This window comes from Peromyscus californicus, unplaced genomic scaffold, assembly GCF_007827085.1.
Source record: "Peromyscus californicus insignis strain IS unplaced genomic scaffold, ASM782708v3 Scaffold_7__1_contigs__length_154581171, whole genome shotgun sequence".
Taxonomy (NCBI): Eukaryota; Metazoa; Chordata; class Mammalia; order Rodentia; family Cricetidae; genus Peromyscus; species Peromyscus californicus.
The window spans coordinates 153,103,711-153,212,020 of NW_026294595.1; the positions used below are offsets into that span (position 1 = coordinate 153,103,711).

The 108,310-nt window shown below is 47.8% G+C and overlaps 4 protein-coding genes and 1 pseudogene across 9 annotated transcripts; 4 read left to right on the forward strand and 1 right to left on the reverse strand.

Moving 5' to 3' along the window:
• Positions 1 to 21,205: 21,205 nt before the first annotated feature.
• Mrgbp (MRG domain binding protein) lies at positions 21,206 to 24,729 on the forward strand. 2 transcript variants are annotated; one of them, XM_052723142.1, is made up of 5 exons: positions 21,207 to 21,438; positions 21,867 to 21,988; positions 22,897 to 22,978; positions 23,288 to 23,362; positions 23,731 to 24,729. In XM_052723142.1, the coding sequence occupies exons 1-5, from the start codon at positions 21,291 to 21,293 to the stop codon at positions 23,916 to 23,918; spliced, it is 615 nt and encodes a 204-aa protein (XP_052579102.1). In that variant the 5' UTR covers positions 21,207 to 21,290; the 3' UTR covers positions 23,919 to 24,729. The 2 variants fall into 2 exon arrangements, 1 of the variants encoding a protein (XP_052579102.1); XR_008214885.1 differs by having other exon boundaries at positions 21,206 to 21,438; positions 22,897 to 23,362; positions 23,731 to 23,779.
• Positions 24,730 to 28,135: 3,406 nt separating this feature from the next.
• Positions 28,136 to 35,413, forward strand: Ogfr (opioid growth factor receptor). 3 transcript variants are annotated; one of them, XM_052722660.1, is made up of 8 exons: positions 28,136 to 29,429; positions 30,750 to 30,818; positions 31,358 to 31,436; positions 32,204 to 32,282; positions 32,986 to 33,052; positions 33,522 to 33,670; positions 34,100 to 34,793; positions 34,869 to 35,413. In XM_052722660.1, exons 1-8 carry the CDS (start codon positions 29,289 to 29,291, stop codon positions 35,097 to 35,099), a joined length of 1,509 nt encoding a protein of 502 aa, XP_052578620.1. In that variant the 5' UTR covers positions 28,136 to 29,288; the 3' UTR covers positions 35,100 to 35,413. The 3 variants fall into 3 exon arrangements, with proteins under 3 accessions (XP_052578620.1, XP_052578621.1, XP_052578619.1); XM_052722661.1 differs by having other exon boundaries at positions 34,897 to 35,100; XM_052722659.1 differs by having other exon boundaries at positions 28,141 to 29,429; positions 34,100 to 35,413.
• A 2,764-nt stretch (positions 35,414 to 38,177) lies between these two features.
• Positions 38,178 to 64,580, forward strand: Col9a3 (collagen type IX alpha 3 chain). The gene is made up of 32 exons (XM_052722665.1): positions 38,178 to 38,311; positions 39,011 to 39,079; positions 40,185 to 40,220; positions 40,761 to 40,832; positions 41,696 to 41,749; positions 42,789 to 42,824; positions 43,084 to 43,107; positions 43,310 to 43,363; positions 43,732 to 43,785; positions 44,092 to 44,133; positions 45,158 to 45,214; positions 45,649 to 45,702; positions 46,408 to 46,461; positions 46,741 to 46,794; positions 47,021 to 47,074; positions 47,548 to 47,601; positions 48,318 to 48,371; positions 49,180 to 49,233; positions 49,338 to 49,391; positions 49,897 to 49,941; positions 50,042 to 50,095; positions 50,492 to 50,545; positions 51,106 to 51,159; positions 51,281 to 51,370; positions 52,947 to 52,982; positions 53,648 to 53,692; positions 54,865 to 54,897; positions 55,073 to 55,219; positions 55,367 to 55,421; positions 56,025 to 56,207; positions 58,684 to 58,761; positions 63,856 to 64,580. Exons 1-32 carry the CDS (start codon positions 38,246 to 38,248, stop codon positions 64,044 to 64,046), a joined length of 2,061 nt encoding a protein of 686 aa, XP_052578625.1. The 5' UTR covers positions 38,178 to 38,245; the 3' UTR covers positions 64,047 to 64,580.
• Tcfl5 (transcription factor like 5) lies at positions 64,295 to 86,260 on the reverse strand. 3 transcript variants are annotated; one of them, XM_052722663.1, is made up of 6 exons: positions 85,647 to 86,260; positions 84,617 to 84,800; positions 84,013 to 84,175; positions 81,815 to 82,058; positions 78,792 to 78,933; positions 64,295 to 65,344 (listed from the first exon to the last, which is right to left on the reverse strand). In XM_052722663.1, the coding sequence occupies exons 1-6, from the start codon at positions 86,258 to 86,260 to the stop codon at positions 65,222 to 65,224; spliced, it is 1,470 nt and encodes a 489-aa protein (XP_052578623.1). In that variant the 3' UTR covers positions 64,295 to 65,221. The 3 variants fall into 3 exon arrangements, with proteins under 3 accessions (XP_052578623.1, XP_052578622.1, XP_052578624.1); XM_052722662.1 differs by having other exon boundaries at positions 81,815 to 82,061; XM_052722664.1 differs by having other exon boundaries at positions 65,232 to 72,091.
• A 3,580-nt stretch (positions 86,261 to 89,840) lies between these two features.
• LOC128100860 (ATP synthase membrane subunit K, mitochondrial-like) lies at positions 89,841 to 90,011 on the forward strand (annotated as a pseudogene).
• The last annotated feature ends 18,299 nt before the right edge of the window (positions 90,012 to 108,310 follow it).

The window sequence follows — 108,310 nt, forward strand, 5'->3', positions numbered from 1 at the left end:
ATTACCCGGGCCCAGACCTGAGCTCTGAGTCGGTCCAGCCCAACATCTACTCCATCTACAAGCTGTTGGAGTGAGTGGAGAAGCTGGTGCTGCAGAACCAGATCCAGGAAGAAGTTTGTCGCCATGTGAACGAAGCCAGCGCCGCCACCGTAGAGCAGCTCGGAAGAGCCTGAGAGACCCACAGAGGCTCCGAAGGGAGACGCGGCGGTGGCAGAGGAGTCTGTAGAGCCCCCACTGTCCCCAGAAAAACTAGGGAAAGGCAGATCCATGGGAAGTCGCTTTTAAAAAGTGGACTCACGAAATTGGAAGGAAAGATGGCTGAAAAGAGCCGGATGCTCAGGGTCTGAGAATGGTCAAACTACAGACAGTGATGCTAGTGATCTGTGGCTGTGGCCAGAAACCACGTGGTCGTCCGTGATCCATGCTGCCGCTGACTACTAAGCAAGCAAGCTTCTTTAGCAGTGGTGTGGTTGGCTGCAGACTCACACTTGAGACTGAGAGGCGTGGAAGGCTTCTGTGACAACCCTTCCCCCTTCCCTCTTCTAGACAGGAATCCATTGAAGAGAACTCTTAAAAATCGTGATAAGGACGCTGAAGTGTAGCTCTTCACAGTTGGCTTCTGGCGGGGGTGGGTGGGGAAGGTCTCAGTTATCTTTGAGGGGCTGGCCACTGGGGGGTTGACCATGCTCCAGTGAGTATGTGGGTAACACAGATTGGACTTGATTTTTTTTAAATTCTTTTCTTGGGGGGGAGGTCGTAAGGGTGGCGAGTGGACCTAGGAGGATTGGGAAGTGAATGGGATCAAGTGCATTATGTGAAATTTCTAAATAATCAATAAGAACATTAAGTTAAATTTTTTTTAAACTTTTTTTTATTTTTTAAGATTTATTTATCTATTATGTATATAGAAGAGGGTGCCAGATCTCATTACAGATGTTTATGAGCCACCATGTGGGTGCTGGGAATTGAACTCAGGACCTCTGGAAGAGCAGTCGGTGCTCTTAACCTCTGAGCCATCTCTCCAGCCCCAATTTAAATTTTTAAAAAATTTAAAGAATAAAGTAAAAAGTTAAAGCCCAGTTCCTCAGTTGCACAGGCCCCATTTCAAATAATCTTCATGAGGCTGGTGGATTGGCAATACATGTGGTTTAGGATCTGGCCTGATGACAAGGCCTGTTCATCCTAGCTTCTTGGGAAGCTGAGGCAGGAGAATAGCAAGGCCATGACCAGTCTGGGCAATTTAGCAAGATCTTATCTCAAAACAAACAAACAACAACAAAACAAAGCAATTTGTAAAAAGTGAAAAGGAGGATGGGGATATAGACCAGTGTAACAGTCTTGGCCTGGCATTTGTAAAGCCCTAGTTTTGATTTCCAATACTGTCACAAAAATCTAAATAAGACAAAGAAACAAACAACAACAACAACCCACAACCAAAGATTGCCTTTAATCCCTCTCTCCTCTGGGTGTCCTCTCTCTGATATGTAAAATAAAAACTTTCTCTTGCCAGGTGTGGGCTCACACCTTTAATCCCAGCACTCAGGAGGTAGAGGTAAGTGGATTTCTGTGAGTTCAAGGCCAGCCTGGTCTACAGAGTGAGTTCCAGGACAGCCAGGGATACACAGTGAGACCCTGTCTCAAGAGGAAACAAAAACAAAAACATTTCCTTCCCCTTAACCATGCCATGGAGTGATCTTGTCAGTTTATATACTAGGCACATGTGGACAAGGGGGTGAAAGCATAACTTACCCCAAGGCCACCTCTATCCCCAGTTACCATAGACCCTGATATCACACAGGGAGCTAGCTAGTCAGTGTGGCAGCCTGTGCCACTGGCTGTTTGTCCGAGCCAGTCATTTCTCCTAAGCCCAAATTGCCCTTAATCACCTCATTCTCTGTCCGGCAGTCTGGCTCCTCCAAGTGGCCTAGTCATTCATCTGCATTAGAGAACCATGCTTCCAGCAGCCCAAGAGACCGGAGAAAAGCACCCACTCATCAGCTTGCTGGCACTGCAAGGCCACACTTAACTGGGGTACAGAAACCCGATGCTATCCCATAGTGTGGTCCCTAGCCTGACTATTTTTGTAAACTCTAGTCTGTCTGATGATGGAGATCATGACCTGTCTGACAGACCCTGGCCAGTCTGATGGACCTTATGATAACACACTGGCCTATCTAATAGTATGGATTCTAGCATGTCTGATGGTATGTACTACAACCTGCCAGGGGTGACCATAGTGCTGAAGAGAACAGCATGTCCCCTCCTCTAGCCACCATGAGTCCATATATACCTATTTGTGACTACAATCTCCTGGGTCTCTATACCTGTCCCCACAGCCCATCATCCTATGTCTACATATCTGCTCACATCACTCAGTACACATTTAATGAGTACCTACCATGTGTGCAGTCAGGCAATGGACAAATGAAGAGGTCACAGGGGGTAGGCAGCAGATACCCTCAGTGCCCTTCTATGCCATGTGTCAGACTGTCTCTCTGGGAGGTGGCCTAGCAGCCTTCATACACAAGAGGCTCTGGCAGCTCTAGGAGCTACATGCCCTGCCATTCATTCCTTTGTAGATGGAAGGGTGGGCTCACATGCCATGAGCACTTGTTCCCCAGGACCAAACTGGTAGAAGAAAGGAGACTCAGCCAGGGTCTGGGAAGTGGCCCACCTCCCACCCTATGTTCTCACCTTCTGCCTTGACTCCAGACAGAGCAGCTGGGGCCACAAAAGGCCTGACCTTTGTGAGGCAGCATCTGTGGCCAGGAGAAATGGTCACACATAGTCATGTCATGGAGTTCCTTATGTTGACCCTGGCCTTGCCTTGCATGCTCTTATGCCACTAAAGCCTGCCTCTACCTGAAGCCCCGCTCACTACACTCCTTTAGAAATGATAGGGTGTTAGCCCAGGTCACCTTCCAGCCATAGCTAATATCCCCTGTGGTTGTCAACTTCCATGGGTTGGAGGGAGATCTGGTGTTGGCATTATGCAAGAGTTACCAGGAAGTATGACAAATGCACAACAGACATCAGAAATAGAGGAGAGGCTTGCTTTCTCCTTCAGCTTTTACTCTGAATTTGTAATTGAGATGTACTTGACATGTGTGTAAACCTTCTTAAAAACTAAATAAGCCTCTAGTGGGCATTCAAGCTGGGAGTCTTTCAGGAGGATGGGGAGCCATCCATCTCTTTGAAATTAACACCAGGGAAGATGGCACCTGCCCCACAGTCCCTGCCTGAGGAGGGGGGCCTAACTGCCTCCTGTCTGAGGAACACTCGGAAGTTTTGCTTCCCAATTAGCAAGCACAGATGGGCCCCACAATCTCCAGGTGGGCTTGGGATGACATGCATGTGACAAATGGTGCTGTCAAGTCCTCCCACTGGAGAAGCTGGTAACTGTTTACTCTGAAAGTATGAATGTGACGCCTTGTCTGCCTGGATGAAGGCAGTAAGATGCTCTGTCATTCCAGGCTGCCAGCAGTCGCCTGGGATGCACTTTGCAGACTGGGCTAATGGTCATCGGTCATCACGTTGTAACCATTTTCTTTCTTCTGCCTTCAAGGGCAAGGGTCTCTGTGGGGCTAGAGGGCTTGTTTTTAATTATGCTCACCTAATGTGCACAAGCCCCCCTCAATTCCACATGACTTGGAAGAGGGAGGGGGAGCCCTGTAGAGACTATCAGATACTGTGTCTCTTCCGACATGTTTTCTAGCTTTTACGTGACTTTCATGCCATAGACGAAGCCACTGAGCAAGGGGAGCATGCTGGATCCCAAAATACCTGTGCTTGCCAAAAAGGCAGTAGGCCCTTCTAGTGTCAACATCCCTGGCACACCCATCCCAGCCCTTCTAGTGTCCACATCCCTGGCACATGCCCATCCCAGCAGCCAGACACCCTGCCTTCTATCCACTAACCAAACGTGTCTATGATGCTGCTCCCATCCAATCAGAAGACCAGATTGATCCGTAATTTAGTGAGCAACTATTGGGGCTCAGTGATTAAGAGCATGTCGTGCTCGTCTGGAGATCCTGAGTTCAGTTTCTAGTACCCATATTGGATATCAGGTTCAAAGGAAACTCCAGTTCTCCAAACTCCAAAAGGCAGTCCATATATCCAGAAATGAGCTCAAACTGGACTACAGAAGGATTTATGGCAGTTAGATAAAAGCCAGCATTGCTCAGGAACTTGTGAAACTGGTTCCCATATGCCAAAAGGAGTCATTCCCCTTACTTCTGGCAGAAGGGACATATGGCTCCATTGACATGTACCTGTGGCTGCATATCAAAGCCCATGCCAGCCTCCAGGCTCCCTCAGTACTTGTTATACACTTCAGAGTCCACGTTAGCCTCCCCAGGCTTCCCTTCTCCCACACTCCCTGTGTGTGTTTGTGTGTGTGTGTGTGTGTGTGTGTGTGTGTCTGTGTGTGTCTGTGTGTGTCTGTATGTCTGTGTGTGTCTGTGTGTCTATGTATCATGTGTTATTTTTTTTTTTGTCTTTTTTTTTTCTTTTCCCCCAGAGCTGAGGACCGAACCCAGGGCCTTGTGCTTGCTAGGCAAGCACTCTACCACTGAGCTAAATCCCCAACCTCGCGTGTGTTCTTTATAACGGCATGTAGCATGAATCTTAAATGTCTTATTCATAAAAACAAACCTGGGCCAGGTATTGGGGTGAATGCTGGAATATCAGAGAGATGGAACAAGCCACAGCTTCCTCAACCTCGACAGTTCCTCAGCTGATCCTGTTTCCTCAGACTGGAAGCTTCTGTGTCCTCATCCAGAATGAATCTCAGCTGAACTGTGCTGCTCAAAGGTTAAATGCTTAACCAACCAAATGCTTAACCAGCCAAATGCTGCTAGTTCCTGGTCTTCACGCCTTATATACCTTTCTGCTATCTGCCATCACTCCCTGGGATTAAAGGCTCACTTTCTGGGATTAAAGGCGTGAGTCACCATGCTTGGCTGTATCCTTGAACAGATGGATTTCTGCCTCTGGAATGCTAGGATTAAAGGCGTGTGCTACCACTGTCTATCCTAAGTATCTAGTGGCTTTTCTGTTCTCTGACCCCAGATAGGTTTATTAGGGTGCACAATATTTTGGGGAACACAATACCACCACAACGGCAAGATTTTCCCCTGCCCCCACCATCTCTTGCTCTCCCTACTCCCCTTCTCTTACAGGTATCCCAGGCCATGTGCAGTCTGCTTTCTTTTCTCTCTACTCTGGACCCTTCCAGATGCCTCTAGATATATTTTCTCTTTCTTACACACAATAAATACTTTGCATTAACCATACTTACATATTTTTATTTTGTGTGTGTGTACTTGTACTGTGGGTGGCATGTGTATACCACAGCATGTGTGTGGAGGTCAGAAGACAATTTTCTCTCCTACTCTGTTGAACCAGGATCTCTCTGTTGTTTCTGTCATGTTGCATACTCCAAGCTAACTAGCCCAAAACACCTGTGTCCACTTTTCATCTCACCGTAGGTATGCTGGAATGGCATATGGGTGTTACTGCATCTGGATTTTTAAATTTTTATGTGTATGGGTGCTTGGCTTGTATGTATGTCTGTGTACTGCATGTGACAGTGTCCCAGGAGGGCAGAAAAAGGCACTGGAGATTCCCTGGGACTGGAGTTACAGATGGTTATGAGCTGCCATGTGGGTGCTGGGAATGAACCTGGGCCCTCTGGAAGAACAGCCAGTGCTCTTAACTACTGAGCCATCATTCCAGCCCCCCACCTCTAGCTTTTAAAAATACATTCTGGTTCCAAATTCAAATTCTCAGGATTGCTACCTTTCCTATCTAGCATCCTAATTTTGAGATCTAAAGACTGATCCAGATCTCTGATTCTGGTACTCATTGACCTAGTCTATGGCCATTTGACCACTGACCTCATCCATTTGACCTTGTCCGTGGCCAGGCCTTTGAAAAAGTGAGCTTGGCCTCCTGCTGTGGTTCTTTCAGACATCAGACACTGTTCTACTAGGAGACTAGACATTTTATACACAAAGTAGCTTGGGGAATCCAGAATGGAAAGAAACACCTTAAAAATTGAATGCCAGCTTGGGCATTACAGGGTCTTAGTTTTTTACTGAAGAAACACTCCAAACAGCCAAAGGTGATGCTGTCTGCAGAGCTGCTGATGTTTTTAGACATGCAGCCATATTGTGGGGATAGACAGGCTTCTGGATGGGGCACCAGGGACTCCTCCATCACATTACCCAGGACTTAAGGAAGCTGTCCTTGGGATCCGTAAAGAATTGGACAATTACTATGAGTTTGTTGGTGATGCCCACCAACATGATGCTGTCTTCTGCTGAGACCTGCTTTACTTGGGTGTTGAAGGTCTGACTTTGAGATTTTAGGGTCTGAATCTTCAATACTGATGAGCCACTGCTTGTCTCTGAGGGCTCTGGGAGCAGTGGAAGTGGCTGAAGTCAACATTAGCCCAGGGGTGTTGTATCTACAATAGGTGATGTCAAAACTGCTTGTATCTCAGAGATTTCCCTACCTGTGATTGCAGCTCCAGAGGATCCAACATCCTCTTCTGGCCTCTGCAGGTACCCACACACATAAACTGAAGTTCTTCCCCTCTCATAGGCTCCCTGCTGAGACCTTATCTGCATCTCTAACAGACATCAGGGTTTCTCACAGAGAGAAGTGAGTTTACATCAAAGAGGATATTTGTGGCCACACATCCAGCTCCTCACCCTCTTCCCTGATTCCTACCTGAGAATCAGAGAGCCTGGCTACAGGTCTGTGCTGTAAACCCCCTCATCATCAAAAAGATATAAAAAGAGACCCCACTTATGCCACAAAAGCCCAGATTTCCTCTTTTCAGAGCCCACACTATGCCGCCTCTCTCTGGTGCTGAGGCCTGAACTCCTCAGAACCTCTTCCTTGCTGGTGTCTGTCTGTCTGTCCATGATGTTAATAACTCTTCTAATAAACTCCTTGCCCCCAACAATCCATTTCAGTGTCCTCTTGAACCCACATCAAAGACCTTTAGCTATGGCTGAGCTGGGAACCCAGGCATCCGGAATCGAACTTTGTTCCTGACCCTCCATCTCTGGAGAGTTTCTGCTCAGTGATCAACAGAGGACTGGAAATGGGAGATGTTAGGACTGGATGTGGGCTTCTGTTCCTAGTCAGAGTTCACAAGAACTCTGTCCAAAGTTTCCTTGAGGCTTCATTACTCCACATGTGGTCTCCACAGAGAGAGTGTCTGGTGTCTGCTGCCTAGAAAGCCACTGGCATACAGGTGGGAACAGGTTTGATGGTCTGCAGGATAAGAATGGGGAAGCAGTGGGCAGCAGCCTTGGTACCTACCGTGAGTGCACTGAGGCAGGAGGCAGGAGCCAGTGGCTGGCTTCCAGGGTGGTCTACTCTCTCTTCTGGGGCCCAGGCTGGCCCCGCGCTCACACTTGCTGCTGGCTCTGCCTGACAATGCTCTTATAAGAGGCAGTGAAGGAGATCTGTATTTGCCAGCCTCCCCTCACCCCCAGTCTGCTCAGCCTCAGGGAACAGAGGATATGTCAGCTGTCTGTTGAGATTTCATAAGCAATTGCAATGTGTCAAGCTTTGAAGGAAAACATGATAAATACTTGTAATTTCCCTCAACCAAAGAGGGAAAGCATACACTCAGGGAAGAAAAGGAAGGGGCTCAAGTCTCCTGCACCCACACTCCACAAGCTTGGGAATCTAGAGAGCATAAGAGGATCTCTTGCCCCAGATCCCAAAGTTGGCAAAAGGCCAAACCCTAAGAAGGCAGCCAGTGAGGTACAACCAACCAAGCAGAGAGACCTGGGACATCCCAGCTCACTGCCAAGAGCAAAAGAAACTCCTGGGGGCTCTCAGGGACCCAGCTAGCCAGTCCCCCTTCCCCATCTTCACTACAGAACCCTGAGAGAACCAAGCAACACCAGCCTCAGTGACCAGAAACTTCATGGAAAGAAAAGCCCACCAAGGGGACCAGCCTCGAGTTCCTGGACAAGCCAAATAAAGACAGTGCCTTTCTCAAAGCTCACAGCAAGTATTGTTCTTTAACCACCACGTGGCTGGGAGCTATGAGAGCCCTGCGGCTCTTGGAATCAGTTTGGCCACAGCTTAGGCAGTTGCAGTACCCAACAGGCATGTTTGAGCTTTATCAGACACATCTTTGCTCCAGTTACCAACAGACAGAAGAGCTGCCTGTGTCACATGGGTTGGACAAGTGAGCAGGGCCCCTCCTCCCTGCAGGAGCCCAGGTGACTGGGGATTGTTCGTATGTATGTATGTATGTATGTATGTATGTATGTATGTATGTGTGTATGTGTGTATGTATGTATGTATGTATATCTGCTGTGGGATGTCTTTCTGTATGCTGTGAATATGTGTGGCTCCCATTGGATAATAAATAGAGCTGCATTGGCCTATGGCATGGCAGGATAAGGTGGTACATTCAAACTGAAGACGAGACGAAGAAGGGTAGAGTTGAGAGAGATGCCAGCCCATGGAGCAACAAGATGTCAGCAGACTGGTAACACCTCAACCACGCGGCAACATATAGAGTAATAGGAATGGGTTAATTTAAGATGAAAGAGCTAACTAACAAGAAGCTTGAGCCATAGGCCATACAGTTTGTATTAATATAAGCCTTTTAGTAATTATTTTATAAGCAGCTGTGGAATTGCAGTGGAAGAGATTTGTCTGGACCTCGGGGCAGGGCAGGACCAGAGAAATTTCAGTCTGTATATGTTCTACACCCTGAGACCCAGATGATCTGTGGTTCTGAGAGCAGAGCTCTGAGCCCCTGGCTCTCAGCCCAGGAGGGAGGGAAGGGTTTATAAGGCTGGCTGTAACTAGCTGGATCAAGGACAAGAGGTCCCTCACTCTGAGATAGCGCTAGCCTACATCCCTGGCTTCAAGCTTGTCTGTCTATCCCTCCTCAGCTTGCTGTGTAGGGGCCACCATAGCCTGACCACACAGATCCTAGAAAGATAAATTAATGGAGTACTTATCCTAGCAGGTGGCAGAGTATCTCTGCTCCAGGTCCACATGGGTCACTCTGATGGACCAAGACAGGGTGAGAGGGTAGTGCACAGTGACCAAACAGGACTGTAACTTCCAGAGCTGGAAGTCACAATCCCCATGCATAGTCAAGGGCAAGGGAATCTCAGATAGACACTCCAGAGAGTTGAGCCAGGGATATCTGCTCCTAAAAATCTGGTATTGGCAGGGGTCAATTTGGGAGCCCCAGCTACAGGCCAGCCTGCCACCAGCTCACAGCTCCTAGGCTCTCAGTATTTGCAGTCCACATCCCATTTTCACCAGACAGTATCTCTGTCCTATGAGCCAGTGTGGCACCAAACAGGTTAGACTCAGGTCCACATCTTCCATGGGGTGTTTAGCACTATTTGGTGACCCATGGCTCCTTCTTCTCCCTAGAAGCACCTCAGCTTACTTGATAAATGATTCCTTTCCCCCTGAGAACCATTGGCTGGGGTGACGGCCCCCTTATGGAGAAGACAGATTTACACCTGGGCCAAAGGAACAGCTTCCAAGACACAGGGATATGGTCCACCGCAGCCCCCTGGGGCCCCTGACTGCAGCCTCAATTCCACACACTCCACAGCCCCAGCACCGCCCCCCGAGTTGCTCTCCATTCCTCAAAGGAAGCTGGGTCTGTTTTGTTGTTTAACCACCTCAGAAACCAGAGGACTTGGTATGGATGCCTCTCCAGCCAGCAGCAGACAGCTGCCTGCATAATCACTGTCATCGTCCATAAGAACAAAGGGTCAAGATCTGCCCTTTAGGGCCATTGAGGAAGAACACCTGTGCTCCTTCCACCCCCAACCCTGAAGAAGCAGCAACATGTCTCTACCCTAGCTTCTGGGATCCCAGAGCCACTTCCACCCAAGGCTTCATCTCCCTGTGAACAAAGGCATCCTACATCTAGGCAGCCTTGGGGGAGACCCCAGTGCTTGAGGACAACCAGATGTGATCCCTTGGAGGTGGGCTAAGGAAGGGGGTCAGCCCCATTGGACAGATCTTCCTACATTCCTCTCTGCCTTCCCCACCCCAATAGTCATAGTCTCTACCTACAGACATTACTGGCTCAAAGTGAGAAGAAACTATTTTATTTAGGAAGCATCAGGAGACACTGGCTTCACCAGAAATTCTACTCCATGTGGTGAGAAAACCAGGGCTCAGGCTAGCCATGTATGACATTATACATGGAAGGGCACAACACCACTATAGTAGGCTTCCATCCAATATCTCCTTTCCTTCCCATACTACACTTTTTCAGTCTCTGTGTTTGTACACATGGGTACACATGTGTGAGGAATGCTCTCAGGTGCACATGCTTGATGAGCGTGTGTACACCTGTGTGTGGAGGCCAGTAGACAACTTCAAGTGTCTTTCTGCAGATGCTGTATCGATGACTTTTCCTTGCCATGATAAAATAGTTGTATTTTATCAAGGCAACCTGCAGAGGAAGAGTTTATTTGGGCTTATGGTTCCAGAAGGAGAGTCTATAGTGGTGGTAGAGGCATGGCAGCAAGCATCTGGAACAGGAAGCTGAGCAATCACATTTCCAACGACACACAGGAAGCAGAGATGGCAACCTGGAAGGTCACTTCCAATGATGTGACTCCTCCAGCAAGGTCACACCTCATACAGGTTCTGTAACCTCCCCAAACAGCACCACCAGCATTTCAGCAACAGTCTTGGGGGTGGTGGACTACTCCAAGGAAACTGTGTTTTCCAGGACTCACAGAGACTGGGACAGCACACACACACAAGACCTGGACAAAGTCAAGCCAGAGAATGGGAAGTGGGCACAAAGTCCCACGGCTTTACAACTGATAGCTGCTTGGGGAGGGAAAATCAGTTTTTTTCATGGAAGTGATGTTGGGTCTATCAGTAACACTCCAGGGCAGGCCTAATGCTCAGGTGTAGTTGGCCAACACAAAACAGACTCCATTTTGGTGTGTGTGTGTGCATTTTCTTTGTTGTGTTTTATTTGTTTTGTTTTCATTTTTTATAGACAGAGAACATGAAGTTGGGTGGGAAAAGAAATCTGAGAAGAGCTGAGAAAAGGGAAAGAATATGACCAAAATATATTGCATGGAAAGCATTTTAAATAATATTTAAATTATTTTACATGATAACTCTGTACCTACAGTTTTAGATGACAAAAGACATTTACTAGGATAGAGAGGCCCAAAGTTGACCCAGAAGAGCAATTTCTTTTCTCTCTGATCCCATCCTCAAATATACCAAAGGTTCCCAGTGTGAATCGTTAAAAAGAAACCCTTGATTCCCTGAATCCTTGTCAAAAGACGTGGATAAATAATTTTTATTTCCTCTTCTCTTTTCATGAGGCTCTTCCTTTTTAAGTGTCGCTCCCTCCACTTTTATAACATTTGCCGTCTCCTTTCTCTCTGGAATCTTTCTCCTGCATTGACCCCACTGGGAGTCCTCTACTGACTTGGACCTGGTTTACCCTCATCACTTGGTTTAGAGTCGTCAACATTATCTTTGCCAGAGACATCGGATCCCCTAGAGCTGGAGTTACAGGCAGTCATGAGCTGCCTGACCTGGGTGCTGGGAACTGAATTCAGGCCCTTTGGACAAGCAGGATGTCCAACCACTGAGCCATTCCTCCAGCCCTCTTGCTTTTGTTTTTCTTCATCCATTTTTATATAGACCTTTGGGCCTCTCTCAATAACTCTCCTAAATTTCTGTCCTTCCAGCCTTCAGTCAAAAAGATTCTTTCTCACTATGTCTGTCCAGCTGTTAGTTACAAAACATGACTTTAGCACCCCTCTTAAGGGCTCTTCTTCATCTAATCCAGGGTGCTTTCTCATCTGATCCTTCAACCTTTCTAGGAAACCTACAGGCCCTTCTTCCCTTCCTTGTTGTACATCAAAGGCTCTATTCATATTCTGGGACCAGGGTACTGATTCTCTGATCGGCCCCCCCGCCCTGCCCCCTTGAATGAGTCTCAAAGATCCTGAATGTAGCCTCAATGGGATCTGCCTCATTATCATCCCATGTGGGTTGTGGGTTGGAGAATTTTTCATCTGCTGTCATTACACCCTACCAGGTTTTCGTTCTTCTCCTCTCTACCAGAGAAAAGAATACTCGATATAGACATCAACTTGGACCAGGAATAGAGTTGTGGTCCAAGGAATTGATCCAATTGATCAGGCTCAGGGCTGGAGAGATGGCTCAGCAATTAAGTGCACCTGCTGTTCTTCCAGAGGTCCCAGGTTCAATTCTTAGAATCCACATGGCAGCTCATAACTATTGTAACTCCAGTTCCAGAGGATCTGGCACCCTTGCACAGACATGCATGATTAGTCTCTCTATGTGGATCTTCTCTCAGAGGTCTCAGATACTTCAAATCCATATATTTTTGTTGTTGTTTTTGGTTTTTCAAGACAGAGTTTTTCTTTGTATCCCTGACTGTCCTGGAATTTGCTCTGTAAACCAAGCTGGCCTTGAACTCACAGAGATTTGCCTGCCTCTGCCTCCCAAGTTCTGGGATTAAAGGCGTGCACCACCACCACCTGGCTTTCAAATTCATTTCTTAATTTTGAGAGTGAGGGCTGAACTGGGGCCAGGGGCTTCAGTGGTGTCCCAGTTAGAGTTTCTATCGCTGTGATGAAACACCATGACAAAAAAGCAAGTTGGGGAGGAAAGGGTTATTTGGCTTACGCTTCAGCATTACTGTTCATCACTGAAGGAAGTCAGGACAGGAACTCAAACAGGACAGGATCCCAGAGGCAGGAGCTGAAACAGAGGCCATGGAGGGGACCTGCTTACTGCTGCTTCCCATGGCTTGCTCAGCCACCTTCTTATGTAACCCAGGACCAACAGCCCAGGGATGGCTGGGCCCTCCCCCATTGATTACTAAATGATAAAATGTCTTACAGCTGGATCTCAAGGAGGTATTTCCTCAACTACTGAGGTTCCTTTCTCTGATGACTCTAACTTGTGTCAAGTTGACACACAAAAGTAGCCAGTACAAGGGGAAGAGGGAGACCCTTAGCAGGAAGGAGAGAAGCAGAGTAAATCAGAGCTGGCTTCGAATTCTTCGGGGACTGATGGTTACTTTACTTTCATCAGAACACTCATAATGCCTTTCTCCCATGTGAAATGTCGGCCTTTGGCCACAATGCCACATGGAAAGGCTGGTTGACGCTTCCTCATCTCCGATTCGTCCTCACTTGAGTGCAGTTTGTATCCACCAAGTCAACCTATGGCCCTTAATCCTCAGATTTGCATAGGACTCACAGCAAAGCTGTGATGTCCCAGGACTGCCTCAAGGATTCTGGGGGCAGAAGAAACTTTATTTCAGAGTGCTTCTTCTTGTAAAAAGAATGGCTCCTTCTGCAAAGAGAAAACTGCCACTCTCCGTGTTTGTTCTGGGAAAGAACAGACCTAGTCTCCAGAAGCTGGATTGACAAGAATGTGTGTGTGCACACACACCTCTTTTTTTTTCTTTTTTTAAAAAGATTTATTTATTTATTATGTATTCAGTATTCTGCCTGCATGTGTCCCTGCAGGCCAGAAGAGGACACCAGATATCATTACAAGTGGTTGTGAGTCACCATGTGGTTGCTGGGAATTGAACTCAGGACCTCTGGAAGAGCAGTCGGTGCTCTTAACCACTGAGCCATCTCTCCAGCCCCACACACCTCTTTATAAGAGAGAAAGTGTCAAGGCCAGAGGACAACCTGAGGTATTATTCCTCAGAAACCATCCAACTTGTTCTTGAAACAGGGTCTCTCACAGGTGGCCTGGAGGTCCACCCCTTAGCTGAGGCTCCACCACAAAGCCCTGGGAATTTGCCTGTCTCAACCTCTCCAGCCCTGGGATTACTGATCCATACCACCATTAACTTATTTATTTGTTTGTTTATTTTCAGTTATTTATTTTGAGACAGGGTTTCTCTATGTAACAACCTTGGCTGTCCTAGAACTCTCTTTGTAGACCAGGCTGGCCTTGAACTCACATGGATCCACTTGCCTCTGTGTCCTGAGTGCTGGGATTAAAGGCCTGTGCCACAATGCCCACCCACCCCCTTTTTTTAAAATGTGGATCCTAAGAGTCAAACTCAGGTCCTCACACTTGCATGGCAAGCACTGTACTGACTGAACTATCTCAGAATGATTCCTCATGTCTGTGAAAAGAATTCCTTCTACAAAGAGAACACTGGTTGTTATCTTTGTCGGTCCATAGAGAGAGCAGAACTGCCCTCTGAAAGCTAGATTAATGGGGACCATGTTAATCCTTTTATAGATACATTCAACCCTTCTTGGTCACACTGGATCTACTTGAGATTGAAATGATTAGTAACATAGGCATAGCCCCCACAGCGGGGGTGACAGTTGCATCACCGCCTTCTAGTGCTGTGGAAGTCATAATTGCTCAGGGCCCCAGGGATCTGGGATGAGAATAAAGGCACTCTGCACCAGACAACAGAAAGCCTTAATGTTACAAAAATAGGAGGGGGAGGTGGCCCCATGGGCAGAGTTATTGCTGACATTTGGCTGAGTCATGAGTAATATTCAAAGCTGACGTCAATAAACATTCTAAGATCAACAACCAGAGACCCTGAATGGCCAAAAGGAAGGCCCTTGAGACCATGAGCAGCTGCCTGCACACTGTGCTATGGTCTAATCCCAAGCTACTCGCTCCATCCCAGGCAGAACATCTTCCTGTGCATGCTCCCTCCAGCATAGGACACAAACTCAATTCTGCTCCCCATTGCCTTTGGCTATCCTACACCTCCCCATCCATAGGAACCCAGCAGGGTGAGTCATTCAGACAGGAAACATGGAGAACAATTCTGGCCTGGCCACTTCCCGAGTAGGGAGCAGCTGGTGTTCCGGGGCACATTGTGAAACCTGCCTCCCTCACTCATTTACCCAGCATTCCTGTGCCTCAGTTTCCCCATCTTCCAGAGGCCAAAGTTTAGTGACACAATACTCATTGACAGATGCCACTACTGGCCATGTGAGCAAAGACCCTCTTCCCCATCCCTCAGCTGGGCAGGTGAGGGCCAGGACAAAGCTGCTTGGCTCTCTAAGTCACTCCTCAGCATCAGAGGGAAGGTTCTGCCAGCCAGGTGTGGTTCATAATAATGAAGGGCTGTGACAGAGGAGTTGTTGGCACACATGAAGAGAGCAGACAGACAGGAAGCTCTCATCTTTCCCAAGAGTAGAAAACAATGATGGTGAGCATCAGCTGAGTCTCAACTACACCCCCACTTGACCTTCAGAACAACCCTGCCATGGGGTGGTATGTCCCAGAGTGGTCCTGGAATCTGATCCCCTAAAACAAGTCAAACCCCAGAAAGAACACTTGCCTCCTGGGTATCAGAGCAATTCTTCATAGGCCCCTTCTGAAGAGTTGGGTTCTATTAAAATACTTGAATGGTTGGGGGCGGGAGAGGGGAGAACAAGGGAATCCGTGGCTAATATGTAAAATTAAATTAAATTATAAAATAAAATAAAAACACTTGAGTGGCTCAGGAGTGCACCTTCCCTTGGGTCCTGCTGGCAGATTTCAGAACTGGAATGGAGGTTTGCATCCAAAGAGTTGGTGGGCAGTGCCCCCTACAGGCAAGACTTGGCAGCCTGTCTGCGGCAGGTCCTCGCCTGATCGCCTTTGTAGGTCCAGGGAAGTCCTTGACTTTCAAAGACCACAAACAGCTTTGAGAAGAATAGAAATAATCACATAGGTTCTTAATCATACCAACTTACCACGAACAGGACGATAACAGAGATGGAGATAAGCTGTGTTAATCAGGCCATGGGTTTCCTACCTGGCTGCAATCCCAGTAGGAAAAGACTGGGCCTGAACTGGAAAGTCCAGGTCCTATCTGATGGCTGCTTAGTTCTAGGCTCCTTACTTCCCCAATGCTCCACAGCCTGCAGAGGACAGCATAGCTGTTCTCAGTGTTAATATGTTCAGGCGAGGTCCAGAGGACAGCCAGTGGCCATTAGGTGAACACATGTGAATAGGATCCACAGGCAGATTGACTCCAGAATTTGTTTTTTTTTTTTTTTTAAAGATTTACTTATTTATTATGTATACAGCATATGTGACTGCAGGCCAGAAGAGGGGACCAGATCTCATTACAGGTGGTTGTGAGCCACCACGTGGTTGCTGGGAATTGAACTCAGGACCTCTGGAAGAGCAGCCAGTGCTCTTAACCTCTGAGCCATCTCTCCAGCCCCGACTCCAGAATTTGTTAAATAAATGGGTAAATAGAAAGAGATGACACTTAGTTAAGACCTAAAGGTGGTCTGGGGAATAGTTCATACTGGTCAAATTTATACAAGACTGGCATATAAACTATAAGGCTTGTATATTCATTAAACAAGGGAGAGCCTTTCTGGGGCCTTTATTTCTTATCTGGGTGAGGTGTAAATCTAATTAATCTTATTAATAAAAATAGGAATCAGATATGGGGTAAAAACCTGAAAGATCAGAGAAGCAGAGGAGCAACCGCCAGTGGCTTTCTACCTCTCCAGTTCCTCTGACCAAAAGGGCTGAGATCCTGTCTCTGCCCCACCTTATCATTTCCTGTCTCCTCTCTGCATAGGCCTCCAGACCTCTATGGTTAAATAGTGGCTAGCTCCAACCTCTGACTCCAAGTAAGCTTTATTTGTCAGAACACAAACAAAATATCACACAACATTTCCCCTTTTTTTGTCTAAATGAAAGTCCTTTAACTTTTAACATAGAAAAACTATATACAATAATTACAATAACTATATACAAATATATACAGGCAATAATTACATTAATACTCAATTAGCATTTGACAAATTCAGAGAAAATACTCCACTATCAATCCTATCCTGTTGAGTCCAAAGTATTGTACCTAATTCACTTTCCATCCTAACTTGTGTTACCAACCCCAAACTATCATTCTGTGTCTCTCAACTTTATACACTTTACACCTCTTTGTGAGTTTTTTTTCTGAATTTGTTAACAAGGAAAACTATAAAACTATCTAGTCTTCAACTCCATCAGAGACCTGAAAAGGATATAATATTACCTGAGTAAACAGGAAGTGCAGAGCAAACAACCTCCAAAACTAAGGAATTACAGAAACAGCTGGCTGCCTAGACAGTCACCCAGGGTTCCTCTGTAAGGTTGTGGCATTCATCTTCAGCCTACAGGCCTAGAATATCTGACAGACTTTTCTGTGAAGCAAGATTTTTGAAGGACTGTCCCATCTTGTCTTGGCAAGGTTCGGCAGTCATTTTCTTTTATGTCCTGCTTGTCCAATTTTGGACAGTATACTGTCAGCAGTTGAGGCAAGGGCACTTTCTTGCCCAGTGGCTAAGTTTTGCCACAAAGAAAGTAAACTCCATATGGAGTTTCTTTGATGCCCATCATCTTCTCTGAAGTAGATTGGTGCTACCATGAACAGATATATCTCATTGTTAAAAAAAAAAAAAAAAGCAAAACCTTATGTTATTAAAACATTTTAAATGCCATAGTCTGTAGGTCTCTGAAGTGTTTGAAGACCACATGTCTATCTAAACTATATCTCTGTTTGACCTTGAAAACATACCTAACATGACTACAAGTTTGATTGTAATAGGTGACTAACTACTGACTTCATTTCTTTATTATCCTAAATAGTTTGTAATAATAATTTTCAAGGAGCAGAAATTTACGTTACATTGTTAAATGAGTTGTATAGGTATACCTTGAATAAGAGTAGAAATGGTCTATGGGTCAGGCTTCTTGCTGGCTGCTGGCTCTTATAACTTAACTCAACCCATTTCTATTAATCTTGTATAAGGTATTATATATTGATACAAACTTAAGGTTATTTTTGTTAGAACATACCATATATACATTGCTATGGGATGTCTTTCTGTATGCTGTGAATATGTGTTACTGCCATTGGCTAATAAATAAAGCTGCTTTGGCTTATGGCAGGACAGGATGGAGCCAGGCAGGAAAATCCAAGAGAGATAATGAAAGGAGAAAGGAGAGTAAGAAGGAGATGCCAACCCATCGTCCAAGGAGTCAGGTATCAGGGTAAAAACTTGAAAGATCAGAGAGGCAGGGGAGCAGCCACAGTCACTTCCTGCCTCTCCAGTTCCTCTGACCAAAAGGGCCAAGATCCTATCTCTGCCCCGCCTTATCACTTCCTGTCTCCTCTCTGTACAGACCTACAGACCTCTATGGTTAACTAGTGACTAGCTCAGCCCTCTGACTTCAGGCAAGCTCTATTTGTCAAAACACAAACAAAATATCACACAACATCTGGGCCCAGTCTAAACCCTCCACCCCTGGGATCAAGAATTACAGCATTCACTGGGCAGTGCTGACACACGACTTTAATCACAGCACTTGGGAGGCAGAGGCAGGAGGATCTCTGTGAGTTCGAGGCCAGCCTGGTCTACAGAGTGAGATCCAGGACAGGCACCAAAACTACACAGAGAAACCCTGTCTTGGAAAAAAAAAAAGAATTCTAGCACTCATATCCATCCTGTAAAAGAGATTTGAGCAGCAGGGATCTCAACAAATGAGGAAAGGGTTGACCAGATGGCTAGTGGACCCATCAGCAGCTATCACTGTCCACTTTATATGCTAACCCCATCTGGGAAAAAGGGAGCCATGCTACAAAGCCAGTCACAGTCCTGGCACCCTGGAACTGCCTGAAGACCGCACAGAGAAGACAAATGTGAGCAAAGCTCACCAGTAATTTCTACAACAAGTGAGTGAAGTGCTCCCCAGACACCTGCTCCAGGCCAAAGGGACTCCTCTAGCAGACTTGAATGAGCCTCTCGGCTACCAATAGGTATGAATTCACTTTGAAGCTACTTATTGGGATGACTTGTTGGACACCCAGGAACCCAGACTGCAGGAGCACACATATGATCAAGGGCTAGTAGTTTCTCTACAGCTCCTTGTTAAAAAGCAATCTCAGAAGAGCTACAAAATGAACAAGCACAACTTCCTCTTAAATATATGGGATTGGACTCTAGAGCCTACATGTGTCTAGCTCTAGCTGTCTCTTCTGTTCATGAAAATAGGAAGTCAGCTGGGTCATGAGACAGTAGGCAGAGTCCTAGTTGTTGATCTCAGTGCTCAGTCTCTTCCTATTACCTGGCATGGAGTCTGTTCTGCAGAGACCTGCTGCAGTTTCACAGAAGGAAAGAATGAAAGCATTCTCTCCTAAAACGTTCAACCTGTCTACAGGCATCAAGTCTGATTCCCAGTCACACATTCCAGGATATGTCTAGAATGACAGTCAGGTGTCTGAAGATGTCATGTCTGGTGGGATACCATCTGAGTGCAGTGGTACACAAAGGCCACACAGAACAGAGGACCAGCTAGGAAAGGGAGGCTGGGGGTGACACAAGGGAAGCCTTTGTGGAAGGAGGCACTTAGAATTGAAAGAGGATCCTATCTGGTAGGGGTGAAAATAAGGTGAACCAGAGCCAGAAGCTGTTGGCAGCAGGGTCCCCCATGCCCCGGGTGTCCAGAGAACAACCATGATATTATTCTGAACACCTGCTCCTGGGTACTTAATGTGTGGTAGGTCTCAGGCTGGGAACTTGCTTTATGGCAGGTCCCAGGTGGCAGATTAGGCTTCACCCCAGCTTTATAGTAATTAAGGCAAGTCCTGCCTGTCAGACAGACAGAGGCAAGGGCACAGGCTCTGTGGTATCATAACTCCCGGGTGTGTTATAACTCCATATGACAGCGGTGGCCTCAGGCCCCTGATGAAGTTTCATTGGGCCAGATCTTCCCCATGGCACTGTGGGGGCTCTTCTCACCAGCCACACTGCCACAGTGGGAAAACTGAGGCCTGGCCACAGACTGCTGACTGGTTACAGGCCTGAATGAGGGGTAGGTACAGGGCCAGGACTGGCAAGCAGTAGACAATTCTTATCAGTACCGAGAGTATGGGAGTAACAGTGGCCCCATGGCACACAGGCAAACAGTCTTACAAAGGCTCTCAACCTCTCAGTCACACAGCTGAGAGGCAGCAGTCAGAAAAGGGATTCTGAAACCTAGACATGGAGCTGAGGGATGAGTGAGTAGAGTAGCCTTTTTGAGTGGCAAGCAGAGCTCATGCACAGCTGAGTGGGGTGACTCAGACCTCAAAGAGGGATCACTTTTTTTTTTTTTTTTTTTGGTTTTTCAAGACAGGGTTTCTCTGTGTAGCTTCGTGCCTTTCCTGGAACTCACTAGTCCAGGCTGGCCTTGAACTCACAGACATCCTCCTGCTTCTGCCTCCTGAGTGCTGGGTGGGATTAAAGGCGTGCACCACCACCACCCAGCTGAGGGATCACATGCTTAAGGCTGATAGTTTGTGTTAATCACCAACCCACTTCTGGAGGGTCTCAACTGTGGGGACAGGATGGAAGTAGAAGTAGATGCCAAGGCTGGAAGGACCCAGATTTCTGTCTTCCAATGCCAAGGAAGCCCTGGACTCTGGGACTGTCATGAGCACCCAGGCCAGGGCCACTCAAAGACAAGCAGAGCCTCGCTTCTACAAAACCAGGCTTTTATTTTTATTTATTTATTTATGGTGTGTGTGTGTGTGTGTGTGTGTGTGTGTGTGTGTGTGTGTGCAAGTGTGCACATATCATGGTATGGATATAGAGGTTAGAGTACAACTCTCAAGAGTTGGTTCTCTCCTGCCCTCTCCAGGACCCAGGAGTGGAGCTCCAGTTATCAGGCCTGTGCACAAGCATCTCTAATGGATGAGCCATCTCACTAGCCCCTGGCTTTTTTTTTAAAAACAGCTTTATTGAGATGTAATTTACATACTGTATAATTTATCACTGGCAGGGGGAGACACAGCCTGTCACTTCTGGCACTTGTTAGTTCTGGCTATGCATCATGAGTTCTTTTCCATCAACTCAGGTGAAGCTGGGATCTTTTTAACATATTTAACTTTGGGGCGTGTGTATCATACTACGTAGCCTTGGCTGGCTTGGAAGTCTCAGAGATCCTCTTGCCTCTGCCTCCAGAGTGCTAAGATTAAAGGAGCGTGCCACCATGCCCAGCTGGTGTTCTTTTAAAGATTTGTGCCTGCTTCCTCTCTGGACAGAGCCGGAGGCAGGGAAAGGGTTGACCACCAGGGGGCGCTGCCGGCACCGGAAGCCAGTCTCTGTTGCGCCTGCGCGGACGCGGGTAAGCCGCGTTCCCGAGCCCAGCGAGTGCGCGCCCTCCACGCCGATTGCGCCTGCGCAGAGCCTGTAGCTACCCTTCTCTTGCCGGGCGCTCGTCGCTCGCCGGCGGCCATGGGGGAGGCCGAGGTGGGCGGCACGGGCGCCCCAGGCGACAAGGGCCCAGGCGAGGCAGCCCCGAGCCCAGCTGAGGAAACGGTAGTGTGGAGCCCTGAGGTGGAGGTGTGCCTCTTCCACGCCATGCTGGGCCACAAGCCTGTCGGTGAGCGCCGCACCGCGCACCCGCGTGGGGGTGGGGCGGGCTAAACCGTCGGGCGGGCGGTCGGGCGGAGCCTGCTACCTCTCCCGAGACGGGACCTCCCACTTCGGAGTACCCTGTTAGCCCAAGACCCCATGACTTTCCTGCCCGGGAAGCCCTCTCCTTGGGGATACCCCTGGCTCTCCTGCCCTTGAGACACTCCTACCCTAGGGAACGCCTCCACTCTCCCCGCCTCTGCAGCCCCCTTGCCCTGGACCCGCCTACTATACACCCTTGCCCCCCAAACACCCACTTGCCTTGACACGTCCATCCCCTTTGACGCCTGACTCCTGCAACACCCCCACCTGCCATTTCATACTCCTGCCCCGCAACATCCATGCTGTCTGCACAGAGGTGTGCCCTAACCCTTAACCCACTGTCCTGCCTCTCAGGGGTGAATCGACACTTCCACATGATTTGCATTCGAGACAAGTTCAGCCAGAATATTGGGCGCCAGGTCCCATCCAAGGTCATCTGGGACCATCTGAGCACTATGTATGACATGCAGGCACTGGTGAGTTGGACCGTGGCCCACCCATCTTGGGCTGAAGGTGGAGACAAGTCCCACATCCTGTCTTCCTAGGATCAGCTGTAGTACAGGACAGAGCCCACTGCTCACTTGGGGTTTGCTATGCAGAGCAGAGGTGATCTCAGTAGATGAGGCCCCTTCCTCAGGAAAGCTCAAGTCCCACTATGAAAAGCACAAACTAGTAATGGTCTCTGACACTTTCCAGGGAACCTACTTTAGATTTTGGGTGGTCACAAAAAGTCTCCAGGGAAATAGTTGGGTGCTGAGATGCAGAGAGAAGTGTCAGCCACAGTGGAAAGTAGAGGTCCAGATGCTTTCGGTGGAGGCTGACCTTATCCGAGGTATTGAGGTGTATATATATATCTGGCCTTATTGAGGTGAATTTGAACATCTCTGTGGGAACTTAGAGACAGCTGTGCCTGATGGGTAATAGATAACCACTTTGGAGAGCTGGCAGTGCCTGACAGGTGTGCAGGGTGACTTAGTAACCAGGCTGGTCAGATTTGTCTGTGGTGCCTGACAGGCAGTGTAACTAGGTACCAGGATGGGTGGAGCTGTAGATGCCTGTGGTCATGGTGTGCATGAGGAACATTGTCCTGGTGGGAATGCTACAGTGGTGAGCCAGGTCAGGTCCTGGTGTGGATATCGTCAGGGCTGCCATGTCTTCAGGATCCTCTCGGTGGCACAAACCTGGTCCTTTTCTCTGGCTTTGTTGGGCTGGTGCTAGCCTAGCCCTCCGTAATCATTTGAAAAGCCCAGCTAAGGTAGACTCTGCAAGCTAGAGGAAGGAGCCCCACCAGCTGGCAGCCTCCAGCCTGCTCCTCCTCTACATCTTGGTGAGCTGACATCCTGTTTTCTGTTTCTTGAAAATACAAAACGCTTTGTGCCGGCAGCACGAGTCTGAGATTCTGCCATTCCCAAATCCAGAGAGGAACTTTGTCCTTCCAGATGAGATCATTCAGGAGGTCCGAGAAGGTGAGACTCGGCCACCATCAGGGCTGGGAATAAAAAAAGCCGGACCAGGCCAAAGGTGGGGAGGTCTGGGGCCTCCAGGGAGGTGTAAGGATCCTGCTCAGACCCCGCCTCCAGTGGCACCTGGGAGGTTTTGGGAACCAAGGGCTGGGGAGAGCGGTGCTCAAAGGCAGTCTCCTGATGGATGCCATCTCGTGATGGACGCCGAGGCCTGTGTGGGCAGCGAGAATCGGAAGCAGTCATGGCCAGACCGTCGCCCAGCGCTGGCCACCACCGTGGGTTTCCAGTGAACGGCAGCTGTCTCCTCCACAGGAAAAGTGGTCATTGAAGAGGAAATGAAGGAGGAGATGAAGGAGGATGTGGACCCCCACAATGGGGCTGATGACGGTAAGTGAGGAATGCCCTTGGAGCATAGCCCCCTATCTCCTCACTCCTGAAACCATCCTCAGGCACAGTGAGATCAGGAAGCCATGGAGTCAGAGGGATAGAGGATATACTTAAAGATGAACTCAGGGCAGATCACCTTAGGCAGGAGGGCCCCTGAAGGCCCACACAAGGGGCCAACATTCAGCTGTGTCTTTGCCTGAGACCAAGGCCAAGCCTGGGAGCATCAAGGTGTGCTCAGACAGAAGACCCCTAGGGAGAGTAGGTTTCTCTTCTAGCCCACCTGTACAGGAGCCCTACTCAGGGGAACATTAGGAAATGGAATGAGTTTCTGTATACTCTGTTTTCAGCCAAATGATTTTGTTTCTCAGTTTTTTCATCTTCAGGGAGCTTGGGGAAAGCATTAGAAAAACCCAGCAAAGACAAAGAGAAGAACTCCTCAGACTCGGGGTGCAAAGAAGGGGCAGACAAGAGGAAGCGCAGCCGGGCCACTGACAAGGTCCTGACTGCCAACAGCAATCCCTCCAGCCCCAGCGCTGCCAAGAGGCGCCGGACATAGACACCTCAGCCCAGGTGGCCACAGGTGCTCCAGTGCTGCAAGCCTCACTGCCTGTCCTCAGGTCCCTGGGTGAATGTGACCACCCATCAGAGATGTAGTGGGGGCTTCTGCTGTGTCGTCAGACCGTCAGAGCACCTGACTGGTCTAGAAGATAGAGCAGCATCCACTCTGCTTGGATGGTGAAGCCTCTGAGCCAGCCTCCTGCTTCTCCTGGTTGGTTCCCTCTATGCCCACAGTGTGTGCAGAGGAGCAGGTGCATGGGACCAGAGGGCCGAGAGTCAGCAAGCAATAAGACGCCACCCTCACTGTCCTCTCCCCTGGATGCCCACTCTTTGCATCTGCTTGTCCTGTGAAGCTCCAGTGTGCACTGGCCTCAGGAAAGGTGTCTTTGGAGTTCACACAGCATAAACTGTGCACAAAAGGCCTCCCCCATCTGGGAAACGGAACTGGATATTTTGCCTCATTCACTTGTACTGTAACTATGTATATAATTTGGTTGGTATTTCGCTATTTAATTTTTAAGAAGCCTATTTTACTAGTGTTTTGTATGAAGAAAAATACTGCAGAAGTTAAACCTGTGATGTGTTTTTTCTGAGATGTTTTGTTTTAAGGTAACTACTGAGATACCTCTGGCTTTGTTTTTATATGCCAGATACAGAGAATTTTTAGCGGTTATTTTTGTAATTTTAATAACTTGGAAGAGACCAAGTAAGGACGTGGAATAAAGGCAGAGCTATCAGGCTGAAGAGCCACTGGCCTGATGGTTGAAGTACACTTTCATTTGCAGAACATTAAAGCATTTAAAAAATCACCTTGGCAGTTGTGTGATTTGCTACTAAAATAGGTGTTTTTAAAAACTTGTTTTTCTACAGAGGAAAGGATCCCCTACCCCAGGATTCATAACTGTAAAGTGCATTTAGACAACTTCCTGGCATCACTGGACACAGTAAGGTGTTGAGCCTTCATCACAGACTAGCAGGACACCCAACCCTATCCCCCAGCCCCTACCACTGCCTGCCCAGCTGCTGTCTGGCATTAGACTGAGGCTGCTGCCTATTGTCTTTCCATACAAGTCCAGCTGTTGGATGGGATGAGCACATTATACTGACAAGATTGTTGCCTGTGACTGAAACCGCCCCTGCCTTCTGCAGGGTCCCAGGCAATGAGAACTGGCCCAGTGTTGGGCTCAGAGCTGTGCGGTGATATTGTGTTCCCTAAAATATTGTGCACCTTAATAAACTTATCTGGGGTCAGAGAACAGACAGCCACTAGATATAGAGGCTGGAAAATGGTGGCACACATGCCTTTAATCCTAGCATTCCAGAGGCAGAGATCCGTCTGGATCTCTGTGAGTTCAAAGCCACACTGGAAACAGTCAGGCATGGCTACATGAGCCTTTAATCCCAGGAAGTGATGGCAGAAAGCAGAAAGGTATATAAGGCGTGAAGACCAGAAACTAGAAGCTTTTGGTCTGGTTAAGCTTTTAGGCTTTTAGCAGCAGTTCAGCTGAGATCCATTCGGATGAGGGCACAGAGGCTTCCAGTCTGAGGAAACAGGATCAGCTGAAGAACTGGCGAGGGGAGGTGGCTGTGGCTTGTTCTATTTCTCTGGTCATTCAGCATGCACCCCAATACCTGGCTCCAGGTTTGTTTTTATTAATAAGACCATCTTAAGATTTGTGCTACAGAGCTGGCCTGTACTAGCCCACTGCCATTTCTAGTCAGGACAGTTTAGTCACCATGAACATACCACTAGACCCTCCCTGCCACAGAAAGCATCTTAAGTAGACACAGATGAGCTCATCTAGTCTCCTGGCCTGTCCTCTCTTGGGAAAAACCAGCTGTGGGAAGTCTCTGGGTCCCTTTCTGTAGGGCCTTGACAAGGTCCTGGAATGGGGCGGAAGATAGAGGCCTACAATGACTGAGATGAAGACTGTGTGCTCAGACCTGGAGTAATGCCATGTGTCCCAGTGTAAGAGCCAGGGAAAGCAGTGTTACAGCATGTTTTGGGAACTGGCTTGGGGTCACTAGTAGAGGCTTATTTGGTGGGAGAAGGCTAGCTATTGAATCTACCACCAACAGTAGAAATTGGGGAGTAGACAGTGCCCCTGAGAAGGCAGTCCTCTCTCCAACCAGGTTCACTCTTCTAAACCCATCTGAAAGAACAATCTAGGGGCATGAGAGCATGCAGGAGGGCCTGGTCAAGACATCTGTCTTGAGTCCATTATTGTTAGTTTGTTCTAGAAGCAGGCTTCACCCAATAGCCCAATGTCCCATTCTGGCCACATTGCTTCATGAGTCTCATGTGGATGAACTCAAACCTGCTGTTCTCCTGAGTTCTTCAGACCTTATGACTCACAGGACTGTCCCTATGTCCCTTAGATATTTAGGTAGCTGGGTGGTGGCAGTGCATGTCTTTAATCCCAGCACTCAGGAGGCAGAGGCAGGCAGATCTCTGAGTTCAAGGCCAGCCTGGTCTACAAAGTGAGTTCCAGGATAGCTAAAGCTGTTACACAGAGAAAACTTGTCTCAAAAAACCAGAGGGGGGCGGGGTGTCTAGGCCATGCTGCTGGCATGAAAGTATGTCACAGCCTGGCAGTATGACCTCGAGTTCTGCTAGGACACATGCTTACCCTCTCCCAGCCTAGGGTGAGATCTGTGCACCACGGACCACAAGGACATCTATTCTGTAAAGCATAGGCATTTCTTTCTTGTAGGCTCTGGATCGTTCAGTAGGTGTGGTCTTCCAATCTGTTTCAAGGGAACTGGGAGTGGATTCTGCCCAGAAAACAATAGAGAATACTGAGTAGCAGCAGCAAGCTACAAAGTATATTTGTGGTGGGGGTGGGGAATCAGACAGGGCAAACTTGGGCCAGACAACAGGGCTGTAACTTATTATCCCTGAAGGAAGTGTTAACACTTGTAACCTGAGCTGGCCCCAGCCAGACACCTGCAAAGCTCAACCATAAGCAGTACTACCTCCTATGCGGACAGAAGACTCCTTTTCTGCATGACTTGGAAATATTTTGACCTTCCTTCTAGAGGAGGCAGCACTGAGCCATACTGGGCATCATCAGACCAAAGACACTCAAGGAAGGAGCAGCATGTGGCAAACTCTTGAAAGCAGCTAACAGGCAACTCAATGTGGCTGTAACTGAAACACAAGTGTCAGTATCTTTAACACTGACGGCATGGGTCTGTAGCTGCTGCACTAGCACCCGGCACATGGCACACTACCTCGCCTCTTGCAGATATTATCAGCCCATGGCATGTCCATCTTTTCAACTTTTTGGGGTAGTTAGGGGTGATGGTTGTCCATCCAAGGGATGGCCAAACCTTGAGATATCCCCAGCACCCACTAACACCCCACCTATGGCTTCCCTATCTAATGGCACGTTTAGCCAGGTCCCAGCCTGAGCATGGTTGGTGTCAGAAGCAGTGGAGCAGAGATCAGAAACAGAGCTCCACACCTACGGCACCTGAGCTGTGGTTTTTGTTTTATGACATTTTTGTTTATTTAATGTGCATATGTATCAGTGTGGATACACATGTGGAGATCAGAGACAACTTTCAGAAGTCAGTTCTTGTCTTCTACCATGTGGGTCCCTGGGACTGAGTTCCAGTTGCCAGGTCTGATGGCAAGTGCCTTTACCCACTGAGCCGTTCTGCTGCCCGAGTTCTTTCAGAGATCGCTCAGGGAAAACCAGGATTCTTGACTTCACGGGGTGGGTCAGTGTGAGGCACAGATGGAGTTTGGAAAGATATTCTAGGCATGGATTTAAACACGTGTGTTGATAGAGGTGTTTGGGGAAAGCAGAGCACACCCAAGTGTGACTGCTGCTTCTCAAGGGAAAATGGCATATGAGTCTCTACAGAAGCCCATCAGTCTGACTTGGGTGGTTTCTAAAGTTTCAACTCAAGGAGCTGCTAGGGAACTTCAACAGGTCATACCACAGTCTCTGTTGTGTGCTGGACAGTTGCTAGAGACAATGTATTTTTACTGTGAGATTCCCAGATAATTACAGGTTCACATCTGGTCAAGGAGTAAGGCCACACTCAAAGGTCATATACACATAAGCCTGAAGTACAATCATTACTATTTTAATATTATTTGGGACATGGTTATATAAAAGAAATATTTTCTTTATATAGGCAGTCTTCAAGCAAATTTTGTCAACTGTCCTAGAATCCATAACTCTCAACTCGTGAGAAGCTTCAACCCATACTGGAACAAGGGTCCTTTCCCCTACTACCCACCCATGTCCCCTTAACTTTCCCTTCCTATCTTGCCTCAAACTGTGTGTCACATAACAAGGAAAGGCTCGTGGCCACAGTCCGCAGTGGAATATTCCAGCTAACACCTAAGGGTTACCTATCCATATGATCCCAGGAAATTGTCAGTGGATAGAAGTGGATGTCCAGAACTCCCATGGCTTCAGGAATTCACTATTGTTCTTTCAGAAAGCAGGGGGGAGTACAGAGATGGCTTAACTGTTAGAAAAAAAAAAAAACTGCCTTGTCTTACAAACCTAAGAACCTGAGTTTGAGACAGGCAGTGGTGGTGGTGCACGCCTTTAATCCCAGCACTCGGGAGGCAGAGGCAGGCAGATCTCTGAGTTCCAGGACAGGCTCCAAAGCTAAACCCTGTCTCGAGAAACAAAACAACAACAACAAAAACCTGAGTTTGATCACAACCTAGAAGTTGAGGTTGGTGTGTGTACCTGTATTTCCAGTGCTGAGAGGCAGACAGTAGGGTCCCTGGGATTTGCTGGATAGTCAGCCTCACGGAATCTGTGACCTCCAGGTGAAAAAGAGCCCCTGTCTCAAAATAATAGGGTGGACAACGCTACTGAGGAACTACACTCAACATCGACCTCTGGTGTCCATGGGCATCCAAACACCTACACACAGGTACGTACAAAGTGAGCTAGTATGGTCACAGAAGTCAGGCAGGAGAGTTAGACAGGTCAACCAAGATTAGAGACCAGCACCCAGCAGCCCTCAGAGCTGGCAGGAAGAGGCACTTCCCGTAGGGCTGGGGAGAAGCCTCCCTACCCTCCCTGGAGGGAAGGGAGTCTCCAAGGAAGTGAAATCTCTAGGAGGAGGCCCTGAGTCTGTGGAGGTGCGTCTTCCGGGAGAGGATGGGGGGCAGGAATCCCTGGTGCACAGCCTCCAGGGGCTGTCCTTCACCGGGATCGCCTTCTCCTGGGCACCGCTTCGCGCCTGGCTCCAAGGAGAGCTGCTCTGCGGGGTACCCCGCGTAACGGCGGAAACTGAGCGGTGGGCGGGACCTGGCGCCGCCCCGCCCCCGCGCTTCCTCCTCTTTCACTTTCCTTTCCGCGGAAAGCGGGTCGGGTCCTGCCTCTCGAGTATGGACGACCTGGACTGCGATTCCACCTGGGAGGACGAGAGCGAGGAGGACGGCGAGGACGGCCAGGCGGATGATACGGGCGATGAGGACACGGGCGACGAGGACGGCGACGCGGAGGAGGCACGGCCAGGCGTGTTCCAGGTGCAAGACGGCGGGAGGGCGACAGAGCGACACCAGGCCGTGAGCGCCTGGCCCAGGCCGCTGTCCCGTGGGGGCGCCGGGCCCAGGCCGTGTCGGACCGAGCGCCGGTGACGTCAGGGCAGCGACTGATGGGGGGGTTCGTGCGTGGGTGACGTCAGAGCGCGCCCCAGATCCTCGTCCTGCGTGGGTGGCCTTCCCTCGGGTTGCCCTTCCTCCGTCCCACATTCGGCCCCCAACTGCAGACGGCCTCCACCGGCTCGGAAGCGACCCCAGCCTAGGAGACCTGGGGCAGGGGGCTGGCTGGCTGCCACTAGCTCTGGTAACTTTTGTTGCCATCAAGAGCCTGTCTCCGGGTATACTTTTGTAGCAAGCAGCATATAAGTCGCAGTGCCATTCTGTAAGACTCACTGTCCTGGTTATAGCTGTAGTTTCAGGCTTGATGGAAAGCCTGGAAATGAGAGTGATGACTACGACCATTCTTCCCATTCTCTCCATACGGTCTCTGCTTGTCTGCTATTTTTGGGAAAGTGGCTCAGAATCTGGAGAGGCTCTCAGGCTGGCCTTCCAGGCAGGCCAGTGCCGACCTATGCCTGACCACATTGGAACGAAGCTGAGGCTGGGTAGAGTCCAAAAGCTCTGATGAGAATTGTTTCCCCAGAAGAGCTTTTGGATCATGCCTGAAGTAGTAGCCCCGTAAAAGCCAGCCCCAGACCTGGAGGCACAGTGACTTCCATCACGTTAGGCCAGGGAGGAGCAGGGGTTTGCAGAGAAGGAGCCTCATTCATCCCATGCATCAGACCCATCCAGAGACATTTAGGTTTTCTCTTGAGACAGCGGCTGGCAAAGTATCTGCCCTTGGGGATACAGCCTAGTGACCATTCAGAGCATAATGTGGGGGGAAATACTATAGTACTCAGGGAAGGGGGGACACATAAAGGGCTTGGACCAAAATGAGGTTGATCAGCAGACCAGAGCGGAGATGAAGCTGGGGCTTGGGTACAGAAGAGCACCAGCCATACACACCTTGGTAGTATGCAGGCTAGGCTGGGCCAAGGTACCCTAAAAAGAAAAAGGGAGTACTAAGAGAGGCAGGACTGGTAGCTGAGGCCACTCCAGTCCCTCTGTCTGTGTTCACATGGAGATGTGTTTCTCTGGTGTCTAGAACGGCCTTTTCAGAACCCCTGACACAAGATGTGTGGAGACCAGAAGAAACAGAAATACCCATTCCTCTTGCATAGAGCTCAAAGGTGGCTGGCCAAGCCATACTGCCTTTGGTCTGCACACTTTCCAGGTACCTTATTCCCTTTATTCTCTCTCCAGTCTAGGATGACAGGGTACCGAAACTGGCGAGCTATGCAGGACATGCGAAGGTACCGACACCACTACCCGGTAGGTACACATGGCCCCTACCTTGAGACACAGTCCTCTTCCCAAATAACGTATCCCCTGGCCTGCCTGAAAATCCAGTTTTGGGTTCTGGGGTGTGTTCTTCATTGTCGGTTCAGATCCATGACCTTCCCCTAGTCATGGGGTGATAGAACATGTTGTCCTACCTGAACCTCAGAGCATAGCTTTAAAATGAGGGGCCAGCTTTCTGGTAGAACATGTGACTCAGGACTTCACACAGGGCTGGCTCCCTGGATGGTACATGGGATCGCCTTCAGTCTCTCTCCTCTGTACCCGTGAGTTACTGGCAACCTCTGTAGTACTTTTGAGGTACAGAGGGGAGTAACCATCGATGGCCCCTGTTGGTAGGGAGATGGGGGTGGTACTGCCCTCCAGACCTACCCTTGTTCACAGAGAGGATTCCAAACTGACTTTTGGGGTCTTGAACAGCTGTCCCTACCCCTGACTGCGTGAGTCTGAAGGGCCCTCAAAGATAGCTTGTTTCTCATGAGTCCTCAGCTGTCCTTTCTCTGGCTCTTCAGGATTTGGCAGATCAAGACTGCAATGGCGACATGTCCAACCTGAGTTTCTACAAAAATGAGATCTGCTTCCAGCCAAACGGTACCGCCCACTCAGCCCCAGTACTTCTGCCCTTGGCTGGTTGTCCATTCTGTTAGGCTGCCTGTTGTCCTTAGTCCAGTTATGGCTTTCAGATGACCCTGCACTACCCCCTTGAGGCTGCCAAGGGGATTGGAGCTTAGGTTGAAGGGCCAGAGAGAAGCTTTTGGGGTTTTAAAATGGTCTTTCTCTGTATTCCAGACTGGCCTCAAACTCAAGCTCTTCCCGTAAGCCTCCCAAGTGCTGAAATTATAGGCCTGAGGCACCATATCCGTTCTGTGACGTAAACATTATTTGAAACTAAACAGTATAAAGTTTGGTTGGTGCCTGCTTACAACCATCTATTTATGCAGTTACTTTGCTGCTGTCGCATGGGAAAGGCTGTGCAGCTACACAGCTAAGGTATTTGCTGTTTGGCCCTTCAAAGGCGCCTTCCCTGGACCATGTTCCAGGCTTGGTTTCTATAGGGATTTCTTTTGGGTACAGAGCTTCCTGGCTGACAAGGTATATATATATATATATATATATATATATATATATATATATATATATATATGACCCAGAGAGGAAGTAGTGTACCCCTCACATAGAGAAGTAGGCCTAGTTACCTAAAACTAATACATTTTATATTTGATGAGCTATGGATAACTCTTCTGAGTCCTGAGAACCCTAAAGAAATTGAGGCTAAGCAGTGATTCTGGCAAAGCTCTGTACCCTGAGCTATGTCAAGGAAGCCTCCTGTAACTGACTTTTCCCCATGGAATTTCCAGGTTTTCTCATTGAGGACATTCTTCAGAATTGGAAAGACAACTATGACCTCCTTGAAGAGAATCACTCCTACATCCAGTGGTGAGTGGAACTGAATAGGCAGGTCTTAGGTAAAGGGAGGGCCTGGTCATCTAGGTGGGTGCTGTCATGCTATGTCTATGTTTAGGTCTTTGAAGCACTCCTTTCTTTCCATAAGCCTATATGTACATGACAGGTATTGGCTGCATATCTCTAGTTAGTGTCCCCGTTGTTGGGCTCTGTGGGGGTGTTGTATACAGGTCCATGGACAGGCCTATCTGTCTAGAGGGGCGGCTGGAGCTGGACTACCTCTGACTTGGTTTTAGCAGGGCTTGAGTGAGGTGTCACACAGCAGCCTCAGAAGCTATGCCATTTCCTGGCAAGTACAGCATCCCTTGCTTGAGGACAGCCCTCTGGGCTGCTCCCAGTGTCCTCTTGGCATGGCGTACATTGTGGCTGTAATTCTGCAGGATTGATGACAAGAAAGAACAAAATATGAAAGCATAGGAAAGAAAACTCTGCCTCCCAAAGGTGACAGACATGCTGGTCTTGCCCATTTTGACGTTACACCACACAGCCCACTGAGCACATAGGCTGGGGCTCCAAGCAGCCATCTTACCTGCTCTCAGCTGACTGCCATCCTTACCTAGGTCCTTGGGTAAGAGAGAGGCCAGCCAGTCCCTCTGGGATGAGAGGGAGGCAGTGAATTAAAGATGCGTGAGTTGCTGCCCGATGCTAAAGTGCCTATACCTCACCGTCTTTGCAGGCTGTTTCCTCTGAGGGAACCAGGAGTCAACTGGCATGCCAAGCCCCTCACACTCAAAGAGGTCGAGGTAAGCTGCCTTCCTGGGCCAGACTGGGGAAGTTAGGAGAGCTACCCCTGTCTGCAGAGAGGTCACTCTGACACAATGCCTGTGCTGCCTCAGGGGCCAAAAGAGTCCCATGGTGCCACTGTGGCTTCTAGAAGTCTGCCTGATGGGAATAATGCCACCTGTTGGGGACATCAGAGAAAGGGGTCCAGCCCTTAGAGACTGAGTAGTAGAGATAAGGGATAAGAGGGCCCTGGACAAGGACAGCAAGGAATGCCTTGTGGCAGTGGATTCAGATTAATAGAGGTAACAGCTTTCCTAGGCCTCACAGAGAAGAAAGCTGGAGATGTGTTGATGTCATCTCATCCTCAGAGGCTGAGTCAGGGTCTAAGGGAAGGCATTGGCCTACCTGGTATCCAGTGGCCCCACCCAATGTTCCTTGGGAGCAGTGATCAGTGAGGGCCACCTGAGCCCCCAGGGAATTGTTTTCTAGGCATTTAAAAGCTCCAAGGAGGTCAGAGAGCGTCTTATCCGGGCCTATGAGCTCATGCTGGGCTTTTATGGAATCCAACTTGAAGACCGGGATACAGGTGCTGTCTGCCGTGCACAGAACTACCAGCTGCGCTTCCACAACCTGAACAGGTGAGGACAGGGCCCTGCTGGCATCCTCCCATCTCTGATGCTCCCCTTTAGGATCTGGAGCTGGGTTTCCAGCAGAGAAGTCTAATACAGGCCACAGGGTGTAGGTGCTGCCATGTGGCAGGGGTTGTGAGGTTATAAAGGAGGCAGTCCCTTGGCTGGAGAATTTCCATCCCCTCCACCCACCCAGGAAGCAGAGGCAAGGGAGGACCACAGACATCTCAGTCACTCTGGATCTCAGTGTTCCCAGACAGGAGTCCGTGGACTGGGACTTGCAGATCCTGTCCACAGGTCCAGGGTACACAGGCCATTTCCCAGGAGGGAACCTGAGAAGACCTTGGGAATTTGAGGTGGAGCCAGCTGGGGCTGCTTTGGCCAGATGCGCATCCCCAGGGCCAGGTCCATCCAACCTCCTGTCACCTACCTTCACAGTCACAGCCACAACAACCTGCGCATCACACGTATCCTCAAGTCGCTGGGCGAGCTGGGCTTAGAGCACTACCAGGCGCCGCTGGTCCGCTTCTTCCTGGAGGAGACACTAGTGCAGCACACATTGCCCAGCGTGCGCCAGAGTGCCCTGGACTACTTCCTCTTTGCTGTGCGCTGCCGGCACCAGCGCCGGCAGCTCGTGCACTTTGCATGGGAGCACTTCAAGCCTCGCTGCCAGTTTGTCTGGGGGCCCCGTGACAAGCTTCGGAAATTCAGGCCCCAGGCTACACCCCAGCCCCTGATGGTACTAGAGCAGGCAGATAAGGACGAGGGCTCCAGGAACCCCTTCCAAGAGGCTGGCACCCAGGGTCGGACCTATGGATCTGGAAGGGACCTGAGTGGGGACACTGGAACTGAGGATCCCTCACTGCTGAGCACACAGCCCCAGGATGTGGGAACCTTGGATGGGGACAAGAGGGATGAGGCTGAGTCACTGAGCCCCAAAGAGAGCAAGAAGAGGAAGTTGGAGGGGAACAGGCAGGAGCAGACCCCAGGGGAGTCAGATCCCCAGGGTGTCTCTGAGGTAGAGAAAATTGCCCTCAACCTTGAGGGGTGTGCCCTCAGCCCTGTCAGCCAGGAACCCAGGGAGGCTGAACAGCCCTGTCCTGTTACCCATGAGGCCAGGATGGCTGATGAGGTAAGAAAACGGAGGAAGGTGGAGGAGGGGGCTGAGGGTGATGGACCTGCCAGTAACCATAACACTGAAATGCAGGCCCATGCCCCGCCTCCTACACCTTCAGAGTGTCCTGAGGCCCAAAAGGATGGGAACAGGCCAGAGGACCCAGAAAGCCAGGTGGGGCCAGAGCAAGGTGCCTCTGTGAATTTGGTGGAGGATCCTGGGAGCCTGGTGGAGGACCCTGGCCCTGACACCACAGGAATCTCAGTGGATGAGTCAGAGGAGTTGGCAAGGGTAGGGGCCTCTGCTGAACCCCTGAAGCCTTAGAGGTGCATCTCAGTCCCACTAGCCCACTGCAGGGGTTCTCGTGAGTCCCAGAGCCCTGCTCTTGGCTCTTCTCAGTGCCCCACAGTGCTGGCCTCTCCCTGGTGGTCACTGAAACGTCCACCAGAGGGACTGAGGCCCTGCCCTCAGGGAAGGCCACTGCCTTCAGAACCCTCCTTACCTCACTGTGTCCTCCCCCACTGCCCTCTGAGCCCCATGTTTGTGAACAGACCCCACGGGTCGGGGAGGGGGGAGGGGCCTCTTTTCTTAGTCTGGTGCCAAGTGAGGCCTTTTCTGAATAAACTCTTCAGACTTTGTTTTTTGGTGTGGACCAAGGTCCTGTTTGGTTGCCTGTGGATTCTGTGGGTTGGTTCCTATAGACTTCCCTCTTGCCCCCAGTTGAGAATAGCCTGGCCTGGGCCACACCATGGTGCTTTGCCCATACAGAGCCTGGCAGACACTGGTTGCACAGCTCTTTCTGGGCACTGGCACCCTATGCAGACCTATTGTAATATATACGCCTTCCTGAATACAAGGATCATCACCTCCTTAGCTGCTACCTGTCACCTGTTTAAGAACTTAGAAACTGGTTCACGGGCCCTTTGGATGGGCTGGGGACAGTTCTGGATTTACGTGTCTAGACCAATCCTGTCTTGCCCCTCTCTACTGATAGGCCCCCCCAGGTGCTATCTTCCAATGCCCTATGTGGCCTGTCAGACTGGCATCTCACTGTAGCTTCCCTCTGCCGAGACTTTTCCCTCTTCTAATTCCCCAGTGCCTATCTGTCAGGTAAGGAGTTTTATGGACCGTGGAGAGGAGGGAGCCACACACATCTTGGTGCAGACGAGGTGGCAATTAAGCACCGTCCTGGGTGTTATGAGGGAGAGAATCACAGTTCTCCCTGAGTTGAACCTAGGGGTCAGTGCCATCTCTTGACAAGGTCATAGTACTATGCTGTGGACAGCGCCCTCCCAAGGTTTATCTTGAGGCTGTGGACCCTGGGAACCTTAGCTGTGGTTTGGCTTATTGGTAAGGCTTTGAAATGAACATGGATGCTCGGAGGTGGATAGAAGGCATCTAGTAGTTACTTCAGTTGGGGTCCTCTTGGAGTGTGCAGGCATCTTCAACTAGATGGCTGGGACTCAGGTTGGATGGGGAAGATTGACTCTTGAAAGTGAGGAGGGCGGGCTGGAGAGGTGGCTCAGTGGTTAAGAGCATGGCTGCTCTTCCAGAGGTCCTGAGTTCAATTCCCAGCAACCACATGGCAGCTGTCTGTAACTACAGTTCCAGAGGATCCAATACCCTCACACAAACGTACATGAAGGCAAAACACCAATGCACATTAAAAAAAAATTGCTTTAAAAAAAAAAGAAAGTGAGGCGGGGCTGTAGGGACGGCTGGCCACTCGGACTCACTTGACCCCTGCCAGACTTTCAAGAATGGCGTACCAAAACAGTTCTGCACAGCTCAAAGGCGAGTTCTGGGAGGCCTGGACCTAACAGGCCTAGGATGTGAGGCTGGCCTCACCTCAGAGGTCTACAGATACTGGGGATGTGAGGGAGTTGAAGACAAAGTCTGCTTCAGGTGCCAAAAATGTTCCCCAGACCCAAGCTAAAGGCCAGCTGTGCCTCCTCTGAGTGGCATCCAGTCGCTGCTTTATATGCCGCATGTTAGGTGCTGAGGTGGCAGAAAGGGCTGGAACCTGGTCAGGTGGGAGGCACTTCACAGTTCCGTGTGGTATGGACTGTTCAGAGCCCCCCAACTGCAGCTACTGCTGCCACAATACCTTTTCCTGAAGAGGTGCTTTGGTACGTCTCAGGCTGCTTGAGGGCAAGGCTTCCTGAGCTCCCCCTTGCTTCACTCCCATGGACATTCACAAGCACCTGCTGCAGAGCTGAGCAGGCAGTGGGGTGCTTGGTAGTGGAACGGGAATCTCCTGTTACCTCACTTGGCAGGTAAAAGCCACAGCTTCACATTGGGGCCATTTTGTGTGCTTGTTCTCTCTCTCTCTCTCTCTCTCTCTCTCTCTCTCTCTCTCTCTCTCTCTCTCTCTCTCACACACACACACACACACACACACACACACACACACACACCCCCTTACTCTATTCTTGCTAATTGCTGTCACATGATCCCTGCCTGCAGATGGAGCTGCTGCCATGTCCTGTAAACCAGGACAGTGTTACTCGGGAAATTCAGATTCCCAGAAAGGACAGGTAGACTGGGATTCTGCAGTTTTGGCAAGCCCCATAGGCGATTTAGATGTCTGTAAGATTAAGGGGAGGGGTTGGAGAGTTAGCTCAGCAGTTAAGAGCACTTGTTGCTTTTGTAGAGGACCCAGGTTTCATTCCCAGCATCCACATGGAGGCTTAACAACCATCTTGACATCAGGCATGCACATACATTCAGGCAAAACACTCACATACATAATTTAGTAAAAAATAATCTGAAGAAAGAGGGTTAAAGGAGAAACTACTACTGTGGAGACCTGCTTCCAGGTATGTCCTAACACTGGGTCCTTCTCTCCAGCAGCCTTGACCTTCAGGCTGCTGCTTTTCTCTCCCAATTTACCATCTTGCTCCCTCCTGGGGAACAGGGTGCAGTATAATAACGAGGCTTTCCAGTGGTGACTGAAATGACCCTGTCCACCCCTACCCCCACTAGAGCCTGGCTCCAAGCTTAAAAGAGGGCTGGGATGGCTAGCCAGAAATGCTGGGCTGTCACTATACAGGATCCTTGCCATGGTAGGTATGCTAGAGGGAGATTTACCGTGATCCTCTCGGTATTTGGGCATCTTGGGTGTGTCCTTCGCAGCTTTTAAAAGATGCCCTTTACTGCAGGGGTTCTTCCTGACCACGATCTGGCAGAGGAGTGGGAGAGAAAAGAGTCTTTCTTGTGCGCTGAAAGGTGCGTGTGTGTAACGCGCTCTCCCTGGGATAATTTTAACTCGGAGTAGGGCCGGAAAATGCTGCTGGGTTTTTCTTTCCAGCCCACGCGGCGCCCTGCCGGCCCAGGTGGGCCCGTCTGAATGGGGGGCTTGTGCGCGGGCGGGGCGGGGCAGGGCGGGGCACCCGGCCTTGCACCGCCCCCAGCCCCTCTCCCCACCCTGCTGCCTGGCGCCAGTCGCTCAGAGAGCCAGCCAGCCAGCCATGACCGGAGCTCCTGTCCTAGCCCTGCTGCTGCTGGGGCAGCTTCTGACGGCCACCTCCGCACAGGTGAGCACAAGTCTGCGGGTGCCAACCGGGTCGGGGATAGGGCCGGACGTCGAACCTCACAGCCTGGTACAACTCGATTCTCCTGGGCCAAACCCTGAGTTCCACCTCCGTGGACCTTTGAGGACGTCTATGGTAGCCTCCTCGCCGCCTTCCTCCGGCGGGCAAGTTCTAGTGATGCAGCTGAACCCCATGGACACCAGGACAAGTCGACCATGATCCTGGGCTCCCACTTGTCTTCGCCCAACCGGGTCAGGCTGCTGCCGGCTCTGCCACCACGCTCAGAGCACACAATGTTGCCTTTGTTCCTGGAGACTCCCTGCGGGGCCGCGGCACAGCCACTCCTGGTGCAAGCAGGGATAAACCGTGTCTCCACGCCAGGCTCTAGCACAGGAGACTTTGGGGTTTTCTAGCGGGCAGGAAGAGGGGTCATGGGCCACTATCACAGGCCCCAGAATTACTTGGGCTGGGGAAGATGGAACAGGGGTGCTGACATGTTGGAAAGGAGGGCTACCTAATAACTTATCTTTTTGGTTTTTCGAGACAGGGTTTCTCTGTGTAGCTTTGGAGCCTGTCCTGGATCTCGCTCTGTAGACCAGGCTGGCCTCGAACTCACAGAGATCTGCTGGCCCTGCCTCCTGAGTGCTGGGATCAAAGGCGTGCGCCACCACCGCCCAGACTAATAACTTATCTTAATTTCAGAAAGTGGGACCACGGGGCCCCCCTGGTCCCCAAGGACCTCCTGGGAAGCCCGGCAAGGATGGCATCGATGTGAGTTGGGAGAGGAATGGGGAAGATGCCCTGAGACTCCTGGCCTTGTAACCACAAATGCAAGCCCCTCCTCTGAGAGCTAGGGTGAAACAGGGTATTCCCCAGTGGAGCTGAAAAGACCTTGTTCCTTTTTGGGGTAGATCTTGGGATACAGATAACAGGGTGGTTCTTGGCTAGAAATGTGGGCCTGGAGGTGTGTGTGCTCCTGTATTCTAGCGGTTACTCTGGGGACCTGGGGGTCTTGTTAGGGCTGAGAATAGAGCCAGTCTTGGATGGGGCTGGGGGACAGTTTAGCCTCAGAGATGGTGTCTTATCATCCAGTTATAGCCCAAACAATTTGGGGAGACAACTGAAATCTTGCAGCTCCCCCTCACCCCCTCCCATCATCTGAAGTGGAAACCTTCTCATAGGGTCTTCTCCAGAAAAGACAGCCTCCAGTTACTCATGTTATGCCCCTTGGGATGCCATAGAGGACTATAGGAAGCTTCACCAAGAGTGTCCTGAGTTCTTCTCAGTATCCCCAAGAGTTGTACCCAGTACCTAGTTCAGCCATAATGGTCTCAGATTCCCTTACTTCCTTCCTGATCCATCATGTTGGACCTAGGTTGCCCAGGCCCTTACCCTCTGAACCCCCACTGCTGTAGCTGAGCATCCAGGCTTTAAGGCTCCTACTTAAAATATCTTAAAGTCTCAGTTGAAAGATTCAGCCACCCTAGTAGGTATCTATGGAGGATATAGCTGCTGGGACACCTTTCTGGAAAATAGGGGAGGAACTGCCATCTCCCAAACAGATGGAGTCAAGATGCTCAGCTAGCCACAGCCACTTTCTATAAAGTTCTTGGGTCAGTGCAGAGGAGCTATATGGAGTATTTCCTGGAGGCTGTTGTGTCCCTGTGTTCCCAAGTGATCCCCAAATGCTGTGTGGCTGAGCCTACAGCTCACCCTATCCCTGCAGAGGAGAAGCCCCAGATATAGATGAGAGGGTCTGGAGACCCCCATAATGTCTCCATGGGCTAAGCTTCCAGGACTGAATTGGAGAATGGCCCAGCTCTAGGGTGGGTTTCCCATTTTCAGGGGTTACAGGTGGTCATTTTTGTTTTTGCAGGGAGAAGCTGGCCCTCCAGGTCTGCCTGGCCCTCCAGTAAGTGTCCCTGGTTGGAAAAGGGAGGCTTTTCCAGTTTGCAAGGGAGAGATGGACACAGAAAACACAAGGTCATTGATGCCCTGTCCTCACCGCTGTGGGTCTGTGTTGCCCCAGGAGAGGCCTGATGGCAGAGGCTGGATGTGGGTGGGAGGAGCGCATTTGGGACTCTGTGCTGGGTCTGGCTGGAAGCTTGTGCCAGTGTTCAGATAAACCAGAGAAGGGAGGTAGTGCAGCTCTATAGATCTCTTCCCACTGTGCCTGTGTAGGCCCCTCCCCTTGGCTGAAGATCCTGAGCCCACTGGCATTCCTGTATAGTGACCTGCTGGTCTTTTGTTGGGGAGGCTGCATCCATTTGGTGAATATCCCATAGATGCAGTGGGAGTGGGGCAGTCTTCCAGGGTCCGGCAGAGCAGCAGGGAAATGAGCCCATCACCACCACTGGGCAGTAGCCAACACGGAGAGGACTTGACTTCCTTGATGGAGGCTAGAGCTTACAGCCAGGTACTTCTTGTATAACTCTGTCCTTTCTCCTACCAGGGACCCAAAGGGACCTCTGGGAAGCCAGGGAAGCCAGGAGAGGCAGGACTGCCAGGACTGCCTGGTGTGGATGTGAGTGTGCCCTCCTACTGCATCCCTACCTCACCTCACCCCTGTCCCAGCCCAGCCAAGGGTTAGACTTTCATTGCTATTCTGCAGCTGGGCTTACTCAGGCAGGAAACCTTGTCTTGACAGAAGTTGCAGCGGTTCCCAATGGGGGTCCCTGGCCTTCATCCCAGACGCTGCCAGCTCCTGGCAGGGACAGAACCAGCTTCCAGTAGTTGGAAGTCTCATTAGCTCTTACTGACCCAAGAACAAGTACCCATTGTCAGGCTTCCTGCACCATGCTGACCACATGGGTGTTCCTCCAAGCCCCCTGATGTCTTGGTGGATAGTGGTGTACTCAAGGCCCTGGCTCTGGGACTAGCCAGGTAGGACTGGGCTGCTGGACCTATTTGTTTTGTAGCAAATTTTCCATCTACTAGCTCCACCCCCTCCTGGGTGCACCATGTACACTGGGAACCATTAAAAGTGGTCGCTGCCTCTGGATTCATAGTTAAGAAGGTTTCTGTGGTGCACACCCTCAGAATTCCAGCCCTCAGGAGGCATAGGCAGGTGGATCTCTGTGAGTTCAAGGTCAACCTGATCTACAGAGTGAGTTCCAAAACAGCCAGGGCTACACAGAAACCCTGTCTTGAAAAACCAAAAAATAATCCCAGCACTTGGGAGGCAGAGGCAGGCAGAGCCCTGTGAGTTCAAGATCAGCCTGCTTCACAGAGCGAGTTCCAGGACAGCCAGGGCTGTTGTATAGAGAAACCCTGTCTCAAAAAAACAACAAAACAAAACAAAAATGTCTGTGGCTCATTCTTCCTGGGGCATGGCATGTGCTTCTCATTTAGTGGTTTCTTGAGCCCACCCTCTACCTATCTCTCCAGGGTCTGACTGGGAGGGATGGACCCCCAGGACCCAAAGGGGCCCCTGGAGAACGGGTAAGTGTTTCAATTCTGGTGGCTGCAGTCCAGAGGTAAGGTTTCCAGGTGGTCCACAAGGCCATCAGGATGGAAGTTCTGTGGATGATGTCCATGACTGCACTAGCTGGGCCCTATCCCATTACTCCACTTCAGGGGAGGATGCTGAGTGGACAGCCCCTAGGCCCCCCTCTCGAGCAATCCCACAGCACCTGGTCAGAGTCATCTTGGCATTCAGACCACGGCAGGAAGAGCTGGTGTGGTGATGGGGGCCCAGGTGGGGATGAGCTCCAGGTGTCCCTCCTCTCAGTGTCTCTGGATCCCAGGGCCCTGGGTGAATCAATACAAGAGCAGCCACTACACATCCCCCGAGTCAGACTACCTTCACTGAATCCCCCCATTTACTAGCAAATTGGCTCTCTTTTTCTCACTGCTTCTGAGGGCAGATCGGTCCACAAGTTCTTCACCTCAGGAGAGGTGACCATGAGCACAAAACACCTCCGAGAGCAAGAGGGGTGGGTAGGACACAAGACCATAACTAGCATGGGCTACTCAGATGTGTGCGCACCTGAATGAAAGTAAGTAGCTGGTGGCCACCTGGGCTGCTACTGCTCAGCCTGGGGTGGGCTGGTGCCAGGTCATCTGGGGGACACTTTGAGTACAGTGTAAGGACCAGACTGTACCCCCTTCTTGACAAACCAGTCATTTTAGACCCAAGCTGGTGGTTCCCTGAGGTCTTAGCAACTTTTGCAAACTAATGTTGGTACAGCTTCCCGGAAGACAATCTGGGGTCCCTAACTGTGGCTCACACCTACCCTTGTGTCTTGCCCGCCTGTTGGTTCAGCCCACCCACTAGCAACTTTCTTGGCCATGCTTTTCCTCCATACTCACCCAGGTTTCCAGGAGAGCAGAACCTCGCATGGCCTCAGTTTTCCATACAGGTTTCCATCCCTGCTCCCCTCCTCGACTGAATTATGATTTAGGCTCCAGAGGGGGAAAATGAGTTTACAAAGGCCAGAGTTTCTTCACTGTGTACTCTGACCTCTATTTTCTTCTTCAGGGAAGTCTAGGACCCCCAGGGCCACCAGGACTTGGGGTAAGTACCAACCGTTCTTCCCCATGGGGTTTTGAAAACCACTATCTATTCATTGTGGGGTGGCATCCTTGGGGTCCCTTGCAGTCTGGCCTGGGGCCTGGGTTCTGGCCTGGAGGCTCTGGAGCCTTATCTAGGCTATGACCTCTGTGTTAGTGAGTGTGGGTCTCCTAAATTTGGTACCTCACTCTCCCTGGACCCCAAAATTGCCTTGGAGGTGGCAGGGCCAACCTATACTCTGATCTTATTCTTGACTTTGCAGGGCAAAGGCCTCCCTGGACCTCCTGTGAGTATTTATTGCCCCCTTGACCCCTCCCAAGAATCTAAGTTCCCAGAGCAGCCCTCACTGAAGCCCACCTTGTGTGGGATATCCCAGATCATGGCATAGTGGTCTTCTTAGGGCACCACCTGACTACTTCACACTTGGAGCCCTGACCCTCACTCAGGGTCACAGGCTGCCCATTCTCCCTCTTCTTTACTTTCTCCAGGGAGAGGCAGGAGTGAGTGGCCTCCCAGGTGGTATTGGTCTGCGAGGACCCCCGGTGAGTGACTGCTCCCTGTGTGGCCACTGCATGGATACATGTAGCCTTGGTACCCACACTTAACCAGCGGCTCCCTGTTCCTCCTCCTATTTACCTTCTCCCTGCCCCCCCATCCTCCCTGTACGCTCTCTCCTCTCTGTCCCCTTCTCCTCCCCATCCACCCTACCCCCACCCCACCCTGTACTTGGTGGGCACTGACTGAAGCCCAGGCAGAGAGGCACCCATGACTCAGGGTGACAGACAGATGGATACCAACACAGGCTTCATCCAGGGAGGATAAAGGGAGCTGTAATATCCTCTACTTTGGGTGAAGCTGGTGCCCTCACTCAGTGGGGCAGGCTCTGCTCTGAGTCATGAATCCTCTGTAGGGACCCTCTGGACTCCCAGGCCTGCCTGGCCCTCCAGGACCTCCTGGACCTCCTGTAAGTATTGAGGAGGGGTCTCTGTCAGACAGCCTAGACTGACTAGGCTGGACCCCACCTTACTCCCTGCCCAGGCTCTGTGCCACTCCCCAGAATCAGGTGGGAGACAGGGGCTGGTATAGCATTCAAGGTACTGCCCCAAGGACAGATGATTTCTATTGTTACCTACTCTGCAGATGGGTTAGCAGTGCCTTGCACTGGCTACTGGGGAGATAGGGTTGAGGATTTCAAGCCCCCTGTTAGATAAATCAAGGACAAAGTGTTTAGGGGATGGATGGACAACAACTGCTTCTTTGTATGTTCAAGGGAAACCCAGGAGTCCTCCCTGAAGGTGCTACTGATCTGCAGGTATGCTTTATGGTGATTATGGAGAGGTTATGAGGGATGTTCCTGCTTTGAAGGCGTCTCGCCTAAGGCCACTGCTGGGGGTTCCAAAACAGCATTCCTACCCATAGAGGGACCCGCTTCCCTGGCAGGAAGGCCACAGAGGGAGTTCCTTGGGGACTGAGCTCTGCAGATGGCTCCAGGCACAAGCCTGGCCTCATCTTCTCCACTCACTGTCTACACCTGTATTGTCCCACACAAAGCTACTCGTCACAGGGAAGTGACACCTAGTCAATAGAGTTCATCAGGTGACAGCTCTGCTTCCTGCAGAGACACCCCTCAGCTGCTCTCAGCCATAGGTGGTAAGTAGCCACTGCACTGGGTAACTAACGGCCTAGTCTGTTGCAGTGGGTTTCTAGTTCCTAGGAGAGGGTTTGTGTCTGGTTTCATCCCCTCTGAATGCATCTGGATGCAGATGACTGGGAGTCATCTGCCCACTGTTCTTCAACCTTACTCAACATCCCCTAGAAGGGAAAGGAGGGTTCTTCCAAATGAGGACAGTGTTGAGCCTCTGGAATGGGCTGGTGAGTAGAAGTCAGTACCACTATGTACCCGGGCTTGACCTGGCCAGTTCAGCATGAAGTGAGCTAGAAATCTTCATCAGTTTCTTGGTATCTGGCACAGGATATGCTGTCAAACCAGAGCACCGGTACTATTGGTTGAGTTCACATAGCATCCCTTGTAACAGCCACCAGGTGCTTGGTCCCATGAAGGCCCCTTTGTGGAGCCTGCAGCCAGTATGTCAATAGCTGCTTTGAGGCTGAGCCTGTCTGGAGAGTGAGGGAGGGTAACCGGCTACAATCCAGCTCTCTACACTCGCTCACCACACCTCATGCCCAGCACTCAATGGGGCCCTGTTTAGGCTTGTCCACTGTCCCCTTCGTTGGTGAAATGGTCCTTTTCAGTTCCCCCACCCCCTGCCACTGGTCTCTCTTGGTATCCTGCCCCAGTTGTCTTGGAAAGGTCTGACCCTTCTGTTTTTCAACAGTGTCCTGCCATCTGCCCTCCAGGCCCTCCTGGACCCCCAGGAATGCCAGGATTCAAGGTGAGTGGGCAGCTACAGGTGCTAGGCTGAGCACACATCTTCACTGACAGAGGCCATTGGGTCCTCTCATGCTATGGAGTTTGGGGTTTTAGAAAGTCTGAGCCTAGACTCAGCCTTGTTGGGGGGGGGGGATATAATTGCCCATCAATCATTCCATCTTCTCTACCCAAATGACACACTGGAAGCTGGTGTGACCAGGCTAGGCCTGGCCTAAGAGGTCAGAGGAGGCAGAGAGAGATGAGCTAATCCTAACCCTACTCCTCTTGGGGTCCATGGGAAGCATAGTAACAAACCTTTTTGGGCCTCAATTTCCCTCTCTGATTTGGGCCTTAGATTCTGAATGTCATGCCTGACTGAATTCATAGCCCTTGATTCTGCATAGGCAGATGGGGGGTATCCATGGGTCTAGGGTTGTGACTTCCATGTCTTTTCAGGGGCCTACTGGCTACAAAGGGGAACAAGGAGAAGTTGGCAAAGACGGTGAGAAGGTAAGAGGCTGTCCACATAGATTTACTGACCTGGAAGTGGCAGCCATCAGGCTGAGGAAGGGAGCTGGTGGCTGGTGGTCCTGAAAATTATAGGGAAGACGCTGGAACCTCTGGGTAGGTACCTGCTGCTGGTACTTCCTCAGTGGGGCCTGGCTCATCAGAACTGAGTGACCTGGAAGAGTCCTTTCATGTAAACAAACTCCTTCCTTCCCCATCTGACCTCACATGGAAGCTCCTGGCATCCTGAGAGTGTCCCTGAGGACACTTGGCTCTGGGCCTAAAGTGTTCATAGAAGCCTCTGCCACTCTGACACAGTGGCCACTGTCCCAGAAGGCCCTTGCCTGTCTTATTGCATGCTGGAAAGAGGTCTGGGATACCCTTCTGATGGCAGGAGTGGCTGAGTACAGACTGCTGGGAGTACAGTGGGCACTCCCCCACCTGACCACGAAGAAGGTGCCTAAGGAGGCATGGGGGCTTTGTGTGAACAGAGACCTCTGGTCCTGCCCAGGGAGTGGTGAAGTCACCATGATTTAGGTGGCCTTTGTCCATCTATAGGCAAGTTCCCCGCCTCACTCAACCTCCATGGCTCATCTGTAAAGTAGGAGCAGTGGCCCTGATGGCTCAGGCTCATGGGAGGGGACCAGCGGGAGATGAGAGATGCTAGAAGAGCTAGTGGAACAATGACTACTGCTTTCTCTGTTGTAGGGTAATCCTGGCCCCCCTGGGCCTCCTGGCATCCCAGGCACCGTGGGGCTACAGGTGAGGCTAGGGAGGGATCAGGGTGGTGAGGTGGAAGCCCCTTTGATGGTCACCAAGGGAAGTTAGTTTAGACTTCAGGTACAGTTAACCAGCTCTTGAGAGAGGGTCCCATCCAGGCTGACACCAAGGCTAGTGTTGTTCCCTTCAGGGGCTTCATTTGAAGTCAAGTACTTCTAGGGAAGATGGCCAAGGCCTTGGGGGACTCAGAGGCAAGGCCTATGGTGGGTGTTCAGGTAGACGTGTCGTCTGGCCCCTGTAGCTCTGGTTCTGTTCTCTCAGGGCCCACGAGGATTACAAGGACTTCCAGGGCCACTTGGGCCCCCTGGGGACCGGGTAAGTGTTGCTGGCTCCATGGAGGGCTGTGGGTCAACTGAGGTCAGTCCTGGTAGTTGAGTGCCTGGGATTGTCCCTACCCAGACTCTACTTGGGTTCAAGATGAAAGAGCCATAGCAGCCAGCATCTCAGGGCTCTTGCTGGTTGGCAGCTTGAGGCTGGGCTGGAGCCTCCTTCTGGGTATGTGTTTCTGTGGGAGGACTCAAATGTCTTCTCTCCTCTACAGGGTCCCATTGGGTTTCGGGGCCCTCCTGGGATCCCAGGAGCACCTGGGAAAGTGGTATGTATCTGTCTGGGCTGGAGGTGGACCTCACATCGACCCAGACCCTTTGGCCCTCAGCCCCACCGTCCTGCTGCTGATTCACACAAATGCTACCCTCGGTGCCACTGACTTTCCCTTAGCCCTGTCCCAGGATGAGCTGTGCGTAGATACCTGGGGTACTCAGCACACCAAGAGGTGGTGTGTCTGTGAGGTCCAGGGCACATGAGAAGTAGCATAGAGCATGTGGCTTGACAGCACAGCTGGAGTATGGGGCATCTGACCTTCATGGGAGATCTGCCTCCTTTGTTGTCTGCCTGTGAGCTGGGCGTGGGGGTGTGTCACTGTCCCATGTGACCTTCTGCAGCAACAGGCTGCCTCTGACTAGGTCTAGAGGGCTAAACCAGGCAAAAAGGGGCCTCAGCAGGGATCCACAGCTTTCCTGCCTTCTCTGTGCTGTTGACACTGTCCCTACCCCTTCATTATTTTTTTAGGGTGACAGAGGTGAAAGGGGTCCAGAAGGGTTCCGAGGCCCTAAGGGTGAGCTGGTAAGTGAGAAGGAGCTTAGTTCTCTGGACCTGTCTGTGAAAGAGCCTGATCTAATGCCTGACTGGAGTTGGGGGTGGAGGACACTTAGAGGGCCCCTGCTGGGGGCATGGGGCTCTTCATGCTATATCCTATTCTGGAAGGGGTATAATGCTAGAAATGGGGCCTGGACCTGAGGGTCCCAGCCCTTTCCCTGCCCCCAACAAACACCCAAAGCCCATATGGGAGACTCCAGAGCAGCCAGCTGTGAGAAGCTCTTGGCAGAGGCTGGGGCATGGGCCACTGAACTCAGATCCTGGCTCCAGCCCTAGGAGCTAGACAGGTAGCTTCCTCCCCCAACTTCACTAATCTCAGACTGTCCAGCTACAGACTCCATAGCGAGGCATGTGGACAGGCGCTACGTAGACACCCAGGCTCCTGAAAAGAAGGGGCTATCAACAAATATTTGCCTCTGTCGGCCTCCGAACCTCTTCTTCCCACCCAAGACCCATGGCTGAGCAGTGCTACAGTGTCCACAAATCCTAAGGGGGCCGCATGCCTCAAGAAGCCCTGGTAATGGAGCCTGTCTTCAGTGATTGGGATGAACCATGACATTTGTCTCCAGTTGATGTCCCCAAAGCTGGGCATGTGTAGCTGAGCCTGTGGGGACATAGTGAGGCAGGATGGGATATTCCTCAGGGTCCCAACTTCAGCTGTGTCCATCCCATGTTTCCTTTAGGGCAGACCTGGTCCCAAAGGAATCCCTGGAGTGGCCGGACCAGGTGGAGAACCAGTGAGTATCTCAGGTATTCGTGGCATCAAGCATGGTGCCACGACACATAAACCGCCCCAACGTTGCTCCTCCTCTTGGCTGAGCCAGTTGTAACCATTGTCCTCAGATTCTCTTCCCACAGTCCCTTCCATACACAGGGTCCTGCTTCACATAGGTCACTCACACAAGTGTGTGACCTATGATGCGTCAGGGACCCCACTCAAAAGTGCTGTACTATAAGTAGTTTATCCTGCCAGTACCTCCTTGTCATTTGAACCACGGTGGTTCAGCAATTCCCAGAAGCCCCAGAACCCAGCACTATCAGCAGCCCAGAAGCTCCCAGAAACCCACAGCAGCACCTGCCAACTGCTATAGCAGCCCCAGAAATCCATAGCCTCCCCAGAAGACCCCAATATTTCCAGCAGCCCCAACAGCTCCCAGAAACCTGCAGCAGCACCTAGCAGCTCCCAGCAGCCTGAAACACCTCCCCACAGCAGCCCACATCGCCCTTTTGCTGGAGCCTGTAGTTCTGCGGTTACCATAACCCTACAGAAACTGGTAGTCAAGGGTCAAGCTTATCTGACACCTGAGAAGGAAGGGTGGTAGAATAGGGTCAGTGAACACAGACGGGTATGCTGAGGGCCTGGGCACCCTGTCTACACACTCCCTTGCAAGGTCTCTGAGGGTAACAGATAGCCACTAGCCAGGAAAACACAGCCACTCTCAGGGACTCCAGAGACACTTTTAGTTTAGAGAGTAAGGAAGGGGTTTCTCTGAGGGACAAAGTGGTTCTCCATCTGAAGGGCCTAACACTGTCATTTGTCCTTAGGGCATGCCAGGCAAGGATGGCCAGGATGGCATACTAGGGCTTGATGGCGAGAAGGTTGGTGCCTGGCAGGATGCTTGCTGGGAGGAGGTGGGGGAGGAGTTCAGCTGCCCTAGGCCTCAGCATCATTGTTCTTCATACCCTAATGACTGTCCTTGCAGGGAGAGGCTGGTCGCAACGGTGCCCCAGGAGAGAAGGGCCCCAATGGGCTGCCGGTGAGTGCCCAAGCTAGGTATCTTAGTTGCTCTGGGATTAGCTCCTTCAGATGTCCTAGGAATGACTCTGTTGGGGTCTGGCACAGCCCTGGTGTGGGAGGACAGGGACCTACTTTAGCATATCTGTACTCTCATGTGGGGGACAAGTGCAAACGAACCTGTATTCATCCTGGATATTGTGGGGTCACCCTTGTGGGCCCTGCCTGGGAGTGCTAACAGGGGCTCTGCATCAGGCCGGGGAGGCTGTGAGAGTCCCATGTGGGTCAGCTTTACCCTTTGGGGCACATGGTCTGGCTTATGCACACGGCCTTTGCACACGCTGTGCGGCCGCACTGTGAACGGTCTTTGCATGCATGCCCCCCATGGGTTCTGCAGTCTTGGCTCTGATCCTGGCTCCCAGCTATGAACCTATTCCTAGTGCTATCCCTAATCCAAATTCCAGCCTTGACCTAGACTGTTATCTTGACTTCAACCCTGACCCTGACCCTGACCCCTGTCCTGGCAGGGGCTCCCTGGACGAGCCGGGTCCAAAGGCGAGAAAGGAGAACTGGTAAGTGGCTGCTTTCTCCCAGAGAGGGGAGGCACAGCAGGAAGTACTCTGGCGATGGATGGAGGGAACATAGCATTCTCTTGTCTCCTCACTTCTCCAGGGTAGAGCTGGGGAGCTGGGTGAGGCTGGCCCCTCTGGAGAGCCAGGTATCCCTGTGAGTATCCATAACCCTTCCCTATGTGTACATAGGAGGACGATGCCCCTCCCCCACCCCCTTTCCCTCTCTGGTAATGGAGCCTGTCTTGCCAAGGGCTCTACCCTCCAGTGTGTGTACAGGGAAACCCTGCCCTCTCTACATGTGCACAGGAGTACCTTGCTCCTTCCCCATGTGGACACAGGGACTCTGCCCTTCCCCTGTATGTATATGGAGACTCTGCCTTGTCTGTGCATGCGGGGACCTGCCCCTCCCATGGTCCATGTACACATGGGCTCTGCCCCTTTCCTGTGTATACACAGGGACTCTACTCCTCCCTCCATGCGTACACAGGGACCTTGTCCCTTCTCACATTTGTCAAAGGGGATCCTGCCCTTACCTTTTCTTCCCTTTCAGGGAGATGTTGGTGTTCCGGGGGAGCGTGGTGAGGCTGGTCACAGGGGCTCAGTGGTGAGTGGGAGGACAGCTCACCGATAATGGGCACAGAGGCATAGTTTATGGGCAAGAAGGGGTAGCACTTTGGGTATACAAATGGCCAAGTCCGTGAAACCTGGGAATGGTAGGAGATAGGGGAATCTCACCTTCTTTATCCCTCACTCTCTGGAATAATGGTGCCATGCTGGGCTACCTTAGCCTTAGATTCTTCATGCCACTGTGCAGCTGAGACCCTGGCAAGTTTAGGTGGAAATTCCCAAGCCTTGTACTATAACCTGTGGACTCAACCTTCTCTAGGGCCCTGTGGAAGGCACGGGGCATTGGTACTTGACACTGAGCCAGGCTGACAATTTGTATAGAGACTATATGTACATCCTGAGATCTGCTCCCCACACTTAATTGCCCCAGAAGGTGTCTGTGCTTGTGCCTCCAAACCTAGTAACTTAGTGACATGGCTCAAGATCATTTACTGTCCACCCAACATCCTAGGGAGGCATAACTGGGTTTCCTGGGTCACAAAGACTACTAGGGCCTCCATGGACCTCACAATATCAACTTATACCTTTGTCTTTTAGGGAGCCCTTGGCCCACAAGGTCCTCCTGGGGCCCCTGGCGTCCGTGGCTTCCAGGTGGGTAAAGGTGGAGTAAGGGTTTGAGCCAGGGCAGTGAGCCCTGGTTGACTGGGCAGAGGAAGGATCCTGGCTGGGTTCTTACAGATGCTGACTAGCTGGGATGTTATCCAATCCACAGGGCCATAAGGGCAACGTAGGAGACCCTGGCCTTCCAGGCCCCCAAGGCCTACGGGGTGATGTGGGTGACCGGGGTAAGTGTCTCTCCTGTGTCTCCCTGCTCTAACCAGTCTACATAGACCCAAATCCGCAGCAGTCCACTCCTTTCCACATGGGTGGCAGGGACAGTAGCATCAACTCTGGGAATAGGTGCCCTTGGTCCTTTTATTGCTCATTCTTTTGGTGTTCTTGGGCAAGAGGGGATCTAGAATACGCACTGCTCTATCACAAGCTCCACATGCAAGTCTAGAAGAACCAGTAACTGGGGCAAGGGTAGAGGCAGTGACTTGAGGCTCTAGGTCCTGGGCTATCTGTTGGGTATGAGCTAAGACCTGAATGACCCCAATGTTTCAAACATGTAACTTTCCAAGACTCTTTGCTGCTGGTCCTACGGCAGCCAGTGACCACAGTATTCTACAGGGCCAGGGCCTAGGGGAGTTGTGGCTTACTGAGGTCCTCACTGGTTAGTAGGTAAGACCTGGGATCTCCTGGGAGGAGGTTAGAGGTCTGGTCTAGGGCCTGGGCCAATACACTTCGGGGCTATGTGATTGCTTTCTTGGTCCTCACTGGGCAGGGACAAGCACTCTAAAGATGTGTGCATTCAGGCATTGGAGGCTCCAGGGCACCTCTACAGACCAGGGAGCCACAGAAACCACCACCACACAGCAGGGACAAGAGGTGCTTTATTAACCTCCAGGCAGGAAATTCCAAGGGTTAGGGAGCTTGCCAACAACTCCAAGGACCCAAAGTTAATGGAGGGAAAGGTGGTGGTGGCAGTGCTAGTGCCTGCTCCAGTCTCAGGCTGGGGGCGCATTTTTTCTGGCTTTCTCTTCCTTGGATAGCTCTTGCCTTTACTTTCACATTTGAATTCTTTTTAAAAAAGATTTATTTTTATTTTATGTGTATGGGTATGTTTGCTCACATGTATGTATGTGTATTGTGTGCATGCAGGAGCCCAAGGATATCAGAGGTGGCGTCTGATTCCCTGGAACTAGAGTTACAGATGTGTGCTACCTGATGTGGTTCTGGGAACTAAGCCCAGGTTCTCTATAAGAGCAGCCAGTGCTCTTAACAGCTGAGCCATTGCTCCAGGCTTCACCTTTAGATCTTGAGGAAGCCTCATACTTTTTGCCCTCTAAACATACACTTCACCATTTAAGCAAATAGCTCTGTGTGTGTGTGTGTGTGTGTGTGTGTGTGTGTGAGAGAGAGAGAGAGAGAGAGAGAGAGAGAGAGAGAGAGAGAGAGAGAGAAGAGAGAGAGAGAGAGAGAGAGAGAGAGAGAGAGAGAGAGAGAGAGAGAGAGATACAGAGATACAGAGATACCTACATAAGTCACAGACATCAATAGCTGATTTAAAGAATTCATTGTCCACTAGGAGTGACAGGCAGCTGCTGTCCTGGAAAAACTGGCCCTTAAAGGACCTGTGGGGCATGGAGGGCTGTGTGTTGCTATTATCTATAGACTTAGATTTGGCAGCTGGAGCTGGGGTCTGGTTCTGAGCCCCCTGCCATAGGAGAAATTTTTATGCCTACTCTATGTGGGATTCCTGCCTCTGCTATGCAGGGCAGTGACACCCTGTGGGGATCCCCAGGATTCCTCTAATCCAGATCCTTCTCTCTGCCCAGGGTCCAGGTGGTGCCACAGGCCCTAAAGGAGGCCAGGTAAGCAGAAGTCCCAGGCATGGTCAGGTCAGCTCTAAGCCATCTGGCTGTGGATTTACTTTCAAAACTCTTGGCAGGCTCCTCCAATTCTTTCTCTCTCCATATTGCTTCTGTTTTCTTCCATCCCTGCTTAGCACAGCCCTGGGTATCAGAAGGGACAGAGTCAGCTGCTTTACTGGGTACAGTAGTTACCTAAATGATCACTATATGGCCCTTGGATGAAAAAAACAAAACAACCTACCTCTGATTAGGGAAACTGGCTTTGTAAAAGGAGTGACGAGAAGTAAAGCCTGGGCTCTAAGGCTTGTGTTGTAAAAGCAGGATAGAGCTGTGTGGCTTCTCTCTGAAGCCCTTTCCTCCCTGAAACAGCCCATCCTTGAAGCAACTGCTTCCTCCTCTCTGGGTGTTCCAGAGCGTCTCTGTATAACACCTAGAACAACACATGGCGGTGTGCTACCTAGCAGGAAAGCCTCACTGTGCAAACAAGTGACTTCAGCTTTGTGATCCTCTTGGGCTGTGGCTTTTGGTTTCTTGTGTTGCTTTGGGAACTCCTTCAAGTACAGGATCTTGGCCTGGACTCTGGTCTCAGTCTTAGGATCAGTAGTAATAGACTAGTGGCTTCAGGTGGGCAGGAGCCAATGGTAACTCTAGCGTGTCGTCCTCAGGGCATTGCAGGTTCTGATGGTCTTCCAGGGGACAAAGGAGAGCTGGTGAGTATGTCTGAACCCCTTACTGTCAACTGAGAGCCACCTGGTCAGTTTGGGTGGGAACTGTCCTGTTGATGAGGTATCTGAAGATGGCAGGTAAGGTATGAATAGCACCCACCAAGTGCCCAGGCCTTGCTGTCCCGTTAGAGTGTATGTGGTGGGGGAGAGTGGGGTCCAGAAGACACAGGCAGGGTGATTCCCTGCTGAGGTTAGGGCTCTCCAAGAGCCTTGTTACATTCTGCCTAGGAAAGTCACCCTTGCCTGAATCAGCCACTGTTAAGGTCTGAGTGGAGAAAGCCCCACTTTCAGAGCTGGAACTTGGGCCTATTATAAAGTAGAAGCTTTCACCAGGTCACTCACAGCTCTCCTGGAGGCACCAGGAATAGAATTGCCTTGGAATTCAAATGGAAAGGCCTTTCTGGTTTCAAGGTGACCAGGGATTTCAATTCTATAGTGATGTCTTTCCTTTTTGTCCAAGTGACACAGAGGAAGCCCAGCTCTAGGGATCCTGCCTTCAGGTAGCAGCTACTGGCCACTGTGAACTTCTTAGGCCTTTCACAAATAATCCTAGTTGATTGTACTTTATTTTGGCAAATTCTTGACAGAGCCTTAGAATCAGCCCCACCTGATCACTCTTAAACTGATGGAGTGGTACGCAGTGGCTGTGCGGGACAGCCCCTGCCAGCTAGCAACCTCTGCGTGGTGCCAGCTACCATAATGGTGAGCCAGGTGGGGACCTCACCCTCTGTCCTTTCCTGCTTTAGCTGTGGACAATCAGCTCACAGTTGTGAGCACAGCCAATAGATGGGCCCAATCAGTACACTTACACACTTGGGGCCAATCATTTCTAAGGACCCAGCTAGGGAAAGGCCCAGAGTCCCAGGGAGGAGAAATTCAGCATTTATAATACTGTAGTGAAGAGACTGGGAGGAAGCAAGCCAGACAGGTGTAAGAGCAGATACCATGCAGCCACTAAAATCAAATTTCAGGGAAAGAGGTGTTAAAATAGCATCAGTAGGTGAAAGGGAAGAGCCTTGCCAGTGTGTGCATGTGGAAGAGGGGCAGCTTGAGTGTTAGCTTGAGTGCTGTCCTCCACTGATCATGTGCTAGGTCATGTTTTACAGCCACTTCCACACACCCCATAGTTAAATCATATACTTACTTCCTCTTCACAGGGTCCCAATGGTCCCGTTGGACAAAAAGGAGAGGTGAGTACCTGGCAGACAACAAATCCAAGGAGCCCACAGGCTCCCATCCACCTCTGGGTGGGTAGTTGCCCTGTAAGGTACTGCCTAGATCTGAGATCTGGTGGCCACTTACTCCTGAGGTTCAAGCCTTCCCAAGGAGGGCTCACTCTGACCCCTTCCTCTTGTTTTTCTGCAGTCTGGAAGCCGAGGGGAACTGGGCCCCAAAGGTATCCAGGGCCCCAATGGCACCAGTGGAGTCCAGGGTGTACCTGGTCCCCCAGGTCCACTGGGCCTCCAAGGCGTGCAGGGTGTCCCAGGCATCACAGGGAAGCCTGGAGTTCCGGTTCGTAACTTTTCCTTTCTCTTGTGTTGTGGGTGTTGGACTTGTACTGGGTTTGGATCATGTTTTTTTTGTGACCTATCAGTTCTTTTGGGAGTGAGGGTTACTGGTGCACTGACCCACCTGCTGATGAACCTGGGTGAATTTCAGGGCAAGGAAGCCAGTGAACAGCGCATCAGGGAGCTGTGTGGGGGGATGATCAGCGGTGAGTCTCCGGTACACCTCTCTACCCCTCACACAGCTTCTTCCCCTTGGCCTCTGTCCTCCCCACCCTGCCTGTACTCTGACTTCAAGAAGGGCTACCCCTCTTCCCAGGGCTTACCACAATGCAGGGTACTCAGAGAAGCCCCAACTAACTATTGAGTGCAACTGTTACAAGTAAGAAGTTGGGTGGTGGTGGCGCACACCTTTAATCCCAGCACTTGGGAGGCAGAGGCAGGCAGATCTCTGAGTTCAAGGCCAGCCTAGTCTAAGAGTGTTCAAGTACAGCCAGGGGCATAAGGGAAACTCTGTCTCAAAAAACAAAAAACAAAAAACAATTAGAAGGAAGAAACAAACCACTGTGCCCTTTGGCTGGGAGGGATGCTTCCTTCCCTGAGTGACTTTGAACTTCTCATCTAGCATGTGAGGTGTTCTGAGAGAAGGGAGACTCTCATTTCCCCTGGCATACCCTAGAGCAGTTAATAACCATTTTTGGTCAGTAATTGAAAATTCCCTTCTGAAAAATAGCTGGCTATGTTATACTTTGCATGAAAATATTTTGATAATCCTCTCTGAAGTACATACTTGGCACCCTGTTTTCCAAAAGAGCAAATCGCACAGTTGGCTGCACACCTGAGGAAGCCCTTAGCACCAGGCTCCATTGGCAGGCCTGGTCCAGCTGGCCCCCCAGGACCCCCAGGCCCTCCAGGATCCATTGGCCATCCTGGTGCTCGGGGTCCCCCTGGATATCGAGGTCCCACTGGGGAGCTGGGAGATCCTGGACCTAGAGGTAAGTAGTTGACCCGAGCAAGACATGGTCATGCCACTGTGATGGCACTGTCTCAGCCACATGAGGAAACTCTCACTTCCTACAGCGCTGAACAGCATAGTCCTGCCCTCCCATGCTGAGATGTCTTCCTCCTGAGGTCCAGGGAGGAGAGCACTCAAGGGATATTCAGGTCCACATCACCTGAATGAGAGATTGCCATTTCTGCCCTTGATTGGCCTCATGGTCATGAGACCTGAGAGCAACACACATTTAGGATGGCCTAGTGTCCCCCTGTCCTACTGTCTACATAGCTCACCTAGAAATGCTATAAAGATGCAATCAACAACCTGGCTATACCATATACACAGCAGGCCTCATTCAGGGAGACTCTGAGAGGGCTGGGTCTTTGTGCTTCTGAGGGTACCACAGGTAATTTCTTACCATTCTATAGGAAGCACAGTAATCTGAAATGTGATATTTTCCCCAAATACCACCAGGACAAAATTTGTTGGAGATGTGAGCAATAAATAATAGGAACCCATTTTCACTCAAGAGCTCAGACTTTAATGAGGACTGGTAGTATATGACAATGTCAGTTGCAAAAGTTAAAAACAACTCATTCAAACCGTATTTAAGATGATATAAATCAAGGAGCCTTTGAAAGGGAGAGACAGGCCAGACCTCACAACTTGTCTGTTGGTGTCACAGCTACCAGCACATACTGTGGACAGCTTGCTTGAAGAAAGCTGGGGTATCAGAGACAAGCTGGGGGTTCTCATGACACACTGAACTGATGGACACTAGCCTTTCCCAAAAACCTTTGCAATTTGTGTATTTTAAAATGCAGACCTCTCAAGCCTCATGTCACCCTGGTGACAAATTTGAAGCCCCTGATTCCACCTAGTTCTGATTGATTGGCCAAGAGCTTCCTGCTCCCCAAAAGTAGCTTAAGAAAATAATCTGTATGGGATTATTCTCTGAGTCCCTTGTCTTCTCCAAGGTTACATATAAAACTTTGGTAGGTTGATAGACTCGGTATAATTTGCATATCATTTTTTTTTTACCTGTTTTTAAAATCCTTAGAGATTGAGGAATTTCAACACTGGAGAGCAAACATGGAGAATTCATCTCTTCTGAGTGTAGTGTCTGTCCCAAATCAACTTTCAAATGACTGTTTTCTTGGTCATTTCTCCAGAGTGTGGTCTTCTCAGGCAGTCTGTGCCATCTGTGACTGCCATCTTTAAAAACATATAGGATTTCCTCCAAACGGGTATTTGAATTCCTTCTAGACTGAAAATAAAATTTAGAGCATTATGTGCCTGTATAGATGATCTGAGAAAAACAGTTGGACACTAAAGGCCATGACAGAGACACCCAAGGTCTCAGGAAGCCTGCTGGGATGGCAACACAAACCTGATTTCTGTTTGAAAGTGGATATGCCACATTGTCCACTTTGTGTGAGGTACTCGGCACTTTTAATTTTGAGTGTGCATCAGGATGCCACGAGCCCACTGTAGAGAATGTACATATCTGATTAGGCCTTCTCAGACATCAAGCTCAGGCCATGGTCATTGCTGCATCTGTTCTCCCTTCCCTGAAAGCACAATGCTGCGTCCTCTGTTGAGGTTCACCACATGGAACCAGTGGGTGTCTGAAGGCATTAAACCCCCAATAGTGGGGCAGCCTCTGCAGACCAATGGCAGCTGCAGACCACAGCACCAATCCTAACAGCAGTAGTGTAAAACAGGCCAGCAAGCAGCAATAGCCTTAGACTTGCACCACGATCACATCCGCACATGTGTCTGGTGCTCTAGAATTCAAGCCAGAAGACCAGTGCTGCTGTATCTGTGCCACTGGAAGTTGTTTGCTGTTTACTTTTGTTGTTCTTGAGGTGCTGGGAATTTAATATAGGGCCTTGTGCATGCTGGGTAAGTGATCTATTATGGCACTGTTGCCCCAGCCCTGTGTAACCATGACCAGACCAAAATAGAGAAGAAAGCTTTGAAGAACACTTAGGGGATATTTTAAAACATTCTAACGCCAGATGTGATCCCAGCAATTGAAAAAATGAGGCAGGAGGATCACTGTGAGTTGGAAGCCAGCAAGGGCTGCAGAGTGAGCTCCAGGCCTGGATCACAGACTAAAACCTTGTCTCAATTAAAATAAAACAAAAACAAAGTATCCTTTGATAAGCTGTGGGTCAAAACTCATATTGAAAACATGAACATCAAATAACACAATTGTTTCAGAGGCATACATTTTTCAAACAAAAGTAAAATTTCATCAGTGATTTTGGAGGTAAGGGTGGTGGTGTCAGCTGCTGTGATGGGGATGTAGGTGTGCTACTCTGGTCAGACTTCTGCTAAGCTGCACCTTGGTGAACAGCTTCGCTTCAGGAAATACTTAAAAGCAGCCAGCTCTGTGGAAACAAGATAGAAAAGGCCATCATTGTGGATGGGCAGCCATTCTGACATGTCTATGTCTTTCCTCACTGCAGGAAGCCAGGGTGACAGAGGAGACAAGGGTACAGCAGGTGCAGGAGTGGATGGACCTGCTGGGGACCAGGGGCCCCAAGGTAGGCCACTGTCCTCACACAGCTCTTCTTGGGGAGGGCTGGAAATGTTTTTCACTTGGTAAAGCATTAAGGACCTGGTTAGGAACTGCTTTTATAATCTCTTCGGTATATAGAAATAATGGATAATCAGTAATAAATAATCAGTGATTACTAATTTTTCTGTATCTAATTTTAGCTAAGTAGGTTTGGTTAATTTCTGTTTTACTAAATATACTATTCCAGAAAATTATCTCCCTCTCTTCGTTTTGTTTTTGTTTTTTCGAGACAGGGTTTCTCTGTGTAACATCCCTAGCTGTCCTGGAACTCACTCTGTAGACCAGGCTGGCCTCAACCTCACAGAGATCCACCTGCCTCTGCCTCCCAAGTGCTGGGATTAAAGGCGTGTGCCACCACTGCCCAACTAATTATCTCTCTTAGTTGACTACATTTACATTGAATGATTTTTTTTCTTTTTACTCTGTATGTGTGCATGTGCCTACACATGTACTACAACACACATGTGGATGTGGATGTTTGTTTGAATTTTTCTTTTACTCTTTTGGGGGCCCACCACCCAGCTCCCAAATAAATCACATGTGGAGGCTTATTATTAATTACGAATTTCCGGCCTTAGCTTGGCTTGCTTCTTTCCAGTTTTTCTTAACTTTAACCCATCTGTCTTTTGCCTCTGGACTTTTGCCTTTCTCTATTTTTGTATTCCTTTCTCTCTTACCCCATGACTGGCTGTGTAGCTGGGTGTCTGGCCCCTGATGTCCTCTTCCTTCTCTTGCTCCTAGATCTCCCCTCTCCCAGATTTCTCCTTCTGTTAATTCTCTCTGCTTGCCAGCCCTGCCTATCCTTTCTCCTGCCTTACTATTGGCCATTCAGCTCTTTATTAGACCATCAGGTGTTTTAGACAGGCACAGTAACACAGCTTCACAGAGTTAAACAAATGCAACATAAACAAAAGTAACACACCTTAAAATAATATTCCCCAACATTTCCCCCCCTTTTTTCCAAACAAAAATGAAAGGTAAGACTGTATACAATAAGAACAATTATCAAGTAAGGATTACATTCACAATGTGCTGAATTCCAATTCATTTGTGTCTGGTAAATTTAAAGAAAATACTCCATAATCTATCCTATCTTAGTGAATCCCAAATTTTATACCTAATTTACTCCCTATCATATCCAAGGAAAACTGCAACTATAACTATATAGTCTTCAAATCCATCAAAGGCCCCAGATGGATATATTATTATTTAAGTAAACAAAAAGTGTATTGCAAACAACTTCCAAAAACTCTAGAAGTGACAAAGACATCTTACTGCCTGGATGGTCACCCAAAGTTCCTCTGCAATGTTGAGGCATCCATCTTCAGCCTACAGGCCCATAGTATCTGACAGACTTTTCAATGAAGCAGGAAATTTGAAAGACTGTCCTGCCTACATTGGCAAAATTTGTCAGTCACTTTCCTCTGTGGCCTGCAGGATGTCTGGCAGTTTCTTCTGTGAAGCAGGAACCCTGAAGGACCATCCCACCTTGTTTTGGCAAAGTTCAGTGGTCATTTTCCTGTGGGTTCTGCATGTCCAGTTTATACAACATACTGCCAAGCAGTCCAGGCAAGAGCAGCTTTTTGCCCAATTTGCCTTGCCACATTGAAAGCAAACTCCATCAGGAATTTCTTTGATGTCCATCATCTCTGAAGTAAGTTGGTACTGCCAGGAGCAGATGTGTCTCATTGTCATGGAAAGCCCTAAGTTAAAAAAAATTTAAATACCATATTCTCTAGGTCTTTGAAAGTTTGAAGACTATCTATCTATCTAAAATAGATCTCTGTATGATCTGGAAAGCATACCTAACATATCTACAATTTTGATTGTTACTAACCTATGTTACTGATTATCCTATATAGTTTATAATAATAGCTTTAAAAAACTACATTTCCAAATGAACTGCATAGGCACAATGCCTCAAACAAAAATAGAAACATCCATACAGTGTTGTAACAAAAATAACCTTAAATTTTTATCAATATATAAAAATCCTTTAAACAAGAGTAGAAATATATATACAGTGTATCAATATCCTATATTCCCCTAATGATAACAAACATCCATAACCCACCAAATAACCAAAAACCACCCACACCCCCCAGCTCTTGGGAATGTGGACATAGTTTTCTCTCAACTGCTTCCTGCTGGCTATGGGTGATGGCATCTTTAGGGGTCCCTGCGAAAATTTTAGATAATGACCAAGTCCTGGGAAAACCAGAAGTAACCTTTGTTGATAGTTATCACCTGTCAAGATTCAGGATCAAACCTGATCCATATTATTCCTGAAGGAATCCACAACCTCTCGTCTCCTGTGGGACCAAAACTCCAAAGCATTTTTGACTTCCATTTGACAAATAAATTTTTTGACTTTTTAAAAGTTAAGGCATTCCTAAAGTATCTAGACTGGTTTATTTCATCAGTCCCTCTTCCAATCCCATGTCTCTTAGCAGCTGTTGTTTGATTATTAACAATCAAAAAATTCAAAATAACACAATAGAATACAGGATCCAGACTCCTTGTGTGTTTCCCATCTTATGTGGCTTTTTTATTTTATATTACTTTTACTCTCTCTTTAAAGACTTTATTTTTAAACTATTTCTTTCTATGACTGTCTATACCCATATTCTTTCTTTTTTTTAATTATTTAATTTTATTTCATGTACATTGGTGTCTTGCCTGCAGGTATGTCTGTATGAGGGCATCAGATCCCCTGGAACAGAAGTTACAGACAGCTGTGAGCTGCCATGTGGGTGCTGGGAATTGAACTCAGCTCCTCAGGAAGAGCAGCCAGTGCTCTTAACGGCTGAGCCATTTCTCCAGCCCCATATTCTTTCTTTCTTAAGCCTACCCACATTGTAAAACACAGAAACCTGTTTAGAGTTTTTTTCCATCTGGACTCTTTTACTGTGTATCTTTTAGCCTTTTTTGACTGTGTGAGCAAACCTTTAAATTGCTAACAGACACCTGGATCCTCTGCATGACTCTCTTGGCTTCTCAGGTAGTGAAAGCCAAGTCTAAAGCTCACATCCTGGTCAGAGGTTCATGACCAAGAACTGCATTCAACCTTCTTAGAGTTCTAGAATGCCGATGTTTGCACTGTGGCGGGCATTTTTTAACTGGTTTTTTTTTTTTTTTTTTTTTGGTTTTTCAAGACAGGGTTTCTCTGTGTAGCTTTGCGCCTTTCCTGGAACTCACTTGGTAGCCCAGGCTGGCCTCGAACTCACAGAGATCCGCCTGGCTCTGCCTCCCAAGTGCTGGGATTAAAGGCGTGCGCCACCACCGCCCGGCTATTTTAACTGATTTTTTACTTAGTTTTTTTTGTTCCTACTTAACATACTAGCTGCTCAAGAGCTCACTGTCTGGCAGAAACTACCTGGCAAAAATTCTTAAAGGAGCCATACTTTTTTAAGCTTTCTTGGGCTCTATGGAAATTTGAGTCCCAGGTTGGGTGCCAAAATGTTGTTGGATTTTCTTTTACTCTTTTGGGGGACCCACCACCCAGCTCCCAAATAAATCACAAGTGGTGGCTTATTCTTTATAAATTATAAATGCCTGGCCTTAGCTTGGCTTGCTTCTTTCCAGCTTTTCTTAACTTTAACCCATCTGTCCTTTGCCTCTGGACTTTTGCCTTTCTCTATTTTTGTATTCCTTTCTCTCTTACCCCATGACTGGCTGTGTAGCTGGGTGTCTGGCCCCTGATGTCCTCCTCCTTCTCTCGCTCCTAGATCTCCCCTCTCCCAGATTTCTCCTTCTGTTAATTCTCTCTGCTTGCCAGCCCTGCCTATCCTTGCTCCTGACTTGCTATTGGCCATTCAGCTCTTTATTAGACCATCAGGTGTTTTAGACAGGCACAGTAACACAATTTCACAGAGTTAAACAAATGCAACATAAACAAAAGTAACACACCTTAAAATAATATTCTACAACAGATGTCAAACAACTTTGTGGAGTCAGTTTTCCTCTACTTTTAAATGAGTTTTGGACATTAAATTCAAGTTACTGGCTTCATAGGCAAATACTTCTACCTGCCTGCCATGCTTCAGTGTCTTAACATAAAAAAACTGAATGCTGGGGGGTGTGGTGGCATACTTGTGATCTCAGCACCCTGGAGGCTGAAGTGGGAGGATGAATTCATACCATCTGCAGTCCTCCTGAGGAATTTTATCTGCAACTATGTATCCCAGGGAGTGCTCCTCTCTGGGTTCCTCTAGCCATATATATGTGCTTGGGTGACCCTCCCTGCCTCCTCTGTGAGGCACAGCCCCTCTCCTTTGTAAGATGCCCCCACCTCATAAGGCTCATTACCCTCCTCCATGAGGTACAGCCCCTCTCCCTGAGGTACAACCTCCCTTCTCTTTGTAGCACCCCTGCCACAACTGTTCATTTGCCGTCCTATCCTGTTGGCAACTCCAGGCTACAATTCCACCTATGTTGCCTTAAGCTGCCACTCCCAACTGTGCCCTCACATTTGGGTCACATCATGTTGGTAAATGGCTATGGCCTACCACCCCTAGCGAAAGCTCCCCAACTTCCTCCCAGGCTGCCTGCCAACCTCAAATATGCTTTTTTATTTTTAAGGTTTATTTATGTATTTTATGTACAGAAGTGTTGTTGTCTGCATGTACAGCTTCATACCAGGAAAGGGCATCAAATTCCATGAGACTACAGTTATAGACAGTTGTGAGCTATCATGTGGTTGCTGGGATTTGAATTCAGGACCTCAGGAAGAAGAGCCAGTGATTTTTAACTGCTGAGCCGTCTCTCCAGCCCCTCCAAATATGCTCTTGACATGCACCCCACAAGCCTTCTGGGACCAGAATGCACTGTGTCTTCAGGACACGAGACTATCTGGCTAGCTGGCCTCAGCTGTACCTGCTCACCTTCTACCCAGCCACTTGTCTTTACCTCTGCTCTTCTGGACTCTGTGCCCGAGTGCCCCATCTCTGACCTTTTGAAGGGTTCAGAAGTAAGCCAATAGAGAATCTTCCAAATAGATTGTGAATGGCTGCTGCTTTGGAATTCTCATGGTCTCTAACTGCACTCTTCTGGTTTCTAGGGCCTCAAGGTGTACCTGGTGTCAGCAAAGATGGTCAAGATGGTGCTCATGGTGAGCCTGGCCTTCCTGGTGATCCTGGCCTTCCTGGAGCTGTTGGTGCTCAGGGAACCCCAGGGATTTGTGACACCTCAGCCTGCCAAGGAGCTGTGTTAGGAGGGGGTGGGGAAAAGTCAGGTCCTCGGAACTCATAAACAACGTTAGGAAATGACGGGTAACGAACTCCAGCAGGCAGCAGGTACCAGTCGTGTGGTTACTAGAAATGGACAGTACGGCTGGTTACAGTCAGCTAGTCCTTCCTGGCCTGCTGCCTGGGCCCCCAAGAGCATCTACTGGCACCACTGTCACTGTCCCATCTACAGGATTAACGGCAGTCAATTCATCTGTGACAGCATACCTCAGGCACAGGCCCTAGAGATGGAGACTTTAAACCAAGCATCTGGAAGGGATGGTGTATTTTTTTTTTTTTTTTTTTTACAATTTCATGAGATAAAAACACTCAGAGACTTGTTTACATAACATTTATATAAAGCCTATAATAGACTACCAATAAAGCAATCTGCTAACCCTTCAGACTAGCACTGGCTACAGTGTGATGAAGGTGAGGAACTTAATGTCTACTTCACCTGCTTTCTATTCCAAACCTACTATCTCTGGCTCCCAGTATTTATTGAAGGAACTACACTGCACCGTCTGTACAATAAATAAAGCTACTCACTGGAAACCTCTGTTCCAAACATACAATTTATTACACATAAAGCAATGACTCACAATATGGAAATGTGGGCATTGAAGCAATCTACTGAGAAAATGTTTATGGGCAAAAGGAGCTTTAAAAGAAGTCTCTGGAAAATTCTTAGCAAAAAGTTTTAAAATGGCACTGCATTTTCCAATACAGAGTACCATGAGACTGGAAATAGGGGGGTGATAGAACAAATGAAATAAAGTTTCCAAACCTCTTCTAGTTAAGAACAATTTATCTTCTTCCAATTGCTAAAGGGGCATATTTAAAAAGTAAACAAAATAAGTAAACGGCAATGTTTTCTTTAGTCTTGAGACTCAAGAAATTACCAAGGATGTTAATTTTTTTAAGTTATCATGTTAAGAACACATGATGGTGTCGGACAGGTAATTGAAAAATTACTAATTATCAAGATGTCTTCATCCTCAAATGGTCATCTGGACATTAGTGGGTAAGTATTTTGCTTAGATAAATACTTTCACAAAATGTGCTCTCAAAGTCCTTACTGGAGTCCCACCAACTGGAGCTGCATCCCTCTTGAGGACTCAGAGCTGAGCTCTGGGATGGCAGGCATGTGTATGATGCCGAAAGAACGGCAGTTCTCTCCCAGGTCCTGGGTCAGTCCAGTCACTTGATCTCCATGGCGGGGCTGCTCTGCAGACTGCCCTGTGCAGGGCAGGTCACCAGGGATTCGGGTCTGGTCAGCTTTAGCCTTCTGCCAGTCTTACCGCAAAACACGCTCTCAAATTCCTAAAGTCAAGAAGTGATCATTAATGCACTGAGTTCAAAGATGTGAACGCTGCTAGTTTCAAAAGCACAAGAGGCTGAAATTAGGAGCCATGTAAAGTATCTCAAAGTATGAGCTAAGGTATCACAAATGTCACACCTTGGTAAGGAGGTATGTGAGAAAACAGGAAAAAAAAATTTCCCTCAATAGCGGTTATACTGTATTTTTTTAAAAGAGTTTCCAATAAATTCTCAGTGTCTGAGTATATGCCAAAATGGCCATTTTTATGGTTAAAAAACATAAAATATACCATTTTCATCATTTGTATCCAGGTCGGTGGCTGTCCCTTCACACACACTGCTGAGGATCCTTGGTCAGCCAAGGACTAGGTACAGTCCCTGCACACAGTGAGACCAAGAGCAACTCCCTGCAAGGCTGCTAGTCTCTGCTTATTCACCCGGCTTCCCCTGCCTTTTAAAAGGCCTTAGGTCTAAAGTCTCCACAAGGCTGGCCCCCTAAACACAGGGTTGGCCTCAATGTCACCAGATAGCTACACCAAGTCTGATGGCCCAAGTATTGGGAGGGTGGGGGAGACACTCAAGAAGACTAGCCTAGAAGATGCAGGAAATAAGTAATTAACCATTTCTATGAATTTGTGAAATGCAGAATGTGGGAATTCCTACAAGATTAAGTGACCCTGAGAGGAAAGGGACCAGTATTTGGATTTCAATTCAAATACACAAATGAGTGCAGAGGCAGACATCGGAATAGCTGTCTACAAATGAAAGAAAATAGCAGGAAGTGCTCTAACTCACTAAAGTGGGAGGAGGCTGGGTTCATGGATGTGGGCCTTCACTGTTCTATTGTTTCTGTTCATGTTTAGAAATTTTTTTCTTTTTTTATGTATAGTGTTCTAGACTCATAAATCTAGGTTTGTATGTTCCTGCTTTGGTAAATATGTATAGTAAAATTTGGTGTTTTCACCACTTGCAAGTTTACAATTCCAAGGCATTAAGAACACAGTACAGTGTCCATCACCAGAAGCTTCTTCCAAAATGTCTCTTATCATTCCAAACAGAAACTCTGTCCTCATTAACCATGGCATCCCATTGCCTGCCCTGACACACACCAGTAAGTTTCCATCACTGAGTCAGATCTATCCAGGGACCTCACATTGGTGACTAGCTGATCTCACCCAGTTTGTCAAGGAGTGTCCGTACAGCAGGTGCCAGACGGTCAATCCTTCTCATGGCTGAACATTGCCATGGGTGTCCACAAAACATTCTGCTTGTCCACTCTCTGTTGATAAGCACTGCTGCTGTGAATGCTCAGAGACAAATGTCAGTTTGATTCTTGTTTTCAATCTCCTGGATTTACACTGTGTAGAATTGCTGGGTCTTTTGGCAGTTCTGTTCAGAGAACCATACTGTTCTCCACAGTAGCTGCACTACTTCACATTTCATCATCAAAGCTCACACAAGGGTTAGAATTCCTCCAGATCTTTCCTAACTCTGGTTATTTTCAGATTTTGTTTTGTTCTCCTGATATTTGATTGATATTGAAGTGGTATCTCATTGTCTTGTTTTTGTTTTCCAGCATTGGAGATCAAACCCAGGGCCTTACAAATGCTCTACCACTGAGTCACATCCTTGGCCCCAAGAGGGTGATGTCCTAGAAACCAGTGCAGAAAGCCAAGGGATGTCTTGAGGGCCTGCCTGGGCCCATCTCTGGCTGAACAGTATGAGAGCAGTAACTAAATGCTTCTGGGAGTAGACCTGAGAGGAAGGTGGAGTTGAGAGGTACTCATGCCCTGGGTCCAATCCCCAGCATAAACTGCCTGTAATTCTGGCACTTGAGAAGAAAAGGCAGGAAGACCAGAAGTTCAAGGTCAACCTCAGCTACACAGAGTCTGAGGCCAGCCTGGGCTACATGAGCTATGAGGTCTTGTTTCCTAACCCTAATACAAAGAAAAAAAGAAATGTTTGCTTTAAATGCACTCGTTAGGAAGAGACTAAAGAATATAAATTTTTAATTTGGGAAGGATGGGTATTTAATTAATAAAAAGCAAACTTTGACAAAAAATATTAATGCATACAGAATAAATCAAGGAAGCTGGAGCACAGCCCTCAGCAAGGAGGGACCCAGAATAGTCCATGGGCAAGGCAGGCACAGAGCATGACAAGGAGTACAGGGTTATTTTGTGTAAGACACTTTATTCTTAGAACAGAGCACTGCATAATTTTGGCCACTTAGTGACATATAAGTTATAGGTACTTGCTGGGTGGCCAATAGGTACTTCTGGTGGCATGTTCTAGAGAGGGAAAAAAAATCCTGTAACAGCAGTTTCCTGAGAATTCGAGAGTATTTGAGAAGTATGACTCTATCTCTTGGCTTCCTACTGCTCCATCTGTGCCAACCATGCTCTTATGAGGACATTTAGAAACTTGTAGTCATCAAGCTCCATGTCCCAACCCTGACCTTGAACACAGGCTGTGCTGTGGCAATGACACTATACCAGCCTCAGCAAAAGCTCTAGCTGCTGGGTTCTTCATCCACACTGCAGAGCCCATCCAGTGCTAGTGACAGTCTTTTCTTCTCTGGGAAGCTGTGTTTATTACCTGCTGTATCAGTTCCACATTGGACCTCAGCATCTGGTGAAGTCAGTGGTAGAGAGAGTTCAGCTCCCCAGTGCACCCAGGCAGGGCCACCCCACAAGCTGCATAAATGACACTTACCTGGTTTGGGTCTGTTTTGCAGCAGGGGCTGTACTTGGATGAGATCATAAAGGATGAAGTTTAATGGACCACATTCTCCATCATATACACAATACCACTTCTGGTTTATGCATATCAGAGCATGGGACACAGCAGTACTAGAAGGCAAACAGGCCAGGGGCTGCCAGCTGTCAATGGTAGGCATAGACCCTCAAGAGTCTTGCCATGAGGGCCTCAGAACCTCTGCAAGGAAGATGGTACTCAAAAAGCCTGGGTGCAGTCTCTGCAAGGGGCATCTTCTCTACCCTGAGAGCAAAAGGTTGAGTCTAGGCTAGAAAGGATGATGGAGGGGCTCTAGACTCAGGAAGGCACACCACTGTCTACCCAAACAGTGGACACTGCACAGCAAAGGGCAGACATTTTACCTGCCTTGGCTGCTCAGGTCCAGGCTCCCAGATTAAGCTAGGGACGGTTCATAATTAAAAAGCTAAGGAAAAGACAGACTCAGGAGTGGACCCCCAGGAGGGTGATGTCCTAGAAGCCTGTGCAGAAAGCCAAGGAATGTCTTCAGGGCCCCCTGGACCCCTCTCTGGCTTCTAGGAGGAGGCCTCAGAGAAGGGTGAGGTTTAGAGGGGGCACATAGGTGGTTTTAAGCTATCAGTAAGGAGGGCAAAGAACAAGGCAATGCCAGCAGGGGGCAACGGACCTAAAGAGTTCCCTAGAACACTAGGAAAAATAGCATCGGTTTTCATTAAATTAGGGGAAAATGCTTGGGTTCAGGACCTGTGTGTCAGGACAGGGTCTGGGAATAACCAAGTGAAGGTATGACTTCATAGCAAAGAGGACCCCTCCCTTGGTGACAAGAGGAAGGCAAAGCAGATGAGCCATGTGATGGCAGTGGGGCTCAGCAGCCTTGAATACCTTGCTGAGGTTCATAGCCACAGATCCCTAATAGCCTTTCACACCACAATAAAATGTTACCTACCAGTGGCCCTGGACTAGATCCCAACCAGGGAAACAGCTGTGGAGGTGGGCATTATTAGGACAAGGAACAAAATGTAAACATTAACAGTGCTAGGTACCAGTGCCCACCAATGCTCCACATGCTAATCTTGACCACAGTGTTCTGCTTATGTAAGACTACAAAAGGCAAACAATGGAGAACTAAGGTATAAGATGGCATCCATAATTCTAACAGATCACTCAGACACACAAGCAACCTGGACACTGAGCAAGCCTAGATGGGTTCTTGTGATATTTACGTCTGAAATTACTTTATAACTAAAAAAATCACCACCAGTAACCCAAATCAAGAAGGGGACATTTCAGACCACTGGCCAGATCTCTTCAAACCTCAATGCCACTATAAACAAGGATGATGGGATTTTAGTCGCTTAGACTGAAGGGCAGAATGAAATACAGTTCATAAGTCATGGTTGAATAGTGAGGGAGAAACAGGATGAACAAAACAAAAACTCTAAGCCAGGCAGTGATGGTGCACACCTTTAATCCCAGCATTTGGGAGGTAGAGGCAGGCAGATCTCTGAGTTTGAGGCCAGCCTGGTCTACAAAGCAAGTTCCAGGACAGCCAGGGATACACAGAGAAATCTTGTCCTCAAAAAACAAAAAACAAAAACAAAAATAAAAAAACCAAACAACTAAAAACTTCAACAGAGGTCACTGGAAGAATCCTTGCAGAGGGGCTGGAGAGCTAGCTCAGCAATTAAGAGCACTGGCAGAGACGACTGGGGTTCAATGCTCAGCACCCACATGGCAGTGTACAACTGTAGCTTCAGGTCCAAGGGATCTGGCACCCTCTCACAGATATACATTCAGGCAAAAGACCAATGCACACACCTTTGATCCCAGCACTCAGGAAGCAGAGACAGGCATATCTCTGAGTTTGAGGCCAGCCTGGTCTACAGAGTGAGTTCCAGGACAGCCAGGGTTACACAGAGAAACCCTGTCTTGAACAACCTAAAAGAATCCTTACAGAAATGTGGTATTAGACTGGGTATTAGACATTGCCACCAGTTTTGTGAGGCCTCTGTAGAAACCTTTCTAGATGAAGATCCAAACCTGTAATTGTTCATGTGTGGGTGGGCGGTGTGTGTGTGTGTGTGTGTGTGTGTGTGTGTGTGTGTGTGTGTGTGTGTGACTCAGTGGTTAAGAGCACTGGCTGCTCTTCCAGAGGACCCAGGTTCAATTTTTAGCACCAACATGGCTGGTCCCAACCGTATTAACTCCAGCTCCAGGGGATCCAACGCCCTCTTCTGGCCTCCATGGCACCATGCTTACAAATGGTTTACAGACATACATGCAGGCAAAACACTCCTACACATAAAATTAAAAATGAAGTAATAGCACATCAACTGAGGGGTTAGGTGATGGGCACACAGGTATTCATGGTTCTACACATGCTTGTTAGAACACTGTCATGCAGTAGTCATCTACCTAATATCATACTTTCATCTGCCAACACCTCTGCATCTCCATTAGGAGCTGGCCAGACCCAAAAGTACAGCATGTCCAGTCAAAGATGGGCTGCAAGCCATCCCTACACCTTTCCATTGTGTCCCACACTCAGTATACCACAGCAATGCTGAGTTGGGGGCCATTCTCGACCTTTTGGCTGAGTCTGTTTCCAGAGCTATAGCTGCAGCCTCCTACCAGCTCGCCAATATCAAGTAATGAATATAAAATGTACTCTGACCATGTATCTCTCTGCCAAAATCTGTTCAGGGGTTCTGGTTCTTAGGAAGACCCCAGAATCACTGCACTCTGGATTGACAATCCTGTGCCCCCTTCAACCCTACAAGTGAGGCTGTAGACACTGCTCTCCTCAGCCATGACATTCAGCACCTCCACTTGAAAAATCTTTGCAACTGCAACTCCCTTTCCCTTTCCCCAGCCTCTGTACATCCTGACTCAAATCCAAAGCTCCTCTGCAGTCCTACTGGCCCTAGAGGGGCTTCTACTCTACGGCAGAATCTGACTGCCACTCACTGTTGTTTCCCGTCTCCTTCTGAACCAGCGGGGGCTATTATCTCCACCAGGTCCCTAGAATCTGGAGTAGGTGCCTGTTACATTAGGAAAGATCTGAGCAAAATGGGTACTAATAAAACTTGGGGGAAAAAAACACTTAAAACTCTCATTACTGAATCCTAAAGAACAAGAATATACATGCAAATAAGAAGGGGAAAGTTATTATGGAAACAATCAAGCCTGAGTATGTTCACACCAATGATGGCCCAATAATCTGATCCAGAAATCATCTACAAGTTCAGTGAGACAAAATTTCAAAAATAGCCTAGAAATATAATAGTCTTCTCAGGGAAGAGGATATCAATTGGTTATCCAATACCAAATGGCCAGCCCTAAAAACATATATACAAATAACATTATACAGATTAAGCAACTTATATACTTAGAAATTTATGTATCACACACACATATATACTGATATGCATGTAACAATGAATAAAAAAAGAGGCCATGAATTTGAAAGAGAGCAAGGAGGGATATATAGGAGGAGGGTTTGGAAGGAAAGGTAAGGGGGAAATCATGCAATTATATTGTAATCTTAAAAAGATAAGAAAATCCTTAGTTTTAAAAGCCTGATCTTTTGAGTATATTCTTAAGATTTTATTTCAAAAATTATAAACACTTTTTTGGACTGGATTAAATCAACAATTTACCACAAATAGGTACACAAAGCCAAAGACTAAATCTTTTTAACAAACAGTAAAGCTTTATTTTAAGACAGACCAGCAGTCTATTCTAGCAAACAATGTTACCAACAACCATAGAGATCCAATTAGAGTAAGCAGCAGTACTCTAAGTGTGCTCCAGGTGGACTTAAAAATCGCTCACAAGGCTGCATTATACAGATGGAAACACCACTCAGGCACAGATGATAGAAAGGGACAAAGACAAAGATTGCAAGGTCCAGTTCAGTGTGGCTGCGTCACTGGCAGGCCTCTCACGGGGCCCTTGTCAAGGCTCCAGGTCTCCTGTACCATCTGAACCCATTCTCCAGCACACTCCTGCTGGGCTCTGCAGAACATGAGTCCAAAATCAGTACCCAGGTGTGACAGCTATTCTTGACTGTCAACTTGACTACATCTGGAATTAACTAAACTGAAACTGCTGGGTACACCTGTGAGGGGCTTTTTTTTTAAATCATTCAAAGTAGGAAGACCCACTTTTAATCTGGATCTTTTGAGGTGAGAAGGTATACCTTTAATCTAGACCACACCGTCTGCTGGCAGCCTATATAAAGGACATTGAAGAAGGAAGCTTGATCTCTTTGCCTGCTTGCTCTCACTCTTGTTGGCAAGTCCATTTCTTCATTGGCATTACAGCTTCGGGATTCCAGTGTGTACTGAAGACCAGCTGAGACCTCATGGACTGAACGACTACTGGATTCTTGGACCTTCCACTGGTAGACAGTTATTGTTGTACTAGCTGGACCACAGACTATAAGCCATTCTAATAAATCCCCTTTACATATATCTATCTATAGAATATAATATATATGTAGACTCATTCTATCAATTCTGTTCCTCTAGAAAGCCCTGACTAATACAGATTTTGGTGCCAAAAGTGGTTCTAGAGCAGAAGTATAAGGATGAATTTTGAAAGTACCTGGAATAGGCTTTCCAACTTGCCAACACCTACAGTTAGTTACTCAAGTCTCTCCAGTTACTAAAGCCTCTTCTGGAAACTTGAAGAGTACTTGGAGTGAACTATTTTGCAAACTTAAGTGGACAAATGCATTTGATTGTCTTGATTCATCAATTGTGAGAGGCAACAGGTTTGTGGAAAAATAAGGAAAATGATGATGCTGGTTGGTTGCTCCTATCATCTCTGGATAAATTGACAAAGGAAAAGAATGAGCTTCATGATAAAATTAACCAACTTCTAGCATCTCAGAATATGGTGAAAGATAACAACGGACTCAATGATAAAATTGACCAGCTCCACATGTGCATAAACAGTCTAAAGGTTTCTAAGTGACCTAGAAGAGAAACTTCTCTCCAGCAGCCACAGAGCTCAAGATGTGAAAAATCAAACTGAAGCCCTCATTACAAGGTTGACTGAATTACAGAGAAAATTCAAGTCCCAGCCTTAGAGAGTGTCAGCAATTAAATTAAGGGCATTAATTGGTAAAGAATGGACTCCTGTAACTTGGAATGGAGATTTGTGGGAAGGACCCTATTGAAACTGAGAACTTTGAACCCTCAGATTCTCAAGGGTTTATCTCACCTGAGGAAGTAATCTCTCCACCCTCCACAGAAGATGAACTATTACTCCCACCCCCTGAAATATTGCCTTTTCCACCTTTGACTAAGGAAATTAATCCTTCATCATTTGCTAAACCAGCAGTGACTTTCTCTGAAGGAAATGACTGTAGTAGAATGTTATCTTAAGGTGTGCTACTTTTGTTTATGTTACATTTGTTTAACTCTGTGAAACTGTGTTACTGTGCCTGTCTAAAACACCTGATGGGCTAATAAAGAACTGAACAGCCAACAGCAAGGCAGGAGAGGGAAATAGGTGGGGCTGGCAGGCAGAGCAGATATATAGGAGAAATCTGAGAGGAAAAAAAAGAAGTGGCCAGAGAAGGAGGAAGACATCATGGGTCAGCCACCCTGCTACACATCAAGCTTTGGAGTAGGAGTAAGATGGACAGAAGTAAGAGAACGGGAAAAGCCCAGAGGCAAAAGATAGATGGGATCATTTATGTTAAGTAAAGCTGGCTAGAAACAAGCCAAGCAAAGGCCAGGCATTTCATAATTAAGAATAAGCCTCCATGTGTGATTTATTTGGGAGCTGGGTGTTGGGCCCCCCAAAAGCAGCAAAAACAAACAACAACAAATGCCAGGCAAGACAACACTGATGTCCCTCAGGACTTGCCAATAGCTGCCTTTAGACCTATAACCAGACTGAAGGCTAAGCAGGCCCCTAAAGGGGAAATAGAAAGTGTAGTCCATGAGAAGGTACACTATACTACAATACTAAAGAGCTTCATGAGTTGGCTAGTTCAAGCAGAAGTCTGGGGAACATATGTGGGAATGGATTTTAAGGGTGTGGGATACTGGTGGAAGGAACATAAAACTGGATCAGGCTGAGTTGATTGATAGAGGCCCTCTGAGTGGAGGTTTTAGGTTTAATAGGGAAGCTCACACAGTTTAAAAAAAAAAAGGTGTCAAATTTGCTTGAATCGTTGGCTTTTGAAAAGGAGTTGGAGATGCCTGATATCCCCTGGCTTAGTGTTGATGAAGGGATACTAACATCCAGGGAAACTGCAGGGCTAGCGTGGGTATGCTGTGTAAAACCTAATCTTCCACAATGGGCAGGCCCAGAAGGCATGCCTTCACTAATCCTACAAGACACAAAATAGTGAGAGGGGCACCAGCACATTTGAAGAGCTTTGTTTTCACCTTTTCCTTGTGCAACAACATCTTAGGGTTGGAGATGCTGTTACTCAGTTGGATGAATTAAATGTAATGGGTATCAGGGGCCTGATGGCAGCACTGAATCACCAAAGGCAAGGTTATCTCAGTTATCATAATGGGCAGCATAGACAAAGCAACATCCATAATGGCCTGACCTGTAATGGTCAGAACAAAGTGACTTTTATGTTGTCATGATTAGTATAGACCTTTGGTACTGGCTAAGCAATCATGGTGTTTCCAAGAATGAAACAGGTAAGCCTACTGCATTTTTGTTTGATCTGTATAAGCGAAAAAATTCTCTAACAATGAAAAAAGGCTACATTTGGGTTGTGGCAAACGGAATCTCTGCCCATGAACCAATTTCCAGACTTTAGACAGTTTATAGACCCAGAACCCCTTGAATGAAGGGATGGCCAGGTCCCCGAGGAAGGACCTTGATAAATTACCTAGGAGTTTTACTGTTAGCCTTTCTTCGGTCCTTCCCCAGAGAGACTTACAGCCTTTTACAAGGGTAACTATATACTGGAGGAAATACAGAATGGGTAGTAGAGAAAGCTAGCTATAAATATCAGCTAAGGCCATGAGAACAGTTGAAGAAACGATGATTATAATTGACATGAATATTTTTGTCATATTTTGTTAATGTGTTTGTACAGATAATTGTGTTTTATTTCCTTGGTATCTTTACTATATAATGTAACAACAATTAACAGAATATCAGTTGTTATCATATTTGAGATACTAAAAGGATGTTCCTCAAGGGGCATTGCCACCTATTCTAAATTTACAATGCATTTGTGGTTATATGAGGAATAGTTATGTCATGTTAGGCATACTTACGACCTGGTTAAATATATGATACATTTGCAATTGTATTTGGGAATAGTTCTATCATGTTAGGTGTAATTATGACTTGGTTATTGTTTTCATTTAGAAATTAAGCATGACATAAGGAGATATGATTGTGTGTCAAGTTGACAAGAGGTGGACTTGTGATGGCTATTCTTGGTTGTCAATCTGACTGCATTTGGAATTAACTAAAACCCAAGCAGATGGTACATATGTGAGGGATTTTTTTTTAAATTTTTTTTTTTCTTAATTAAATCATTCAAACTGGAAAACCCACTTTGAATCTAAATATTTTGAGGTGGGAAGATCCACCTTTAATGTGGACCACACCTGCTGGCAGCCTACACAAAAGGACATGGAAAAAGGAAGTGTGCCCTCTTTGCCTGCTTACTCTTGCTGTCAATTCCATTTCTTCCCTGGCATTAGAGCCTACTTCTTCAGGATTCCAGTGTGTACTGAAGATTCTTGGACCTTCCACTGGTACACAGCCATTGCTGGATTAGCTGGACAATGGCCTGTGTGGTGGTTTGAAAGAAAATGGGCCCCAAAGGGAGAGGCACTATTAGGAGGTGTGGCCTTGTTGAAGGAAGTGTGTCACTGTGGGGGCAGGCTTTATGGTCTCTTTTGCTCAAGCTTCCCTCAGTGTGACAGTCAGTTGACATTCTGTTGCCTGCAAGATGTAGGACTCTCAGCTATTCCTCCAGCACCACATCTGCCTGCATGTCACCATGCTCCCTGCCATGAAAATGGACTGGACCTGTGAAACTGTAAGCCAGACCCCTTAATTAAATGTTTTCCTTATAAGAGTTGCTGTGGTCAAAGAAATAAAAACTCTAAGACAGAAGTCGGTACCAGGGAATGGGGTATTGCTGTGACAGGCCTGACCACGTGTTTGGAGGAATTTCGACTTTGGTACTTTGGGTTAGGAAAGCAGTGGAAGGCTTTAAGCACTGCTCAATGGGTCACACTAGCAGGAGCAATGACGATAGGCTGCTAAGAGAGATTTGAACAGTCGGGCTCAGGAGGAGAAGAGTTTTCGTATGTTGCCTAGAGATTTGTTCTTGTGATATTTTGGTGAAGAAAGTGGTTGCCTTTTGCCCTTGTCCAAAGAGTTTACCTCAGGCTAAAAGTGAAGAGTTTTGGATTAATTCCATTGGCAGAAGAAATCTCAAAACAGCCTAGATTTTGTCATGTGGTTATTACTGGTAACTCTAATGAAGATTTATAATGAAAAAAAGCAAGCTGAGCAGGGTAAATTACAAAAGGTAAATTTTGAGGAGAAAAAGAGCAACAGAAAGTGGAATAGAGCTAAATCCTATGTTCAAGGAGATAAACGAATTAAGAGATGGAATAAAGGGAGTGGTGAACTCAGGGCAAGATCCCACCCAGTTACATTTCCAACTTGTGAAAAGGAACTAAAGAAGAGCTTAGAGCCAGATGTGGTGAGGCATACCTTAATCCCAGCACTGGGAAGGCAGAGGCCAGACTGGTCTAAAGATCAAGTTCACGGACAGCCAATCTTAGGCAGTGAAGGAAAACAGAAAGCTGATGAAGGGGGCCATGTTCCAGTCCCAGCAAGCAGCAGAACTTGGCAGCTTTGGCCACATGGTTCTGGCTTTAGAGTTAAGGATAGAAGAAAGGAGTCATGGAATAAAGCTGCTGAGGCCATTTAGGACTCCCTAAATGGAGGCCTAGAGAGGCCATTATGTGAAGTTGTGAAGTTGAAGCCTAGATTGCCTTGGAGAACCCAAGATGTTAGAGATGTGAGAGTTGTGGAATACCTGTCAAGGACAGCTGCTAATAGGAAGTGAAACCAGCCCAAGAGAGAAGCTGAACAGAGTTGAAGATCTGAAGAGCATTTCAACATGAGACATGAAGATGCATAATCTGGAGTTTGCCCAGCTCGTTTTCAGTCTTGCTTTGGTCCAATTTCCTCATTATGCTCTGTTCCCTGCATTTTGGAATGGGAATGTATATCCCGTGCCATTATAGGTTAGAAGTATGTGATCTGCTTTTTGATTTTGATTTTTATAGGAGGATTACAGTTAAGAGATTGGCATGCATCTCAGAAGAGACTTTAAACTTTGAAACAAGTTTGAGACTGTTATAGACTGTGGGGACTTTTGAAGTTGGACTGGATGAATTTTTTTGCATTATGATATGGCTATAAGCTTTTGGAGGCCAGGAAGTGGAATGTGGTGGTTTGAAAGAAAATGGCTGCCAAAGGGAGAGGCACTATTAGAAGGTGTGGACTTGTGGGAGGAAGTGTGTCACTGTGGGGGTGGGCTTTGTAGTCTCTTTTGCTCAAGTTTCCCTCAGTGTGACAGTCAGTTGACATCCTATTGCCTGCAAGATATAGGACTCTCAGCTATTCCTCCAGCATCACATCTGCCTGCATGCTGCCATGCTCCCCGACATGATAATGGACTGAACTTCTGAAACTGTAAGCGAGCCCCCTCAATTAAATGTTTTCCTTATAAGAGTTGCTGTGGTCACGGTGTCTTTCACAGCAATAAAAAACCCTAAGACAACCTGTAAGCCATTCTAATAAATCTCCCTTTCATTCTATCAGTTCTGTTCCTATAGAGACCCCTAATATATCAGGACTTCACTTACTTCTCTAAGGCCATAGGCTGTGACCACCAGAATTCTGAGGCCCAAACCTAGCACAGCACAGAACCAACCCACAATTGTTCCCTTTCTTCCACCAGTCCATCCCAGGGCTAAGCCAACTCCCAAACCAAGCATCAGTCCTTGTAGAACTAAGAGGGCTGGCCAGCTACTACAGCCCATGTGTGGAAAGAAAGGAACAGAGTGCCAGCAGTCCCCAAGGAACAAGAAGTGTGTGGACATCAAAGGCCCAGCCTGTACTGGTTACATACACCACAGAAATCTAATAATTACCTTCTGAACCCCCCGAAGGTAGACGCCCAGACTACTGACTCAGCGTTTATCCTCCCAGCCCCGCTCCCACTTTTGCTATTCTTGCTTTCATTTTTCCCCTCCCCAGGGCTTCACAAACTCTAGGCTAATACTCTGCCACTAAACTGTATCTTTTGTCCTTATCAGGTTCTGCGAGAAAAAAAATCATGTCCTGAATGCCATTCAGACCCAACATACTATACTACACACAACAGGTACTAAATTTGGATTCTGACAATTGACATTTGACAGTCATCTATATTTCGTAAGAAAATCTCAGCTGTGACTATGACTTTAGTAAGTGACATCAACAGGCAGAACTCCCTTCATATTGGACTTCATATCTGACCTCAGAGTCCAGGATACCCAAGGCAGTCTAGGAAGAAGGGATCAGAGGCAACACTGACAACTACAACAGAAAATTCTCAAGTTTCTGCCCGCCTTTTCAGTCACCACATCAAGAAAATCCCCATCTTCACTGAACACCATTCAGGAACACTGAAGTCCACTTCATGAATACTCACCTTTTTAAGGGAATCCCCATGTCTTTCCTGAATGTACTTCAGGAATGCTGTGGTCCACTGAAGGGTTGTTGCTTTATCTGTCTCCGCATTGCAGAATGGAACTAAAAGATTCAGCTCATCACAGCAAATGCGGATTCTGCGCCTGCGGTCAAAATCCACAGTAATCACACAGGACAGCTGGTGAAGTACAGGAGCAACAGAGTTCATTATTCATTCAAAGAAAGCAGAATGTATGGAGCTGACCTCTGAAGGTTAGGAGGAGTGTACCACCTGAAAGCCTCACGTAAGCCAGTGGGCACTTTGCCACTGAATACCTGTCTACAGAGGCCATCGCTACCCATGGTCACCAGAGCACCTGTAGTGGCCCAGTAGCCTCCAAGTCCCTACACTTTCTCAAATATTTATTTCTCATGGGCCAGCTCTCTATACCAGGGATGACTGCAAATCCCTCAACTCAACAACAAAATTTCTGGGCAAGTAATTTTTTTTTCATTGTTTTTATTTTCTTGCAGTACTGGGCACTGAACTCCAGAGCCAGCCTCACATTGTTATTCAGGAATCATGACTTGCTTCCCATGTATAGAAATATGTACTCAGGCACATGCATAGCTTCCAGACTGAGTGGGGCATGATGATACACACCTATAATAAAGCACCTCAGAGGCTGAGGCAGAATAATCATAAATTCAAGGTCAGCCTCGGCTATGTAATGAGACCCTGTCTCATAAAAATAAACTTGTCCTTTTTTAGAGAATTTAGGGCTTAGGGCTGGGGATGAAGCTCAGTGGTAGAATGCTAGCCTATTATTCCATGGGGCCCTGGCTTCCATCACCAGCATTGAAAAGCAGCTTCTTGAGAGAATTAAGTCACACCTTGTTTTAAGCTTTACATATCACATCCAGTAATAAGCAAAGCCCTCACTGTGCTGACACAAACAGTTACATGGTACAGTGCACTACACATCTTCACACCCACACACCTAAAGTCAAATGGCAGCTAGCACACTTTGGATGCACTCTAATTTCTAGTAGAGGGCCCAACTCCTTCCCTATCAGTTCAAGTAGTTCTGACCTCAAGTATGTGTGGTAGATTAACAACCCTATCCTAAAGATGAGATAGATACTCAAGCACAGAACTCACTGGAAGCCATTAAACCAGGGGGTGTCAAGAATTCCACAGAGCAGCTATCCCACATGTGCTCATTAAACACACATCAGGGTGAGCAGTACTTGATTTATTTGATTTATAATTCACAGTAGGATAAAGGAAGTCCCTCAGGTATAACATGACCTGTGTACAGGTATAATAAGAAAAATGCCTGAGCTATAGAGGGAAACCCTGCCTCAAAAAAAGAGAATGCAATGGGGCTGGAAAGATGGCTCAGCCATTAAGAGTATGTTTTGCTCTTGCAGAAGACCCCAATTTGATCACCAGCACCTATATGGTGGCTCCCAACCATCTATAACTCCAGTTCCAGGGATCTTCTGACCATTGCAGCAGTCACCAGGCACATACATACATGTAAGCAAAATAATCATAAAGAACTACACAGCTTGCCTGGCGATGGTGGCACACGCCTTTAATCCCAGCACTCGGGAGGCAGAGGCAGGCAGATCTTTGTGAGTTTGAGGCCAGCCTGGGCTACAGAGTGAGTTCTACACAGAGAAACCCTGTCTCAAAAAACCAAAAAAAAAAAAAAAAAAAAAAAAAAAGAATTACACAGCTAGAGAGAAGGTCGGGTGGCTAGCTGTTCTTCCAGAGGACCCAGGTTCACTCCGCAGCACCTACATAGTGGCTCACAACCACCTGTAACTCTAGACTCAGAATCCAATGCCCTCTTCTGGCCTCTACAGGCACAAAAGTAGTGTACAAACATACATGCAGGCAAAATATCTCATACATAAAAAAATTTTTTTAACTAAAAAATGAAGAAATCCTAGCACTTGGGAGACAGAGGCAGGCAGATCTCTGTGAGTTCGAGGCCAGCCTTGTTTTAAAAAAAAAAAAAAAGAGAAGAAGAAAGATATCTATCTAGTTTTAACACATCCTCTAAAAAGCAATAAATCACCTTGGGTTATTTAATAATTAAACTTCAATGCACAATACTATCTTGTTAAATACTATTATTCCTGAGCTGAAAATATAAACGCAATACTCATAAATGACCAAATTGATTATTATTATTAAACACTGTAAAAAAAAAACCCCAACTTCAATAGAGAAAAATCAACCTTTTATACTACCTAGAATAGCACATACAAAATCCACAGGTAAACTCACTTTTATAACTCACTTCAATAACAGTTTTAACCTCCTCTTTTCCAACATTTTTTTTCTTTTTTCTTTTGGATGTAGGGTCTTGCTATTCAAGACTAACCTATAGTTCACTATATATCCCAGATTGTCCTCAAACTTGAAGCAATCCTCCTACCTCAGCCTCTTGAATACTGCAATCACAAATGTGTGCAACTATATCTGGCTTCCCCAAATAAAACACAAAGCTACGTTACCTACTGTGTATTTAACTTAAAGGCCCAATATTCTCCTTAAGGACCTGCTGACAAAACTGGCCTTCTCCTAGTGTCTGGGAACTTGGGCTTGGGGAGATTAGTGAAGAACAGCCCACAGGTCCACAACTCTCCAAGCAACATGGCTCACACTGAGAGCCTGGCATTCAGAGTGTGCCAGATAGGAACTATCATGTGTCTGAGCCTCTAATGAGCCCTCCTGTTCGGTGGCACCTCATTGGTGCCCTTGGAGCACAACACTGAAGTCATCAATTAGGAGGTCCTATGTAACCTTCTGGGAGAAGACTCCTGGGAATGTGCTCCCTAGCTCTTCCCACATACCTTGGATCATTTTGCCTTGTATTCTGCCACTGTAGTCAATCAGAGATGAATCCACCAGAGATCACTGAGTCTTGAAGACTCCTCAGCCTCCATACAGAGGGTGAACTATCACACAAAAAGCCAGCACATCTAAGACAACTGTATGAATGGAGCCCATAGTCCATACTATATTACCTTCTATCTCTTTCCATTCGGTTATGCCTCTCCCGACGCTGAGACCTTCCTCCCTGGGGTCCACTCTGCGTCTGCTCCCCCAGGTTTGACTGTGAGGACTCAGAAGACTGCCAGGTACCCTGTGAAGCTGTAGAACCTTCGCCCATATTCTGAATCTCTCCAAGGGCTCTTCGCTCCACACTTGTGTCCAACTGGCGGATTCTACTCCGATTCCTCTTATTGATTGCTTGTTTACATAGCGCTTCTTCTTTGCAAAAGAAGAAAAAAGCCGTCATTTAGTTTTTTATTCTTAACTCATTCCCATTAATGTAGACTATCTTTGTTGGGCATCTTGTTTTTTTCTGAGAAAGAGCCTCACAAAGTCCAGTATTGCCTTAACTCACAATGCAGCCAAGAATGTCTGTGAATTCCTGAGCCTCCTAAGTGCTGGGACTACAGGTGTGCACCACTGTTTGTTTTTGTTTTTTTTTCCCTTTTCTTTCTGGACTGTGTGTGCCTGTGCACTCACCCATGCATAGACATGTTTTGGATTTCAATCCAATATTCTAACACTATCAAGTACGAATTAAAGAAACAAGGAGCTATGATGGCAGAGACTCTGAGCACTAAGCACTGAGCTCTAATCCTACAGCACAATCAAATCACCCCTTCTGACTGGGTGGTAGTGGGGCATGCCTTTAATCTCAGTAGAGGCAGGTGGATCTCTGAGCCTGGCCTACAGAGTAAGTTCCAGGACAGACAGGGAATACACAGAGAAGCCTTGTCTCAATCAATCAATCAATCAATCAATCAATCAAACAAACCCACAAACCAAACCAAAAGAATCTACCCCTTCTGAATGCTATGCAACCAACACAACTATGTCAGCTCCTCCCTTTTTCATGGAGCTGTACCACTGATTTACCACTGAACTAAATCCTCCACTCCTCCCTTCTAATTAACAGTTGTTATTACCCATGAATACAGAAATCAAAACATTGTTTTCTTTTTCTAGAATTTAGGATGGAAAGAATGTTTCAAATATTTTCACTAAAACCTTTTCTTCATATCCAGTTATTCTAATATGAAAATTGATACTTTACCTCAGGATAAAACTTAACTGATTCAGTTAAATATGTTTTCATGTTCAAGTGATTCCACAAAAAAGCAAAGAAAAAAATCAGCTTTTGCACTTACATATTGTGCACATAGTATAGAAATAAGTCAAATTCAATCAGATAAAAGAAAGTAAGCAGGTGATATGCTTTCCCACTTGTCACAAAAAGCCTTAACACCACTTCTGGATCACATTTTAAGAGAGACAGAGAAAGGAATTCAGAAGTTCTGGTGTCTTCTTTCTTAGCCTTAGTAATAGGCATAGTCCCCCATTAGTGCTCATCTATATTTCACAGGATTTTCAAATAAAAAGTATTGACAAACAAAACTGAGGGCTGACAGGAAGAAGCAGTTTCCATCTCATCCTGCCTCAGCCACTCTGAATGCTTCAGGAGTAATAGTTCCTATCTCTTGAAAGAAAACCTTTCCCAAGGAGGGAGGGGCTGAAGTGACTATCAAGAAATTGATCTGCTGGTGGCAGCTTCTTTACACTCCAGACCTTGTAATCATCCAGTGGCCTCTGCTAAGCCCAGCCACTGCCATGACACAGTGTTATTTTTATCTCTTTGGAGCTTTCAGATGATTTCAGACTCCATCATCACTCACAAAGTATGAAATAAAATAAACTACAAAGTACTTTCAGTGGCTGTGGCACCTGAAGATGTCTGTGAGTCTGTTGTCATTTTACTGTTAAGAAAAAGTTCCCGCCAGGCGGTGGGGGCGCATGCCTTTAATCCCAGAACTTGGGAGGCAGAGGCAGACAGATCTCTGTGAGTTCAAGGCCAGCCTAGTCTACAGAGGGAGTTCCAGGACAGCCTCCAGGACAGTTACACAGAGAAACCCTGTCTCAAAAAAATAAATAAATAAATAAATAAATATAAAGAAAAAGCTTCCAAATTAAAAATATCCAAAATTTGAGTCAACTATGATGTCCAGAAAAAAGTTCAAAGATGAGGATGAGGAATACAGAGTAAATACCTAAGACTTCTTACACATGTGCATATAAAGGTCCTCTCCTGTCCCCACCCACCAGAGCCTAAATATTCTGCAGCTACAGCTTGTCAAGAGTACACACAGCCACTATCTGCTGATCTATCACTTACCTCCCACCTTAATCCAAACCTGCTCTGGCAAGGCTTTGTTTCTACTACCTCCTGTCTGTTTGGTGGACTCAATCTCTTGCTGGTAACAGAAAGAAAATGCTCTAGGCAGTCCAATATCCTGGTGCTTGGCAGCTTCCAGTATAGAACATGAGTTACTAGAACTCTGGAAAAAAATTAAGTAACAGAAATTGTATCAATATGTGGCTATGTCAGCTCTTTACAGCACAAGTAAACTGCACTCAATACAATTATGCTCAAACCTTCTGAAAAACTTTCATTTTTAAAAATGATTTTAACTGTGTATATGTGTGGATTTGTGCACATGACTGTAGGTTCTGGATGCCGGAAGGATCCCCTCCTAAAGCTGGAATTAACAGGCAGCTGTGAGATGGGAACCAACCTAGGATCCAATACAAGAACAGTATGCATTCTTAACCACTGAATCATCTCTCCAGCCCTTTTACTAGGTTTTTAAATAATGCCTAACAATATAAATATTACAACTTACAAAGGTCACCAGTTCCATTAAAAGAAAAAAAAAATCCTGGGACAAGATCAAACTAAGTTACGAGCCCTGAATTTGACACAGACGAAAAAGCTTTACCTGTGTCTGTGCAAGGCTGGCATTCCCACCAGTGGAACAGGCACTTGTAAACAGTGGGTAGGTGAACTGCAAAGCAGTAGTGGCAGCAGCAGTTTTATTTTTCACTAAGGTCGTACATTTGTTTTGTTGCTGGTGAAGAGGAACATTCATTAATTCAGATGGATGTCGAATAAGAGTTACCAAACTGCCAAGACAAAAGAAAACCCGGAAACCTGAGGAATATGTGGCGGAGAGGCTCCCGAAACATTGCCATCACCCATTCAACCACTAACAGGTCATGCTAGACTCCGCCCTGCTTCTCAAGCAGTCCTGGAGATGGCCGGAATGATCCACTGGCCAGTGGTGCTGGTGAAGTTCACTTTGCCTCCTCCCCGCCTGCAGCACTCCCTGACCCCTATCTCTGTCATCCTCCAAATCTGGCAAGGATGGACAAGACCAGGACAGCTGGGTGAGTGGAAAACTGCGGAGTCAGTGTCTTCAACAGCTACCTGGGAGAGCATTAAGGGGGCCAGGAACTACCACAGGTTTCAGCTTAATCTTAAAACTCCTGCCTTTCCACTCCACAGGTCCAAGTCTGCACTGGAGGCCAGAGCAGCTCCCCATGGCACTCAGGGGGTAGACAGAACCAAAGGGTACAGTCCTCAGAACTCTTCCTCTCCTTTTTGGGGGGTGTAGAGACAGCCCGAAGGTCCACAAGCCCCAGGGTACTCCTTAGAATTGCCACGCAGCACTTGCATAGTGTGCAGCTTCCAGAATCATCCTCAGGTTAATTCAGAGCAGGCCGGCATGAGACCTCCTATATCTAGTACCCAGACTGCCTGCCCCTTTACACTGAACTTCCCAAAGATCTTTGGGAAAGGCTGGTGTCCACGCAGCCATGGAAGTAGCCCTCCCAGACCCAAGAGGCGGCCCCGCCGGAGCCCTTCCAGGTATCCACCCAGACCCAGCAGGTGCCCAGAATGATCCCTCAGACGGCAACAGCTCTGTGAGAAGACCCCTCCTCCCCGACGCCCCCGCGCCCCGCACGCACTTGTTGAGCGCCACGCCCGACTCGCCAGGCTCAGCACCGCGAGGCGCAGGCGGCTCGGCCGGCATGCTGTTGAAGCGGTCCTCCAGGCGGACGCGTACGGTCGGCTTGGCCCGGGCCTCGGGCGCGCCGTCGGGCCCCGCGCCGCCCGCGCCCTCCTTGGCCGCGCCGTCCGCCCGCGTCCGCGTCCCGTCCGCGCCGCCAGGCGTCTTCTCGGCTGCGCCCGCCTCGCCCAGCAGCATCATACGCAGCTCCTGGAAGTCGACGTGGCCCAGACACGGCGCGTCGGCCGCCAGCGGCGGGCACAGCACTGGGTACACAGGCGGCGCCGGCGCCAGCGAGCCCGCCGCGCCCGAGCCCGCGCCCGGGCCGGCCAGCAGCGCGGAGCCCAGGCGTGCCTCGAGCTCGCCGTCCGCCGCCTCCATGTGCGAGTAGAGGATGTGCTGCAGCTGCGTGTACTCCACTTCCGTCATCTCCACCAGACTCAGGTCGGTGGTCGTGAAGCTCAGTCCCGGCTCGCCCAGCGCCGCGTCCCCGCCGCCCGCGCCCTCGGGGCCCGCCTCGCCGCCCGTCGCGCCTGCCTCAGGCGGCGGCTCCCGCGGCCCGGGGCCCGACATGCCGGCGCGGCGCGGCCCAACGGCGGGGCGCGGGCGCGGGGACGGCGACGCAGACGCGGGCGGGCGGCGAGGCGGGGTCGCGGCCTCCGCAGACGACGCGCCGGCCACCGCGGGCGCGCCGTTGGGGGAGGGAAACCGCTTAACACCGCAGGGACAGTGCGCCTGCGCAGTCCCGCCCACAACGGTAACCCCACCCCTTTTGGGCCACGCCCCTCCCGTTACCCGCCGCCCCCGTCAACTGCCCTCCCGCCCCGGCCCCCCCCCCCCCCCCCCCCCCCCCCCCCCCCCGTGGCCTGGGTCCACTGCACCTTTGTTCTCAAACCCGGGACAGGCCACGTCCCGTGTGGCCACGCCCAGTTTAGACCACACCCCCTTAAAAGCTCTCCCATTGGCCCGATGTCTGTCTCTGGCTTCCCATCCCCCACCCCACCAATCCCGGGGTAACCACTCCAGGCTCGTTGCCAGGGAGCCGGCTACTTGCCCCTGCTCCTGCGTGGGTGCCCCAGTTAACCCTGTGGACCCAGTCACACCCCTTTCTAGCCATGCTTCTGTAGTGCTACCATGCTCTTTACTGGCCATGTCCAGCTTCCTCCTGTGTCCAGCCCAGGCCTTGGAGTCACCTACTTTGGGTGCTTTATGTGGAGTACCATGCAAAATACACTCCAGTTTTTCATTCTCTTTTAGTCAAGCTGAGGATTAGACCTCGGGTCTCTCACATGCTGAGCTACTCTTTTATACCCAGCAAAGATAGCATCACTGTATTTTATACCCAGTGTCTTAGTTAGAGTTTCTATTGCTGTGGTAAAACAGCATGACCAAAATCAGCTTAAGGAGGAAAGGGTTTATTTCATCTTATACTTCTAGGTAACAATTCATCACAAAGGGAAATCAGAGCAGTAACTTAAGGGAGCTGGGACCACCCACATCAATTGTCAATCAAGAAAGTGCACCACAGGCTTGCCCATAAAGGTTAGTGTCATAATTGTATACCTAATGGAGATAGCATCACCTCATAATCCTATGCCTAGCAAAGCTATCTTTTGAAAAGCAAAGATAAAGTAATCCTTTTCTATTTTTTGTTTCACTTTTAAAAACAAGATTCAAATTGTAGTCAGAATGGCCTCGAACTGGGTATGATCCCCCTGCCTCATCCTCTGGAGGCATGTGCTACACTTGACACAATGATGACTTTTTCTAATATTAAAAAAAAATGTAAATAGGGCCAGAATAGAGTTCAGTGATAGATGTATGAGGGCCCAGGTTTGATCTCTAGCACTGGAAGAAAAAGGTTAAATGACGATCTTTACTAGTAGACTTGTACTAAAGAAGCAGTTAAGGCAATCCATCATATCATATACAGAGAAGGTATAAATTGGAATGTACACAACCCAAGGAAGACCTGGATAGGTTAAAAATGTTCACCAAAAGCCTCAAAGCAACCACTGACAAGAAAATGAAGGTGACAACATGGGATTGCAGAGTAAAGAGGCAGGAGAGAAAACAGTAGAAAGGTGGGCACAGGGGACAAACGGGGAATAAAAAGATGGAAGGTTTAAGTCCAACAAGATCACATAAAATAGAAATGATTTAAATGTAGAAAAGCAGGCTGGAAAGATGGCTCAGGAGTTAAGAGCACTTGCTCTTGCAGAGGACCTGGGTTTGGTTCCCAGCACCTATGTGGTGGTTCATGCCATCCATAACTTGAGTTCCAGATGATCCAATGCCCTCTTTAGATCCTCACAGACACCAGGTATGCACACGTGTACTTAACATACAGGTAAAACACACAAATAAATCTAAAAAACACTAAATATGGAAAAGCAGTGGTTACCAAGATGAACACAAAGCAAGCCCTAGGGTGCCTATATATAAAATCCTCTAGGCTGTTGTGTGAGGCACATGCCTTTAATCCTAGCACTTAGGTGCAGAGGCAGATGGAGCTCTGAGTATGAGGCCCCCTAATCCACATAATGAGTTCCAGGCCAGTAGGGCTACACAGTGAGACTCTGTGTCAAAAACAACCCCTCTAGTGACAAATATGGCTTACATCTGTAATCTCAACACTTAGGGTTGCAGCAAGGTGAACTTGAAGACAGCCTGGGTTACAGAGAGAGTTCCAGGTATGCTGAGCTACAGAGTTAACTTTTTCTCAAAAACAAAACAAAGTAAATGGTTGTTCACTCCAATTAGAGAGGCATCAACAACAGACCTGTGAAACCACCCCTGTCTCCATGAGGGAATGCCCAATTTTGGTAGAATCTCATGTGGTGGTCATAGCTGCTCTGCATCTGGACAGGAATGGTCATGTCAAGCTTAGAGAAAATAGTTAAACTACACATTAAGATACAGGGTGGTAACAGCACCCTGATCTATGTAAACAATACCATGGAATCTGTTAAAGAAAAATACCCAGGAAATTCAACCAGGTTGCAGAATTCAAGACCATGGAAATATCAACATATTTCTATATACCAACAACATTTGCAACTATTCAAAACTGCACTTAGGTATAAATCTAAAAATATGCATTAGGAACATGGATGCTAGAAGTTATACTCTGTAGAAATTGAAGATCTAGACATTTACTGCTGGAAAACACAATAGTAACCATACAGTCTCCCCAAAGTGATAGGTTTGATGGAATTTTTATTAAAATCCAGGAAATTTTTGTTGTAGATACAAACTTAATCTACACTTAATGGAAAGACAAACTTGGAATAGCTATGAGTTTGATAAGAGACTGTCAGCGTTAAAGATACCTGCCAGCTAGCCTGATGCCCTAAATTCAATCTCTAGTTTCCCACTTGGCAGAAGGAGAAGAACTGATTCCCACAAGTGTTCCTCTGTCCTCCATACATGCCCATGGTACATGCATATTGACATACACTCACACTAAATAAATATATTTTATTAGTTTGATAAGCAACTAAAGTGGAAAAAATGTAGTGTTAGAGGAGAAATAGTCATATAGATTAATGAAACAGAGCAGAGAGCTAAGGACCAGTTCCACAAGCAGGGTCAGTTAACTACACAAAGGTGCAAAAACCAACTCAGTGGAGATGATCCTTCTAACAACGGGCAGTGGAACGGAATCACAACATGAACCTTGAGTCTTACATGAAGCTTCATTTATAGGAGAGTGAAGGTAAGTCAGATGTAGTGTCACATGCCTTTTGGAGGAGGAGGAGAAAGGAGAAGAAGAAGGAGGAGGAGAAGGAGAAAGAGGAGAAGAAGGGAGAAGAAGAAGAAGAAGAAGAAGAAGGAAGAAGAAGAAGAAGAAGAAGAAGAAGAAGAAGAAGAAGAAGAAGAAGAAATAGTAATAATAGTTTGAGGCCAACCTGATCTACAGAGCAAGATCCAGGACAGGCACAAAAACAACACAGAGAAACCTTGTCTCGAAAAAAAACAAAACAAAAAATAATAATAAAAGTGAAGGCAAAACTCTTCAGAATCCAGGGTTACGTTCTTAGGCATGATACTGATATCCAGACTTACTTTTAAAAATGGTGAGCTGGGTGGTAACTGGGTTTGTTGAAGGACATCAGCTGTGAAATTTGTGATTTGGGCAGAGATTGAAATCATGGCTGGTCCAGAAACTGATGGCCAATTACAATTTACTGGTATTAAAAAGTATCTCAACTCTTAGAGTCTCACAGGTAGGATGAATTGTGTACTGGCCACATACGGAGGCACTGCTTTGTTGGTCTTATACTTCAAGGCCTAAAAAACTCCAGCTGTGAAAGCAACATAAATGGACTTTGAAATGTCTGACCTCATATTAAGTCTCGTGCCTGAAGAAGCTGATGTCAACTCATCATGTAAGACTCAGTTTGTACAATAAATTATGAAGCAGGAAAAAATGGTGAACTGGGGGACTTGAAGATATGGCTCAGTGGTTAAGAGCACATATTGCTCTTCCACAGGACCTGAGTTTGGATCCCAGTATCTATGTCAGGTGGCTCCCAACCACCTGTAACTCCAGCCTCAGGGAATCTGATGTCCTCTGGCCTCTACAGGCAGGTACCACCATGTCTGGCTTTCTACTAAAATGAGATACACCAACAGCAGTGGCTTTATTCTCAGTGTGAGATGACTTTGAGAAGGGTGAACAGCACCCAGAACAGCAGGATAGAAGGACAGGGAAATCATCTGGTGTGAGAAGGAAAACCTCACTGCTGGGCTTCCTGTCACAGTCCTTTAGTCTCAGCACTTGGGAAGCAAGTGGATCTCTGTGAATGTGAAGCTAGCCTGGTGTACATAGGGTGTTCCAGGCCATCCATAGCTACATAGTGAAACCCTGTCTAAAAAAAAATAACAAAACTGATGACTGAGAATCAAGAATTTCAGCATGATAAGTCACATTTGCCATGAAAGCAGCCAACATAGGGTTAACACTCCTTTCATATAAATACTGTATGTTAAAGTAGCAATAACCCAGGCTTGAGGCCTAACTGTGTGTGACCTTGGGCAGCACCTCATTCATTTCCAGAGAATCTCAAACAAAACTTTCCTGTAGCTGAAGTTTTCCTGGTCCTGCCAGGCCCACGGTCAGGACAAATCTCTCTCACCTACCAGTCCCACAGCCACTTGGACCCAATCAAACACACAAAGACTTATATTACTTATAAACTGTATGGCTGTGGCAAGCTGCTTGCTGTCTGTTATTATACCTTAAATTAGCCCATTTCTATAAAACTATATCTTGCCACGTGGCTCGTGGCTTACCGGTATCTTACATCATGCTTCTCCTCATGGCAGCTAGCAGTGTCTCTTTGACTCAGCCTTCTTCCACCCAGCATTCTCCTCTCTCCTTGTCCCGCCTACACTATCCTTCCTGCCTGGCTACTGGCCAATCAGCATTTTATTTATCAATCAATCATAGCAACATATATTCACAGCATACAGGATATCCCACAGCACCTTCCTGTATCCCTGTGGGGCTAGACTTTTACCTTATCAAATGTAATCCTGACAGGTACCCCTCAGAACCACCCAGCAATCTCACTTAGGTTTCCTAGCAACCCTCAAAAACAGTAACTTCAAATCTAACAAAATCCTACAAATGGCTATTGTAAAAACAATGAGCTGCAACTCTTCTTTTGATCACACCATACTCTCCTGTGTGTCTTTCTTCTGCACCTCTCCTTTTCTCCTAACTAGTCTGCTGAAGCTTATATTAAAACACTTCCTCGTTTTGTTTTGAATACATCCTGACCAAAGTTTCCCCTCCCTCCACTCCTCCCAGACCACCCCCAAATTCATTTCTCCTCTGTTTCCCTTCAGAAAAGAGCAGGCATCCCAGGGATATCCATTGAACATGACATAACAATATACAATTAATTAAGACTAGGTACAAACCCTCCTATCAAGGTTGGGCAAGGCAACTCAGGAGGAGGAAGAGGGTCCCATGAGCAGATGAAAGGGTCAGAGAGACCCCATTCCCACTGTTAGGAGTCCCACAAAAACTCCAAGCTAACAACCAGAACATATATGCAGAGGACCTAGCTCAGACCCATGTAGGCTCCAGGATTGCCACTTCACTCTTTGTGAGCCCCTATGAGCCCCTGCTTAGTTGATATCTATAGGCCTGTTCTGGTGTCCTCAACTCTTCTGGCTCCTATACTTCTTCCTTCCCCTCTTCCGTGAGGTTCCCCAAGCTCCAAGGGGGGGACCTAATGGAGATCTCCAATTTGGGCTCTCCCTCTGACTAATGTTTGGCTGTGGGTGTTTGCATCTGCTCCCATCCATCAGCTGCTGGCAGAAGCCTCTCTGATGATGATTGTGCTAGCCACTGACCTATAAGAATATCACTAGGAATCATTTTATTGTTTCTTTTTTTCTATTATAGGTCTCTGGGCTATCCAGCCTCCTGTTCCTGGTTATCCAGGCAGTGTAGGGCATGGGCTCCCTCTTTTGGTGTAGGCCTCAAATTAGACCAGTCATTGGTTGGTCACTCCTTTAAGTTCTGCACCTCCATTGCTCCAGCACATCTTGCAGGTGGGATAGATTGTAGGTCGTAGGTTGAACCTGATAGAAGAAAAAGTGGGGAATAGCCAGCCTTGAATGCGTTGGCACAGGAGACAACTTTCTGAACAGAACACTGATAACACAGATGCTAAGATCAACAATTAATAAATGGAACTTCATGAAACTGAAAAGCTTCTGTAAGATAAAGAACTTAGTCAAAAGGACAAAATGGAAGCCTGAACAATGGGGAAAGATTTTCATCAACTCCACATCTGACAGATGGCTAATATTCAAACTATATAAAGAACTCAAGAAACTAGATATCAAGAAAACAAATAATGCAATTTTAAAAATGGGGTACAGATATAAAAAGAATTCTCAATAGAGGAAACTCAAGTCGCTAAGAAACACTTAAATGTTCAACATCCTCAGCCATTAGAGAAATGCAAATCAAAACTACTTTAGAACATCTTTTAAGGGCCAGTGAGATGGCTCATCACGTAACAGCTACAAGCATAACAACCTAAGTTTGATTTCCCAGTACCCACACATGGGAGAAGAGGAGAATCAGTTCCCACAAGTTGTCCTCTGACCCTTCATAGACATAATGTGGCACATACATTCATGCAACACAAATGTTCATCAATGTATGAGTGAGTGGATAAACAAGTACAATAAAAAAAAATTTTAAAAATATATACAACCAGTCCTGAAATCCTTTTTAGCATTGAAGCCATCAATCCCAATCTAGCCTCAGTTGTAGTCCCTGAAAATCTAGAACTCTTTAAACTGCTGTGAAGAGCAGTGGGGAGATGTATCTACTGACAAGTCAAATGGGCTTCTTCCTGTGTTGGGAGAATGGGCTGTGTTTCTAGGGTATCTGTGTTGCATTAGTCCTGATTTGTTGCTGCCTATGAAGGTTTGGCTGTGCCTTCCCTGAACCTGCTCAATTTCTCTGCTTGAGTGTATATGCTTATGTGTGAACATGTGTGGGTATGTGTGCACTTGTTTGCATATACATGTGTATAGGAGTTGGGACTCTACTCTGACATGGACCACATGGCAACCATGGCTGCTTGACAAAGTTCTAGCATTTTGGCTTTGTGGATCATAATTCTCCAGCACCCTTTTATTTTCATTTTTTTTAATTAGTCTCACTAATAGGTTTTCTGTCTCCTGAAAATAAGTTTCTCTGCCAATGCAGTAAGCCAGATCAAGCTGAATTGAAAAAGTATAACAGCAGGTCTATCTGAGCAAAGCAACTCCTGGGTGGGTTCTCCAGTCCCATAGATGGAGGCTGGAGAAGCCACATGCCCAAACTAAAGCAGGGAGATTATATAGGTTGTAGGAGAGGGGTAATGACATGTCTACCACAAGCTGGTCAAGTATGGTCAAAAGCTGAACGCTTTAGGTGGGGACTTGGGTGGCTGGCAACTTCAGGGGAGGAACTGAAGAATGAAGCCACCAAGAATGTGGAACTGGGCTTTTTGGTTGTTGTAGTTTAGCAGCAGTGAGAATGAATCACACTGTGCAACAAACCCACATTGAAGGTTTATTGAAAGGGTGGGAAGAGAGGAGGGGTTCCTGGAGGCCTGCCTCTGAAAGGGAAGTGGCAGAGAAGAGGGGAAAAGGGGGTCTAGCACATGCTTATAGAGACTGAGCAGCACATGCACATAGATTACATAATGACGTACAGCCATAAGACCCTGGGATGGCTAAGCATCTGCCTGAATACTGACAATACACGTTTGCAGGAGGTGTTCTTAGTGGCTACAGCTGGGGGTAGGCCAGGTGATGCCAGGAAGTGCTAACATTTCTCCTTTTGTTTACTATTTAAAAAGTGAGTTAGGGATAACAAGTGGGGCAGGAAATGAGGGCGCTGGGTTCTTGAGACTGTTTCCTGTTGACTTCATGGGCATCAATCATCTTTGGGGGACTTGAGAAAGCTGGGGTGCTGGCCACATCCTGGGTTGTTTCACTGCTGTCTGGGCTCTATGGAACCAGTGTTGCTTGGACCTGGCAAGATGCTGTTCGAGGTGAATCCAAGACGACTCCCTGGAGCTCACAAGAATTCTTAAATTTACCAAAAGAGATAAGTTTTAGATACATTAAAAAACAACCAAAGGGAATTTAAAATCCTGAGCTGTGGCTATGATAAAATAGTGGTGTAGTATAATGGTAGCACTCTGCCAGAGCTAGATTAACAGTTTTTCAGAATTCTATCAGTTTGTTAGTGTTAAAGTTATGGACAGTAACATAGCAAGAGAGAGGAATCTGGAACATGTTTCATTCTTTTATACATCTTAAAACACTTTTTCCTTATCACCAACTAAGCTTTCCTATCTTCACATAAACAAACCTTAAAGCACCTGTTCCTTTCCCATCACCACGGCATCACCTTGACACCCAGAAGGCACAGGTGGTCGATTGCTGAGGGCAGTCAGTAGTAAAAAATTACATTGAAATCTGTTCTGTGAGTCTCCTTTTTGAGCCTGGGGTGTGGGGTGTTTCTTACCACCTGGGCACATTTGATAGTCTTTATGCTTCCAGCTCAGTGGCTAATGGTTGGTAGTCCTGTAACAACAGCTAATTACTTTAATTAGAGATTTTAAATATGTCATTGGAGATACATAAAGAGGAGACTGAAGAAGCAGAATGTGATGAGTAGAGACAGGAGAACAAAGAGAGGGGTCAGGAAGGAAAGTATATGAGGTTCCCAATCTGGTAAAGTTGAGTATGGTTGTAGGGTGAAGCCTCATTCTTCTGGAATTGGAGGCAAGGTAGTTGATCTCTGGGTCCTCTGGAACTTCAGGGAGCAGGGCCCAGTTGGGGTTGCTGTGTATGAAGAAAAATTATCTTGAGGTGGAGGGGAGGGTTTGAGGTGGAATAAGTGAATCCAATGAGGAAGGCCCTCAAGCTTAGCAGCTGTGGGAGTTACAAGAATTACCTTGAAGGGCCCTGCCATTTACAGGAAGGGGGTGAGGGACATTGGTCTGGAGGGGAGAGAAGGACCTGATCCCCAATGTTGATTGGGGGTGGACAGGGGTTGGCGCATGGCTGGGGTAGGGAGTGGTCAGGAAAGTTCCACAGGAAAGAATGGAGATGATAGAGTAAGGGGATGAGTAGGTGATCAGGGAGAGGTGAGGGTTTGGATGGGAGGCCAGGGGTTAGAACTGAACTCCCATCCATGAGTTCAAATGGTACGATAGAAAGGGGTCACTTGGGGAGAAAGAACTAGAGAGTCACGGTGAAGTTCCTCTGACATTTTAACCTGAGTGTTTTTTTAAGGAGTGGTTAGTTCATTCAATCTTTCCTGAGGACTGAGGGTGATATGGAATATGAAAATGCCAAGGGATGCTGAGAGCTTTAGATAAGGTTTGGGAAATCTGGGAGGTGAATTCAGGGCCATTGTCTGACTGGAGGAAGGCAGGGATTCCAAATCAGGGAATAATCTCCTGGAGAAGGAGGTCAGAGACTGTCTGAGCCTTTTTGTTAGTGATTGGGAATACCTCTACCCAGCCTGAGAATATGTCCACTAAGACTTAGGTACTTAATGCATCTGACTGTGGGCCTGTGGGTAAAGTCAAGTTGCCGCAAGTCAGTTCCTGGCAGGGAGCCCCTGGCCTGGTGGGTAGGAAATGGAGGGCTGTGATATCTGGAGTTAGAGTCTGACATTTGACAAATTTTTATAAGAGGCAGTAATAGTTCTTAAGAAATGAAAGTGCTCAGGGGTGAGCTTCAGGTGGGCCTTGACAAAGTGAGACAGGGCTTGGCTATTAGGATGAAAGAGCTGGTGTAGACAGGACAGAATTTGTTGAGTGTCAGGGGGTGATGGTGGAGAAGTGGATTCCCTGCGGTGCGTGAGGTGAGTGTGGGCCTTGGAGGGCTGCTGCTCTGGCTGCCTCATTGACTCAGTTATTTCCCTTAGAGATGATGGAGTTGTCAGTCTGATGAGACCAGCAGTGAATAATTCCTATAGCTTTGGGGAGATTGAAGGCTTTTGCACGGCCATAATTTGACCTGAGTTAGTTATGGATCCTCCTTTTGTTGTTAAGAAGCCCACGCTCTTTCCAGATGGGCAGTGTGGGACAGGAGGATATGAAAAGCATATTTGGAGTCTGTGTAAACGTTTAGGGATTGTCCTTGTGCCAATTGGAGGCATGGGTGAGGGCCGTTAGCTCAGCCTGTTGGTTAGTAGTATGTGTGGGTAATGCCTGTGATTCAACACCCTAGTATCTGACACTATGGCATAGCCTGCTTTATGAGTCCCCTCATGTAAAAAGGAGTTGCCATCTGTGTACCAGGTATAGATGGCCTGGGCAGTGTGCCCTCCTGTATGTGTAAGGGATGGGGCAGTGCCGCGGACTGGGTCTCAGTAGGAACACCAGACCGAGGGAGAACAGGTCGAAGGTACTCAGGATAAGTGAGATTCGGCGAATGACAGACAGACACAGACACGAGAGTATGCTGTGAAACTGCTGCAATTTTACTCAGATCAAGCAGTGTTTTTTATACAATCATTTGAAGAAAACAAGGCAATCGGCCAGTGGGACAATAGACATAGAATCAACAATGTGGTCACACAATTTTCTCAGAATGATTAATAGATCTCATGAGTACAGGTGTTATTTCCTCTATTGTGATTCCTCACCCAGACGGAGAACATTATGGCACTAGCTGAAGTTTTTCCTTCTACGTAATTATTAGACCTTTGTTTTGTATCAAAATTAAACCCTTCCCACCATCGTTCTAATCATGGTTTCATTTGTGTGAAAATATTTAACCTTTGCTTGCAGGTGAGAAGGCACCAGGGGGGTTGGGACCTAGCTATTCTTTCCATGAACTGTAACTTATGGAATTCTGTTTTCATACTATTATGATTCACCCATTGGTTCCCATGTTTATCATAAGCTCCCGTAAAGGGCAATGGCTCCAAATAATTATTATATCTAGGATTAACGTTAGGGGGTTGCCACCACCGACCCTTGATGAGAAACTCTATTTGTCCCTGGATAATTCTTGTAGGACTGGTTAGTTCCTGTAACTGCTTCCTTGCAGCTGCTGTTGGCTGCACGTGTGGATTGCTTATGAGTTCCTAGACTTTTACTTTCATCTCTCCTCGCTAGAATCTTTGTCCCTCTGAGTCATAAGTTCTTTTTGCTCTAAATCATTCATAAATTCCCCCAAACTTCTAGGACCCTCTTTAACTGTTTGCCTAAAAGCTTGAATTATAGGTGGGGGTATTGAGGCCACTTTTGAGGAATCATTATTCTCTTTATGGGGCACATTAGGAACATTGAGAGCTAACTCCCTGAAATCAATACACAAGGAAACAGCAATAGTCACAGCTGCAAAGAGAAAAAAGGCAGAATGCCAGCCAGCCTCTGCAAGCAGATTTTGCATGGTTCCGTGTAGCCTGGCACCATGATTCGGGCAGATTGATAAGGGGTTGCCGGGGGCATAGACCCGAGGGCCACGAGCCCCCCTTTCCCACGTAACCACCTCATCCAAGGCATTTGTCACGCAGGCGACACCGTCGTGGGCGTGGCAGGGCAGTAGTTCCTCTAGGGTTTCAATGCAAGAATGAGATGGAGAGTGGTCAGTGTTTGACTAAGGAAGAAGATCTGAGATACTGAGGGTGTGCAAGATTGGAAAGTAAGTGTGGCATCTTCTACTAGTGATGGGTGACCCAAAGTTTAGGTTTTTTTTTTTTTTTTTTTTTTTTTTTTTTTTTTTTTTTTTTTTTTTTTTTTTATTCACAAATGAGGAGCTCAGCAGCTGCTAAAGCATGTATGCAGGGTGCCCATCCCTGGGTGGTGAGCTCTAGTTTCTTTGACACATATGCTACAGGTGCAAAGGAAGGTCCCAGCTGGTGGCCTAAGAACCCAAGGGCATATCCCTTTTTCTGTTACATAGAGGAAGAAGGGACAAGTTAGGTCTGGGAGATGAAGTGCTGGGGTCTGGAGGAGGGCCTGTTGGAGCTTCTGAAAGGGCTTAGTAATGGGATTGATGAGGGGTTCATGTCGGGGGGCCAAGGGCTGCCTCATATAAGTAGTGGGCAAGGAGGGAAAAAGAGGGGATCCAGGAAAGTAAGATGCCAGCTATTGCTAGAAACAATAAATTATCCTCTTTAGTAGAGGGGACCTCAAGAGACTAGATTTGTGGATTGGGGTAATGGTTAGTCCCAAGTAGGTGACCTGAGGAGTGGACAGTTGGACCTTGGAAGGTGAAACTTTATAGCCCTGCTGGACAAGAAATTTAGAAGGGCAGAGGTGTTAGTTTGGCTAATTTGTAGGGACAGGCTACAAAGGAGAATGTCATGTACATACTGTATAAGTTTAGATTTGGGGAGAGACAGAGAGTAGGTCAGAAGCTTGGGCCTGGCCAAATAGCTCATCATTTGTGAATAAAAAAAAAACCCTAAACTTTGGGTCACCCACCACTAGTAGAAGATGCCACACTTACTTTCCAGAGAGGTGAGTGTCAGGGTCAGTCCAGGTGAAATCAAAGATATTTTGAGACTGAGTGCTGAGAGGGATAGAAAAGAAAGCATCCTTGAGATCCAGAACTGAAAAATGGGAGGTTCCTGAAGGGATAGTGAGGAGGTTAGGTAACACAGGATAGAGGGGGACCACTGCAGAATTAATGAGCCAGAGGTCTTGAACCAGGCGGTAGGTCCCATTAGGTTTCTTAACTGCAAATATAGGGATGTTAAAAGGAGAAGATGTAGGGCAAAGTAGTTTTTTTCTTAGAAGGTCAGAAATGATAAGTCCCCTAAGGCTCTGGAGTAAGAGTGAGTACTGGGCTTGGGTAATATACCGGGTAGGGTCCTGTAATTGGATGATAATGGGGGAATGGTGTCTAGCAACAGAGAAGTTTTAGGTGTCCCAGACTGGGAGGTCCAGATGGGAGGCTGGTAGAGGAAATGACATGTTGGAACCAGTAGGGTAGGTGACTAGGAGGAGGAGGAGGAGTCGCTGGAGACTCTGTGGTCAGGCGAATGGGAGGAGCAAAAGAAATAGAAGCTCCCACTTTGGCTAAAAGGTCCGTTCCCAGTAAGGGTACAGGACAAGTTGACATAATCAAAAATGAATGGGTGAGAGGAATGCTCCTGAAAATGCAATTGAGTGGTGGGGTCTGATTAGGTAGGTAAGGCTGTCCCCCTACCCTGACAGTAGGGAGATGAGGAGAGGTGGGGCCCCCCAAACTCCCTGAGTGTGGGATGTTCTGTATGGCAAATGTGTTGCTGGTTTGTCAATAAATAAAACACTGATTGGCCATTGGCTAGGCAGGAAGTATAGGCGGGACAAGGAAGAGAATAAAGCTGGGAAGTGGAAGGCTGAATCAGAGAGACACTGCCAGCCACCACGATGACAAACAGCATGTGAAGATGCCGGTAAGCCACGAGCCATGTGACAAGTTATAAATTTATAGAAATGGATTAATTTAAGCTGTAAGAACAGTTAGCAAGAAGCCTGCCACGGCCATACAGTTTGTAAACAATATAAGTCTCTGTGTTTACTTGGTCGGGTCTGAGCAGCTGTGGGACTGGCAGGTGAGAGAGATTTGCCCTGACTGTGGGCCAGGCAGGAAAACTCTAGCTACACTTGAGGACCAAGTAAGTGGCCCCAGTGTCCAAGAGGAGGGAGATGGGCCGCCCTGATACTGTGATGACTACCAGGGGTTCCCTATCAGAGATGAGCCCAGGTCCCCTGAGTCATCCATGGCCAGGCCTAAAAGGTTGGCTGGAGGATGGTCTGCATTTGATGTCCCCATGCCACGAGGTGTGTAGGGGCAGTTAATAGACCAATGTCTCTCTTGGTGGCATTTTGGACATGGCCCAGGTGGCCTGTAGGGATTAGGGCAAGCCAGGGCCCAGTGACCCTCTGGGACCACATTTGAAGCAGGGACCTGATGGTCCTCAAGCCCCAGGGGGGAAGGGAGCCTGGGCAGTCACCAAGGCTGGTCAGATGGCCTTGGCTAGCATTTGGTATTTTTGTTTACGGGCTTTCTCATCTCTCCCATGGTACACATTAAAGGCTAGCACTATGACTTCTGCCTGTGGTGTTAGGGGACCTCTCTCCAGATGCTTAAGCTTGCCCCTAATGTTGGGGAAACTCTGGGAAAAGAAATAGGTCATAATGAGTTGCCTGCCCTCTGGGTTTTCAGGGTCTAGATTAGTATACTGTAAGAGGGCCTTTGTAATGCATTCTAGGAAATGAAAAGGAGTTTCCTGTCTGTCCTGAACAATTTCTTGGAGTTTGTCATAGTTAACTGGTTTGAGGGAAGCTTATGGAGACCCCGCCAGGAGGCAGGTTGTAAACTGATCTAGCAAGAATACCCCCTTAGGGTATTATAGTCCCATTGGGGGTCCCAGTCAGGGACCACCTTGGTCACATTAGTTTGATGTATTTCATCTGTATGTGCTCTGGGCTATTCCCAAACTCACCTGCATTCCTCAGGAAGTAGATTGTTAGAATCATGTATATATCATGAAAAGTGAGACTATATGATTGGGTGATATATTGAAATTCTTTTAATCAAAGAGGTAGAGGTAGATGTATAGGACCCCAATTTTTTCTCTATTTGAGAAAGTTGAGGTAATGAGAAGGGGACATGTACCTTAAGCAGTCCATCCACTCCAGTAACCTCTAACAAAGGAGGACAATCGCTGGGTTGGGTTGGGTAGGGGGATGGGCGGGGTCCTCTAGTAGCAGGAGAACAAGTAACAAGTAACAGGAGGTATGGTGGTATTTTATTTGTACTGAAATGTGATTTTAATTGTATGTTAATAAATAAATTTGCCCAGGGGGTCAGAGCTATTAGAGCCATAGCAAAAGCTGGGCGGTGGTGGCACACACCTTTAATCCCAGCACTTGGTAGACAGAGCTAGGTAGATCTCTGTGTGTTCAAGGATACAGCCGGCATTGGAGACACAGGCCTTTAATCTCAATCCCAACCATAGAAGACCTGGAAGTCTATACAGACAGGCAGTGACGAGGCAGTCATGTGTTTGGGTTTACAATCAATGAGAAGGCAGAACAGAAAGACTATATAAAGACAAACACACAGGAAGTAGGTCCTTTTTGGAGAGCTCTCTTGGCTAAAGAGGATTGCTGAAGCAGGAAGGGTAAGGATCTTAGCTCTGACCTCTTGGCTTTCTTCTCTGAATCGGCTCTGTGTTTCTTATTTAATAAGATGGTTGTTACATCTACAAGGAGGGGTGAAAGTAGGTGCGAGAGTCGGGTGCTTGGAACGGCCCCTTGCCTGGGTGAAGGAAGAGGCTAGGGAAGCTGAAGGGGCAGTTGTATGTTGAGGTCAGAATAATGGGGGTTCGTTAGTAGGGTCCAGAGTAGCAGAGGGTTCCTCTAGTTCAGATTACATAGCTAGGATGTGAGTGGGTGAACAGGAAATGCAGAGAGAGTGTTTGGAGCTGAGTTAAGCGAAATCCTGAACATAGGGCACCTCCTTCCATCTACTCCTCTGCAGGCAGAAGTTGCAAAGGTCCTGTAAAATATTGGGGTCTAAAGTGCCATTAGGCAGCCATTTTGACTGGTTATCTAATGGGTATTTGTGCCATGTCTGAGTGCAAAGTTGGATGAATTTAGAAGCCCTTAAATTGGGTGTTAAGTATAGAGGTTTGAGATTTTCCTAAAAGACATCCGGGAGGAGATGTTGGGCTTCTGTTGTTAGGTTCATCAACCATGAGTGAGACAGAAAAAAATGAGGTCCACGGCCTGGAAAATTTTTTAGCGTCCCAAAAAATTCATGGAGGATTGATTGAGAAGGTGCAGGCTGCTCAGTAATTCGTCAAACAGAGCAGGGACCAGGGCTCAGTCTGAGAGACAGGTGGGTTTTCTATTAACAGACAGAGCTTGCAAGTAGGGCCAAGAGGCGAGAAACCACAGTAGAGAGACGAGGCCTCCTCACTCGTGGGGAATGGTCGGGTGGTGGTTGGTGAAGGGGGCTAGCTGTAGCCTTGAAAATGGTGGCTGGGGGTTCCCCGGCCTCCAAGGGTGCCAGTGGGGTGCCAGACAACAGACAATCAACAGTCAGTTCCCGGGTCCAGGGAAGCATTTAGACCGACTGGGAGAAGGGAAAACTCACCAGTTTTAGCCGGTGTTGTATGGAGGGTCAGAGGATGATTAGTTGAAAAGCAGGCTGTGGACTGGGTCCAGGACCCACAGAGTCCTGCAGCACCAAATGCTGTAGTTTAGTTGCAGTGAGAACAAATCACACTGTGCAATAAACCCACGCTGAAGGTTTATTGAAGGTTAGAGGGGGTTCAAGGTCTCCCTCTGAAAGGGAAGCGGCAGAGAAAAGGGGGGAATGGGCAGAGCTGGCTTTTAAAGGAGGATTAGCGCTTGGGCATAGAGACTGCACAGCCATGCAGCGCGTGCACATAGATTACACAGTGACATATGGCCATAGGACTCCGAGCTGGCTAGACATCTGTCTGAATGGCCGTAAGACTACACCTGGGCTGACTAGGCATCAGCTGGCTACATTAGTGGCTACAGCGGGGGGGGGGGGGGGGGGGGGGGGGGGGGGGGGGGCCCTGTGGGTAGGCCAGGTGATGCTGGAAATGTTAATATTGGTACCTTCCCTTTGTTCGGAGATACTCTGAGTGGTCAGAGACAGAAATGGGGCTTCTCAGACTGTGCAGGAGAAACCTGGAGGTTCCAACCAAACACTCACCATTATGCCTTTCCTATGGGCTTCAATACAGGATGAAGATGTATACAATGGTAGCCTCTGTAAACAAAATAGTTCTTTTGTTTATTGGAAAAAATCTCCACCACCATGGAACCATATAGCATAACTCTTACTCCCACACAAGTTAACACCAAGCTGCTAGAAAAGTTAGATAAGTAACATATGCTTGATAAATAAGGTATATTTGATAATCAAGATTTATAAATTCCTAATGTCTACTCAAGTTCACAGTAATATTTGTCTAGTTTTGTCTTTGCTTACTTTTAAGCTTTAGCTATTAGAAAAATTAAGCCATGTAAGAAACTGCAATATTCTACAATAGAGTGTCTGATCCCCCAAGAAAGTACCTTTTCCAAGGTCAGGCATTTAGACAAAACCCCCCCATTTTCTCAGGGACTTGAAGAAAGTTCCTGCTTGCTAAAAAGGGAGACATTTTTATCTCTGGCAAGAGGAACTTGTGGCCCTTCCATTATCATGACTGGTGCCCATTAGCTTGTCAAGGTCAATACTAGCTTCCTTAATTTCTGGTCACAAGGCACACACCCAGCTCACATGCCCTCCTTCTCCCATTTAATTCTTTGTGAATTATAGAGTTATAAAAAGGTGTAGCCTTTTTTCAATAAAGGGGCGGTCATCGTAACTCACCCTCAGATCGTGCTGAAGAGTCCAGGAATATGAAGAATTGTTTGCCTATAGCCTATATGCATATTCTAGGGGTATTTGGGCTGATAGCTGCTTTAAACAAGCTACCTGACCCTTTGCCCTACATTCTCCCCAGATATGGGAAAAACAGTTAAAACAGACTCATGGCTATGTAAACATCTTGAACTAACACCCACCAGAGGTTGTAAATCCCAACTCCAATGGTGTGTGTGGGGGGGAATGTACTCCCCAGTGATCATAAATCCTGACTCCAGGAGGAACTTCCCAGAGGCTGTAAATCCTGACCCTGTTAGGGTCCACAAGTCACCCCACAAAAGACCACCACTTATGTCTGCAAAAGCAAGAATGTTTATTTCTTGATAATGAATTCCAGCATGCTGTGGTCAGCCACCAACAGAAATGGCAGCAACCCTGAGAGAAGGTCTCAGGCTCCCTTTTTTATACACAGCTAGGGGAATTCCAGGGACAGTTAGGTCATCTCCAACAAACCTGATTGGCTGAGCAAGCAGCAGTTAAATTTGATTGGCTCTGGCATCTTTGGACATGTCAGGGCAAGTCCAGACAAGCCCTGGCATATCTGGGGGTGGGAGGGAGGGCTATAGGATCTGCCCTTTTCTAATTGGCCAGCCTCAGCCTGTAGCCCCTTCTAGCCCACGGGCCAGTCACTGAGGTATGCACCAGTCAAGCCATGCATGGGATGTTGTCCCCGCCTCTAACCCCCAGCCATCTCAGAGCCAGGCCCAGGCAGGCTGTGAGCGAGCCAGGGCGAAGGCCACGGTCCCAGCCCCACTGGAGAATGATGAAGTGGCAGCCAGAAGCAGGCTGGCAGGGGTGGGGTGGGTGGTGAGGTGGGGAGGTCGGGGGGTGAGGCAAGCAGGAGCAGGGTCAGGCTGCTGGACACTGTCCCCCTGCACTGCCCCACAGGGCAGATAGCCGAGGCTGTGGCCCCGGGCTCTGCAGCTCTGGCCCCGGCCCCCTCTGCAGTGGGCCCTGTAGCCACGTCCCAAGAGCAGATGATGAGCCAGCCAGGCAGCATCAAAGCTGAAGTGGAGCTGCTGGCCATCTCCACCCCAGGATTGCACTCTCCAGAGGCTGTAAATCCTGACTCCAGGCATATACTCCCCATCCATTAGCATATGGTCTTTTGCTATAAGAAGATGCTTATGGCCCCTTCTCGGGGTCACAGAGCCAGATACCTACCTGCCTGTGGCCCTAACTAGTTAGAAGTTTTTGTACCCTGCAGTGATGAAATAAAGTTGCTCTGGTTAAAAGACTTTGGTGTCTGATTCCCATTATTTGCACAACCCCAGTGCCAGTCCCCTCCTTCCCCCACTGACTCCACATATCCTGTTTGGGACCTGAACCCTGTTGGAGCTGCCACCCACTAATAGATGGAGCCTCTTCCAAGTCTGGGTTCTTGAGGAATAAGTCATGTGATAGTATTGCCATCAAGATACAGAGCAGTTCCAGTTCCCCAAGCTGTTCCATGTGCTGCCTCTTACCCTTGTCTCAGCCTGGCCACCCTGATCTTCCTTCTGTTCTCAAAGTATCACCTTACACAGCTACTCCATGACAGACTCTGGAGGGCCCTGGCCTTACAAACATGGCTGTCACCCATACTGTGACCATAAACAGATGTAGTGACCCTGGGCCATTTCCTAGGCCAGGCAGTTCTGAATGAATCCACATCATTTCCTCAGGACCGTGCTTCTCAGAGCGTACCTTATTGCGTTTCCCAATCCTCCAGCTTTTTATAGCCCTGGGAAACTGTTTGCTTAGGTGCTGGCCTGAGTAGGGCCACAAACCTCTTTAATAGCTCAATCCCTGCTCCCCAGGAGCCCATCACTCCCTCAGACAAAGCTGGCTCTGGCTGTTGCTGGGAGAGTGGTGTCTCTCTAGGTCATTTGAGAAGTGCTTGCTTTACTAAGTGGATCAATGTTTTGTTTGCTGCCTGTCTTCGTGGCCCAGTTGCTCTGCATCCTGTCTCATTTGACATACAGCACTGGTATGTACTGAAGAACAACACACTACACTCAGTTTTCCTGTCCTCTTAGGCTCTGATTTGTTCAGGAACAAAGAACTCAGACGGCCTTGCTTCTCCTGTGTCCAGATTGTCAGGCTTCACAGGACTAAGAGACATAGGTGCAAGGTGCCTGTGAGACCTGTCTCTTGTTAGCTTTGCCCAACAATGGTAGAGTCGGGGCAGAGGGTACAGCAGTAGCCAGCCTGAGCAGTAATGAAGCCTGCGCCCCCAACAGGGGCCAGACCCTCTACTGCACCAGTCTTATGGAGCCACACACAGAGTCCTTTGTTCCCTGGAGCTTCATTTCTGGTAAGTAAATGTTTCTGTCATGTCATCCTCCCAACCAGTAGTAACACGGCAAGGCAAAAAGGAGCGGGAGAACCACTACATGGCTGTGCCAGGATGGTGTGCTGTAGCTTTGGGCTTTCACACACTTCCTTCATTTTCTCATTTCCTCTACCATGAGCACCAAGGACTTCACAAACCTAGAAGGAGCATCTATTTATGTATTTATCTATTTATGTATTTATTTATTTAACTTGTTTCACTATGTGACCTGGGCTAGTCTTGAATTCCTGTCTTCCTACCACACCCAGGCTCACAAGTGCTGGGATTATAGATAACACCACCACACCACACCTGGTGAGCTTGTACCCTATTAACTTTTCCTGGGAAGATATGAACATGTTTATGCACCCCAGATAGGGCACTTCTGACACAACAAAGAAACAATTCCACCAAAGTCCAACCTCGTCAACTGATGAGTTGATCAAGCCTACTTGGAGCATGAGTGACTCGAAAGCAGCCGCATCACTGCCAAGTCTCGAATTGTGGATGGTGACCTCATGGAAGCTACATCATGGAGTCCTACCTTCAGTTAACTTTTCTACTTCCTATTTACTCTAGCATTACCCAAGACCACTTGTAGCTGGGGGAGAGCAGGGACTATCAACACCATTACCATGAACCTGACTATCCTTTATGATGTCCTGTTTAGTTGCTATGACTACCAGGCCAAGTTGATCTGTACTCTAAGATGGCATAATGCTATGCCCAGAGGGAAAAAGTAGATACAAACCTTTCAAACAATCCAAAAATGCAAACAGTTACTGTTTTTTGAGACAAGGTCTCACTATGCAGCCTGGCTTTAAAACTCAGAGATCTGCCTGCCTATGAAGCATGTGCCGCCACGCCCTCCTGTAAACAAGAGTTTTGGTGAATGTGTGATGCCTTTGGGAATCGTCCAGTTTACTAACAAGTAAAAAAACAAAACAAAAAAACCAATAAATGTATTCTACTTAAAAGATAAGATTAAAGCCGGGCGGGTGGGTGGCGCACGCCTTTAATCCCAGCACTCGGGAGGCAGAGCCAGGCGGATCTCTGTGAGTTTGAGGCCAGCCTGGGCTACCAAGTGAGTTCCAGGAAAGGCGCAAAGCTACACAGAGAAACCCTGTCTCGAAAAAACCAAAAAAAAAAAAAAAAAAAAGATAAGATTAAATATGGTTGGATCTTAAATGTCTCCCACAAGTTCAAGTGTTTGAATACTTGGTCCTCAGTTGGTGGTGCTGTTCTGAGAGCTAATAAAACCTTTAAAATAGGGGAACTAGCTGGTTGACACCAGCCACCCAAGTGGGGGGAGGGTGGCTTTGAGGGTTACAGCCCAGCTGTGCTTCAGGTCCTGAGCAATGCTTCTTAATTTACTAAGATGTGAACAAGACATGTCACAAGCTCCCGCTGTCAACAGTGCTCCAGTCTCTGTAATGGACTGAATCCTCCTGAAACTGTTAAGCATTCTGTCACAACAATGAGAAAGGCAAATATGTAAGGCTATACTAAGCATTACTAGCTGTCTGCTGGATGTAAAATTATGGCTGGATTCCACCCCCAACTTTTGCTAAGAGCCATATAGATGTGTGCTGCTGCAGGGAGCAGGTTTGAGGTCCAGTACTTACCAGCTATTTTCCCAGTGGTTGCTGCCCTTGGTATGACTGTAGAGATCTGCCTTCTCTGCTCTACAGGTCATACAGCCAGGCCATAGCCAGTGTCTACTGCTTTCCCTAGGACACAGGCACTATTGCTTGCTTGTTACTGAACTTGGTAATGCATGTCCTGGCTGCTGTTGCCAGGGCTCTAGAATGGGCAGAGGGCACCACTGTACATTGGGGGCCCCCAACAGCTCTTTTCATTTCCTCTTAATCTGCCTTCAGGTGTGTATTAACCCTGCAATAGGTGTCAAGATGTTTTGGGGTGAACACAAGTGACATAATGCAGTCACAGTACACATGTAGGATCAAGTTAAAATGGGAGCTGGGGTGATGGTACTGAGGCTGAAGGAGGACTGCTGTGAATTTGAGGCTATATAGAGGGGATATCTCAAAACAAAAAGGTGATATGGCTTTCAGAGGCTTTTTTGGTGAGGGAGATACTGTCAGCTTCCAAGCCCTAGCAAACACTTCACCAGCTGGGTCGGGGTCAGGATCTTCCTGCCAAGTTCTTGCTGCACTGGGTACCTATGTAGAGATATAGCAGCCGGATTTAGGTCCAAGTCTTACCAGCAGGTGGCAGTCAAGGGCAGGGGCCACATGCAGGCAACCTGGGCCACCAACTCCACCAGAGTAGTTGCTCCACAACCAGCTTTGTGAGCAAAAAAGGAAAAGCCTTTTCCTTTTAAAAAGCTAGCA

Excerpts from the sequence above, each read along its gene's own strand:
- Mrgbp (XM_052723142.1), top strand. The coding sequence starts at position 21,291 with ATGGGGGAGGCCGAGGTGGGCGGCACGGGCGCCCCAGGCGACAAGGGC. Across the intron at positions 21,989-22,896 it reads TGTATGACATGCAGGCACTG|CACGAGTCTGAGATTCTGCC; the intron begins GTGAGTTGGACC and ends TTGTGCCGGCAG. Across the intron at positions 22,979-23,287 it reads CATTCAGGAGGTCCGAGAAG|GAAAAGTGGTCATTGAAGAG; the intron begins GTGAGACTCGGC and ends TCTCCTCCACAG.
- Ogfr (XM_052722659.1), top strand. The coding sequence starts at position 29,289 with ATGGACGACCTGGACTGCGATTCCACCTGGGAGGACGAGAGCGAGGAG. Across the intron at positions 29,430-30,749 it reads CACGGCCAGGCGTGTTCCAG|TCTAGGATGACAGGGTACCG; the intron begins GTGCAAGACGGC and ends TTCTCTCTCCAG. Across the intron at positions 31,437-32,203 it reads GATCTGCTTCCAGCCAAACG|GTTTTCTCATTGAGGACATT; the intron begins GTACCGCCCACT and ends TGGAATTTCCAG.
- Col9a3 (XM_052722665.1), top strand. The coding sequence starts at position 38,246 with ATGACCGGAGCTCCTGTCCTAGCCCTGCTGCTGCTGGGGCAGCTTCTG. Across the intron at positions 38,312-39,010 it reads TGACGGCCACCTCCGCACAG|AAAGTGGGACCACGGGGCCC; the intron begins GTGAGCACAAGT and ends TCTTAATTTCAG. Across the intron at positions 55,422-56,024 it reads GTGTGGGGGGATGATCAGCG|AGCAAATCGCACAGTTGGCT; the intron begins GTGAGTCTCCGG and ends GTTTTCCAAAAG.
- Tcfl5 (XM_052722662.1), bottom strand. The coding sequence starts at position 86,260 with ATGTCGGGCCCCGGGCCGCGGGAGCCGCCGCCTGAGGCAGGCGCGACG. Across the intron at positions 84,801-85,646 it reads TCGGGCGTGGCGCTCAACAA|TTTGGTAACTCTTATTCGAC; the intron begins GTGCGTGCGGGG and ends TTGTCTTGGCAG. Across the intron at positions 82,062-84,012 it reads GGTTTGGATTAAGGTGGGAG|AAGAAGCGCTATGTAAACAA; the intron begins GTAAGTGATAGA and ends TCTTTTGCAAAG.